Source organism: Monodelphis domestica, chromosome 4 (assembly GCF_027887165.1).
Source record: "Monodelphis domestica isolate mMonDom1 chromosome 4, mMonDom1.pri, whole genome shotgun sequence".
Classification (NCBI taxonomy): Eukaryota; Metazoa; Chordata; class Mammalia; order Didelphimorphia; family Didelphidae; genus Monodelphis; species Monodelphis domestica.
In genome coordinates, this window is record NC_077230.1 from 55,759,236 (window position 1) to 55,903,414 (window position 144,179).

The 144,179-nt window shown below is 36.1% G+C and overlaps 2 long non-coding RNA genes across 2 annotated transcripts; one reads left to right on the plus strand and one right to left on the minus strand.

The window, feature by feature from the left end:
* Positions 1-17,405: 17,405 nt before the first annotated feature.
* LOC103092633 (uncharacterized) lies at positions 17,406-50,975 on the minus strand. The gene is made up of 3 exons (XR_467113.2): positions 50,827-50,975; positions 19,820-19,937; positions 17,406-18,316 (listed from the first exon to the last, which is right to left on the minus strand). It is a non-coding gene; the product is annotated as an uncharacterized LOC103092633 (long non-coding RNA).
* On the plus strand, positions 50,833-91,041 carry LOC130453641 (uncharacterized). The gene is made up of 2 exons (XR_008911086.1): positions 50,833-51,158; positions 90,272-91,041. It is a non-coding gene; the product is annotated as an uncharacterized LOC130453641 (long non-coding RNA).
* Positions 91,042-144,179: the final 53,138 nt, after the last annotated feature.

Sequence of the window (144,179 nt, forward strand, 5' to 3'; positions counted from 1 at the left end):
GGGATTATCAAGCAGTCAATATTTGACTATCTTGGCTGATATTTTGTCTTAGAAATTTTTATTGATGTGTGTGATTAAGATCATTTAAAAAAGAGAATTGATTTTGAAAACTATGCACATACTAAGGGGTACTTTATATAATCATTTTTCAATAAATGGACTTACCTTCAATGCCAGAAAATGTTTTCTCCATTTATTTTGTAACAAGTCAAGTTGCATTTTTTTTAACAGCAAAGGCTCAAGTCTCAGGTGAATAGTAATATAGAGGGGTGACTGGAATTTAGAAACCTTGCCTGAAGAGGGCCAATTACCCAATTCTTTTAATACTGCATTAACTGTATAAATGGCATTAAAGACCAGAGAAATCCACAATGTATGGAAGACTTCAGCACCAGCAGTGTTCTGCTGAAGTAAAGCTTTCCCATAGAACAAGTGAACTATTTGGAAAATGATGGGAGGTCATTGACAAGAACAAGAAGAGATGTTATGGTCCTTAATCAGAAAATGATGGAAAATATTTACCCCCCAAAAAATGGGTCTGCTTGCAGATGATCTGCACATTTTACCACAAAGTCTGAAGTTGTAAGTGGGATACATATGACTTGTGGTGAAGAAAATATATTTCATTTGACTGTGGTGAAAGTCATTGTAATGTTTTGTTACCCTCAAAAGTCATCGCGATGTTCTGTTGTCTTTAAAGTGTAATTTTTAAAATAAAAAGTTTCTGTCAAAGACTTCTACAATTTCAACCTTGGATAATCATTTAGAGTATTTATTTTTTTCAGCACCAAACAGCATGAGAGAGAAGATGACATATATCATCTTAATGTCATACAGATTGTCTGGTGACGGTTTAATTCAATTTGGTTCAACAAAAATCTCTCATTTCACCACTCTAAACCTCACTTTCTTTATCTCTAAAATGAAGGGTTCAGGCTAACCGAACTTTAACCTTCTGTGCTCTCTCACTTAAAAGATAACTCAGCAGAAAAGATCTTTGGACACCTAACAATGGGTCTTTTCTCCTACCACTCCAGAGGAAGGAAAAGGGTTTAATGGCACTGTCTTCACCCTTTAGGAACTATGCACCAGATCCTGTCAGAGGGAATCACTTGTGAAACTAATTTCTCTAGGTCCTTAACTTCAAGTAAATACTATTTAAGGAATTTACATGAAGGATAAGCCCAAGGGATAGGACCATAATTTTAGAGAAGGGACCTTGGAGGCTATTGAGTTAAATGCTTTTATTCTATAAATGAGGAAACTAAAAAATGGAATGGTTAAATGACTAACCTAGTAAGATTCTGTCTGTTGGCATGGTGCCTTTTGGCTTTGTGTGAGTAATTTTCTATGAAACCTAATGATAAGAACTTCATGTATCTACTTACATGTAGTCTATGCTTACTCCTATAAATCTTATATCCTACTCAGGCCACCAAGATGCTATAGGTGAAGTAAGCTAAAAAAGGTCCTAGGAAATGGATATTTTTGTATAAAGGAAGGCTGGATGAAAATGTTTCCAGGAGAGAGGCTTTTACCAATTACAAAGTGTCAGATGTATTTGTTATTGGAGGAAGGAACATCCAATTTTCATCAAAGGCTCAAAGCATCATAGAATAATAGCTGGAAGGACCCTTTCAGACCACCTCATCCAATGGGCTCATTTGAAAGATAAGAAAATGTGTTGTTTTCTTAATAAACATTAAAATAAAAAAACACAAGATCATATACAAGTCTATAAACTTAACAGTATTTCCAATTTATATTTTTAAAATTTAACAAACAAAAACCAGAACAACAAAATTGTTGACATCTATGTCTCTTTCTAATCTTGTTTTCTTCTGTGTATTTGTGTGGGTATAGTTACTATGATTAATTTATGATTATTCTAATTCCAATTATTTCTTTCTACATTAAGTATCATTTCAGGTATAGTCTTTATATTTTTCATTTTTCTTCTTTTTCTTTTTTGAACCAGACTTGTAATTTCACTGATATAGAGAACATTTTCATAAAAGAAACTCCTTCTACTAAAGTAGATTGACAGATGTTCTTTAATTTATAGTCTTAAAGACAAGTATGAGACACTGAGAGCTTGAGTGACTTGCTTAGAGTCACACAGCCAGGGTACGGACAGAGGTGGGGAGTTGGACCCTGTTCATTCTGACTTCATTCTGCTTTTCCTAACTCCTGTTGCTTTTTATGTAGCCATTTCTTATGTTGCAATATTTTTCTGTCACTTCTTCTCCCACAAAAAAGTATGCCACAATCTAGTCAGTCATTCCCTCATCATTTGAGATATGGACTGTTTTCATTTTTATTTTTCATTTAGTATTTTATTTTCACAATTACATGTAATAAAAATTAAAAGCATGTATTCCAGAATTATAAGATCCAAAATTGTCTTCCTCTTCCCTTCCCTCACTCATTTCTGAGATGGTAAGTAAGTGATATGGATTATGCATGTATAATGATGCAAAAAAATTTCCAGATTGGTTGTAGTGTGAGATAAATTCAAACCTTCGAAATAAAACATACACATAAAATAAAGTGAAAAATAGTATTCTTTTATATACATTCAGACTATTTCTCTGGATGTGGAGAGCCATTTAGAAGCAAATGTTATACATAAAGTCATCATGATATCTTCTAGTTGATCAAGAATAATGCCCTTTATGGAAGAGACTCAGCTAATGTTCGGTCTATTGGTGTGACAAGCTGTAGATTACTTATTTTCATGTAGGCACCCCCAATAAACCAGCTCTTAATTTCAGAGTATTTATTTTTCATCATCAAATTATAACCTGGGAGAGACAAAAGCATGTATAACTTGAATCTTTTAGCCTTTCCAGTGCCTTAACTCAAGTCATTTCAAGAAGCATTTGTTAGGCACCCATGGTATTCCAGCACTGTGCTAGGCACTGGAGTTGCAAAGAAAGAAATTAAATCATTCCTTTGATCTACAAAGAGGAAGGATCATGTTCATTAGATAAGTAAATACAAAATATTTAGAAAGTAGTTGGGGTAGGAGGTGGAGGTGGAGAGGCGGAAGAGATCATCAATCTTCCATGGATAGGAGCATTTAAACTGAACTTTGAAGGGAGATGGGGACTCAGAGAGGTAAGGGCAACTCATAGGAAGGTTTAGACAAGGAAATGGAAACTTTTGCATGGGAAGCAGGAAATAAGCTAGACTGGCTGAAACATAGAGTATAGAAGAGAGAGCATTGTGAACCAGTCTAGAAAGATAGGGTGGACAATTCACTGTAGTTAGAAAATATTTCATTTTATTTCTCTTTCTTGCCTGGAAACAAGCAGGGAAAGAACTTGTTGTTCTCCCCAAAAGACACACTGCTTTGTCTTCTGGCCTGAACCTTTGAAAGCTGCCAGAAGGGTAGATGACATGCCAATAACTTTAGGTGAAATAAGGATTTCATTTCTAATAGGAATCACATGGGAAATCTGCTGTCACACAATATGAACACCAATTCCGTGGATGTATCATTTTTGTGTGTAAACGAATGTCTCAAAAGAATGCTTGACAAACGAAAGAAGATGAAGAGGCGATTAGAGACTGGAATTACATCAGATCCAGATGAAAGTGATGGGATTCCTGTGTCACTTTTGAATTCATCTTCCAAGCCTGATTCCAATATCATGGGACCAGAGGCAGGGTATATTACAGATGCTGTTCTGGAGACTGACATTTCCAGGCAACTATTCCTTGAAACAAGGAATAAACTCTTGGCCCTGCTCCTTAGAGATGAGCGGAAGCATCATGGTTAAGTGCATCCTTGTGGAGCTGGCAGGCTGGTGCAGGAACCAAGATTATTTTGAATCACATTAGTAGTCACTTCATTCAAACTCATTACGATCCTATTGAACAAAATGAATCTTAATTAAAATAAGCAAAAACGCTGGTATAATAAAAACTCCAAGAATTGACACAAGGTGTACTAGATAAAGGATTGGCCCTGGAGTTAGGGAAACTTGGCTGCAAGGACTCTACTTGTGTGATGATGGGCAAGTAACAGCTCAGTATCCCAGAAAACTCTCTGGAGCAAGGGTTATGAACTTGAAGTCCATGAAGTTGTTTTTTTTTTAATTGATAACTAATTAAATACAATTGGCTTCATATATATATAATTTTGTTTCATGCATTTTAAAACATCAAATTAAAACCAGATTCATAGGCAACATCAGTCTGCCACAGGGGCCAGTGACACACCAAAAAGGTTTAGAATCTTGTGGAAGCATAATGCAAATGAGTCAGTAATTATCAGAGGAGGCATTTATTTATTGTTTTCACTGTGTATGTATGTATGTTGAATACATTTTCACATACTTCTTAGTGCCCCCATTAAGATGTAAGTCCATTGTGAATAAGGATTTTCCTTCTTTGTACTTATATTCATAGCACCTAGTAAGCACTAAAAATGATTGATTAGTTAGAGGAAGGAATTTTCCACATTGATGGAACTTCAGGTCCACCCCACCCCCTACCTACATACCTCATTGTCACATCAACACATAAAACAAGTCATTAACTTAAAGAAGAAAACCTGTGCCTTTGCCTCATTAAAGCAGTTTCTTAAGCCATGTCCAAGTTGCAAAAGAAAATCAGGGTGAGGCTCAGTTTTTGCCTTTCATTCTATCCAATTCAACAGATACTTCTTCCACATTTATGGTACTATGTACAAGGCAGAATTCTAAGATCTGGGCTTGTATAGCCAAGAGACAAAACATAAAGAAACCAGGCTTTCCCTCAAGGAGTTTATTATGTTTTATTGGAATAGAATGAAAGTGTTCCAAGAATAACATTTTCACACCAGCTTTGGGAGCTCTGTTTCCTAGTATATGTTGTCATCTAGTTTGCCAAGATTAACCAGATGCTTTATCTAATTCAATAATTCTGACATTTTTGAGCAGAAGGACTCCATATTTTTAATAAACATAAAAAGTCACATACATAATACAATTCACATTCTAGTAGTTGTACTGTTAATATCATGGATTGAGAAAATATATAATGAAAAAATTACTTGGAATGCAGTACATTTTAACAAAATTATATTTAATTCATCTCAACTTCATCTCATATCCAGATCCACTTGGAGAATAGTAATACAGATATATGTAAGACATTTTTACTCAGTCTACATAAGGTATGTTTGCTTATTTTTATTATGCTAGCTCAAGTTGCATAATTTGTTGGAGCTAAAGTTTTAAAAATAATAATAGTGAGAATTTATAGTTACTTTAAGGTTTGCAATTTGCCTTTATCACAACTCTGGGAAGTAGATGGGAAGTAGATGCTCTTATTATCTTTATTTTATTGATAAAGAAATTGAAAGCAGATAGAAATGAAGTGACTTGTCTAGGGTCACACAACCAGAAAGTAAGTGTATGAAGATGGATTTGAACTCACAGTTTCCTGAATCTAAGTCCACTAGTTATCTACTGCATCACCTAGCTGTCTAGCAATGCTTGGTACCATAGTGGTCCTCTGAGCCTTTACAATAATTATTTGGCTTCCCAGAGATTATATGACTAACAGATTGGAACCACTTTTGTGATTGTCTTGATGTGGATGGTTTTGTGTCATCTGTCTCAGCTGAAATAGTTGGGCCTTTGAGTGAGACAATGACAGATTAAATCCAGTTTAGAGACAAACAGCATTTATTACACTAAGCTCTAATAATCCAGAGTCTTCTGATGTTTTCTGAGATTTTGTCATTTTGTGAATTTTAAAACTAGTCCACCCTAATCAGACCGTACTTTAGAAGATCTGATTTAGCTATTTCCTGATCAATAATAATAGAGATACTTGGACTAACAGAATCAGGTCTTGGGAGCCCTGCATTTCTCCACCCTCCTTAGTTTAACAAGATTGGGAAGGTCTGCACCAAACTCAGGACTTAATTATCTGAGGAAATGGCCTTCAACAGACATGTGCAGAAAAAGTAGACAGACCCTTGGGCTGTCCTAAGTCAAGATAAGCTATTATTGGTACAGATGAGATGCAGGAAAGTGACATAAAACTGTCTATATAAGGCACATCACTTCCTCTCTCTTCCTATTTTCCTGGAGAGGCGACTCTGGCTGGCAGTGTGCTAGGTGTTCCAACGTCTTGGAGTGGTGGCAGTTATTTTGTCTGGGTTTGGCATTGAGTTTTCCTTGGAGCTTTTTCAGGTTCAGGCATCTTAGCTTAGCCCTTTCTTTTTGGAGTTCAGGCTGACTCTTTCCTCCTTAACACTCCAAAACCTTATCTCCTAATCTTCTCACCTGGTTTTAGCCAGATTGGGGGGGGGGGAGGAGAAAGGGGGAGAGAAATCTACTCCTTTCCTTCATCCTTCTCCTTAATCTCCTCCATTATCAATTAAATCACCATAAAATTTCCAGATGACTTGGGTGTTTCATTTAGGATTTTATAAATAAGATCCTTGGCAACCAAAATAATTATCAAATTCAATCTCAACCATAATTTTAACCTTTACAATTTTCAGAATTAGAATACATTCTTCTCCAAGGATCTTCCTCTATAACTTTTATACAAAATTACATTGAATAATATACCTCAAAAATCTTCCCTTTTATCTCCTGTCACCAGTATTTTCTAATTGAAGAAATAATCATTATCTTTTGGCTTTGAATCACTTTCATATCTGAATATTTTCTTCCTTCGTGCCTTCCCCAGAAAGTCATCTGCAGTAATGAAATTTTAAAAAGATAGAAAAAAAAGCCAACACATAAATGGAGTTGGACATCTGTCGATTACTATATTTATTTATTATTATCTTTTGAGACTAGTATTCCCTATCTAGCTGAGACCTGAAGTACAGCTGCCACTCATGGCCTATCCCATTGCTCATTAGCATGGGAACTTCAAACTTCTCCATTTTTACTTGGGCTATTTTGACTTGTCTTGGGAAGCCTGGGAGAATCCAACTCTCCACAGTTTATTGGACTTGGTGTGGACATATAATCATTTTTACCTGTAATAAAGCTTAGAACTTCCCAGCCTCAACCTTTCCCAGAAGCAGAGATTTAAGGCAAGTTCCACTGTATCCATATTGTCAATTATTTAAAAAAGATTAATGCTTTCTTTAGTATGGATAATTCCTCCCACAGGAGACATATATCTCCTCAGTAGACAGACTTGATGACTTGCTTTGACCAAAGAAATTCATCGTCAGGTGGCCAACCTTCAGAGGATGAGTATCCAAGACCACAGTCCCTCCAAAGCCTTCAAATGAGGTGGGACTGTGGGTAGCACTACTTATTTATTGGAATGCTTCCTCAGGAGGAAAGTTCCTTATAAGACACATCCACCATTCCAGATACCTACTGAACCCCTTTAATAATATGAGGCTATGATGACTTCCTCAGTTTGGGAATGGTGGCTAAGGCTTCCTTTTCTCTCAGATTTTTGGTTGTCCTGTCAACACTGGATTGAGGAGGCATAAAAACTTGCTCTCTGGGAAGGAAGGAACAAGCACTTCTTAAGCATCTATCTACTATGAGAACAAGCATTTACTAAGTGCTTAATCAGAATAAGTGCTATGTGATATACTTGACAAGTTCTTTTTAAATCCCTACCTTCTGTCTTAAAATTGAAACTGAATTAGTTCCAAGTGAGAAGAGTGGTAAGGGCTAGGCAGAGGGGATTAAGTGACTTACCCAGGCTCACACAACTAAGAAGTAGCTGAGGCCAGATTTGAACCCAGACCTCCTGTCTCTAGGCCTGGCTCTCAATCCACTGAGCCACCCAGCTGCTTTCCAGTACTTTATAATTTTTTTATCTCATTTGGTCCTCATCATAACCTTGGATGGTATGATTCTATTATTATTCCCATTTTACAATTAAAACTGAGGCATGTAGAAGTGGAACAACTTGCCTAGGGTCAGAGATTTGAACTCAGGTCTTCTGGACTCCATGCCCAGCTCTTTATTCTTTACACTACCTAACTACCTCTGGTATTAGGCCTTGTCTCACACCATTTTTCTTTAAGGGGATTCTTGTGACTAATTTCCCCAAATCATCAGCAAACACTGAGCCCATTCTCCCAAATCCACCACTCCCATTCTCCTCAAATACCAAAGTTTATGGATTTGACAACCCTTTTGAACTTCTCTGGGCTGGTCCTCAAATGACAGATTGTGTGTCTGTTGCCAGGCTCATATTTGAAAACTTTCCAGCTTGGAAAAAGCTGCCAATATTTTTTAAAATTACTTTTGTTTAGTTACAAATGCTTTGCCCTCACAAGATGGGGGTGAGGAGATGACCACTTTCTTTTTTTGTAAACTAGTACCTTGCTTTGTGGTTCTTCTTTTAAAGGTTTTGTTTGGCACTTTACTCTTTAACCAGGGGCTCTTAATCCTTTTTTGACTCAAGGACCCTTTCTACAGTCTGATAGAGTCTATGCACCCCTTTTTAAGGCAAAAATAAAATCTAAAGGATTACAAAAGAAATCATTTATATTTATAGAGTTTTTGATTTTTTCTAAAGTTCATGAACTCAGGATAAAAATCCCTGTTTCAGTGGAATGTCTATACTAGTGTTGTGGTATTTAGATTTCAAAACCATTCCTATCACTGACAGACTTCTAATCAGGGAAGGCAAAGTGGGACTTTGGCCCAGGAGATATCAATAACTCAGGGTCAGGAAACATTAGGTACCTACTATGTGCCAGACATTGTGCTAAGTACTGGGGATACAAATAGAGCTAAAGGACACAGTATAATGAGATGACAATGTAATTGGAAATACTCCAGAGGAAAATATTAGATTTGAGAGGATTAAGAAAAGGTTTCCTTTAGAAAGTAGGATTTTAGCAGGCACTTGAAGGAAGCTGGGAAGCCAAGAGGCAGAGATTAAAAGGGACAATATCCAGGCATGTGGGATAGTCAGTGAAAATTCATGGAGTTCAGGCATGAAGTATCATTCAAGGAATAGCAAGAAGGCCAGTGTCATTGGAATGCAGGGTACCTGGGGAGTTGCAAAATATAAGAAAACTGGAAAGGAGTGATGTAAGGATAATTTTAGTGTTGTGCCCTAAACTATATTTAATTATTGGTCACTATGGGATATCCCAATTAATAAAATACCCAAGTCAGCTGGAAATTATAGTGATTTTAATTAATACAGAGAAAAAGGAATTAAGGAGAAGAGAGAGAGGAAAGAGTTCATTTAAACTGCTCTGGCTCAGGCTGAGCCAGGCAGGAGTCAGAGGTGTTGGCCAAGTGGGCCTCCCCTGAGAGTCAAAGGAAAAGTGAACTCAGTCTTATCACTCACCACGTGACTGTCTCAAGGAAGTTGTCTGAGGGAGCTCTTCCAGGCTCGAGTTCCAGAATCAAACTGGTGCCCAGGCCTGCTCACAGGAAGTCACCAGCCAGATGCACCTCTCCAGGGAACCAAAGAGAGGAAGTGATGCGCCCTATATAGACGGTTTTACGTCACTTTCCTGTGTCTTATCTGTACCGATGGTAGCTTAGCTTGACTTAGGGCAGCCTAGGGGTCTGTCAGCTGTTTCTGCCAACTTCTTAGATACTTAATCCTTAAGTATGGGTGCAGACATTCCTGGCCTTGTTAGACTAAGTAGTGCGGAGCAATGTAAAGTTCCCAAGACATTCCTGATTCTATTAGACCAAGTATCTCCATTGTTACAATCAGGAGGTAGCTAAATCAAATCTTCTCACACACCCCCTGATAATCATTGAGAGACTAGTCTCCCCATTGATCATTTAACATAATCATCTTGTAGTCCTAAAGTACTTCTAACTACAAATGTATACAATATTCAGTTTCTAAGAGGAAATTACAATAGTTAGATAGAAGAGGGAAATAGAAGAAAGACAGACAATGAAACCAATGTTTGCTGGGCACATTGACAAAAACCAATTAGGGGGCAGTCCCCTTTTGGCATAAGAGACATTCAAATAAATGTTCAATCAAACTTCAGTTCAATCAACCACACCCAAAGTTCATTCTTTATCTTCTTGATGTAGTGTAGGTTTTCTGGCATCTTTTTGCAACAGTTCATTCTCTGGACTTAGGAGTTAGTAAGCTTCTTCCTTGAAGATCTTTTCTTGAACAAAAACTCAAAATCTTGGATTTTTATTAAAATGCAATCCCCCCTGAAGTGGGTGAACATCCAGTTCACCTCAGGATGCATGGTTGAGTTATAGGGGTGTATGAGTCAATATTAAAAGAAGAGAAAAACAAACAAAAAACCCCAAAAATATAAAGAAAAAATGGAAGAAAGTTAAACTTTTGGTAGAAAAGAAAAAAAATTCAAAATAGGCCCTTATTTGGGTTTAATAAATTTCTAACAGGCCCTTGTATAGGTCCAATTTAAAGTAGTTTCTTTCCCACAAGTCTGTAGGACAGAAAGCAGTGATATTTAACTTACCCATTTACAGCCAAGACTATAGGAAGTTACCATACTATAAGAAGAAAAGGAACTAGAATTTTATTTTGATAGGGAAGTATCATTCCCTGGTCTGATTTTACCTTCATTCTCAGGGATAGAAGGAGCCAGGATGATAGCCAAACTTTGGTACTGGTCTGTAAATATTTTGACAAAGAGTGTGGATACAAAGAAGGCCTACAACTTAACATATGTCAAGTTTCACAACCTCGAGTCTCACACTAGTTTCCCTGTGGGCTCTTTTTGGCAGTATTCAGGTTAAGTCTATGCTCCTTCTTTTATTCCATTTCCTGGAATCAGACACAAACATTAATCACAGTCCAATAACATTTTATCAATGAATGTCAGGTTCTCATAGTTTAAGCTTTTTGGGTATGCATTGATATTATAGCAAGTATATATATACATATATAATCTTCAATGCATGTATAGGATACAGTCAATTTCAATGGAAGATGCTCTCTTTACATGTGAGCAATGAATCCAAGAATCCTTCTCTCCAATCGTTATAGCTGTTAGAGTAGTTAACAATATTTGGAATAGCCCTTCCCAGGAAGGCTGAGTTGCTCCAGTATGCTGGAAATTCTTAATATACACCTTGTCTCCTAGGTTCAGGTCATGAAGAGAAAAGTCTAGTGGTCTGGCTTTTACTACAGCTCTGGATTCATGAAGTTCATGTAGTTTGTGCTATAATTCCTGTATATAGGAAGCAATAGTATGTAACTCCCCCTAATAGTGATGTATATGCAGGGGAGAAAGACTTAGCCTGTATGGGTTGATGTCCAAAATCTATCTCAAATGGTGAGATATGTAGGTCTCCTCTAGGCCTGCTTCTAAGATAAAATAGGGCCAGAGGGAGAATTTCAGGCCATTTTAAATGTGTTTCAGTGCATAATTTGACAATCATAGTTTTAAGTTCTCTGTTAATTCTTTCAACTTGGCCTGAGCTCTGGGGATGATATGGAACATGGAATTTGGGAGTTATCCCCAAGCAAGAATATATCTGATTTAGGACAGAATCAATAAAATGACTTCCTCTATCTGAATCAATATGTGCTGGCAGGCCAAAGCGGGGAATAATTTCTTTTAAAAGCACCTTATCAACAAAAGCCGCTGTGGCTCGGGTAACAGGAAATGCTTCTGGCCATCTGGTCAATTGATCTACTTTGACTAGACAAAATTTATAATGTCCAGCCTTTGGCATTGTCATGAAATCTATCTGTAGGTGCTCAAAAGGTTTGTAAGCCAGAGGACACCCACCAAAGGTCTTGCCATGAAAGGCATGTTGGTTATATGCTTGGCAGGTAGAGCAGCCTGTACACACTTTAGAGACTATAGTAGTTATACCAGGGACTATCCATATTCCCTTAACAGAGTCCACGATGCCCTGGATACCAAAGTGAACATTTTTATGAACAGATTGGCAAATTTTGTGATAGAAACTTCTAGGGAGCAGGGGTTTTCCTTCAGATGACACGCATACTCCATTAATCTGTTTTGCTTTGAATTTTTGCTTCCATTTTTCCACTTCCTTTTCATTATAGGAAAGTGATAAACTTAAGTCATCAGTGGTTGTTAATGTTAAAATTAATTCAGGCCCTTCTATGGCTACTAGCTTTGCAGCAGCATCTGCTCGATCATTTCCCCTAGAGACAAGGTCAGTGCCACCTGTATGGGCACAGCTAGGGCTTCCAGCAACTGGAGAGCAGAAAGAACTTCATTAATAATTTCTGCATTAGCTATAGATTTTCCAGCTGATGTTAAAAATCCTCTCTGGAGCCATAGCCTCCTGATTGAGTGACAAATGCCAAAAGCATAGCTAGAATCCATATAAATTGTTGCCTTTTTATGCTTGGCAATTATACAGGCATGTTTCAGAGCTATGAGTTCTGCCCCTTGAGCACTAATATTAGAGGGCAGTGAAGCTGACCACTCAGTGGAAAATTTTGTAACCACAGCAGCTCCGGTATAGCATATGCCATCCCTCATAAAAGAAGAACCATCAGTAAATAAGACTAGATCTGGATTGTCTAAAGGAGTGTCCAAGAGATTGTCTCGAGGCTTTTCTGCCATGGACACTAGTGTTTTGCAACTGTGTAATGGTTCTCCTGAAGTTGGTAAATCTAGAAGCAAGGTGGCAGGGTTAAGAGTTGTACAGCGTTTCAAGGTAATGTTTTTGCTATTTAACAAGGTTATTTCATACCTTGTAATTTGCTGATCTGAAAATGCCTGTGTTCTATGCCTTAGCAACAAAGCTTCTACCTCATGTGGACACATAATTGTTAATGGGCATCCCAATACTAGATCAACAGTTTTTATCACTAGTAAGGCTGTAGCAGCTACTCCTCTAAGACATGGTGGTGCTTCTGATGTTATGGGGTCCAATTGGGCTGAATAATAATCAATTGGGTGCTGAGAAGGTCCCAAAGTCTGAGTTAAAACACCTGAAGCTACCCCTCTTTGCTCATGTACATACAAAGCAAATGGCTTGTTGTAATCTGGGATGCCTAGAGCAGGGGCAGATAAGATATCCTGTTTTAGGTCTGTTAAAGCCGACAGGTGCTCTGGCTCTAATTTGAGGGGTTCAGGGACAGAATCCCTTGTTAGTGCTATGAGGGGTTTAGTAATTTCCCCATAGCAAGGAATCCATTGTCTAAAAAACCCTGTTGCTCCTAAAATTGCTCTCAACTGTTCTTAGTGGTAGGAGCACTTAAATTTTGAATATTTTCAATTTGTTTTGAAGAAATAGTGGGCACCTGCAGTCAGGATGAACCCCAAATATTCAATTTTAGGGAGACACCATTGAACTTCATCCTTCGAGATTTTGTGCCCTCTTTTGTGCAATCCCAAAAGAATGTGTATACTATCTTCCTGACATGCTTCTGCATCTGTTGAAGCCAAGAGTAGATCATCTATGTATTTGATTAATTCGCTATTTTTAAATGTTATATTATCTGTGTCTTGGCTCAAAATTTGTGCAAATAAATTCGGGATTTCCACATAACCCTGGGGAAGAGACTCCATGCATACTTAAAGCCCTTCCAGTTGAAAGCAAAGATATGCCTAGAGTTCTCATGTATGGGAATGGAAAAGAAAGCTGAGCACAAGTCCACTACTGTCAAGTATGTAGCTGTGCTAGGAATAGAAGAAATAATTGTATGTATGTTGGAAACTCTGGAGTGTCTCTATAATGTGGTTGTTCATAGCCCTCAGATCCTGTATGAATCTATAGAGATGCTTGCCATCAGGCCCCCTTTTTGGTTTTTTAAAGGGCAGGATGGGCGTGTTATATTCATATTTACAAGGGATTATTATTCCCTGGTCAATTAATGAGTTTATTACTGGGGTAATACCCTCAATTGCCTCTTTTGAGAGGGGATACTGAGGAATAGAATGAGGTGGGCTAGATTTAGTTTTAATTTGCACAGGAATAGCTGATATAAATATGCCTACATCAGAAGAAGATGTGGCCCAAAGAGACTTCAGTATGTCTGTAGGTATTATAAAGATGGAAGGCCCTTTTGCCTCCTGGCTCTCTGAGAGAAGTACAGGGAGTAATTTTAAAGATTCCTCAGGTACTTCCAATGATAAGGAGCCATCTGGGGAGCAAATTATTGTAGCTTGTAGTTTGCATAGTAAATCCCTCCCCAGCAAGTTTGTGGGGGATCTAGGCATTAAAAGAAAATAATGTTCAACAGTTAGGAGTCCCATGCATTCCATGCGAGGAGAAAGTTTGGGGACCTTTAAAGGTTTTCCTGATACACCTACCACATTTAGAGAGCCAATGGAGTCACAATTTTGCATCTGGTTTGCTTACCAAAACTGACCTAGATTCCCCAATGTCCAAAAGACAATCATAGTATGAAATTCCCACCTTTAACATGAGGAACATGAGGTTCCTTACTATGTGGGGAGGGGAGCATATATAAGGATTACTGGCATTAAAATATCAGGGTCTGGAAAATCAAAAGTTTCACTCTTTGATTCCAAGGCCCTTATCTCCCCCCCCTTCACACCTTCATAAAGGTGCTTGGGCAGTTTTCTGGGATACCCCATGCTGATGGGGATTCTCATCCAGAGTATAGCATGGATGAGCTCCATTTTTTATATATTGTTGTTGGGCATTGTGTTGGATATTATCATTCTCCTCATTTGGAGCACTGTCATTATTTTGATTGGCATTATGATTCCTATAGTTATTATTTCTAAAGTTGTTATTATTCCTTTTTTCTTATAGCCAGCTCCTACAGACCATTGTTGCATGGCCTCTCTTCCCACAGAAATGGCATGTTAATGATTTATCTGTGGATTCCTGCAAAAGGGCTATGGTCTCACCCTTATTTTTCAATTGTCTCTTTAACATTTCAATTTCTTTCTTTAAGTCTTCTACTAATGTATTGTGTTCCTCAGGTCTTTTTACATGACCCTTATAAACATAGGCAGCTACTCTCCTCAATTTTTCAAGGTCCATAGAATCCCAATTAGGACAACTAGTTTTAAAGTAGTCTTTTACCACTGAACAACAATTCTCAATGAATTGCATACATATTTGCCTAATGTCCCTTTCTCTGGATAAATCAAGGTCCATATATGTATTTCTTATGTCAATAATTCTGTCCATAAACTAGGAGGGGGTCTCATCAATTTCTTGTCGAGTTCTTTCAAATTCTGACCATTTTCCACTAAGCTCTTATCAGGCTGTCAATAATGCTTCTCTGGCCTAGTTTAGTTTTGTGTGATCTAGTTCAATATTGGGGTTCCAATGTGGATCTTGTTGGCCAATAATTTGCTCCTCTACCTTGCTTCTGATTAGCCAGAGAGATGACATCATTTTTCTCTCTCTTTGTCAGAAATTTTTCTAATAAATTATCAACATCCATCCAAGTGGGGTCAAAAGTTCTAAATATATTCTCCAATCTTTTTATAATTAACATTGGTTCTTCCTCAAATGATGGAAGATCTTCCTTAAATTTATTTAAATCTTCAGGGTTAAAAGGTGTATGGTGTCTTATAGATACCAAGTTCCCATTTTTATTGAAAGTTGGAACTTCCCTTAAAGGAAATAAACTATCTGAATTTTCTTGTGTTTCTGTCTCTAGGCTTCTTGCTCCATTCTCAATGAGGTAGGTATGAGAAAGGGAAGGGGTGGGAAAGCTGAGGGAGAGGGTTTGTTGTTGTCCCATAGTGCCAGAAGGATCAGAGGTAGGAAGGGTATGGGAATTGAATTGGACAGGGTGGGAAGGAGGGGCAAAGGAAGAAGGGTCAGTAGGGGAGAGATTGCAGGGGGGTTAGGGTAGGAGGCAATGTCTATCAAAGGCCATCCTCATAGATACTTAATCCTTAAGTATGGGTGCAGACATAAGTAGAGTGTAGCAATGTAAAGTTACCAAGACATTCCTGATTCTATTAGACCAAGTATCTCCATTGTTACAATCAGGAGGTAGTTAAATCAAATCTTCACAGTGAACAGGTTATAAGGGGATATGAATCCCTGATAGCATTTTATAGTTGTTACTGAAGGCAATGAGGATCCACAAGAGTTTACTAGGTAGAGGGATGACATAGCCCACACATAGCAGGGAGACCAAACAGTATGCAATATTAGTTTAAATATGAGGTGATGAGGGCCTACACTAGGTGAGGGTAGTATCATATTAGTTCCTCAAGCATGCCAAGAATGATCCAAGGACATAGTAATCATTTGCCATTCAACCATTTTAAGGGTCCTATTTTTCTCATTATTTTCAAAGACAGGATTCTTGCCTGATAAACATGGACTTTTAGAACTGAAAAGGACTTTAGAAATTCCTAGCCCACCCTTTTTCTTTGGTTTAGAAAACTTATGTCTAAGGAAATCAAGTGATTTTCCAACACAGCTAGTAGTGCCAAAGCCAGGACTGACATGTTGCATTGTTTTTTTCCTTTGGGGCTACTCTTTCATTCCTTGACCCACATAAAGTTGCCCTAACCAACTTCATTTTGCAAAAATGTTGAAATCCACTTATAAATTTGTAACCAATCCTAAAAAGCAAGAATCTGGTCCAACTAAGCCATGATATCAAATTTGGGTCTTTCTCCTTCACTTGGCTTGGTAAGGATCAAAGGAAGGGGCTATGAATTTCTTTTATCATAATCAAATTTAAATTTATTAAAAAATTTTTGACATTTAAAAATATATTTAATTTATTAATTTAGAGTGTTTTTCCAGGAGTACAAAAACCATGTTTTTTAACTCCCCCTCCCCCAACTACCTCCTAAAGCCGACACACAATTCCACTGAGTTTTACATGTGTCATTGGTCAAGACCTATTTCCATATGGCTATGAATTTCATATAAATGAGGTAGACCTTTTAAATGGAAAAAATGAGTATCTTTCCAAACTTCCTAATTTCTACTGAAAGCACTACTATTTATCTGCTTACTCAAAAAAAAGAGGGAAGGGAGGTACCCCCAAAGGGAGGTTTGGACTTTCAGTATGGAGAGAGAGGGAAAGAGAGGAGAACCCCCCCCCCCTTTACCACAAAGCAGGGTTAAGGGGGAAAACAGCAGCTATAATGGGTTAGCTCAGAGAAGGAAGAGGAGGTTTGAAGATTTTCCCCCTTTATGCCTTCCCTCCTTAGCTAAAGCTGTTCACCCCCAATTCGCTTTTGCCCCTCTTGTCCCCCCCTCCACTACTCAAGACCAATAGATATCCCCTTGATCCTTTCACTCACACTCAGCTTGGGGAACAGATAACTTTTGATGTTGACTCAATCAGATAATACAAAAGGAATAATGGACAGGGATGAATGGGAAAAGGAAAGTGGGAAAAGGGGGTCCCTGTCTCTATCTAAACCCTTTTCCTCCCTCCTTGAGTTTTGGGGGGAACTCGGGTCTTGGCAGCCTAAGCCCTCCTGAGAGAACCTCAGGTTGACTCACCCCTGGACAACAGGAGTTGACGTAAAGTCTGCTCAGGTTTTTCTTCAGAATGCCCCTTCAATTGGGAAGTGTTGAGGAGAAAGATTTCCAGTCACCAGCAGAAAAAGTGGTTAACCCTCAGGAGAAAGTATTTATCCACCTTCTCTCTTCTACCTCTCAAGACAAAGAGACCCTCACTACTCTCCCAGCTAGAGTCTTCTCTCCTCTGGATTCCACTCCTAGGGCCCCTCCTCCTTTGAGGTGATCAATTTCATATAATTTTCAGTCTGGCACTTTTTCTTTAAGTGCCAGCCTCTATCACACCTTTTAAATGAAAAAAAAAATTAGTATCTTTCCAAACTTCCTAATTTATACTGAAAGCACTACTATTCATCTGCTTACCCCTAAGCTTGTGGTCTCCGAGCTACCCTGGGTTCTTCCTTCTCTTTTCTACTTCCCTCCCTTTTCCAAACAATTACCATATTTCATCTATTCTATGTTTTTCACATTCATCCCTTCATGTCCACTCCTTTTGGCACTGGCTAGTTTAGGTACTCATCATCTCTTTCTTAGACTACTACAATAATGTCTAATTGATCTCCATGCCTACATAATTTCTCCTCTTTCCAATATATCTTCCAAAGAACTACCAAAATGATTTCCCTTAGTCCTATGCTTGACTGTGTCCTTCAAAGCTCTACTAGGATCTACCTCCTTCATAGAGATCTCCTTGATACTAAACTCCAATTCTCACCTTTTTGTAAGTCCTCTGGAGGTAATAACCAGGGTTATTGGGAGGATTAAAAGACATAATATATGTAAACAGTTTGCAAACCTGAAGGTGCTGTATTTGTGCCAGTTTCTCTCTCTTCTTCCTCCTTCAGCTCCTCATCTTCCTCTTCCTCCTCTTCCTCCTTTCCCTCTTTATTCTTCTCTTCCTCTTCCTTCTCCTCTGCTCTCTCAGGTTAGGCCTGACTCCAGCATTACCTCTGGCAATAAATTTTATTTTTGTTTTGGTATCCCCACTGCTCAGAACAAAGTCTTTTAATATAGTGAATTATTAATAAATGTTTATTTATCTGAATTTGTCTTGAAGTTAAAAATAAAAAGCAGGATAATTTGATTATAGTAAATTAAAAATATTTTGTAAAAACAAAATAAGTGCAACCAACATTAGAAATGAAACAAGAAATTTGGGGGGAAATATATAGTAAATTATCTCTGACACAAAGGCCTGATATCTCAAATATATAGAGAACTGAGGCAAATTTATAAGAATACAAGGAATTCCCCAATTGAAAAAAAATTAACAGTTCTCAGAGGAAGAAATTAAAACTATCTAGAGTCATATGAAAAAATGTTCCAAATCACAATTGATAACAGAAATGCAAATTAAAACAACTCTAGGACACTACTTCAGACCTATCAAATTGACTAAAATGATAAAAAGGAAAAAGATAAATACTAGAGAGGATGTGGGAAAATTGGGACACTAATACACTGTTGCTAGAGTTGTGAACTGACACAACAATTCTGGAGAGCAAATTTGGAGCTATGCCCAAAAGACTATAAAAACTGCATTATCCTTTGACCCAGCAATACCACTAATAGGTCTATATAACAAGGAGATCATAGAAAAGGGAAAAAAGATCTACGTGTACAAAAATATTTATAGTAGTTGTCTTTGAGGAGGTCACATAGCTAATATGTGTCTGATACAAAAATCAAGTTCAGGTCTTCCTAACTCCAAGTCTTGTACTCTCTATCCATTATACTATATGCCTGCTATATGGTAAATATATATGTCAAAGGTCCTTTCCTTTCCACATCCATCGCCATGCATATATTTTCATATTTTGATGGATTTGATCTCATCAATATGCATGTAGTACTCCATTAACACCAAATACAACTTATCAATGTCTTCCTGTCCATTATAAAGATATATATGCATATGCATAAGCACATATATATATATATATATATATATATATATATATATATATATATATATATATACTTCCATAGGTATGGATTTGTCTCTGCTTATTTTAATGTCATTATATACAAAGATTAATTTGAAAATCCTGTTCTGTGCTTTTAAGGCATCTTTTAAAATTAGACCTTTAAAAATGACTTAGTCATTTGAGATTTAAATCACAATTGTTATTAGGAACTGAATTAAGGTAAGGGAAACTAGAGATAGGACATCAGATATAGTCAAAGGTCTTTAATTTGAATACATTTTTAGATAATTTGTGGTGATCTTTTAGCTTTCAGGAACAAAATTAAAAGAAAAAGAATGCAAAGTCAGGGCCATTAGGAGAGAGATAAAAGTACTTGTTGTTGGGTGCCCTTCTTACCTCTCCTTTAATGAAGGAGGGTAGTACGGGGGGGAAATCTTGTAAATATTTAAAAGTTGGTTACATGTTCTAAACTTGAAAGAACCAGGTTTGAAAAAAAGATTTTAACAGAAAGCTAATTTTACAAACATTTTGTGGTTTCCAGGGCAGTTCCGAGTTTGACATGAAACTTCAGTGGAATAAAGAGGCCAAAGTTTAGCTAACCGCATTGTTTGGTCATTGACCTTGACAGCAATCAGGTTCAGAGCTGAAAGAAGAATAGAGTGAACAGGAAATGAAACACTAAAAAAGAACTGAAAGAGCTATGCTTTGATATTTCCAACTGACTATAAATCATCACAGAATTTAGATGGACAAACGTATGTTATCTCTTCTCTACATTTTGGCTCAGAAAAATACTTACTAGAATGTTGTTTTCCTGTAGTTGTAGTTATGGATAGTCATAGCTTGGTCAATGAGGGTTCAATACCATCATTAAGGAGGTAAACCCCTGCCAATAAACATCCGTTGGCAAGAAAACAGTGGATATAGTTGTAAAGCATGAGCGAACTTGGAATCTTCAAAGTTACTTTAAATTCTGATAATACAAATTCTATTCATATTGTGCTTTCTTGTAATAAAACATTTGGCATATAGTATCTCATTTACTCTTCAGAATGACTCTGTGAGATAGATAGTGGAAGTATTTTTAGCCCTATGCTATAGATGAGGACCTGAGGATCTGAGAGTCAGGAATAGATATAGGAGATAGAGTTCTGGTCTTGGAGTCAGAAGACCTAGTTTTGTATCCACCTAAGATATTCCCTTGGACATATTTTAAACCTCAGTTTCCTCACATATAAAGGGAAGTGTTTGGACCTACTGACTTCTAATGTTCCTTCCAATTCTGTATGTATGATGATACTAGATTCATAGTTTTAGAGTACAGGATTTAGAGTCAGGAAGACACAGATTCAAATCTCACATCAGATTGCCACTATGTGTGACTGTGGGGCAAGTCATTTAATCTCATCTATAAAATGAGAAGGCTGATCTTTAAGACTCTAAGGTTTGCTTTCAGCTCTAATCTATGTCTCCACGGAATGGAAAATGAACTGAAGTCTTCTTGGGCCAAATTCAGTGCTCTTTGTGCAATAATCCATTTCCTGGCATAACACCAATATAGAGAATCCTGATTTTGCACCATAATGCATTCCTGAAAACCCAGTCAGGAAGTGGGACAGTGTGAAAAAGACTACTTTCCTCATTGTCAGTTAGAAAACCTGTAGTTTTCTAATTCCTTCTACCACAAGATGGCGATCCTGCATTGCCAGTAAGATGTGATGCTTTGGGGGGCAAGCTAAATTTTAATATTTTCTCTACATCTGCCAGAAATAGACTGAGAGGGTTACTAAGATGAAAACCAATTACAAGCATTTTTAAACTAGTGATGAATGAACAACTTGTCAACGTGGAATACTACAAAAAAGGATTGTTTATATTTACTTAATAGAATATAAAATACTTCTTTTTCTTGCTATCATTATTCTAAACATATTTCTTCTAAAAGTTCAATCACTCGGTCATTCAGTCAGCAAACATTAATAAAGTATCTACTGCATACCCAGGCCTGGGGATACAATGATAAAAATGAAACAGTTCCTATCCTCAAAGAGCTTACTTTCTATCCAGGGAAATGAGTGTTGTATAAGCAAATACAAAGTCCCTACAAGAAAAAGCAAAGAGCAAAGAGATTCCTCTGAAGCACTTCGTAAAATCTGGAGGTTAATGAAAGGCTTCATATAGGAGATAGTACCTGAGTTGAAGCTAGATTCTAACAGGAAGAGGTAAAGACCAAGTACATTCCAGTTAGGGGAAAAGCCTGTGCAAAGGTAAGGAGACAAGAAGTTGAATGCCATGTATGGGAATTAGCAAGGAGGCTAGTTTGCGTGGGATATAGAAGATATGAAGGGAAGGAATGTCCAATGAGCTGGTGATACCCCTTAGATTCATGGTGGCAAACCTATGGCATGTGTGCCAGAGGGGGCACTCAGAGCCCTCTCTATGGACAGGTGCACAGTTGCTTCAGCACAGTTTGCTATATGATAACTGTACCCAGCAAGGCTATTGAGAGGAGAGTTTTTTGGCAAACTAAAGTGCTATTATTTTCATCTGGAGTGCTACCCAGAAGAAAAGTGTATAAAGACCTATGACTTCATTCAAATAGGGAACTCCTAGATGATCAAGCATTCTCATATATAGTGTAGGTACGTATCTTCTTTGCAGTTTATAATGTTAGAGAACTGCTTAAAAAACAGAAATTATGTGACTTGCCCAGCCAATATGTGTCAGAGACCATACTTATATCCAGATATTCCTGGCTCCAAGGCCTTCTCTCTATTCAGTAACACCAGGAATACTTCTCTATTAACCAGTGCCCTTGGAGTTTAGAAAGTATTGGAGAGGAGGGTGTCTAAATTGCCAAGCTCATTTGGAGGAAAAGTCTGCTCTGATAGCAAATATAAGATTCAGAATGAACTAATAGTCAACTGACCAGAGATGCATGAATCCTGATTCAGATACTTAGGAACTGTTTGGTCACAAGCAAGTCACTTAACTTCTTGGTGCCTCAGTTTCTTGACTTGTAAAATGGGATTGGTGGTCCACAGCAAAGGTTATTCTAAGTAAGTGTTTTGCAATCCTTAAAGGTCTCTATAAATATTAGTTACTTGTGACTCTAAATAATAATAACGATTACCTAGAGATAGGGACTGGACCTGTGATTTCACTGATATAGAGAACTAACAGAGGAGTAAATACTTTCTGAAAAACAACCAATCAGTAGCTTCTCTGCAATCTGTATTCTTATAGAGCTGCCTGAGGCAGAGGTATCAAGCTCACTTCCAGGCTGGGGTCAAGAAGCACCCCGCAAAATCCAATATAGATTAAAATGTAATTGGTAAAAACAAAATAGATAGGAATACAACACAATTTAGAGAATGCTAATGTGTAGTTCCTAAGCCAATATGCCTCTGCAGGAATCCATTTCTCTTTGAGTTTAGCACCATTGCTCCCAGGCACTGAGAGGTTAAATGATTTACTCAGGGTCACATAACCAGTATTTGTAAGAGATAGGACTTAAAGCTTCTATGTAGACATTCTCCTCAACCCTCTGCACCTTTTTAGTATCCTCAGCATGTAGCTCAGGAGTAAATATTTCATACATTCAAATTCACTATCACTTCTAAACTTTGTTGAGAACTTTATCTACATACTGCCTTATCTTATGAGGTAAGTACTCCAAATGATATTATTCCGATTTAACAGATGGGGAAACTGAGCCTCAGAGAGGTTGTGATTTACCTTAGCCAATGATAACAACACTGTCAAAGAAAGACTTTGAAACTGCAGCTTCTTGATTCCAAGTCAAGTGCTCTACCTGTTGTGTCTTAATTTATTTTTAAAAATTACTAAGCTACTACTATGACATGGAGTTCTTCTTGAGATTCTAGTTGGCTTTATTATCTGTCCAAAGAATTTTGCAGCAGTCTCCTAATTGGTCTCCTTGCTTCTGGTCTCTCCCTTCTTGAATTTAGAGCCAGAGCTCAGACAAATCAAATATTTACACCATGAAATAGACTATTCCCCTTATAAATCTAACTCTATGTTAAAGAGAGCATTATAATAACCCATCTAATATAGATCAAATTGTTTGCTCTCTCAGGGAGTGAGGAGGAGAGATCGGGAATTTGGAACTCAATAATTTAGGAAACAAATATTAAAATTATAATTATGTGTAATTGGAAAAAATGTTACATTGAAAAATAAAGAGAATATTATTTAACTTTGAATTGTGAATTACTGCCACCTCTCCTTATTTCCCCTCTCCCCCCCTACTATTCATGCTATTCTTCTTTCATCTACAGAAACATGAAATCATAGAACATCAGGCCTAGAAGTTGGTTAGGTAGTCATTAAGCATTACTTAAATGCTTACAATATTCCAGGAACTCTGCTACTCCTTGGGGATATAAAGATAGGCTAAAAGCCATTGTCCATTGTCCTCAAGGAGCTCACATTCCAATTTGGGAGACAAAGATGAAAATAACTAGGTATTTGCAAGATATTGACAGAATCAATGGAAGACAGTCTTAAAAGAAAAGGCACTTGCAGATGGGAGAATTGAGAATAGTATCCTGCAGAAGATGGGATGTAATTGCTTAAATGCTAGGAGCTTCCTTCCCAAAGTACACTCTTTCTCTTTCTCTCTCCCCCTCTGTCTCTGTCTCTGTCTGTCTGTCTGTCTGTCTGTCTCTTCTCTCAGTCTCTGTCTTCTCTCTCCTCTTCTTTAGGGAGATCACTAGCACTTGAGGAGGTGGTCAGAAATATGTTCTGCAGAAAGATGATATCTAAGTTGCATCTTAAAGGAAGTGAAGAGGAGTCAAGGAGGGAATGTATTACTTGAACGTTGGATGTCCAAAGCAAAGACAAAGAGAAAGAGAGATAGATTATCGTTAAGTAAAGAATGAAGAGAAAACCAATATGGTCACATTGCCAAATATGGGAGTAATAGGGGAATAATGCCCAATGAAAATAGAAAGATAGTTGGGGTAAGATTGTATAAGACTTGAAGAGTTAAACAGTGAAATTTATATTTGATAATAGGTAATTCAGTGCCACTGGAGTTAATTGAGATGGGAAGGAACATGGTCAAGTGTGGCAGAACCTAAGACTCTTGACTTCTAATCCAGTGCTCTTTCCAGTTGACTAGGATGATGTCTTTCAAGTAACAGGGATTACTGACAACTTTCAACTTGGCTTGGCCATAATTTGGTCCAAGCAGTCTAAAATGGAGCAGCATTAGAAAAAGTATATTCTTTACCCTCTTCAAATCTAAGGAAATTATATCTATGACATTCCCCTTATATATTGCCAAAAAAGGAAATGAGATTAGTCTGGTATGGCTTATTCTTAGGCAGTTTGGTGGGGTATCATATAGACTATAAGACCAGAGGCCAGAAAGAGGCAAATTCAAATATTGCCTCAGATTCTTACTGGTTATTTGAATCTGAGCTGGTCATTTAATGTCTTTCAGTTTCTGGAAAGTTGGAATAATAATAATAGCCCCTAAATGACATGATTGTTATAAAGATCAAATGAGATAATATGCATCAAATACTTTGCCAGCCTTAAAACACTATATATATATATATTTACATATATATATATGTATATATATAATTTTTTTTTAGCTGCTACTGTAGTTGTTATTAATGAAGCTATCCTGGCTCCTTATAATCTTTCATTTGTTACTCTTGAACAATTTTTGGTTGGTCATCCGTTGTAGCTACTTATGTCCAGGATTCACCTCTACACCTACTTCCCAGGGTTGTTGTAAAGATCAAATCAGGTAGTGTATAGAAAATATCTCATAAATCTTAAAGCACTATACAAATGTTACTCATCAAAATTATTGTTATTATTACTACTCATAGCTAAGTGCTCTAATGAAGAAGTCAAGTAGTTTGAATCTCTGTATTCCACACTATAAAAATTATAGAATCATAGATTTAGATCTGAAAGAGACCTTTGAGGCCATCTGTTCCAAGAACTGCATTTTGAAGATGTGGAATTATAATCAGAGAGGTTGTCACTTTCTCAAGGTCACACAGTAGGAAAAGGATTTGAGCCCCAGCCCTCTGACTTCAACTCTGGCACCCTTTAGATTGCATTCCTTCCAAAGGTTAAAATAATAACAGTTGCAGTCCTGAACATTCTTCAGTTTGGAAAAAAATCATGTTGATCTGAGTCCCTAGTCTAAGAAAAGGTCAGAATAATGTAGAGTTTGGGCCTTGGCACAGAGCCCCTGAGATTGTTTTCATTTTTTCATTTAGAAATATCATCTAGAGTCAAGTTTCTATCAATGAACCCTGTGTAGCCAACTTTATTAAAAATGGAATGAGTTTGGCCTTATCAATATTGATCACTGTAATTGTAGACTCTTATAATTACCACTATCTCCACTATGTACTATCAGTTTCAGCATTGCTTCCCAAGGATTATAATATTTTTACTATTGGGTTATCTTTAGAGTGCATACTGTTCAAACCCACCATTTAAAAGCTTTTAACTAATCTAAGTTTTGAGGGAAATTACCAGGAATGAAGCTTTCAGTTAGAGCTTTAATAGTTGTTTAGGCTAAAAGGGGACAAAATGTCCAAGGAATCAATGCTATTTTAGGGGTGGAGTGTGAGAATGGGAAGTGGAGACTTGAAGGGTTGATGTAAAAGGAAATATCCCTGGAGGATTGACTGGGGATTTCAGCAATTGCTGAAAGGGTAGGTAAAGCAGATGTAGCCTGCTTTGGTTCTTTCATTTTCTAGCATTAACATAAGAAAAAATTAATCTTTGTTTCATATTACTTCAGAAAAATCACTGAAACCTTGAATTCTAACACCTATATTGATACCCAGGAAAATTCCATCACATTTCTGTTTATGCAATTGAATATTTGATATCTTTGAAAATCTAGATCCTGAGTTTGTCTCAAGAAATTCTCTCTGTGCTCCTTTACACATTTCCCTATTTCGAAAATCCTTCTATTATAACCACAAATCTTTAGGTCTTATAGGTTTGCAACCTTGGTGTTATCACCAATTCTTCGATCTCTTCTACCTTCCTTAGTTCATCAGTTCTCAAATCGTGTCTGTTCTACCTCTACAATATATTTTGTATCTGCTATTTTCTGGGACTAGTTATTATCTATACTTGCAATAGCCTCCTAATTGGTCTCTCTGTTTCTAGTCTCTCCCTTCTTAAATCCAGAGTCAGAGCTTGGATAAATCAGATATGATAGTCCAGTTTTAGCTTGCTTTGAAAATCCGTTGGCTGGCCAGGTCTTAAGGGAAGAAAGGAGAAAAGAAATCTAAAAAAGACGCATACAAACACAATGACAATAAAAAACCTGGTATCCGTTTAAATAAACCTTTCTTTCCAAAAGCATAACATTTTGTGACTTCTTCTGTCCTGCCTTAAGATTGTCCTTGACAATTTTTTAAATTAAAACTTATTTTTTAATAATAATTTATGTTCTTTATTTCCTGACCATCTTCATTCTCTGCTGGAAAAAAAAAGGAAAAAAAAAACTGTTGTCCATTATCAAGCAAAATTAATCTTCACATCAAAGTTTGGGCAAAACTTTTTTTTAAAATTTATCTGTTTTGTCTTCTGTGATCCTCGTTAGCCCTTTGGTGGTCATGAATACTTCCCCTACCCATAGACATCAATGGAAGGTAATTTTTTTCCCTTATTCTTCCAATTGGTTTATGATAAGACCTTTTAAAAATGTTTAAGTCATATATTTATTTGGAGGTTAGCTTGGAATATAATGTGAGAAGTTGTTCTGTAGCTAATTTTGTCCAAATTTGAGAGCACTAATGATAAAGGATGAAGGTGAGGGGCTCAATGATGATTAAGAACGAAAAACATTGGAAGGGAGAGAAAATGTAATTTAGTCTAGGTCATCCTAGGAATGAACATTCTTAGTGCTACTAGGAGAACACATTATAGCACTTCTACCAAACTGTCAAAATAGTCAATTAACTAAAGCTAAGCTTTATAATGGTTTCTTCTCCCATCCCTCTAGCCTCATTTCCTAGTGTCTAAACCAGTAATGTCAAATTCAAACAGAAGCAGTTCCTCTAAAGGATTCTTTTTGTGAAAATAGACTTGGTTTTAAAATACATGTTATCTATGTCTTCATTTAATTTATTTTGTTAAACATTTCCCAATTTCATTTTAATCTGTTTTATTCTCAGGGATATTATGGGCCACATGTGGCCCTCTGGTCTAAACCATGGTAATCTTGGATTTATATGTTTTCTCTGTCTTTTATAACTTTTCACATTTTCCCCTCTTCTGTGTTATTCTATTAAAGCCCCAACTCTTATAATCCTCCATGTGCAATGGACTCACTAGATTCACTTGTTAGACTTAAAGAAAGAGTTAACATGGAAAAGGGAAAAAAAGACATTTTTTAGCAGCAGGGACTCCTTTGAAATAGCATGGCAGAAGTGTGAAAGAGCCCAGGCAGTGACTGAATATAAATCAAGAAACAGATTGACTTTCTAAACTGATTTTACAGTTAATTTGTTCCATGATTACTGGTTATTTCTGACTTAAGTAAGAAGGTGACTGCATCCACAAGGACATAAATGTATTCTGCTTTCCCTGTCGGCTTCCCCCTGGCCAAGCAGAGTGTTGAACTATATAGCCAGGCAGTACATTAGACTACATTCAGTAAAGTGGAAACAAAGCTCTGTTTTGTGAGTTTGCTCTTGTAAAATGAAGTAACTGCCTTTTCTGTTTCTTGTTGGACTTGGGCCCCAGTGACCTCAAAGATTTTGCCTTTTCCCTTGTTTAACACTGCTACAGGTAACAAATGCCGGGTACCTCCAGCCTGAGGACAGAATGTTTTTGTGGCCATCTGCCATGAAGTGCACTTCCTTTCTCAGTTCACCTAAGCCCAGAGTGGCTGGTTTTCAGGGCTGTGAATGAAGCATCCATTCAGCCAAGCAATGGTATCTTTCTTTAAATTTTGAGCTCACCATCACCACCCACTCTCAGTGAGGTCTTCATGCCTCTGGCAAGGCAGAGAGGAAAGCATAATATCCAGAGGTATGAAGACTATTGCCCAAGGCTAAGCCATCTAACAAATACTTTCTTCCTCTTCTTCCTACCCCTTTCTATCTATCACCATTGCTACCACTATTATCTACTATCCGAGTGACCTCAGGCAAGTCCTTTAATGTCTCTGGTCTCTCTTTATGTTTTCCTCATTTTACAAATGAGGAGGTTAGAATAGAGCCTTAAAATACAAACTCTTCCTGAAGAAGGATTATTGCATTGATTGTATGTGTATGCAAGTGAGTGACCTCAGAACCAGACACAAAGCTCAGTGATTCATAGTTCAATGTAGACCTTGGGGGAGACACCAAGTGGAATATTACTGGAATTCATCTTTGGTCTTGTACTTGTCGACATTTTTGTCATCGATTTCGATGAAGGCTCAGATGACATGCTTATCAAATTTTCAAATGATACAAAACTGGAAGAGGTTACAAACATGATGAATAGCAGAAAGACAATCTAAATACACTTCAAGGGACTAGAATCAAAGGTTGACTGTTAAATCTTCACTGTGAGCATTTACACTGGAAAAAATTGGCAAACTCTACAGATGGAGGTTTGACTGTTTTGTTCAAGGTCTAAACTTAATAAATTAATGGAGTAAATGTTAATAACAAAGACTAATTTTAGAAGTTGTTATCCACACATTTTTTAGGGAGTCACTTGTTAAACACTTAGCAACACATCCCTTCATGGGCCTCTCGAGCAATCTGATTAAGTCTGATACTATTCTGATTTGTTACCTCTGTCCATAATGAAAAGAAATGATTAATGTCAGAAATTAGTGAAAACATAGTTGCAATTCTTTACCCATCCAAGTTTATATTGAAAATTATCCATCAGCCCCTAAAAAGGTACCTGGACCCCTGATTAAGGACCTCTGATTAAGTACCCCTGGTCTAATACAATCTTTTCATAAACATGACTCTTCTTTCTCTATGTAGGGTCTCCTAGACTTTGGATGGAGATACCTCTTGAGGAGAAATTAACTTCTCAAGAAAGCCAATTATACTTTTTGGACTCAGGGGGCCAGGAAAGTTTTCCTGAATAAAGTTGAACCTTGACTAAGAGGCTTGAGACATGGAGACAAATTAAGGGGCTATTGCAACAAAAGAGATAAGAACCAAACTAGAATGTTGCATATTTAAATGGAAAAAAAATTTAAATATATTTATCTATAGGGGGTATGCATGTCTGTGTGGCTGTTCATTTGTACATATTAAGGAATGTATATAGAGTAGTTTCCCCATTCCTCTTCCCTCTAGTCTGACCTGTAGTTTCATCCATGTGTAGAATTCTGTTATAGACAAAAGAGTGGTTTCCATAAACTGTGACTGCAAAAATATGGGTTTCAAGTCTTTGAATTGCCAAAAGCATAAAGATAATTTTTAGTGTCTTGATTTTATATTAAAAATAAAGTGGTTGCCATGGGAAAAATTCCCAAATATGAAATACCCAAGTCAACTGGATTTTATGGAGATTTTAATTAATACTAATGAAGGAATTAAGGAACGGGAGAGAGAGTAAGAGGAAATAGGGCCTAGGCCAATGGCCTAGACCTTTCTCTTTAAGAGAGAAACTAAGTCAGTCTTTAATCACTCACCACAAGATCCTTCCAAGCAAAACTCTAGTATTCCGAGAGACCCTCCAGTTCAGCTCCTGAGCTCAACTAAGTTCAGCCACCGAGAGCCCACAATTCAGCTTCCTAAGCTGAACTAAATCCAGAGGCCTTTCTGACTTCCTTTTAAAGAGAATTTTCTCCTATGTCACCTCCCCTAAATTTTCACATCTACCAATCACAGTAGACATTTTCCAAAGGACTGACCATTCTTAGTTTTTAGTTCTCACTTTCTCTGGGTAGATTATATCTTCTGAGTAAGTTCACACCTCTTTGCCCCTTGCAAGTTGCCTGACCTTTTAGTGATTAATTTGACCTTCATAGGTACTTAGCACCCTTTTGTATTAGATCTAAAAATAGACCCAGCTTAAGGGCTTTTGCCTCACCATAAGTATGGGTTAAGTACTTTTTCATTGTTCAGTAAGGAGTTTACAACTTTATCTTTCCCTAAGGTGTGCCTAAGTATGGGTGGAGTAATGTAAAGTTCTCACATACATTCCTGACTAAGCACCTTCATTGTTTAAAATGGGGAATAGCCTTAACCAAATGTTCCAAGGTAGAGTCTGAGAAATTTTAAGATTTACAATTCCCAGTATGGAATACTCCCCTACTGATGCAAATTGGAAATCCAATGCCTTATACTATTAGAGAATTGTCTGGGTCCACAGAGAGACTGAATGGCTTATCTGTAGTCACATAAATTAGTGTGGGTCAGGAGCAGGGCATGAAGCCAGGTTTCCCACTGTGGCACTCTGTTATTCTTTCCTGCCCTCAAGAAACTCAATCTAGTTGAGATGATTGCTGCCCTACATGAAACTTAGTCTTAATTCTATGATGTGATCTTAAGCAATTAATCCCCTTGAAAATTAAATGAAGCAATTCCCAGTTTTCCAAGTAGAACTTCTAAATCACAGAGGTTGAAATAAGCACTAGGGCCTGAGTTCAAATGCTACCTCTGACATTTGCTAGCCTAAGCAAATTATTTAACCTTTCTGCTTCAATTTCCTCATTAGGGAAGCCCTAGTTTATTTCATAACAGAGAATCATTAACATTTTTTTTCTATAAAGGTGATTTGTTGGTGGAGGGAACTCCCACACTAGGAATTCCCTCTACTGGCAAAATTTCAGATTCTCTGCAGAGTTAACGTTCTCTCCTGGTGTATTAGTGTCCAATGAACTTTAAATAATTAATGACAAATGCATTCAAGGCTGACAAATATGTCTTGTATTAGTTGATTAACACAAACATTAAAATCGATAGCATATGTGGATTTTAGAAATCTGCCAAGTAACAGCCTGGTGACTAAGGCCCGGTTTGGGGAGTTTCATTGTCTTCATTTGTTTTAAATAAAAAGCTCTGCTTGACTGTCCTAAGGGAAGAACAGGCTCTAACTGTAGGTTATCTGGCGCCCTACCTATGAAATGTAATAGTGCACTGCATATATGAAAAAGTAACTCAATATAAATATAAACTGTTCCACTCTCGTATGAAGAAGTCACTGAACCATGGAAATAGCACTGACCCATGTGCCCAGTGCATAAAGAGATCGGATCTCTTTCCTAAAAAAGCACATTGGGTATCAGGCTGAAATGCTATTTAATAGACACTGTGCTTGTCCTTGTTATTCCTTTAGAGTTTAGTTTTCTTACAAAGGAAACTATGCATGTGTTCTTCAGAGATGTGACTTAGATTTTCATGACCAATCTGTGATGTGAGGAAAAATAGCTGCTATTTTTTAAAAAAAGCATCTTCTCTTGTCACAGTTCTATGAAGAATATACTACAGGCATCATTATCTTCATTTTACTGATAGGAAACAAGGATTCAGGGAAGTGACTTGCCCAAGATCACACAGCTAATAAATCTCAATTAGGGCTAGTATCCACCTCTTCCAGATTCAAGTTTTATGCTTATGAACCATACTATGTGAAGAAGCAGGAACTTAGGGAAACAATATAAATAGGGGACTGTGGGAAGGAAAAAGCTTTTAGGCAAGAAGTGCTAGGTACCTCCATTAGATGCTAAGCATCTAAAAATTGCATCCTGTTTGGTCCTCACAACAACTCTGTGAAGTAGGTATTATTCTTTCCTCCGTTTTACATTTGATGAAACTGAAGCAAGCAAAAGTTGAGAAACTTGCGGAAGGTCACATATCTAGGGAGTGTTCGAGTCTGCTTCCTGACTCCAGGCTTAGTGTTTTATTCACTGAGCCAGAAACTTCCTCTAAAAGATAAGAGAAAGAAAAACTGATGAGACTGAGATTTGTACAAGTAAGTAAGGAATGGACTTCAGCAAATGCAAAGAGGTTGTTTTAGGCATATTTCAATTTAGTCTTAATACAGGAAAACATGAAGATGAGTAGTATGAGATTGGACCACTGACCCCAGGACTAATATCCCTTTTTTCCTTGAAAGTGAACTGATATCACTCTCTGCCATTCAGAAGACTATAGGATGGTGATCCTAGTCAAAAGGTACTATATTGTGTTCCTATTACTAATATTCCCATTGATTCCTCTTCTATATCCAGTAATGTAGAAGCAATGACTTCCCAAGCTAAAACCATCTCCCCTTCTGTGACCATTAATATTCTTCAATTTAGTCCTTCCTTTCACAAATGCCTATCCAGCTCTGTTCTCCATTCCCTCACACTCTCCACAACTCAATTCTATCATTAACAAATTTCCCTTCATATTTTACTATTTTATTTTTGACTTAATATTATTCTTTTATAATCTTTCCATTTTTCTGGTCCTTATGAGGATCTAGTCTCTCTTAGAAGACATCTCATATACCTTTTCTCCAGTCCCAGGAAGAGAAATAAACATATACCTTACCCTCCATTGCTGTGTCAAGGTCCTCTGCTGCCATCATTCAGTAGTAATACGCCCTCTTTGGAGGTACACTCCATTCACAAATATTAGCCTATCTACATCCTGGTAAGGGCAGTTACGTGATGCAGTGGATCAAGTGTTGGGCCTAAGTCAAGAAGATTCATATTCATGGGTTCAAATCAGGCCTCAGGCACTGATTAGCTTGTGACCCTGGACAAGTCACTTACCCTTGTTTGCCTCAGTTTCTTCACCTGAAAAATGAGCTGGAGAAGGAAATACCAATGTATTTGCCAAGAAAACTCTAATAGGGTTATGAAGAATTGGACATGACTACCACAACTGAATGACAAAAAAGATTCTGGTGGCATTTGTGTGTTGGCCACTAGTTTCCTTTCCTTTTCCCAAGAAATTTACTACTCGGCTTCTGATTTTCCCCTTTAATCCTTCTCCTTTTAGTCAGCAACTTTGATATATACACATACAAATACCTCTTCTACATTCATTGACCTCCTCAATTAGTGTAATGTATAGCCTTTCTTCCCTTTAGTCATACTTAGGGTTGGTCAAATCCTTGATCTCACCACCACTCCAAAATCTTCCATTGCCAAGTTTAAGAGCTTTCAAATAATCCTTCTTCCCAGAACTTCCCAGAACTTCCTATCCTTCCATCTTTTCTTGAATCTCATTTGTCTTAAAACTATTCTTCACTTTTCCTGACTTTATAGTCCCTCCATTTCTTATTGTTCTCCCAGGCCACCCCACTTTTCTTATTTCATCTTGCTCAGTTTCTAATCTTGACCCTATACTTAATTAGTTCAACATTACATTGTCTGCTACTTTTGAATGACACGAATAGCCTTGCTATGTTGACACTCATGCCTGGCCAAACCCCAACCCTGGGAATTCCAACATCTGCTTTTTCTGTTTTTGCTCAGCTGCTGCTGGATGGTGATGATTAGGCCCATTTCAAATTCTTATTTATCAAATCTCAACTGGGCCTGCATTGCAGCAAGGCACTTCTTCCCTACCTTCTCTTCAATATAGTTCTTATAGTGGATGCTCCAGACATTTTCTTCTCTCCTTAAATCCTACTCCTTTCTCTAAGCAGGACCTTGCCCCAAACCTTACTGAAAAAAAAGAGTCCAATATTTCTGAGGCTCACGTTCTGCTCTCTACTATATCTCAAAAAACCCCATTCCCCTGAAATCATCTACTGTTCTTTCCACTACTACTTTAGTTTCTGAAGAAGAGGTAGCCTTGTTATCACAATCAATCACTCTACTTATGACCTTGATTCCATTTCCACCTGTATTCTCTAGATAATTGTTCCTACAATCATTACTTTCTCATTCTCGAATTACTTTTCTCTGGCTTTTCCTGACATTACTCTCTTGATTCTCTTCTTAACAGCCTAATTTCTCCCTCTCAGTCTCTTTTGCTGATTCATCACCTGTTTCATGCACTTTAAATCTGAGTATTCCTCAAGGCTCTGTCCTGGCCCCTCTTCTCTATTTTCTTTACACTCTAACTTGGTGTTTGTGTTTTCCCCTATGCTTCAATAATCCTGTCTATGCATATGACTCACACATCAATATACCTAATTCTGGCCTTTTCACTGAGCTTCAATCTCACAAAATTACCTATTCAATGTTTCAAATTATATACCTGAAACATCTCAAACTCAACATGTCTAAAGTAGAACTCTTACTCTTTCCCCCTAAATGTATTCTTCTTGCTGTTAAAAGCATTACCATTTCCCCAGGCTCTCAGGTTTATAACTATGAGGTCATCCTTGAGGCATTACTGTTACACCCCACATATCCAAGTCATTAAACTAGTCTTTTAACTCCACAACACCTCTTGTATCTTATTCCTTCTATATACTTCTATACCTACCACATTAGTTCAGGTCTTCCTCACCTCTCCCTTAAACTCTTGTGATGTCTTCCTAATTAGTCTCCCTGCTCCCATCCATGCTTCACCCAGAGGCTAAAATGACTTTTCTTAGGAATAGATATAACTATTTCCAGAGAAAGAACTGTGGGAGTAGAAATGCAGAAGAAAAACATATGATTGATCATGTGTTTTATGGGGATATGATTAGGGTTTTGGCATTAAAAGATAATTCTATTGCAAATATGAATAATAAGTAAATAGGCATTAAACAATGATACATGTATAACTCAGAGGAATTGCTTGTTAGCTTCGGGAGCAGGGAGGGAAGAGGGATAGGAAAAATCATGAATCATATAACCATGGAAAAATATTCTAAGTAAAAAAATTAATTATAACAAAAAAAGGATAGATGTAACTACCATATTTCCCTAAACAATAAATTCCAGTCATACCCAATTAGCATCAGGTTAAAACATAAACTTCTTGATCTGCTTTTAAAAAATGGTAACAACTTTGATCCCAAATTGTTTTTTTCTAACCCCATTATACAAAACTCCTTGGAAACTGTGATCCAGACATAATGGTTTTCTTTTTGTTCCTTAATCCTGAGGCACTATATTTCTCATCCTTGTATCACTGAACTGACTGTACCCAATTCTTGGAAATCACTTCAACTTCCACTCTGCCACAGAATCCTTTTTCTTGAAAATACAGCTAAAGAACACTTTACATAAACCTTTCCTGAATCCTCTACCTGTAGGTACTCTTTCAAAACTTTTCTATTTAACTAAACTGTGTGTGTGTGTGTGTGTGTTTGACTCCCTTGTTAAATAAAATGTAAACTATTTGAAAGTAGGGATTATTTCATGTTTTAAGTGCCTAGCACAGATACTGACATATAACAGACAATTAGGAAATGCTCATTTATTAATTGATATAAAGCTGTATTTTTGACTTCCTGGTAACATGGAGGCAGTCTAGATGCAGGACTCTTCTTCTCCTCACCACCTACCAATACATACTACCTTAAAAAGCCAACCCCTCCCCAATTCATATGAATTAAGGAACTCTACAGTAGGGCACAACATTGAAGGTACGTGGGCTTTGGGCATTTCTACACCATAAGTGGGTGAAAAAGCTTCCACCAAAATATGAGCTGATCCAACCCTCGCCCACCCCACCTACCAGAGCCAGAGTCAGAGCCAGAGAGCTTTAGAATCATTGAGTGAGTGAGGGATACCTCTGGAGTGAATGAAGGGGAACCTCTGGGTCCTTGGCAGTTGAATGAGACCACTAAGGACCTACCCATGAGAGCAGCGAGACTTGAGGCCCCAGCAGGTTGAGGAGCATAGACCATGGGTGCCTTCAGGGAGATAGCACAGAGCGAGGCAGCAAACAGCCAAAGCTGCAGAGACTCGAGAGCTAGCCTCAGGCAAAATCCTTGCTCCTTAGCTCTATGCACAGAGAGCCTGCCCATCTCACTCAGATTTCTAACTGGAGAGGGAAAGAAAAGCCACCACAGTAATGGCACACAGTGCCAAGGAAAAACAACTTCCCAACACCAAGAAAAACAAGAAGAAGGGGTTGACCCTGGATAACTTTTATGGAGGAAAAACTCAGACTACAGAGTAAATAGAAGAGGAAATACAAATAAATGCACCAAAACCTTCCAAAAAAATTAGAAATTGTCTGCAAGCTCTTGAAGAATTTAACTTGCAGCTTTCCAAAAATATGGAAACCTTCTGGCAAGAAAATAGGAAATAGTTAAAAAAGAAAATAACAGTTTAAAGGACTAGAACTCCCAATTGGATAAATAGCTGGAAGCCACAAAAAGCAGAATAGACCAAAGCGAAAAGGAAAACCAGTTCTTAAAGACCAGAATTAGGCAATTGGAAGACAATGATCATGCAAAACATCAAGAATTAATAAAGCAAAGTCAAAAGACTGACAAAATAGAAGAAAACATAAAATATCTCACTGAAAAGATGATGGATGAGGAAAACAGAGCATGACGAGACGATGTGAGAATCATTGGTCTACCTGAAAACCCTGAAATAAACAGAAATCTTGACATCATACTACAAGAAATTATCCAAGAAAACTGCTGCCCTGATGTTCTTGAACAAGGGGGAGGGGGGAATAGACATTGAAAGAGTTCATAGAACAACCTCTACACTAAATCCTCAAAAGACAACTCCCAGGAATGTAATTGCCAAATTCAAGAGCTTCCAAGCTAAAGAGAAAAATTTTACAAGAAGCCAAAGAGAGACAATTCAGATATCAAGGAGCATGAATCAGGATTACACAAGATCTGGCAGCTTCCACACTAAAGGACTACAAGACTTGGTATATAATATTCAGAAAGGCAAGAGAATTGGGTCTTCAACCAATGCTCACCTATCCATCAAAACTGACTATATACTTCCTGGGGAAAGTATGGGCATTCAACAAAATAGAAGATTTCCAAGTATTTGTAAAGAAAAGACCAGAAATAAGTGGAAACTTTGATATCCAAACACAAAGATCAAGAGAAAAATGAAAAGGTAAATAAGAAAGAGAGGGAAAAGAGGAAAATGTTTTTTATTCAAACTTTCTTCCTTAAGAACCATAATAATATCAGATTATTTATATTAGTATATGGGAAAAATGTTATTTGTAACTCTCAAAACTTATATTCTCCATTATAGTAATTAGAGGAATCATTCAAAGGAAGAGATAGGGGTAATAAGTTCTATAAGATGATATGCAAAAAAGGAAAAGAGGAAGTGGGGAATTGAAGATGGCACCAAGAGATACTTGAAGCAATAAAATGAATAGGATAATCTTTATCACACAAAGATACATGTGGGAAGGGGAGGGTAAGAACACTCTTATAAGAAGGAGAGGAAGAGAGTGCTAATAGGTAATACTTAAACCTTACTCTCAGGGAAATCAGTTCTGAGAGGAAAGAGCATCTAGATCCATTGGGGCACTGAATTCTATTTTACCATACAGGGAAAGTAAGAAGGAAAAACTAAGGTGGGTAGGAGGTCAGAGAGTATAAAAAGGGAGGGAAAGAGAGGGGGGAGGGAACTTAATGGACCCTGAAAAAATAAGAAGGGATCAAAAAGGGAGGGGGAAGAAAGAGAAGCTTATTAAAGGCAGGGATTAGGGGAACTGATTAAAAGCAAATCATTGGTATAAAAGACTATAGCAAAAAAAAAAGAAGAAGAAAGAAAAGACAGAACCAGGAGAGGATATAAAAATTCAGGGAAATACACAAGTGGCAATCATAACTTTGAATGTGAATGGGATGAACTCATCCATAAAATAAAAACAAATAAGAGAGTGGATTAGAAATCAAAATCCTACCAAATGTTGTCTATAAGAAACACACTTGAGGCAGGTAGACACTCGCAAGGTTAGAATTAAAGGTTGAAGCAAAACCTCCTGGGCCTCAAATGATAAAAAGAAGGCAGGAATTGCAATCATGATATCTGACAAAGGCAAAGAAAAATAGATCTAATTAAAAGGGATAGGGAAGTTAACTGCATCCTGATAAAAGGCAGTATAGGCAATGAGGAAATATCAGTAATCAACATATATGCACCAAATGGTATAGCATCCAAATTTTTAAAGGAGTAACTAGTGGAGTTGAAGGGAGAAATAGAGAGTAAAACTATACTAATGGGAGACCTGAACTTACCACTATCAAATTTAGATAAATCAAATAAAAAAAATAAATAAGGAAGAGGTAAGAGATGTGAATGAAATCTTAGAAAAAAAATAGACTTAATAGATATAGGGAGAAAAAAAATTGGGACAAAAGGAATACACCTTCTTTTCAGGAGCACATGGCACATTCACAAAGATTGAGGTCATAAAAACATGGCAAACAAATGGATAAAAGCAGAAATAATAAATGCAACCTTTTCAGATCATAATGCAACAAAATAATAATCAGTAAGGGTACATGGAGAGGAAAATCAAAAATTAATTAGAAATTAAATAATATGATTCTCCAAAATCAGTTTTTTAGAGAACAAACCAAAGAAACAATAATTTCATTGAAGAAAATGACAATGATGAAACATCCTTTCAAAATCTATGGGATGAAGCCAAAGCAGTACTCAGGGGAAAATTTATATCCTTGAGTTCATATATTAACAAATTAGGGAGGGTAGAGGTGAATGAATTGTACATGCAAATCAAAAAAACTTGAAAGCAAAGAAGTCAAAAATCCCCAGCTGAAAACTAAATTATAGATCCTAAAAATAAAGGAAGAAATTAATAAAATCAAAAGTGAAAGAACTATTGGACTAATAAATAAGACTAGAAGCTGGTATTTTGAAAAAAAAACAAAATAGACAAAGTACTGCTCAATTTAATAAAAAAAAGGAAAGAAGAAAACCAAATTAATATTATCATAGATGAAAAGGGAGATCTCATCTCCAATGAAGAGGAAATTAAGGCAATCATTAAAAACTACTTTGCCCAACTATATGGCAATAAATATACCAACCTAGGTGATATGGATGAATATTTACAAAAATATAAATTGCCTAGATTAACAGAAGAAGAAATAGAATTCTAAAAAATCCCATATCAGAAAAAGAAATCGAACAAGCCATCAAAGAACTCCCTAAGAAAAAATCACCAGGACCTGATGGATTCACAAGTGAATTCTATCTATCAAACATTCAAAGAACAACTAATCCCAATATGATACAAAGTATTTGACAGAATAAGCAAAGAGGAAATTCTACCAAATTCCTTTTATGGCACAAATATGGTACTGATTCCAAAGCCAAGCAGTTCAAAAACAGAGAAAGAAAACTATAGACAAATCTCCTTAATGAACATAGATGCAAAAATCCTAAATAGAATACCAGCAAAAAGACCCCAGCAAGTCATCATAAGGGTTACATTACGATCAGGTGGGATTTATACTAGGAATGCAAGGATGGTTCAATATTAGGAAAACCATCCACATAATTGACCATATCAACAAGAAAATCAACAAAAATCACATGATTTTTAGATGCAGAAAAAGCCTTTGACAAAGTACAAGACTCGTTCCTATTGAAAACACTAGAAAGTATAGGAATAGAAGGGCCTTTCCCAAAATTAATAAACAGTATATATCTAAAACCATTAGCAAATATCATCTGCAATGTGGATAAACTAGATGCACTCCCAATAAGATCAGGAGTCAAACAAAGATGCCCATTATCATCTCTATTATTTAATATTGTACTAGAAACACTAGTAGTGGCAATTAGAGAAGAAAAATAAATTGAAGAGATTAAAATTGGCAATGAGGAGACCAAGCTCTCACTCTTTGCAAATAATATGATGATCAACTTAAAGAATCGTAGAGAATCAACTAAAAAGCTAGTAGAAATATTCAACAAATTTAGCAATGTTGCAGGATAAAAAATAAACCTGCATAAGTCATCAGCATTTCTATATATCTCTAACACATCACAGCAGCAAGAATTAGAAAGAGAAATTCCATTTAAAATCACCCTAGACAATATAAAATACTTGGGAATCTATCTGCCGAGACAAACACAGAAACTATATGAATGCAACTACAAAACACTTTCCACAAAATTAAAACTATATCTAAACAATTGGAAAAACATTAACTGCTCATGGGTAAGATGAGCTAACATAATAAAATATGACCATCCTACCCAAACTTATTTACTTATTTAGTACCATACCCATTGAACTACCAAAATACTTTTTAATGAATTAGTAAAAAACATAACAAAGTTCATTTGGAAGAATAAATGATCAAGGATATCCAGGGAAATAATGAAAAAAAAATGCAAAGGAACGTGGCCTAGCAGTACCAGATCTGAAACTATACTATAAAGAAGTGATCATCGAAACAATATGGTACTGGCTAAGAGACAGAAAGGAGGATCCAGTGGAATAGACTTAGAGTAAGTGACCTCATCAACAGTCTATGATAAGCCCAAATATCACAGCTTTTGGGACCAAAACCCACTTTTTGATAAAACTGCTGGGAAAATTGGAAGACAATATGGGAGAGATTAGGTTTGGTTCAACATCTCACACCCTACACCAAGATAAACTCAGAATGGGTGAATGACCTGAACATAAAGAAGGAAACTATAAGTAAATTAGGTGAATACAATATAGATACATGTCAGATCTTTGGGAAAGGAAAGATTTTAAAACCATGCAAGAGCTAGAAAAAAACACAAAATGTAAAATCAATAATTTTGATTACAAAAATTAAAATGGTTTTGTACAAACAAAATCAATGCAACCAAAATTAGAAGGGAAGTAACAAATTGGGAAACAATCTTCATAACAAAAACTTCTGACTAGGGTCTAATTACTCAAATTTGTAAAGAACTCAACCAATTATACAAAAAATCAAGCCATTCTCCAATTGATAAATGGGCAATAGACATGAATAGGCAATTTTCAGTTAAAGAAATCAAAAGTATTAATAAGTACATGAAAAAATATTCTAAATCTCTGATAATCAGAGAGATGCAAATCAAAACAACTCTGAGGTACCACTTTGCACCTAGCAGATTGGCTAACATGACAGCAAAGTAAAGTAATGAACGCTAGAGGGGATGTGGCAAAGTCGGGACATTAATTCATTGCTGGTGGAGTTGTGAATTGATCCAGCCATTCTGGAGGGAAATTTGGAACTATGCCCAAAGGGTACTAAAAGAGCATCTGTGCCCTTTGATCCAGCCATAGTATTGCTGCTTTGTACCACAAAGAGATAGTAAGGAAAATATATATACAAGAATATTCATAGCTACACTCTCTCTGTTGGCAAAAAAATGGAAAATGAGGGGATGTCCTTCAATTGGGGAATGGTTGAACAAATTGTGGTATATGTTGGTGATGGAATAGTATTGTGCTCAAAGGAATAATAATTTGGAGGAATTCCAAGTTAACTGGAATGACCTCCAGGAACTGATGCAGAGTGAAAGGAGCCGAACTAGGAGAACATTGTACACAGAGACTGATAGACTGTGGTACAATCGAATGTAATAGACTTCACCATTACTGGCAATGCAGTGACCCTGAACAACTTGGAGGGATCTATGAGAAAAAACACTATCCACATTATAGAGGAAAAACTGTGGGAGCAGAAACACAGAAGAAAAACAACTGCTTGAATACATGGGTCAAGGGGATATGATTGGGGATGTAGACCCTAAAGGAACATCCTAATGCAAACACTGGCAACATGGAAATAGATTTTGATCAAGGACACATGTAATAATACTCAGTGAAATTGCATGTCAGCTATGGGAAGGGTGGGATTAGGGGAGGGAGGGAACAAATATGATTCTTGTAACTAAGAAATAATGTTCTAAATTGACTAAATAAAATAAAAAATATAATACTGTATTGTGGACTGACAGAACTAATGATATTTAGCCTGAAGAAAAGAGACTTAGGGGTTATACGATAATTATTTTCACTTATTTAAAGAACTTTCACAAGATTCTTTTTTGGCCATTCTCCTCTCAGCTGCCAAAGTGATTTTTCTAAATAACATGTATGCCCCAAGAGATAAAAAGGAAAAATAGTTGTACAAAAATATTCATAGCTGCACTCTTTGTGGTGGTAAAAAATTGGAGAATGAAGGGTTGTTTCTCAGAATCAAGAAATGAAATTCAAGAAATCGTGGTATATGATAGTGAACTTACCCTAGTGTGCTGTAAGCAATGTTGATCTGGAGTATTTCTATACAAACTGGGAGAATCTCAATGGATTGTTGCAGAGTGAAATGAGCAGAACCAGAAGAACATTGTACACAGAAAGTGAAACATTGTGGATCTATCCAATGTAATGAACTTTGCTATTAGTAGCAATGCAACAGACCAGGACACTCCTGAAGGACTTATGGGAAAGAATGCTAACCACATTGAGAGAAAGAACTATGGGAGTAGAAATGTAAAAGCAAAACATATGACATCACTTATCACATGTATATGTGGGTATGTGATTTGGAGTTTCTATCTTGCAATGGTAAGGGCTAGGCAATTGGGGTTAAGTAACTTGCCCAGGGTCTCACAGCTAGGAAGTAACTAAGGTCAGATTTGAACCCAGGTCCACCCATCTCCAAGTCCAGCTCTCTATCCAGTGAGCCATCTAGCTGCCCCAATAACAGCCATCTAGCTGCCCCCCCAAAAACAGATTTCAACTCAGTAGAGGTAAAAACTTCCTAATGATACGAGGTTCCAAAACTGGAGTTGAAATAGTGGATATTCTCTCACTGGAGGTGTTATAGTAGACTTTAAATGATTCTGAATATCTATTAGACAAAGGGTTGAATCATCCTATATAAATAAGGTTCCATCTAAGTTTTAAATATTATACTTCAAATTATTTTGATTCAACCCTTCCTACAGGATTAAACTTGATGATCTAAAAAGAAATCTCTCCCATTCTGATGCTTGTATTGTTTTCTAGCAAAGACAAAATCAGCACTCTCTTCTATGCCCCTTTTCATTTGCATGTAATTCTGTGGAAAATTATCCTTTTGGCAGAAATTTCCTACGTCTGGGTTCTATCCAAAAATACATTTCATTTGGAAAAGTAGAACAAAATCTCCTAGACTGTGTTTGAGTTAGGAACAGGTGAAAAAAGTATCCTTTACAATAGTTAAAGAATCTTAAATTCCTTAGTGTGGGTTGATCATGGTGAGAGTTTAAAAGTTGAAATTTCACAGGTGTTAAGTTCTTACTGAGGAATTTATTAGTTATTACTAAAGTATTGTTACTATTGAAAACAATCTCCTAAAAAGGAAAAGCATTGAGCTGATTTCTACCAAAGTGCTTTGGACTGAATAATAGAGGCTCAATAGCTGTGAACTTCACTAAAGTGAAAAGATTAGGAAGCCTGGGTTAGAACATCTAGGTAAAGGAGGTAATAGAGCTTAGAAAGGGAGCATCATTGTTAACCCTAACCAAAAAATGTGCTCTTCCTTCTCTCAATCTCTCTCTCTCTCTCTATCTGTCTGTCTCTGTCTCTCCCTCTCCCTCCTTCTCTCTCCTTCTCTCTCTCTCTCTCTCTCTCTCTCTCTCTGTCTGTCTTTTCTTTTCTCTCTCTCTATCTGTCTGTCTCTGTCTCTCCCTCTCCCTCCTTCTCTCTCCTTCTCTCTCTCTCTCTCTGTCTGTCTTTTCTTTTCTCTCTCTCTATCTGTCTCTGTCTCTCCCTCTCCCTCCTTCTCTCTCTCTCTCTCTCTCTCTCTCTCTCTCTCTCTCTCTCTCTCTCTCTCTCTCTCTCTCTCGGTCTCTCTCTGTCTCTCTGTCTCTGTCTCTCTGTCTCTGTGTGTGTGTTAATTTGTTTATGAAGGAGGACATTAAAATCAACAACCTGAAATTATTCAATATTTGAATTCCTAATAGAAATGCAGAAAGGCCAAAACCTGTGGAAAATAAAAGTGTTTTTTCTCCTTCCTACGGTGCAAATAACTCAGTTATAGTTTAGTCAGGAATTAATAACAATCACGTGAATTGTGAAAACTCCAAATACAGATTGTGATTTCTTTGAATTAAATATTGATAAGCTCTCTCTCTCTCCCCCACCCTCTGTTTGTCTGTCTGTCTGTCTCTCTCTGTCTGTCTGTCTATCTTTTCTGTGTGTGTGTGTGTATGTGCGCACACCAATATGCATTCCATTACCTCACTTTAGATTCAGAGCAATCACACCTCAAACTATGACCTATTCTTATACCCCATGTTTTTCTTGTGAGAGATGATCCACTGGGCTGGGAAGTCATGAGGAGAACTTTAGAAAACATGGATGTCCTATTCAGGTAAACGGATATTTAGATCTTATTCGAGCCTTATTTTTTAATTGAGAAAACAGTCTGGTAAGCTGACCTACATCTTTGGAAGGCTTTCTTCTTCTTCTTTAACAGTTGGAAACCCATCTGTAGGGTAGGATTGCCAGCATGAATTAGCCTCTGCCAACAAGGAATTGAATGGATTCTGTTTTTTAGTTTAGCCAGTGAGGAATAAATGGGATATGGTTCATTTCAAATGTGTCTGGATACAATGTTTTGTTTTGTTTTGTTTTGTTTCACACACAAGGCCCAGAGGAATACTATGCTGTATGCCATGCTTTTGTTTCAGTTCTCTTTATTTCTGTTTGATTCCATTCAATTCAAATCAAAAGCCTGATTAAGCATTTACTATATGCAAAATGAAAACTTTTCCTGCCTTCAAGGAGTTTACATTCTACTGAGATAAAACAAACATATCCACAAAATAACTTGAAGGAAAAGGATTAAACATTCACTGGTGGTGCTGATAGAAGAGATCCTGAAAATTCTGAGATGAGCCCTTAAAGGGATGGAGACCTTACATAAGGAAGAATCAGTATTGTAGATGTGGAGGACCGTTTGTGCAAAACTATAGAAGAAAATGATGAAAAATCATATGTAGAGAACAGTAAGTAGGCTTTATTTTCGTTCAGTCTTCAATATTTTTTACCTTGAAATCTTGAATTAATACGTCTTTTGGTAGGCAGCTAGGGGGTGCAGTAAATAGAGGACTGGTCTGTGTTGGGAAGATCTCAGTTCAGGTTTGGCCTCACACACTACTTATTAACTATATGATCCTGGAAAAGCACTGGCTACCACTGCCTCGTCTGCAAAATGAAGATAGTCCAGGGCTATTGTGAAGATCAAGTCAGATAATATTTGCAAACCGCTTAGCACAATTTATATTTACATTTCATATATAGAAGGTGCTTAATAAATGTTTTTTCTTCCTTTTATCCTTGAATATATCATTTGCATAAAATTATGTAATATATTTTTCATAGTTATCATTGGCTTCACCATTTTATTCCCTGACAAGTTATTAATTGCCATCAGTGATATAATACTGGACCTTTTATAAAGGAATATTTACTTCAAAAGGTATAACAAAAAACATAAAGGCTTACTCCTAGTAGGTAATGGAGTGAGGGCAATGAAGTGGTACACTGGATAGAATACTAGGGTTAGTGTCAGGAAGATCTGAGTTCAAATTTGACTCAAAATATTTTCTAGCTATGTGACCCAGGGCATGCCACTTATCCTTGTTTGCCTTGGTTTCCTCATCTGTAAAATGAGCTAGAGAAGGAAATGGAAAGCCACTCCAGCATCTTTGCAAAGAAAACTCCAAATGGAGACATGAAGAGGCAGACATGACTGAAATGGCTGAATATGAGTTTCAATGATTTGCTCAGAATCACCAAGGTGGTAAATGTCAGTGGTCAGAAAGTCATTGTAGGGTAGTATTAAAAGCACAGTACATGAAGTCAGAGGACTTTAGATCATATTCCAGCTCGGTTACTTGCTATTTACGTGGCCTTCAACATTCAGTGTCCCAGTTTCCTCATTTTAAAAATGAAGTGATTACTGGACTAGATTGCTTTTAAGTCTCCTTTCCAACTCTTAATCCCACAATACTGTTACCATAGTGACATATTGATTTATGATCATGTCTAAGCCCTTTAAATTCTCTATGGTCAAATTAAATCCATAGATTTTAAAATTATAATTAATTTCTCCAGGTTGGAGAGAATGCAAAAAAAAAAATTAACAAGTATAAAATTCACTCCTTGTCCAAAGAAACTTAAAACATCTTTAGGAGATCCAATTTTTAAACTGATAGTTATGGGCAATATATTTAGCATGAACTTACTAAATGAGTGCTGGGAGGCAGATAAATGATTATGGTACCTATGCCTACATGGAAGGCAACTGACCATTGGTCAGATCCCAATTTTCTTTGTAAACTTAAGATATTTTCCCAAAAGGCATTTTCTTCATGGTTTGCTTAATAAAACACTATAGTTAGTGCTTAGGGTAGTTTTAAAAAGAAGGAAAAAAATTCATCTAACAATTAATGTAATATTTAACTGGGGGTGGTTGGGTAACCCTTCCCATGGCCAACTCCAACTACAAGAAAGTACATCTCAAGTGCTAGAGCATTCTTAGGGCAGTATTTCTGTTACAGACCTCCTTACTCAAACAAGGAAGACTCCTTTCCATGATGAAATCTCCCCTCATGTTGAAGAGTTAGTGGGACTCCTTAGTATCTAATTTCTTATGGTCCTGCTAATGAACTTCCCTTAGAATCTATTCCCTTCTGTGAAATTCTGACCAAGTGAAGTCTTACATGTGTCCTGGAAAGGGGATGATCTTGAGAAGTTATACAATGTTTGAAGCTTGTTACCTGGATTCTTGGAGTTGGACATGGTTCTGGGCTTTCTGAAGACTGGCTCAGAAAAGCAAGACTCAGCTGTTAGGCCCTCATGGTGTAAACCAAGACTCTGGAAGCACAATTGTGTATTTTTCTGCTGTTTGGGTTCTTTATTGACTTGGATTTATGTTTCCAGAGGTAAAGTCAATCCTGCCAGGGTGCTCTGTGCCCTTGCCAAAGTTATTTATACCCTATGAGACTCTGTACTTGGCACTAATCAGCCACAGGTCCCCCACCTATATTCCTAAGCCCAGTTTAAACACCAAATCAAACCACACAGAGATTTCCCTTCCTCCTTTCTTGGTTAACATGAAGGCTTTTTATAAGGTTACCTTGGAGTCCTTCAGACCTTTCCTTTGGAACAGATACACACATAGGGTGTAGTCTGTGGGTGCTGGCACCTACCTCCAGGGAAAGGAAATGTTAGGTTAAGAGAAGTAAAGAAAGGAAGGAGAAACAATAAATGTTTGTTAATTAAAAAAAAAGAGAAAGAAATTAAAATTAAAGGAAGCTGTTACCTAAAATTTCTTCTCTTTGAAGGGCTCATTAGTTTTTCACCATCTTCTCCCAGTTTTTGCCAGGTAAGTGGAATAATGTCTTTTTTTTGTAAGTTTTGGAAATTTTTATTTAATTAATTAATTTAAAATATTTTTCCATGATTTACAAGATATATGCTCTTTCCCTCCCATCCTCCACCCTCCCCCCATAGCTGACATGCAATTCCTCTGGGTTTTTAACATGTGTCATTGATCAAGACCTATTTCCATATTACTAATATTTGCACTAGGGTGATCATTTAGAGTCTATATCCCCAATCATATCCCCATCGAACCATTGATCAAGCAGTTGTTTTTCTTCTATGTTTCTGTTCCCACAGTTCTTTCTCTGAATGTGGATAGTGTTTTTTTTTTCCATAGGTCTCTCAGAATTGTCCTGGATCATTGCATTGCTTCTAGTAGAGAAGTCTATTACATTCGATTGTGCCACAGTGTTATCAGTCTCTCTAATCATTCCAGTTCACATGGAATTCCTCTAGTTTATTGGAATAAGGTCTTTTTATATATAAAGGTTGAGGAATAACTTTCAACTGGACTTAGGAAAGTTGATAAAAAGAATCAAAATACATTTATTTTTTTCTCCCTCCCAAGCCCTCGAGATTGAAAAAAAAAGCAAAATAAACAACATAATCCTTGCCACAAATATGCAATCTCATATATACTACTATATAGATATAGTATTATACTAATATACCTTATATTGTTTTTTTACCTTTTATGGGGGGTTAAAATCCTCAAGGAAAGAAAGGAAGGAAAGCCCATCTTTTAGAAAGATATATAAAAATGAACTGGAAGAGTAACATGAGGTGAAAGCAGTAATTATCTTACTTTCCAGTGAGAATCTTTAGTTATGCTTATAAAACTATAGTCCCATAGTCCATTAGTATGAAACTAGATCCTCATTGGTGGATATCAGTGCTCCATGTCTTCTTGAAGGTGAAGAGAGGAGAATTTCTTTTGCCATTAGTTTTCTTTGATTCTATTGAATCTCTTTGGAATCTGCTTCCAACTCTGAGAGAAAAGGTGTATCCTGTGAATCCTACTTTAAGAAGGAAAAGATTCTGGGAAGAAATCATCATGTGAGGAGCTGGCAAGCTCTTTCACATTCCTATCCTCAGTTTGCTACACTAAAAATATCAGGGATTTCACCTCAGATAAAATTTGGAAATCTCTTTATATCTCTCTCTTTGTCTCTTTTCTCTTGAACTGAGTCACCTCACTCCCAAAGAGAGATCTCCTTCACCCTATCTTATCCTGCATGTATTCTCTTATATGCACTTTTTCTAGTTTCTACTTTGCTATTGACTTGGATAAATGGATTTCTTTCTTATTTGTTATAAACGTGTTGGTGTGTTGGTTGTGGAACTGGTATTTGGTGTGAAAAGGGTCAGGCCTTGGATATTGAGTTTGTAGCCATGTTTTTCCCCACTAAAAAAGAGCTATCAGAAGTTTAGCTTCAACTTGAAAACTATATCATTTAGACCCATGTTGGTGAACCTATGGCATGTATGCCAGAGTGGGCTGTTCCCCTCCTCTCTCCACCATACATTTTTCAATTTTATTCACCCCTCTGCCAGGCAGTCCAATGGAAGCACTTCCTCACCCCCCTGTCTGGGGTAAGGGAGGCAGCTTATAAGCAGTGTGAGTGTGCAGTTTGGGCACTCAGTCTCTAAAAGGTTTTCCATCTCTGCCTTAGACTAATAATATTTAAGAGCACACACACACACACACACACACACATATACATACATACATATTTATAGATATGTACATGTATCTCATTTACATACAAAAATGCACACATATTTGTGTGTACATTCAATCCCTCTGTCTGAGGAGGGCCAAGTGATGAAGTTTCCATCTCTAACCTTTTGGGTTCCCTCCTATTAGGAAATCAAGTCTCCTTGAGAGAAGAGTGTATTAAGAAGAGGCAAAAAATGTCAATTCTGCCCCTCTTTGACACCTCCATGGTCCATCCTGGGGACTGTTCTGCTACACATTTTTATGAACTATTTTATATATAAACTATTCATATTGCCAAACAGCTTGGAAAGCTGGGTCAAGTCAAATGATCAGAAGCTTAAGTTTACTGTGGCATAAAGGTTGCTCAGATACTTCACAGTTCTATTTAAGAATGACCTTAGAAGTGAGCTAGTCTTTTGAACATCCTCTGGACTGGAGAACATTTGTCATTTGGTTAATTTTCCTGAGGTTCCTTGATTTATTTATTTTTATTACTTTTTTTAATTTTAAACCCTCACCTTCACCTACTGTGTATTGGTTCCAAGGAAGAAGCAGTAAACTCTCTGCAATAGGGATTAAGTGATTGCAATAATGATTAAGTGACACATCTTGGAAGTGTCTGAGGCCAGATTTTAATCTAGGACCTCCTGTCTCTAGGCCTGGTTCTCAATCCACTGAGCCACCAAGCTCCCCCCTGAGTTTCCTTGATTTAGTGTGACATTCCTATGCCTAGTATGGAGCAGAAACCTTGAGCCTCTAAGGATGGAGATAAAAAGCCTGTCATCACAGTTTTCAACTCATTATTGGTTAGTCCCCATCCAGTCTATTGGTTTGTCCCTAGAAGGAGATCCTGAGAAATTTCATAAAGATCTGAAGTAATTCCACACATTGGGGTGGTGAGAAAAGTAACACCTCACTGCTATGTTTCCTAGCAAGAAGTACCTGCGAATAAAAAATTGTCTTATAGAAGAAGACTATAGAAATATCATTGTTATTATCAATGTATCAATCTTCTTGCACATATACTTCCTAATGGCTTGTAGTTTCTTTTCTTTAAAAAAAAGAATATTTTTATATACCATTAATGACGTTTGGGCAATGCTTCTGGTACATTTTTAAATGAATTAAATCCCCCCCTCTAAACTTCCATTAACTTTCTAAGTTCTAAATAAGATACAATAACTAGCTAACTCCAACACACAGAAATGAATATTTGGATAGCTGTGACATAACACTTAGTCATTAAAAAGGAAATTGCCTTAAAAAAAAAAAGGAATCACAAATAATACTTTAGGTAGTAACTGTGACTATGATTTTAGAAAAAAACTAGACCGAGTTAGTAAACTAACTATTTCAATTACAATAATATAATATCAACCATAGTAGAAGAAAAGATAGATGTAGTCTGGGATATTAGAATATTATTTGCTGATCTCTGTAAATCCTTCTGATAGTTAACATAATAATGGGGACCAGGCCAGAGGTTTAATGGTTTACTAATAAAAAGGAGGTGAGAGATGAGAGAGAAAGGGAGGAAATGGAGAGGTAGATTACTCTTAAAGAAGGTTTACCCTAATTATAGCATCTCCATTTAGCTGACTCTCCAGCAGCCCAGGCAGTCCATGTGATCAAGCTTGGAAGTGAAGAAAGCAAGCTTCCTGGCTTATTTCCTTGAAATCCCACTTGCTCCTCCCTCTGTAGTGGTGTTGCACACAGAAGTTCAGGCTGATGCCAGGGAATGTTTTAGGACACCAAGGGATTATTAGATCATTATTAGGTCATTAGATAAGCTGTGGCAGGGTGGAGCTATTTTTCCTCACACATGATGTTCAAATAAGAAGTCTTAATTGGTGCTAAATCACCAGAAGGTCAAGAGCAAATGGAGCTTCCTGTCTTAAACTTGGTATTGGATTTTATTAATTCTCTTAGAAGATATTTTCTAAACTTTAGTAGCATACCTTGTACATTTGATTTTATTTAATCCCTTATGTTAATTGACTGATAAAAAGCCTATAAAACAATCTGTTGTATATCTAAATGAGGTATTTGCCATAGGCTGGACATGGTGAGACGTCTAGCTTTAATTTCCCTAATTAAAGATGGATCTTCAGCTCAGGATGATAACCTAGATTTTCTTTATTTCTTACATCATGTTTCTCTTTATTTGAATGACTAATAACATTGCAGATAGAAAGCAATACAATTAAGCCCCACTCACTTTCTGTTTTCAATTTTCAATTTATTTTTAATTACATGTGGACATAATTTTGACAATTATTTTGAGACTTTTTAAAATTTAGATTCTCTCCCTCCCTTTCTCCCTCTCACAGAAGTGGTAAATAGTCTGATATAGATTATATCAGTATTTTCATGCAATACATGTTTTCATATCTTCCATGTTATGACAGAAGAACCATATCAAATACATAGTAAATTACACATGAAGGAAATAAAGTGAAAGAGGTGTCTGTCCTTTGATCTTCTATCAGATTCCAACAGTTCCCTCTTTGGCTGTGGATAGCATATATCATGAGTCCCTTGGGGTTATCTTGGGATCTTGTTTTGCTGATAATAGTTTTGTCCTTCATAGCTGATAATATATTTATTATGGTATACACAATTCTTCCAATTCTGCTCACTTCACTTTGTATCAGTTCATATAAGTCTTTCTAGGTTTTTCTGAATTCATCCTGTTCATTTCTTATGGTGCAATAGTATACCATTACAACCATATACTACAACTTGTTCAACCATTCCCTAATTGATGGACACACCCTCAATTTTCAATTCTTTGCCACTACAAAAAGAATTGCTAAAAATATTTCTGTATAGGTAGGTCCTTTCCTCTATCGCTGATCCCTTTGGGGATATAGATCAGTAGAGGTATTTCTGGGTCAAAGGGTATGCACAGTTTTATGATCTTTTGGGTATGGTTCCAGACTACTCTCCAGTGCTCCACTCACTTTCAAGAGAACTCTCACTCTAAGACCTTGATGGTCATTTGCCTCATGAATTCCCTGGGGTCTGTTGATGAACCATAAAAGAAGTCATCCCTCGCTCCCCTTTCTCCAAATAAAACGTACTCTTTAAATAAAGGGAAGGAATGAAAAAATATTTATTAAGTACTTACTTCTGTATTATATACTGTACCAAGAGCTAGGGATACAAGCAGTCCCTGTTCTCAGGGAAGTCATAGAGAGTTCAGCAGCAGGGTGGATGAAAAGATGTGAAAATTCTAAAATTCAACAGATCAGATGGCAGTGCTTGGACTGGGAAGGAGGTGGGTGATATATAGTAAAGTGGGAATAGGTCTGAGAAACAAGTAGTATAGGGAGTCTGCAAGAGCAAGAGAAGGAGAGAGGAAGAATGTATCCAGGAATGGGAGAAGAGAAGGGTGGATTGGCAGGAAGGATGAGGGAAAAGGGTATTCCATAGTATTCCAAGCTTTCCAATGGTATGGGTGGTATGTAGAAGAGTAGGAATGACATACATTCTCCAGATTGTGAGCTACATCTTTGCCAATGTTGCTATAGGTTATCCATCTACTTGCATTCTATGTTTAGGGAACACATATTCCTCAGATTTTCAGATATTTTTCAGCATTTGAGTGGTTCTAGAACTCTTCCTATGGGTTCTAGAATGAGTTTCACAAAGGCAAGGGTACAAAGGCAAGGGTACAAGATTGGGAAGAATAGGACTCTCTTTCAAAGTCTGGCAATTACATGGATTTTTTGAGCATACAGGAAATGTGCCTTCTGTACATGAAAACAGGAAAGTATTTAAAGAGGAAGGATTTATTGCAGAGACGCTTAACCTTTGATTAGTCATGGATACCTTAGGCAATCTGGTGAAGCCTATCAATCCTTTCTCAGAAAAAAAAATGTTTTAAAATGCATAAGACATATTACACAGTATTACAAAGTAGAGAAATTCTATTGAAATGGTTATTTTTTAAAGGATTGGAGCCAGGGTGGTAACATTAGCATTTCTTTCTTTTCTTTTCTTTTCCTATTTTTTTTATTTTATTTTTTGCTGAGTTCTACTATCATACCCTTTTACAACAGCTTTAAAAAGTGAATCAAAACAAATTGTCAGTGAAAGACAAACAGAAAGTAACAGTGAGTCATTATTCCATCTGAGGGTAGCTTAGGAAGCCAGAAAGAGAGATCTCTACACCCTGGTAGGAGAACTGGGCAGTAGTATGATTTGGCATGATGGGTAATAGGACAACAGCAGTGGCAGCAGTCTAGGGCACAGAGACAGTAAGGGGATTGACATTTAGTCAGAAAGAGATCCCGGGGACCTCTTTACTAGCCCTGGTTATGGGATCATGTCCCATTTGGCAGTACTGTGGTCCATTACTCAATACCAGGTTGCAGTTCTAGAGCAGAGTTTACTCCTAGAGGCACTATATATATATATGTTAGTCTTTACCATTATTATTATTTTAAAACAAGGAAAGGTGGGATCTGTTCATTCACTGGGCTTTGGCATTCAGCAGTAGGATATTTTCTTCATAGAGGAGTAAGAGTTGGGGTGCAGCCTCCCACAAACATGCACAACATCATTGGGGTAAATGTATAATGATCCAACCAAAGAGGCTCAAAATTGAGGAAAAATAAATGGAGGGGAAATTCATACTTCTGACACTGAAGGGTCTCTGATATCCTCTTGTGATAATGCTCTACTGTTCTTTGTTTGAAATACTGCTTATTTGGTGAACTGATTCTGCCAGGGCAAGCTTCTCTGAAAGGTTGGTCCATATTTTTGCTCCCTGGGAGTCTTAGCTTTGAAGTCTGTCATATTCTGAAATGGCAAGATCCCAACTCTAGACACTAAGCTCTCTGTATTCTTGACTGTTAACCCAAGTTGGCCACTTAGTTTTTAAACTCAGTCTATTCTATTTCCCCTGGTAGAGAGGAAAAGTCTGTTGTCTGAGCCAGCCTCTCAAATGAATTTCCATAAGCTTCCCTAATCAAACATGGCTGCTCAAAGTCAGACACTCTTACAAACTATAAATGTGCCATTTGAAATCTAACACAATCTCTGTCCCAAAGACCATGATATGAGATTCTTTCCTTATTGACAGAGATAAATGCCTCTTCCTGTGTGATGGATGGGGCAGAGATGGTGAGAGAGCTGGAGAGTCCTAATCTTCTTTAGTCTCCTTCAGGTCCCTTCAAGATGTAGTCTACTTAGGGACTCTGGAAGGTTGAAGTCTTCTTCAGGACTCTTCTAACGTTTAATAAATTCAAATACTTCTGGCTTACATAAGATGGAAGATGCCAATTCCATTTAAGGTTGCTGAAATAAAGACTGGGAAAACAGGCAAGGAGCTGGCAGTCTCCATCGTGTTCCTATTTCCTGGTAGCTACAATAGAGACTTTGGGGAGTTTCTCTTTAGAGAAACTCTTGGTTGACCTGAATTATTTCCCTCCCAATGGGACAGTTCTTTCACTTTATTATTTTCTAGTACATATTCTACTTTGTATACAATTTATTATTTGTTTGGCTAGGATTTGGATGAATGAGCTTCTTTGGTATTCACTGTTTTCATTATGGAACTAGTATTAGGTGGGAAAGAGTCAAGCAGGGACTTAGAGCTAGGAGTTCCCCTTTTCCCTAAGAATAATGAGGAAGTGATCAGCGGTTAGATTGAACTAGCTAATATTCCCTAGACTAGTAATATTTAAGAGAACAAATAGGTATAATTCTAGTCTTGTATTCTCTCCCTGAGAAAAGCAGAATGACATCCAACTTCAACTTCCTCCTCTTCCTTTTGGCAGGAATTAGTCTCCCTTGCAGAAGGATGAGAAGAGAAGAGGTTAGAGATGTTAGCTTCCCTTCCTGCTACTCAAGGCTCACCACAAGTGGGCCTCTCTATCATTTCATATGGTATGTCTCTCTATAGTTGGGGTTCTCTCTCTTCACACTAACAAGAATGAGGTGTGTGAAAGGAGCTTAGCTACATATGGAAAGAATGAGGAAGGAAAGCAAAAGAGGTCATAATAAAAGGAAAAGAAAAACGAGGAGAGAAAAGAAGAAAAGAAAGAGAATTTAATGCATTAATTCGTTTAAATAAAACAAGCATTTATCAAGATCTCAGTATGTCAAGAAAGAAATAGTGTGGAGAACTGAGTAGAGAGTTTGTTGATCTTTGTGTCAGTAAGACCTGGATTCAAATCTGTACTCTAACACATCCTGAGTGTTTGAATCTGAGCAAATCATTTAAGCTTGGAGGACTCTAGGCAAACCTCTAAGACTGTAAACTGCAGATAAGTTGCCCTTCTTTATTGTTAAAGGGAATTATCACCAATAATATCACAAACTCCCCCCCACCTCATCCTTCAGACCCCACAGTTCAGGAACTCTCCTAGGGATTCCAAGACAAAAATAAAACTAAGGTTCTGACATTCTATTGGCAAAAGGAAAGAAAAGAGCATAAGAGGCAGCACAAGAGAAATATTGTGAGAATACAAGCAGTTTAAAGTTTGTGGGAAAATATGGGCAGTCAGAGAGATCATCTCTTCTAGGACATGGGATTCAAACTCTGTGGCTGTAGGAGTAAGGAAATTCCACTATTAAAAAATATTTATATATGATTTTTTTAATCAACTACATGTCAAAACCAATTTCCAGACAAGTTTTCCTAAAATGATAGAATTAATATTCCTCCTTTCCCTTCCCCCTCCCAGTGCCTGTAGGCAATTCAGTCTGAATTATACCTTTCCATATTGCTCATTCTTGTAGGGAAATCCTACTATTGACAAACTACCCCCACACACTTCTGAGGTAGTTTATGGAAATACAAATTTATAATTGTTGTTTTAAAATCAAATGCCCTACTTGAGCTCAGATCCATAAATTACTATTGGAGATCCTGAATGCACAACAGGAGCCAAAGTTGGTGGGTGGTGGGGCAACATGGAACTTAAAGTGCCCCAAAATATGTTTGTTATTTTTGTAAGTAAAAGAGTTAGTTTTTCAGAGGACCCAGTTCATTATCTCTTCACTAGAGCCACTGAGATTCCACTGCAAAGACAGAAAAGAGTTGTAATGTAGTTCATGTTTCATCTCAAAGGTCTCTAAGCATCCTAAGCGAGAATGACTATTTATTTTTCATTCACACACAAAAATAATCACTCAACAAGAATGCAAACCAACTTTGTTTGACTCGAGTGACAGAGACAAAGTTTTGAGACTGGTCTTTGATACTTCTTTCCTTTCAGTATTTTATCTCAAGGAGTCATTGGCCAAGACCTCCCACTGCCAAGCCCTCCTTATATCTGCCTTTGCTGGACAGCACCCTACTGTCTGGACATTTCCTGCCTATTTACCTCTTCTCTAGATCCTCATCAAAACTTAAACCTCCTTGGTTCCCATTCTTACAATGTGCTTTTTTGTTGTTGTTGTTCACTTCAGTGATGACTCAGCTGAGAAATCAAGTTGTATTACTGTTAATAGCATAACCTCATAATTATATATAGATATTAATCAGGAGCATAGGACCTGCCATTTCATAAATATAGAGAATTCTCAATGGCACCTACTCTTGCCACGTGTAGTAATTAATGTCAAAGGCAGGACTTGAACCCCGGATTTCCTGACTGCTAGCTCAATTTCAAGTTCCTACACCATTATGCTTCATCTTGACATAGCAGTAGCATACTGGAGATAATAACTCAATCCAAAGACAGTGATACTATTGGTAGCAGTTCCAGGCATATGGTAATGGACAAGGAATTTGGGAACATGCAGAACTTGTCTTTATCATATCCTATTATGAAAACTCTCTGCTATGCTTTTTAGCTGGGAGATGCTGGCTAAGTAATAGACTCCCTTTGAATCTCACTTTCCTCATCTTTAAAATGGAGAAATGATAGTACCCTACAGGATTGTTATAAAGATGAGAATGAGATAATGTAAGTGAGGAACTCTGTAAACCCCAACATGTTTATTGGCATCAGCTACAATTATTGCCATTGCTCCTCTATTTTCAGGGCCAGATCTTCTTTCAACCTCCCCCCACCTTCCTTTTATTTTTTCTATAACAGATTTCTATTTTGAATCTGTCTTCTAAATTGTTGACACTCGGCTCTTACTACAGTACTACACACAACAGGAGTTGTGATTTCTTCTGAGCAGACTGTTTCTCTTTTGCCTTTTGGCCCATTTCCTCTTTGCTCCAGCTCTCCCCTAGAAGTTGAAGTTGCTCTTTGCTCCCCATCCCTGTCATTCTATCCTTGACATAAGTTATATTTTTCTTCCTTTTACCTCCTGAAAGTCCCTTCATCTCACACAGAGACAAGCTGCTGTCTTTTTGTTCATCTCCAGCTTAGTATGACCAACTGTCTAGCATTTCATGAAATGATTTTCTAAATAGGGCATTTTTTTGCTTCCTATTTCTTTTGGTGATGCTCAGGTTCTTGTTTCCATTATTCAAAGAAAGGTCTCAACCACTGGTTTTTAGTGATTGTGCACTAGAAAAATTCTTCTTAGTTGTTTTTTTAATGTCCCATAATTCCCCTTTTTGTTGTAATTTTGGGGCAGTGCCTGCCACAGATGGAAAAGACAAAATAAATATATCCACCACGACCATATTTCCTTTCCAGGAACCTCTGAGGATAGATCATAGAAAAGTCCTTAAGTTCTATGGAATATTTGGCAAATCACTAGTCTAGATGAATACCCTTAGGTAAATTAAATCTGGCACTTAAGGCTTTCTACAACTTGGCTGCCATTCCTCCATTCAGTCTTGTTTCATCTTACTCCTCTTCATGTTTTCTCTATTCCAGTCTACCTGACACACTTTCTATTCCTCACAAAACCTGTCTCTCATGTCTATTCCTTTGTGAAGATAGTCTTTTATTTATAGATTACACTCTTCCTCTTACCTCTATTTCTTGGACTTCCAAGTTCCCCTCAAACTCAGGTATTATAGTCATCCAGAGGATTTTCTGATTTTTTTTTCCCCTGGCCACCCATACAAATCCTACCACAAGCTGTTAGCACTCTTTTCTTGAATTGACTTTTAGTATTTTGCTTATAATTTGGATTTACTTGTCTGTTTACATATTAAAACTCCTAGAAGAATATATTTATACATCATAAATACTGTAAACATAAATATAAATATTCAACACAGAAGAATAAAAACTTGAAGAAAACATTAAAACTCCTAGAAGAATATATTTATACATCATAAATACTGTAAACATAAATATAAATATTCAACACAGAAGAATAAAAACTTGAAGAAAATGATTGTTCACTTTTATATTTGCATCTCTGGTAAAGTACCTGGCACATAGTAGGTGCTTAATAAGTGCTTGTTTATTCATTCTTTCATTCACTTGTTTACCCAATATTTTAAAGTAGACATCTGTGACAGCATGATAACCCAGCAGATATAGTCTTTTATAAGAAAGATTTATGATAGGTCAAAATGAAGGAAGGAAAAACATTTCATTAAAATGAATAGTAAATCCCAACTAGTCATGATAATTTGTGTTTTCACTTCTTTGCCTTACTTCTACACACTGTCTCTGTGAAGTTTTATTGATAATTTTAAAAAAATTCCCAATTACTACCATTTCGGACATGAGATTTCATAACAAAGGAAAACTGTTAAATAAAACTAGCAACAGAGTGACATTTGAAGAGTTTACATAACATTTCACTTCTGTAATATTTTCTCTAGTCCTCTCTACTGAAAATTAAAAAAAAATCAACAGAAATACATTTTCTCTTCCTCTCACTCTGCAGCAAACTGAAAAAAGAAAACAAAAACAAATTTCTTGCAACAAATATGCAAGGTCAAGCAAAATAAATTTCCTCAATAACTGTATGCAAATATATGTATTTATATTTATATACACACATAGTTCTATATACATATAGAGGTACGTAGATATATATATATATATTCATATTTAAATATATACATATATATGTATAATAGGACCTTATTTTACCTGATCAACACATTCTGAGACCCTCTGAGTAAATTGAAAATCATGGATAATAGCAAACCCAATTATTTTAACTGTATGCAAATATATTTAGGCACTTGATGCCTTTTCTTAGGCTCATCAGAGTTACTAGCATCATTACTCTTGTACATTGGGGTCATTAATAATAACTAAATGGAATTAATTTTAAAAAGAGAAGCAGCAGTGCTCTGATATGACCTGTTAAAAGCAAGAACTCTGGACAAAGACTGATGCAGGAGCTAATGTTCGGTGCAAAACAATTCAATAACTCATACTAACACTTTTCAGAGTGACAATGAAAACAATTGAGTGAACTCTGCAGGACTTAAATCTGCTTCAGTAAATGGTATAGATTGAATATGCAATTAAAAATTTTTAACTAAACTTAACTAAATTTGAGTATATTGACTTCACATAAAATAAAGACCTACTATATATACTAGAAATGTGGAATATATTTTGTGTACATATATATGTATATGTACATATATGCATGGATTGGGTGTGAAAATATATGTATATAAGTATATGTGTGGGTATATGTATCCATATATGTATGAATGTGTGTATATATATATAGAAATATAGATATTATATATGTGTATGAACAACCTATTTCATCATTAGTGCTCTGGCATCATGAGAGGCCATTTTACTGATCAATGTTCATATGACTTTTGAAATTGTTTGCTTTTTATAATATTACTATTTTATACATTGTTCTACGAGTTCTGCTCATCTGTATAATCTAATGGTGAATGGAATGAGCTTCCACACTCTTATAAGATTATTAGGTGGTAAAATGTTCCAAATATGAGCTTCAGAAGAGGGAAGAAGATGAGACCCTGCAAAATCCCAAATCATATATCTAAACCCCAGAATAATCACGAATTGGCAGCAATTACTCAAGTTCTCCATAATTTTTTTAAATTTATCACTCTAAAAAAGATTTAATTATTTCTTTCTTGCCTCCAGAATTTCAGAAGCTGATATTTATATCATTCTTTATTGAAACTGCATGGGGTCTCATAATAGTCCTCTGAAGTAATTATTATTATACTCATGTTACAGATAATAAAACCAAAGCTTAGAGAAGTTAAGCAATTCTCTAATTCATGTTCAGGTGGCTAATGAGTATTACTAGGCAGGATTCAGATCCAGTCCTTTTTGACTCAATGTGGAGCTATTCTGACATGCTGCCTCTGTTTTGTATGCATGTTACTGCTTTGAAGAGCTTTGAATTATAATATAGAAATCTCTATTTCAACATTTATAGAAAATCTTAAAAAATTATCTAGAGTATAGGAGGGCGGCTTCCAGTCTTACGCCTCTCCAATTCGTCTGCACAGTCTCCAAAGCGATATTCCTGAAGCTGATAGTTCTGACCACTTTACTCCTTGATTCATGGACAATGGAGAGATTCTTTATCACCAATAGAAAATCCTCTCCTTGGCCTTTAAAACCATCCACAATCTGACTTCAGCCTTTTCCTGGAAAGATCTTCACTCTCTATGTCTTCACTCTCTATGCTGTTTGAACTTCTTACCACCTTCAAGGATCAACCCATTATCTTTCAAAAGACCTTTCTTGATCCTTCCAGAAGTAACATGAAACTACTGGAATATTGTCTGGTACACCAAGACTAACTAATTTGCTTGGTTGGAGTCACACAGCCTCTAAAGGGTTAGGCATAGCATATAGAAGGAAATAATGTGGGAGAAGACAAGAAATAGAGGGTTGAGGGGGACAAGGCTTGAAGAGCTTTGAATGCCAAACAGAAGAGTTTATATCTGGTCCAAGAGGTCCTAGTGTATTCATGTATTAAATAGGGAAATGACAATGAGACCTTCACTTTAAGACACAAACTTTAGTAATGTGGAGACAGGATCTGAGTAGCTTCCTACTCAGAGACTTGAGAAGAGAGTTCAATGAAGAGGCATTGCAATAGTCCAGAGAAGAGTCCCCCCACCCCCTGCCCTGAAGGTCCAAAATAGGGTGGTGAGCATGAAAATGAAGAGGAAGGAAACTATTTAAGAGATGTGGAGGTAAAAATGTCAAGATTTGACAGAGCCCAATTTCTAAGCTCCCAACATTTTCTTCAAGTGTCCTTTTAACTCTTCAGCTTTCTTTGTTTGTCCACCTGGCAGGTGACAGCAGATCCCAGATCCCCATCATACCACAAGATAGTCTCATTTTGTTCCTTTCCCCTTTTATTAAAAACATAAAATAGTTTATAGACTGTCTGAGGCATACTGTGTTGTGCTCAAATTCTTCTGTGTTGATGATCTGGCTATTTGAAAAGGAAAACAATATTTCAAAGTACAAAAATGGGTATGTTTTAGACTGAAGCTAATATATTTACTTTGGCAAAACCCACTAGAGATTTATGAATGATGATTAAAGCGATCAAAATGTATCATTTCATTGTTACAGATCCAAAAAGCCATTCCCCAACTTGAATTCCCAGACAAATGTGAATGTGGCTTTTGACTGTTTATTTTTGAATGACTCATTTTTTTTCAGGATACTCATTCATGTAAGGGTCTGGGGAAACAGGTAGAATTCTGTTTATTTTCTAACCTAACCCACTTAGCTATACATAACTATAGAGACTAAATGCAAATGCAGACACTGAACAAAATATGGAAAAAGAGTTCTAGAGGAGAAAAATCCCTCTAGTTTTATTTCATAAAATTCCCCTCTGGTCAATAGCTTAAATATGTATTATTTCTCATATGAGATATTTAATAGATTCCCTTTACTCTGTTGATAGAGAAAGAAATGGATATTTTGAGAAAGGATAGCCCCCTTTCCTGTCTAACCCCCCCTTCCTTCTTGACTCCTTTTCCTTCTTCCATTGTCCCCTCCCCTTTTACACCCATCTCTGAGTGCAAGGAATACTTTGGCAGAACTGATTCACACACACATACACACATACACACACACTCAGACTAGACTGGGGTTCTTAACTTCAGAGTTCATTAACTTGGTCTAATACCCCCCCATATATATAAATGTATTTAAATATAATTTATCCCTTGTTTAAGCCTTTTGTTTTATGTATTAAAAAAACATTCTGAAAAGGTTTCTAAAAATCAGCTTCACCATACCAAAGGATCCATAACATACAAAAAGGTAAACAATCTCTGATTTAGAAGTTCCCAAATGTGTATGAGGATGTGGACATGAGACATTTGTGTAGTCTGTGTGAAATCAGTGACCCATATTTCCTCTTCTAAATGCTTCCAAATGATTTTACCTGTTGCAGGATTGACTGTAGGAAGAAGAATGACCCTATTTTTTTTTCTTACTAGCTAAGACTCATGTTGGATAAGTGATTTGAGATATATTCATGGGTCCCTTACCTTTTAACCTATTTACCAATGATCTATCTCCATTCATTCGTCATCGCTTCATCTGTTTATTAGTCTGTTTTCTATCATTAGTTACAAAGATGCTGGGCTGAAATATTAGCCCAAAGCTACAGATAAGTTTGCCAACTCTTTCATTTTAACTCAATGACAGTGCAACACTAAGATTCCCTCTAACAAAGGAGTTAGTGAAGAATGGGAGGAATTGATGTGTGTTTTTATTTTTAATTTTGTAATGATATTTTATTTTACCAATTACACATAATAATTTTTGACATAATTTTTCTGAATTTATCTGATCCAAATTGTCTCCCTCTCACCCTTCCTGGTGCTGGTAAGCAATTGGATATGGGTTATACATATATTATCATGCAAAATGTATTTACATTATGATTCATTGTTGTAAGAATACTCGTATAAAACCCAAACCCCCAAATAAACAAAAGTGAAAAATAATATGCTTTGATCTGCATTTGACTCTAACAGTTCTTTCCCTGGAGATGGATAGCATTCTTTGTCAAAAGTCCCTCAGAACTGTCCTGGACCACTGTACTGTTGAGAGTAATGAAGTCTTTCCTTGTTGATCATTGTACGATATTGCTGTTAATGTGTAACATGTTTTCCTGGTTCTGCTTATTTCTCTCTGCATCAGTTTAGGTAGGTCTTTCCAGCTCTTTTTGAAATTATTCTGTTTATCATTTCTTATGGCATAATAGTGAATGTAATTGACTTAAAAAACCCCAAACTTAACTGCAATTTAGCTCCAGGTTTTCAACACATCTCTCCTTCCTTAATCCCATTGGTTGAAATTTGAACATCATCAGAAATCAGGGTCATATCTGAAGTAAACAAATTCTTTCTAGATGTCTTTTTGCTGTCTTCATTTCCCAAAGGTAGAGATTGTGTTTCAAGATGATACTAATCCAATGATGATCTCTTGCATTTATAAAACGTTTTTAAGGTTTCTATAACATTTTATATATTTGCAGCTGTGTTTTCAAGGGATAGCCAGAGGGAACAGATTCTGTTCATTATACACATGTTCTCTCATTTCCTCCTCATTGATAACCTTGTGAAGTAGATACTTATATTATCCTCACTGATGAAGAATCTAAGCACTATACAATATGTAAATATTTGAGGCAGGATTGGAACTCAAGTCTTTTTGACTAATTCCATACTTCATCATTATACTATGATGTTTCACAATTCCCCCTCTACAAGTAAACACACATCACTGAAGGAATTTGTGCCTCCAGAAGACAGTAACTGAAACTAAGACTGAAAGAAAACCTAGCTTGGCATCAGAGGAAAGGCCAGTTTCAAAATGATCACTCTCTCAACTTCTCCTTGATATTTGGATAAGTTGTATATTTTGTAACTTAGGATTTTAGGTATTTCATAATTATTTCTGCATGCTGCCTAGACTCATCTTTCTCTGAAACATTTTATTTGGGGATATCAAGGGTTTGGATCATTTTGCATTAGATGGGACTTCAGTTTTAGTGGGCTTTAAAAACCAAGTTAGCTATGGAAGCAGCTTATCTGGTAGAAGAAAAAAAGGTGATTCTATAGAGAAGTGGGCTTGCTATATTTCTCTTCATTCAAGAATTTGAGCAGAGGAACAAGACCTGGGAAGGCTGCCCTGGGCTCACCTTAAGTGAACTTCTTAACCACAATCTTGGTTTTTAAAGTGGTTACAAAGGGCTGATCATGCTGACTTTGCCACACTGACGTGTTTTATAGTGTGTGTTTTATAGTGTGTTTCTAAGTAGGAAGTCATCACTTAGAGATTGCATTGAACTTCCTAGACCAGACCTTTGACTAGATTGAGAGTTTCTAACCATGAATTAATAAAGAGAACAATGTAACAGCAAAACAAGATAATAAAAATTAAAATAATTATAGTTCCTTACATTTGAGTAGGACTTTCTTTCTGAGAAAACTAAGAACTCTAGCATATCATATAAATTTTCTTATTCAGTTTTAAAGTCTCTTAATAGTGCAGGTAGTCCGATTTTAGTCATTTCCCCTTGTATCATGGAGCTGATAAGCACTATGTTCTGTCTAAGGAAGACCTTAAACATATTCTGTCAATATAGAATAAAGGAAACCATTGTTTCTTTTCTGGAATACATGTATCATTGTCAAGTTTTGGCAGGCCTGTGCTTGAACCTTTTATCCTTCCCTTTATCTAAATACTTATTTGGCTTTATGAATAGTTATGTATGTCTGGAATTGTACTAGATGTGACCTGAAGGCTGCAGTACAAGTTTCTTATTAGTGAGAAGGAAATCTGATCCTGAATAGAGAATGCTTCTCAAATTGCTAGAGCAAATCACTAGAATTTCAAAGTTTACTCTTAAGAGCACTGCTGGCCCTCTTTATTTTTTTATTAATATAATTTATTTACAATCTCAGTCCTTCTCTCCCCTCCACATCATAGATGGCATTATCTGGCAAACAGCTAGTCTTTATAGATGATATCTTTCATGCTTCTTTTCAGTTCATTCTCTGAAGGTGATATTCACACATTATTCTTCATGTATTCAATCTCTACTGTATATAATCTTTTGTTCCTATGTATTTCACTCTTTATTATTCTATGTAGTTCTTTCCAAGATAGACTTCTTTCTTCAAAAGTAGTGAGTTCTAGTGGATGCAATACTGGAACTGGAGCTTAAAATCATTTAAAATATCTATTCTTGTGTTTGTTGGATGAGTGTTCATGGGCAAGCAGCTTAAACTCTCTGAGCTTCAGTTTCCTCAACTATAAAGTGAGGAGAAAAACACTTGTGGTATTTATTTCAAAGGATTGTTGTCAGGCTCAAATGAGATCATGTATGCTCAAGCACTTTATAAGCTGTAAGTCAGAATAGAATCTATTTTATATAAGCTGGAGATGGTTTCCATTTAAGGATGCAAGGAGGTCATCCTAGTACCATGATGGAGAAATTTTGGCACATGTGCCAAAAATAGCACACAGAGACATCTCTATGAGTATGCAAGCTATTTCCCACCAAAGTTTTTAGAAAAGCAGAAGGAATCTGATGGAGTTGCTCTCTTCCCCCTCTCCACTGTGTCTCCCCACTTCTCTGCCCAGATGCTGAATGGAAGTGATTACTCCCTCCCCTCAGCAGAGTGCTCAGGCCACTCTCCTTTTTTCCCTCCCCAATCTGGGGTAAGGCAGAGGAGGAGGAAGGGGGGATGGCACACAATCTGGGGGTGGAGTGGGGCACAGCACATGGTCTCTAAAAGGTTCCCCATCACTGTACTAAGACCTTAGCTGGTCCAGGGGGAGTAGGTAAATAAAAAGACCCTTCGTTGCTTTAGGTTTAAAGTAATAATAATTTCCAGTGCCCTGAGGGTACTCTGTTCTGAAATAACATTGTCATTGCCGTTGTTGTGCTAAGTGCAGGGCTGAAAACTCATTTTATAAAGTAGGAATTGTTTCCTTTTAAAACTTATTTTAAGTAAAGTTGTTTTAATTGCATATTGTAATACTCTAGTGTTGCATTATATCCCATTCCCAAATTGCATCATTAGGCTGGCCTGAACTAGGCTAGGTGAGTATATGCCTACTAATAATCCCTTTTCATTGTTTTTTTTTAAAATATTACTTTTTTTCTCTCTTCTTGTTTATGTGTCTGCTTCTTCTCCTCTTCTTTTGCTCAGTTATCATCTAGATCTTGCTTTAATTATGTGTTTCTCTAAATCCCCGTCCTTGACCTTCCTGTTTCTCTATATCCTCTTTTTCTGTGATTTTATCTTTTCATGGGATTAACTATCATTTTTATGCAGACTTAACAAGAAACATTTATTAAGCATCTACCCCATGCCAGGCATTGTGTCCAGTCCTGGGAGTAACAAGACAAAAATGAAACAATATTTGCTCTTAAGGAGATTATATTCTAATGGAGAAGACAGGATGAACATATATGCAGATATATACAGAGTAAACACAAAATGCTTAAAAAATATTTTTTTGAAGGGAAGAATCAAAGAGTTTAAGAAAGGCTTCATTTAGAAGGTGAAGGAAATAAAAGATTCTAAGAGGTAGGGGTGTATTCCAGGCATGGTGGCATCCATTACAAAAGCATTGCATGTGTATTGTATTTTCGTAAAAATCTGAGATTTAAAATTTTGTTTGAGAAAAATTTCAGGAAAAGATCTTGCTAACTCCTTGAATTCAGAGAATGAACTGTTTGGAGAAAGATGTCTGCAGAAATCTACATCAAGAAGATCCAGAATGAACTTTTGGGTACAATCAATTGAACTGAAGTTTGATTGAACATTTATTTTGAATGTACATTTTTATGCCAAAGGGGACCGCCCCCTAATTGACTTTTTGTCAAACATTGATTTTGCTCTCTCTCTTCTATTTCCCTCTTATCTAGTAAGAAAATTTTTAGGGGTATAAGACGATTATGTCAAATGATCAATTGAAAAGACTAGTCTCCCAAATGATCACAGGGGTGGGGTTGTGAAGATTAAATTAACTCCTCTGCCCATTTTTAAATTTAATCACCAGAAGTGTATACATCCCACTTACACTTGAGTGGGGGAGATCTGTGACTCACACGTGATTGGATGATAAATCACAATCGACTGACTGCCCCCTGGGCACTCCTAAACAAAAGTTTAGCTGTGCTTCCTGTGAAGAGTCTTTTCAGTCTTTCGTCTTCAGCTTGACTTTGGAGGAGCTCTGACTAAGGATCTCTGACTATTTCTACTTTCCTTAAAACTACCATGTGGAAGTTCTTGGCATTTTTAAAGACCATTTCTTTTCATCACTTCCTGTGACTTCCTTACATTTTATGTGTACCAATTACAGCTAAAGCTTTGCTTAGGATTGCCTAGGGGACAGTCAGTAGATTCTGATTCATCACCCAATCACATGTGAGTCACAGACCTCCCCCACTCAAATGTAAGTGGGGTGTGTATGCTTCTGGTGATTAAATCTAAAAATAGGCAGGGGAGAGTTAATTTAATCTTCACACATGACAGATAGAATATCTTATGTGGACACAGAACAACAAGAACTTTGATTGCCCTGTAAGTTGAGGGAACAGGAATATTGCATAATAAAGATGGAAAGGTAGTTTGAGAACATGCTATGAAAAGTTTTGAATGCCAAAATGAGGAGCTTGTATTTTATCCTGGAGGTAATATGGAACTACTGGAGACTATTCAATAGGAGAATGATACAATTGCACCTGCATTTTAAGAAAACAACTTTGGCAGCTATCTGGAGGATGTATTGGAACAGGAAGAGACTTGAGACAGAGAGACCAATTAGGAGGCTACTGCAATACTCTAGAGGAAAATTAATGAACTACTGTGGTGGCTGTGTGCATAGAGAGAAAGGGATGTATCCAAGAAATGTTGTGGAGATAGAAATGACATGATTTGGTACCTAGATGATTATACATGTATGGGGTAAGAGATAGTAAAGAGTCAAACATAATTTTAAGTTTCTGAACCTGGGAGTGGAAAAGGATGATGTCCTCAACATAAAAGTGGTAGGTGGATGAAGAGCCAAGATGGTAGAGTAGCAAGAAGTTCAACAGAACTCTTCCTCACAATTCTTCTGTAAAGATCTATAAAACTCACCAGACTGACTCCTGACAGAAAAATCCAGTTTAAAAAAAAAAAACACAGCATCTCAGTTTACTAGTTCAGGTCAGTATCAGGAATTAGATGGAGAAGTCTATAGATACAATGGGGTCAGGGAATAGCCAGGCGTTTCTGTGTGGAACATTCTAGTGCAAGAACTAGTCTGGGAACATGAACAGAGAAAGAAGAGGACCAATGGCAACCCAGAGGGGTCTGGCTTGTGGAAAGAGAAGGAATAAATACCAACTGGGAGCTGTCATTTGCTACCCAATTCCAGGTCACAGATCAAAAATGAACTGAAGAAGGTGCCTGTCTCCAAGAGTGGCAGCCCAGGGCAAAGAGTGGTCATATATTTTAGGCTATATATTAAGAAGGAAGAAATTTAGAAGCAAAGAATAGCTGGGTGGCTCTGACCCCGAGAATATAGCAGTGTCTCAGTTCTATTTCTAGCCCAGTCTGAAGTCTGAAAAAGAATAACAAAGGCAGGAATCCTACTGTAAGTAGGGAGACCTATAGTTCTGTCATTCTGAACCAACCAAGCTGTCCAATTGGCTAAAGTCCAGCTACAGTATATTGGAATGTTAAACAACGGCAAGTCCACAGAAGTGCTGTTCATACCCAGACCCAGTTCAAGAAGTTGCAGAGATCAGGCCAGGTGGTTAGTGGTTAGTGATTGGCTTTGCCCAGGATTACACTACCTTCTAACTATGGAAAACCTGTAGGTTTCCAGCCTGAGTTGTCCCTGAGGGCCTGGAATAACATAATAAACATTCAAAACCCCAAGAAAGCAGTGGCTGAACCCAAGAGGTTACAAGCTCAGCAAAATTTTCCCCCAAAGTGTACAGATTCTAATCCTAACATAAAGTCTAAAGTAAAAAATTAGGCTGGAAAAATCAGCAACAATAAAGGTTCTCACCAAAAAGAGATATGATGATAACAGTGTCATTTAAGACACAAATCTGGAAGAGAATGATTCATAAACCTCTACAAACTAAGTCTCGAGAATAAAACACAGTTTGTACATAAATTCAACTAGAATTCTTGGAAAAGCTTAATAAAGCACTGTCTAAAGTATTTAAAATTTTAAAAATAAATAAAAGTTCTAGTGGGGAAAAAGAAAAAAGAAATGAGAGTCATAAAATAAATAATTGGAAAGAAAATAAACAGTTTAGTACAAAATCTTCAGTAAGTAACAAACTCTGAAAATTAGAATGAATTAAATAGGTTAATAACAACATGAAGCAACAAGACATAAGAATGAACTATAGAGGAAAATGTAAAGTATTTCATACTAAAAACAACTGATCTTGAAAACAGATTGGGGTGGAATGAGTTTTAGATTATTAGACTATTTTAAAATCCTTACAAGAGGCATTGAAAGAGGGAGAGGAAGATAGGGAGAAGGAGGAGAAAAAAGAAGGAAGGAGGGGAAGAAGAATGAGGAGAAGGGAGATAGGGGTTTTTTTTTGGGGGGGGGACAGCGACAGAGACAGATCCTGGACATCATATTTTAAGAAATCTTCATAATAATCATATTTTAAAATTAAATGAGTTCTGTCACATCTGAATGAGGTTGGTAGCAGGTCTAAGCCTGAGTATAGAAATAATCCTAACATAGTTTTTGGTGGGACAACAATATATAAATATTTTACAAAAGTCTTACTTCAATATCAGTCATACTATGGAAGTAATCCTTATTCCTGAGAGGTTGTGTCACTAATACAAAAGTTCTATCTGGTATGACTAGGTTGGAAAGACTTATTTTGAATAGAGTATAGCTGTGGCAACAGGTTGTCTCTGCTGCCTAAGGATTGATCTACTAAAATATGGTCCTGGTAATAGATGTTAACTGAGAAGCAGACAGGCTAAAATGATTAAATTAAGTGTTGATAGTATCAAGGGTAAACAGGACTAATATTATGTTCCTAGAACAGTTGTGATTTTTTTTTAGAAAACAAGATAGACATATGAATTCAGAACTGTAAAGCTGTTCATATTCATTGACCTAGATATTTCATTACTAAGCTTAGGCACTAAGGGCATTATTGAGAGGGTAAAAAACTATGTATGCATAAAAAAATGTATGGATACTTTGTTATAACAAAATAACTGGAAATAACACAAATGCAATGAATGGGAGAAATGGACAAAGAGATTGTGATATTTAAATGTAATGTATTTTATTAGAAATGACAGATGGGGGCAGCTGGGTAGCTCAGTGGATTGAGAGCTGTAAACCTTAAAATTTCTTAGACTTATGAATGTTGGAAATTTCCCCATTGGGGAATTTCATACTTGAAAAATTTCCTACTGATAGTAAGAACTCTATTGGAATGTGAAAACCCTTGGCATGGGAGGGTCCTTCTCCTCCCTACTTAAGACTACTTTAGGACAGAAACCTTTTGCTAAACAATGGAAAGGGCTTTGACCTATGCTTAAGCATAGAACAGGAAGTTCTTTGAGTCATGATTGATTTTAGAATTGATACAATAGAGATACTTGGAATGACAGAACCAGGTCTTGGAACTTACAATCTCCACCCTACTCAGAGAAACAGGATTTAGGAAGGGCTGCAGCAAAGATCAGGATTTAATTATTTGAGAATATGACCTTTAACAGACATGTGCAAAGGGGCAGACCTCTGGGCGGTCCTGGGTTAAGCTAGAGCCACCATTGGCACAGGGGAGACATGGACAGTGATTGGTAGATGTGAGAACTGAGGGGGAGGGAACTTGGATGGTTTCCTTAAAGATAGTGGGGTCTGAGGAGAGAGGTGGGAGGTTTTGCTCTGAGTGAGGTGGCTCTGAAGGAGGACTGAGGAGGTTGCTCTGTTGAAGGACCAGGAGAGAAGGCTGGCTCTGAAGGAGGAGAATTCTCTGGAAACATTTCTTGAAAGGAGGCTCTCTTGAAGGTGGAGCCTGAGGTTGGCATGAGAAGCCTTACCTAGAGAGATCTTGGGTGAGTGATAAAACCAACTGACTGATTTATTCATTCTTATTCCTTTCTTACTTTCTCTCTTTTTCTATTGATTAATCAGTGTATTATAAATTAAATTTCTCTATAAAACCCAGTTGGCTTGGGCATATTCATAAATTGGGAATATATTCCCTGGCGACCATCTTATATTTATATAAAACCAAGACACAGTAGAAAACATATTTCAGCAGTCATAATTGATATATATATATTTCCCTTGTTCCCAAACATTTTAATTATCACAGAGCCAGACCTAGACACTGGAAGTCCTAGGTTCAAATCTGGCCTCAGACACTTCCCAGCTGTGTGACCCTGGACAAGTCACTTGACCCCCATTGCCTAGCCTTACCTTACCACTCTTCTGCCTTGGAACCAATACACAGTATTGACTCCAAGATGGAAGGTAATGGTTTAAAAGAAAAAGAAAAAAAAGAAAGAAATGACAGATATTGGAAACAAAGAAAATACAGGAATTATATCAAGAGATTAAGAGAGAAGAAAAGAGAATAGGAACAATACATACCATGATTACATAAAAAAAAGCTATAAAATCAAGAGGAAAAAAGTATCCAAGTAAAACAAACCCAAAGGGAACTCAAAAGCAGAGGATGTTTATAAGAACAAACATATAATTTACATATTTAAAACAAATTATAAAAAATGTAGAGTTTGTGGATTTGCACATAATTTTTATTCATTATTTAGTTAAATTTTTGTTGTTTGTAGTGGTGATTACTAAATAGTTTTAATATTCAATAAACATTAATAAAGTATTAATATTAATAAACTTATCAATAATTATTTATTATTTATTAATAATTAATAAATATTTTTGAAAGTTTTAAAAATGTTTTAGAAAATTAAAGAACATTGTCTTAGAATTAGAGTTGGGGGAAGGGCAGAATAGAAATAGAAAGAATCCACTGACTGCCTCCTGAAAGATACTCCAAAATGAGAAGTCTCAAAATAGTATAGCCCAAATCCAAAGAAATCTAAGAAAAGATAATGCAAGCAGCTAGAAAGAAAGAATTCAAGTACCAAAGAGCCACAGTCAAGATTATACAAAATATAGAAGCTACCACTATAAAGTAGCAGAAAAATTGTAATATAATATTCCAGAAGGTCAATGATACATATTTAAGATATATATATATATACATATATATATATATACACACATATGTATTTATGAATAAAGTACCTAGCACAACTTTGTATTATTTTATAGGTGGGGGGAGAAAATGGAGCTTTAATAAAATGTGGGACTTCCAAGCATAGTTGGTGAAAAGAATAAAAACTTTGAAATACAAACAGTAATAAAGAGAAAAATCAATAGAAAGGCACAAATGATCAATTATAAGGGACTAAACAAAGATAAATTGTTTACATTGTAATATGGGGATATGATACATAGGTCTCTTTAGAATCCTAACATTATTAGGAGTCAGAGAGGCAAAAAAAATGACAAAAAGCCTGGGAGTGATTTTGCTATGTTTTATTACTTTAAAAGAAAAATGGAAAGGGACTGGAGTCAAACTCTAGGAGAGAAAGGAAGAGATGTGAAAATTATCTCACATCTTAATGATGTATAAGAAGACTACCCAAAATAGAAAGATATGGTGGGGGAAAGGGACAGTACTTGAATCTCACTCTCATGAGAACTAGTCAAAGGAGGGGGAAACATACATGCAGTTGAATACAGAAATATATTTCACTCAACAAAGAAATAAGAGGGAATTAAGAAAAAGTAGAGGGAGGAATAAGAGAGAGGGTAAAATTAAAGGAGAGATATATCACAAAAAATACAAATGCTAAGAAACTTGGATTTGGGAGAAATGTTTAAAAGAAAAGAAAAGTAAGAACCTGTTATTGGGCTTTTGGGTGAGGAAAGGAGAAAAGGAACAGGGAAGAAGAATCAGATTGCACCAGACCTAGAATGCACTCCTTTCTCACAATTCTCACTTTCTTTATAAAGATGGGGTGAGAAATGAAGATAAGGAAAAATGTAAAAGAATAGGATGGAGGGAAATAAACTTAATTAATGGGCATAATATCTGTGATGTACAAACAAAAACAATGGCCAGAGCAAGACGATGCAAAGATTAGGGTAAAAGTAATTTTTATGAAACTTGTCAAAAAGGCAGGTGGTGATTGATGCATAGTGTTATATGAATTACTTAGAATGAGCAACAATTTAGATATTGTTTCATTACTTTTCTATTTGTTCACAATATTGCTATGTCCTACTATATGGTCAATTTTTATAATGTATGTAGTGCAGAGAAATATATATGTACATGTGTGTATATTCTTTTGCTATTCCATTTTTGGAGATATCATAATATTTTTAACGCTAGTTTTTCCAGCAATTTATTACATCCCCTAGTTTCCCTTTTGTATATCTTTCTGTTAAACTTAAGCAAAACTGATTGAGGAATATCAAAGTTTCCTTTCACTATAATGTTCTGCCTCTGTCTTCATGAAATTCAGATGTTTTCCTTTTTGAATTTATATAAGACATTTGGAGCTTTGCTATAATATATTTATTACTGACATTCTTTTGTTTATGATTCCTTTCAATAAAATATAGTTTCCTCATTATTCCTTTCTACTTTTTAAATGTTTTTGTTTTATAAGATGGAATTATTGTTAACTCTTTTTTATTCATTGTAAATTCCTCCCCATATACTCAAATCCTAGATTTTTTGGCATGTCTGTTTTTAAAATGTTATTTGTAAGCAAAAGGTTGGAGGGTTTTGCTTTCTTATTCAACCTATCATTTTTTTTATTGAATTGGTTAATGCATCCACTTTTAAAGTTATGGTAAGGTTCATATTTTCCTTCATCTGACTCATATTGAGATTTTTTTCAAACTAGAATTTTCTCCCTTTCTTTTGTTATTAATATAGTATTGTGATCCTTCACTTGTTTTAAGCATTTTTTTTCTTCAGGCTATACTGTTCCCACTGACTCTCTTTCCCTCATTCTTTATCTCCTCTTGTTTGTTTTCTCTTGGCCTTTGAAGTTTTATTTATTGGTTCCTGTTTTCTCATTCTTTTATCTGGCTAGATAATTTTCTTCCCTCCCTCTCTTTTTCTTGGTTCAATAGATGTTCATTCTTCTTTCCTTCAGTTACTCATTATTTTTAAATTTTAATTTTTGTATTCCTTTCCAACAAATATTTCTCTTACTCTCTTTATTATATATCCTCTTTCTAATGTAGAACCTCATTTTCTGATTCATGACCCATAGAATTATCTGCTTTCTCTTTTCTCTGTATTCCCCATCTAATCAAAGCTAAGATATCCATTCTAAGCCCTCTAGGTGCTTTCTGCTGCTCTATTGTAGGACTTGTCCCATGGAGCTCCTTGTCCCATTACACATTGTTCCCAGAACAGTGCCAATTATTACAAGTGCCAGAGAGGACACTGCTCCATTATATGTCCCATCCCTGTTGTCCCTGATTATCTAGCCCACCATGATTTGTGGCCTCCCCTGATTAGCTTTCCCTTCCTCCCACATTTATCTCAAAATTTTCCTTTCATGGCCATGTTCTCCTATTTCTCCAGGTACTAGTTGCCACCAGAGATTCTAAGTCCTTTGCCCTTCAATACAGAAAGGGTAGACTTTTCAGGGGCCAGATCCTTTTTAGACACATTCTAATGTATAAGGTTTCTATTTTCCTTCATGAATCATCTCTCCTCACCCATAAGAGTACTGATCCCTGGAATACCTGCTCCTACCACCAAAGTAAGACCTTTTTCTTTTCTCCTCTTATCAATCTCTCCATCCTCCTTCACTCTCCTAAAGATTCTTCTCTTTCTGAGACCACAAAAGTCACTTTCTCCTCACTGGTAGCCCTTTATTTGATCCTGGCAAATCAAATACTTCTCTTGATCCTCCTACTCCACTCCTTTTCAAAGTACCTTCCTATGGTGTAATGTTGTGGGGGGAAGAAGGTGCACCCCTTTGGGTTCAGGAAGTATGCCTTTTGTAAGAATGAAAGACTCCAAAACTTAGCTTAAAAACAAAAGAGAAATTTATTAATTTATGAAGTAATATTGAGAATGGCCAGGAGGAGAGCAAGGTGGAACAGCAAGATGGGGAGCAGTTCTTTTGGAGGACAGCATGAATGGAAAAGCTGTTCCCCTATGAGGACAGCATGGATGGAAAAGCTGTCCTCCAGATGACATCAGTTCTGGGGATTTTATACTCTTTTCAACAGATGCTATGTCATGGTGTGGACTTAGAGTGTTAGTCACTCAGGCATTTGGTGGGGTGGGGTGGTCATCTGACTGGGGCCTGCCTGGAGGCATAAATATTCCATAACAAACATATATCTTGAGATGTAGCCTGATAGGATTGAGGTGTAGCCTGGAGCTGTATTTCTCTGTTCCTCTTAAATCTAGAGGACGATCAAAGGAGGACAATCATCTCAGGACCCTAGAGGGGCCATTGGATGTTTTTAGGCTCAGAGTCATGAGGATGTAAGGGAACAAGGGAGTTTCCCTGATAATAGTTTGCCTGAGTTACTGAGGGTAAAATGTCCATGTCATCTCCCCCCTCTCCAAATATGTAAGGGAAAAGGGGCAAAAGTCTCAGTATTTTGTGACTTCTTTAGAGCTGAGAATGGGCATATAGTTGTCCTTGCATATCATTAGGAGAGAGAGATATTGACTGTAGGCAACTGTCCAGGGCTTCAGGCTAGGATGGTTGCAGAAGTTGCCTTAGCATCTGTGTGACTCCCATGAGTGCTTTTACCCTAGAAGCAACTAGAGAGATGACAAGGTTACAAATACAAGGTCCACACATCTCACAGGGGAGTAGCCAAAACTGGAGTGGTTGCAAATATCCTTAAAGCCTCAGGTCTTAGGTATACCTCAGAGGCATTGAGACTTTGGGCTAGAGGCCTGGGGTTCTCTCCACTTTGGGGGTGCTTCATATAAACCCAACAGTCATAGGGACCTACTTTTACTACTGCTTTCCCAAGTTCAATCAGAGAATTATATGTCCAGTGACTGCTTCCCCTGATTGGCAGACAGGTCACAAGGGGAGAATCAGTCCCTAAGGCAGAAGTGTAGAAACCAAGACTGGGGCAAAAAGTAGAGAAACAGATTAAACAGAGAAAATTAGTACAATAGAAATTGATATTAAGCATTTGCATTTGGGTATCTTAGCCAACAGGCTCCATCTTCAGAAATCATCTTCTGACAAGAATATATCCCTTTAGAAAATTGGATTCCTGAGTTGTTTGAAGAGTTGGTATGTGATGTTTCTGTTAAAGAATTTCCTTTTGCAAAGTACACGTTAACTATAACATCTATAAACACTTGAGTAACAATATTTTACAGATGAATTTCTTTACTCCAGATTCTGGAGAAAATTCAAGAAAGCTTTGAACTGTATTTCCAAGCTCAAGATCCAAACTTCAACTGTGGTAAATTAAGGCTACAAATACAAGCCATCAATTAATAAACTCCACCTACTTCTCAAAGTATGTTCCCTAACAATTTGAGAATTTTCAATTATTAACCTAATGGGTTGTTTGGGGAAATGAAAACTTTAATTTTACAATTTGCATTAGGTGCTGATTATAGGAATTTGTCACAAAGGAAAAGCAGACAGGGAAAATATTTCCTCATGTCACAAAGGACACAGTGAGTGGCTTCATGTACAAACCAAGGCTGTCACTGGCTCATGCCATTATTGTTTCACTCAAGTCTAGATGGTCAGAAGAGGTCCATTCCCAGGTGACCCCAGAATATGCCTCTGTAACCAACCCAGGATGTTCTCTGTCCTTTGTGTACTTTGTCACCATTAGATCCCAGAAGCCTTCTTTTTCCTTAAAGGACAAGTCTCACCCATTACAGCTCAGAGAAATTCTACTTATCAGCAGTCCAGAAACAAATTTCCATACCCTCAAACAAGCTTTTCTGACCGTTTGCCCTCTCTAAGGATCCCTTAAAGCCTAAGAGTCTACATTATAGCAATCATTCTTACATATTTTGGCAATAATTAATTTATCACAATTTAGTCACAAAATCTGAGCAGGAATGTTGCATTCATTAACTCTACAGTAAATAAAAATTGGGGCTAGATCAAATCCTGGCCTTAGGCCATGTGATGGAACTAAGACAAGATCAGTCAGGAATCGCCTCTAAGGAATTTTCAGAGAAATTCCAGAATTATTTGTGATTTTCCACATACATCAATTCTAAAAATTATCCCTAAGTTAAAGACCCAATTATGAGAACAGAACATCTATCTCTTTCATCTTCTCTCTCTCAAACAAACATTCCATTGGTATCACTTCAATTGCTAATTGGTAACCCAAAAGAATTCTGATTTAAAGGATTACATCATTGAACCATCTTTAGCATAGGGCTCATCCATTATAAATTTCAGTTTATAGAACAAATTGGTAAACTGAGGTAACCACTGAGTATTGAACAAAATCTATGGTACAGTCCGGTTTATAAGAAGTTTTTGTTTACATCCACACATACTTGAAATACATATTTTAGCAGCAATTCACATAACATTTCAAAAAACATTTTTCAGAAAGCATTTAGCATTACAGGATCTATTTTAAATTTAGAGATTTGAAACCTTTTAAAGACTGTAAACCTTAAAGCAAGCCTTTTGACAAGCAGGCTGATTACCTATTTTCAAGACCAAGAAGTTAAATGTAATAATAAAGTTAGTCCAATTTTAAAACGCTGGGTGAAAACCATTGAGATGAAAACCATTTGATAATTTTAAACAAAAACCCATTTTTTGGAAAGTTTAAACACTTAAACCCATTTTTTTCTTTAAACCTCTTATGATGGAAAGATAGATAAGGATGGAACACAGTCTTCTTGAGCCTATACTGCAAAGAAAACCCTCTTTTACAAAACTGATCAATGGCTCTTCTATACTGTCTGTCTGACAACATTAAAATTAGGATGTTATTTTCTAAATCCACATAAATACGTGATCACAATTTTGAAATAAAATTCCAATAAATAACTCTAATAGACAGATTTAAGCATTACTTCCTTTTGGCTAGCAGACAAGGAAAGGAGATTTATCAGGTCTTCTTACCTATCCCTGTTTACCTCAAAACAGAAGATAATTAATAGTTTGTTCTACAAGTTGAAAAAAACCTTAGTTTTAAAAGTGTAAGACATTTAAAAATCCAATTGTCACTTGGTGTTGGAATTTAGGGTATCAAAAGCCAATTTCCTCATTTTTTTACCTTGATGTTGCTCAGCTATGCAAAATGAGAAAAACAAAAACAAACAAAAAAAAAAACCCAACTGAATTTTCACTCAGGCTGAAAAAGAAATTTTTTTCAATTGTAAGTAGAGGATGGCATTACAATTTTGGGGTGCCATGGATAGGCCATGCCTCTTGCTTATCAAAGGTGTAACATGACCAGTCAATATTACAAAAAGAAATTAAGTTACTTTTTCTTCAAGCTGTTTAGAAACAATTTTTCCCAGTTTTTAAATATACACCCCAAAGGGGAATCTCGAGGTATGCTCTGTCTCTGTCCCATGTAGATGCGAAATGGTCAATTCCACACTGGAGGGTCAACAACTGTGTGTCCACAGAGGTTGCCAGACAAAGAGCACTCAGTTTAACATTGAGGTGAGACTTCCCACACACCAGAACATTTTCCAATATCAGAAAGGGAAGCTGATAGACCCCAAATCCAGCAGCCAGACTGATATCTGGGGCTGATGGGAGAGAGCACGAAAGAGGTCCCACAAAGATATCACCCAAAAGAAGGGGGTTTCAGGAGTCAAAGAAAAGGCTCCTGAGAAGCAGTGTCCTTGTGGATGATATGGGGTATAGGAATTGCTTTCAGGAGAGCCAGAAATGTTGGGAGCCAAAATATTGTGGGGTGTAGATGTGTACCCCTGGGGTTTGGGAAGGATACCTTTTGCAAGAATGCAACACTCCAATTTAGCTTAAAAGTAAAGAGTGATTTATTAGTAATGTTGCATTTTGGTCAAGCAAGACAGCGACCAGAATGCTTCAGTTCTGGGGTTTTTATATTCAATGAAGACTTGACTCTAGGGCAAGGGGCTGGGGAGGAGTTTTCCCTGAAGGCATGGGGGTGGTTCCCATGATTTGGATCAATGGGACAATCAAAGGAGGATAATCCTCTCAAGGTCAGATGTTTTGGGTTGGGAGTCAGAGGGTGTAAGGGATAATTTGTCTGAGATAGTTTGTCTGAGTTTCTGGGGGTACAATGGTCATGACAGTGATATAGCTGTCTTCCACTCCTACAAACTTTGATTAACCTGTAGGTAGACTGTCACTAGGTTCTGTCTATAATGCTCCATCTGCCTTTTCCCTTTTACCTCTCTCACATATCCTCCTTTTATCCTTGTTTCACTGAACACAGCATGTAATAACTGCCCTGTTTCACTGAACTTAATTACAGTCTTCTAAATGAAATCTAATAAAAGTACCTGAAATGATGAGAGAGAGAGAGAGAGAGAGAGAGAGAGAGAGAGAGAGAGAGAGAGAGAGAGAGAGAGAGAGAGAGAGAGAGAGAGAGAGAGAAATAAGTGTCTTCCTGGTCTCTCTGTTATCACTCTGTTCTGTTGGCTGTTGCTATCCAAGTCAATTGCATTTATTTGTGTTTAATGTTGTTTGGATTGTTAGAAAAGCAAATAATCTCTTCAGTTCTGGTTTTCCTTCTAAAAGTGTTGTGCCTCTTTGTTATTGAAATTATTCTTTTTCACATATGATTAAGATAAGGTTTGCATAGTAAGTACCCTGGACTGGATCCTGAGCTCCATTGTTATTTAGGACAAATTATTGCATTCCCTACTGTTATTGATATTAGGCACAAAATACTCTCCTGTTCAAATGTTCTTTCCTTTGTATTTGAAGGATGTTATCTAGAGGGCTTGCAGAATTTGTTGTTTCTGAATTGAATTGTCAAATTTAAGTACTATGTATCTTGACTTTGGCAGTCTTAGTATTTTTTTTCTTCTAAGGTGATTTGTGAATTTTTTCATTGATATTTCATTTTCTATATTCAGAAGTTCTGGACAGATCTCTCCTATAATTTCCCCCATTATGTTATTAAGAATTTTTATTCTGTCACGTTCTTCTGAGAGATTCTATGATCTTTAGAATATCTATAGATCTAGTCTTTGAGATCAATGTTTTGCTTACATTTTAAGCATATTCTCTTTTAGCATTACTATTTTTTGCTTTTCTTCTTCTAGATTGTCCTTTACTTCTGTGTACTTGCATTTCCAATAAATTGTTCTCTCTTTTGTTTCTTTGCGAAGCTCATCTTTACATATACCAGTTTTTCTATACTGCCTATCATTTTTGCTCTGTTGCAGAACCAGTCACCAAAACACCAGATTGTATCTGCTTGTGACAACAATATTATTAGAATACTGTAAGAGGAGATTTTAACACAGAGTGGAAATGGAACACTGCAAGAAGCAAGAGTGACAGCAAAGGGCACTTGTAATGTTGGGAATGGAAGCTGCTGGGAAATTTACCAAAGGATGAGAATTCAATTTTGAACCCTGACCTGAAAAGAGGTCCCTTTGGCATGGGCATTGTACCCCCAGAAACTCAGGCAAACTATTATCAGTGAAACTCCCTTGCTCCCTTCCATCCTCATGACTCTGAGCCTAAAAACACCCAATGACCCCCCAAACCCCAGGGTCCTGAGATGACTGTCTACCTTTGATCATCCTCTAGATTTAAGATGGACAGAAAGATGCACCTCAAGGCCATATCTCTATCCTATCAGACATCTGTTTGTTCCCTAAAACTAAGGAATCTTTATGTCCCCAGGCAGACCCCAGTAAGATCACCCCACCTCATGCCTGGGTGACTAACACTCTGTTGTAGAAAGTATAAAATCCCCAGAACTGATGTTGTCTGGGGGAACAGCCTTTCCATTCATGCTGTCCTCCCAAGGAACTGCTCCCTATCTTGCTGTTCCACCTTGCTATCCTCCTGGCCATTCTCAACATTACCTTCTAAATTAATAAATTTCCCTTTTTGTTTTTGAGCTAACTTTTGGAGTCTTGTATTCTTGAAAAAGGTATCCTTCCCTAACCCCAGGGTATACACCTGAACCCCCATAACACCTTTCCTATCTCTGGATTGATAACCCTTCATATCCTGAAGATTTAGAATCAAATCCATTGCCCATTTAGACTATAAATTATTCATTATTTCTCTTCTATCACAAGACCTTGTGGACTGACTGGGTTGTCAGCCACCTGAGAGAATTTTGCCCTGGAGGGTGGGCTAAGTTGGTCCCGAAGAAAGATTCCCTACAAACAGTTGATGATTCTTTAACATTAGATTAGGGTAGCCCACATAGAAGATCAAGAAGAGAGAGAAAGTTTACAAACTGGTCCTTTCAGCTGATGGCCTAAGCCAGGAATGACCCTTCATCATCATCTGTGTTTTAACTTGAGGAACTCCTGTTTTACCTCTTCCCTAATTGTATAATAGCTATCCTATCTCCCACCCCCACCCCCAAAATACTGTTTATTTATATGGTAACAGTTAGATCTTTAAACAAGGGGGAAAAAGGTTAGTGGGTGGAGGTTGGTCTGGGAGGAAGATCTCTAAGAGAATTTAGCAAAACCAGTCCTGATTGATCTGCCATTGGTCTTCCTCCAGCAAGGGATTTTATCAGAGTGAGACTCCCAGAAAGATTAGGTTTTGCAAAACTTCCTAATCACCAGTTATCCTCCATTCCTCTGGTGTGCCCAAATCTGGTAAAGTCCTCTGCTTAACTATTCCATCATCATATATGACAGGGGACAGAGGGTAGCCATCAGCTCTCTGCCCAGACAGGGAGGGAAAAGCCTTGGGGGGGGGGGTAGTTCACCAGCACAACTAACCTTAAACCATCATCCCAGGGGTTCTCCTCATTTCCTTTTTAATATCCGAGAAACACAAAACTAGTGTGATCAATCTAAGTTTTATTAGGAGATTTAAAAGATTTACTTACCTCTACAATAGCATCTTTTAATAGCATGCAGCAGATTTGTCTGTGCTCAGGCTATGTTCTTATATCTTTTTATATGCTTTTGAATGAAACTGATTAAAGTGGGAGTGGACTGAAATGGGCAGCATATGGTCAAAGTAGCAGGATGTGTGAAAATTCAACCAAGGCATAGTTGGCTGCCAGCCACATACTGTTTTTAACTTAGCAAGAATATCTATGTATTTCTTGTCCCTAATTGCAACCATGATCCATTTAACCCAGTGTAGCATAAATTCTTCTTTCATTATTCTTCTAGACTACTCAAAAACAGTTATAATTCCATATTCTTTTCAAATTCTACAAGATCTGCTGTCTCATTAAATATTGGATGATTTTTTCAATATTTATTCATAGATGTTTAAACTTCTTTACTAGAGCTGGAAGTCATATTTCTTTTCTATTGTTACTGTTCTTCATATTGATTTATCTGTTTATTTTTGAGGTTCTTGAATTTCCCTCTTCCTGAAGTCTTTGTTCATTTTAATCCCCCTTAATTTCTCTACCACTCACTTTTCGACTCTCTTCTTTCTGATTGTGGGGGCTTTCCATGAGTACTGGATCTCAGTGTCTCAGCCTGTTTCTGTCTTGAACAATTCATTGTTTCACCAGTTTAGGTTTCTTTCCTAGCTCACTATTGAATGGTTAGAATTCACTCCTACTAGATACTAAGTTCTTTTTTTTTCATTTACATTAATTCATTTAGTCAATTTAGAATATTATTCCTTGGTTACAAGAATCATATTATTTCCCTCCCTGTACTCCCCCCACCCAAGCAAGTTAACTGAGTATTACTTGTGTCTTTCATCAAAACTTATTTCCACTTTGTTGCTGTTTGCATTAGGATGTTCATTTAGAGTCTACATCCCCAAACATATCCCCTTGACCCATGTATTCAAGCAGTTGTTTTCCTTCTGTGTTTCTACTCCCACAGATTTTCCTCTGAATGTGGATTGGGTTTTTTTTTCTCCTAGATCCCTCCAAGTTGTTCAGGATCACTGCATTGCCATAAAAGGAAAAGTCCCTTACATTTGATTTTACCACAGAGTATCAGTCTCTGTGTACAATGTTCTCCTGGTTCTGCTCCTTTCACTCTGCATCACTTCCTGGAGGTTGTTCCAGTCTGCATGGAATTCTTCCACTTTACTATTCCTTTTAGCACAATAGTATTCCATCACCAACATATACCACAATTTGTTCAGCCATTCCCCAATTAAAGGGCATCCCCACATTTTCCAATTTTTTCCACCACAAAGAGCGCAGCTATGAATATTCTTGTAAAAGTCTTTTTCCTTACTATCTCTTTGGAGTACAAACTCAGCAGTGCTATGGCTGGATCAAAGGTCAGGCAGTCTTTTAGTTCCCTTTGGGAATAGTTCCAAATTGCCCTCCAGAATTGTTGGATCAATTCACAACTCCACTAGCAATGCATTAATGTCCCAATTTTGCCTCATCCCCTCCAGCATTCATTACTTTCCTTTGCTTAGTTAATGTTAGTCAATCTGCTAGGTGCAAGGTGGTACCTCAGAGTTGTTTTGATTTGCATCTCTCTGATTATCAGAGATTTAGAATACTTTTTTCATGTGCTTATTAATAGTTTTGACTTCTTTAACTGAAAATTGCCTATTCATGCCCTTTGCCCCTTTATTAATTGGAGAATGGCTTGATTTTTTGTACAATTGGTTTATCTCTTTATAAATTTGAGTAATTAGACCTTTGTCAGAGGTTTTTGTAATGAAGATTGTTTCCCAATTGGTTGCTTCCCTTCTAATTTTGATTGCATTGATTTTGTTTGTACAAAAGCTTTTTAATTTAATGTAATCAAAATTATTGATTTTACATTTTATGATTTTTTCTAGTTCCTACATGGTTTGAAAGTCTTTCCTTTCCCAAAGATGTGACATGTATACTATTCTGTGCTCACCTAAAATGCTTATAGTTTCCTTCTTTATATTTAGGTCATTCACCCATTCTGAGTTTATCTTGGTGTTGGGTGTGAGATGTTGATCCAAACCTGATTTTTCCCATACTATCTTCCAATTTTCCTAGCAGTGTGTGTGTGTATAAATATAATTTTAACTTATTGAGTCTCTTAAAAAAGTTTTATTTTTCTTTTCTTCATCTTTCTTAATAGCCCTTTGATGATTCTCTTGAATTCTGTGTTTGGGCATCAAATTTTTTGTTCAGGTCTGGTCTTTTCTTTACAAATGCTTGCAATTCTTCTATTTTGTGAAATGACCATACTTCTCTCTGTAAAAATATAGTCAGTTTTGCTGGGTAGTTGATTTTTTTTGTTGTTGTAGACCTAGTTCCCTTGCTTTCTGGAATTCCATGCCTTTCGGTCCTTCAGTGTAGATGCATCTAGATCCTGTGTTATCCTCACTGTGGTTCTATGGTATCTGAATGACTTTTTCTTAGCTGCTTGTAGTATGTTTTCGTTGGTCTGATAGTTCTAGAATTTGACTATAACATTTGTAGGTGTTGTCAGTTGGGGATTAAGTACAGGAGGTGGTCTGTGGATTCTTTCAATCTCCACCTTTCCCTCTTGTTCTAGAATTTCAGGGCTGTGTTCTTGGATCATTTCCTGTAATATGATGTCTAGGCTTTTCCTTTTGTCATGGTCTTCTGGTAGACCAACTATTCCTAAGTTGTCTCTCCTGGAACAGTTTTCTAAATCTTCCATTTTGTGAATGAGGTGCTTCATATTTTCCTCATTTTTTTCATTTTTTGATTTTGTTTTATAGTGTCCTGCTGCCTTGTGAAGTAGCTTGTTTCTAGTGGTTGTATTCTGGATTTTAAAGATTGGATTTCATCCCTGACTTTTTGGTCATCCTTCTCCTGGTCTGATTTTCTTTTGAGGTCATCTTTCATCTTCTTTGCCTCATCTTTTATCTCCCTTATCTCATTTTCAAGTTGGTTAATTTTGGCTTTCAAGACACTATTTTCTTATTTTAGTTCAAGTGCCTCTGTTTCCAGATGACTTATCTTACTTTTTAAGTTCTTTTTCCAGTTGTCTTCAAGCCTCTCTTAATTGTGTTTTGAATTGTATTTTGAGTTATTCCAGAGCCTGTGTCCAATTTACTGGGTATTCTGTTTTTTGGCTTGGTGTTCCCTAATCCTTCTCTGTTCCATTTGCTCTTTGTTCTTTGCCTGTATAGAAGCTGGCAATTGAAATCTCTTGTTTCTTTTTCTGTTGTTTGCTCATATTTACACTTTCTTTACTCCGAGCAGTTTTCTGTGCTCTTGTTCCTCCCATTTTTTTGTGTGGTTTTGGGCTTTTATTTCAGCCTTCACCCTTGTACCTTTGTCAGAAAATCTTTTAGCACAGCCCCTATGTTCAACTTGGCCTCCCCTGTGCTCAGCGCAGGATTCTCCCATGGAACCACCCTGAGAGGTCATTTCCTAGCAGTCTTTAGATCCCAAGGACCCTGGTGTGCCCCCCCCCCCAGACAGAGACATTCCTCATTCACTCGCTATCCCAGCTTGGAGCTTCAGCTGGTGATTTGCCTCTTGGAGGTGGCTTTGGACTTGGACCTTGGCTTTGACTTGAGACCTTGACTCTTGGACTGCTCCTGGATCTTCTCCTTTGGGTGAGTGAGTAGCTGGCCTTCCCTTCCTCGCTTCTGGAGAGATTAGTTCTGGAGAGGCCTCTTTCTGCTGAAGGAGGCTGTGTTGGTGGAACCTTTACATAAGACAGCACTGAGTCCTCTGGCTGAGGGTTGTAAAAAATAGACTTGAATACAGGACTTCAATCTCCAGAATTCCTTGCTCCACTTCCCCAGAATGCTTTGTAATATCACTAAATTCTCACCTGGGCTGAGAGTGAGATGAGGTATTTAAACCTGGTTGTGAATAGGCTCGGCCTCCTTTGGACTTCCATTTTGAAGCAGACATGGCTCTTTTCATAATGTAGGTGAGGTCGTCTAGGCCCCTGGGCCTAGACACGTGCTTTCTTATCCTGTATTTTCTTTAATCCTTAATCTTCAATAAACCTCATAAAAATATAATACTCCTTGCAGAGAGAAACTAATTTCTTCCTGCCTCAGTCTCCCCTAAATGTCAATTTTTACAGTGGAAGGGTTGTTGGAGCTTGAGCTTCCCTGCCCTCTAAAGGCTTTGATGGGATTAAGTCCAGCTGGTTTTAGCTGGATGCACCCTGAAGCCAAAGCGAAGGGGGGCCATATGGAGTGTCTTCACTGCTGCAACTAGGCTGCCCACTCTGTGCTCTGTGCTTCTTCTTTAATTGCTTCCCTACCACCTGTGTTCGACACTCTGAGCCTGGCACAGCTTTGCCCAAAAGATACTCCCTCCACACCAGCACCTTTTCCCACCCAGAAGTTCCAGCTCCTGCTTAGGGCTTAGGGCTTAGGGCTCTAGGTTGGGAAGGGGTCCCGGGACCTTCCTTCTTCCTTCGCCTTAAACCTGAGTGTTCTTGAATTCTGGATTTTGGGGATGTACCTTTTTAATTGAGTCCATCAGGAGTGTTCCTTGGTTCTGTCTTGTTGTTAGATTTGATTTTCAGTCCCCTAGGAGTGTTTAGTTTGTAATTGGTAAGGAAGGGTTTTCAGACGTCTGAACTTTCACTGCCTCTAGGCTGCCATCTGGACTCTGCCTCTAGATGCTATGTTCTTTAATTGTTTCATAGTTCCCACTTCCTCTTTCCCATTACTTCCCCCATATTGTCTTGTCCTGGTGTTCTGTTATACTCCTATTCCTTAGTTCTTTGGTCCAGTCCTAGCAGTTTGGAACATTGTAGCACTATTACTACAGAATTGTATGACCTGGCACTGACTACCAGTGTTGTAGGGTCGTTGTTTTGGATCTAGTATATGCTAGAATTATGGGATTATTGGTTCCAGTGCCACAGTTAAGAGTTTTGCAGTCCTGGTGCTACAGGGTTGTGTTCCCTAGCTGACTTTTGCTCCTTATGGGCTATGGGCACTGGGATATTTGTTGTAGGAAAATTTCTATAGCTTGGAACCATGGTATCCTTTGGCACCAAAAATGGGGTAGAGGGTCCACCATGTTTGGAGGTAAGTTTTGTTGTAAACCTGTGTTGTGTTCTTGGGTCTACTAGTGTAGCTGCTCTGCAAATAATGTGGGAGATGGAGGAGGAATGCTGTCTGATCTGTTGATTGGTTTGGGTTTTGCTTTGTTCACCTTCTTTTGGATTCTAGATGTCCAATATCATGGAGGCAGTTGAAATTTCTTCATCTTTCATTCATGAATTCTGTTTTGGAATGGTTTGCTTGAGAAGTCTTAGAAATCAGAAAAACAAAACAAAACAAAACAACTTTCTATTCCTCTGTCTTGATGTTCACATTACCCAGCAGTCTTTTTTATTTTTTTCAAGCAATGAACACTTATTTGATATTATTATTCTCATTATTCTGATCTCTGAACTCATAGGAGAGGGAAAAACAAAATCCTTATAATAAATATGTATAATTGAACAAGATCAGTTGTTATATTGTCTATGTTGGGGAGGGCTTTTAATAGATTCTTTGTTTATTTTTCCCAAACATGTTAATAAAACCTTCATGCAAATGATTAGAAATGACTTATCCAAAATTGCTCCATTTAGTACAGTTTAAAGGATTACCTTTCAAGAAAATAGTCTATTTTCCCCTTCCTTGATCTATTATTGGTCTGAGGATGAGGAAACCTGGACACCTTACATAGAAGTAAGCCTTTATAGAATAAGATTAAGGGAGGAGGGAGAAGGAGCATAGATGGGGGAGGAGCAGAGAGGGAATTCTGGGATTACTAGGCTTTATTTGGTGGTTTTTCTGGACAGTGGCTACAGGGATAGTTTTGATGATGAAAACTTCCTTCTCACAAGGCTTGAAAGTCAAGAGGGGAAGTATGGGTTGTAATTAGCAACAAGATTAGAAGTCTTCAATCTAAGATATTTTCCGAGTTCTAGCTGTTATCTTATATCAATTCAAGATTAGTCAGAGAATTGTGTCTGAAATTCATATGATACAGATCTAAGGTGATCCCTGCTTGGGACTAGGCAAAGTTAACTTTAAAAAAATTTGTGATTTTCTGAACTCTTTGGATGAGGGTAGTAAGATTAAGAGATCTGCTAAGTGGCCACAGAAAGCTATCTTCAGATTAAAAATTTGTGAACTCTTTGTTCTCTTCACTTTTAGCAATTATTTAGTATCCCAGAGTTGTTGTTAGAATCAAATGTGATAATATTTGTAAAGTACTTAGGACAGTTCCGGAAACATAATAAGGCACTTAAGTCCTTCCTGAATTTCTGCCTTCCTGCCTTCTTTACCATGTCATTTATCTTGATTCCTCCTTGCCTTCCAAATTTAGATTTGGGGAACTATGGCCAATCAACTAGTGCTATATGACTAGGAGGTAGAACTAAGATTGCATTTTGATATTTTATTATTAAAAATATATTTTAATAACAAATTTTACATGGGTTTTCTAAATTTATACAATTTAAATTTTCTTTCTCCCTGTTTCCCTTCCTCCCTGTGGAGCTGACTAATAATTCAATCTGGGTTATATGTGTATTATAGATTGCAATTTGAGACAAGCCTCATTGCCTGCCTTAAGATTAGGAGGGCATAGAGAATGGTATTTGGAATTATAGTCTTACTTTGCTCTCATCCTTTCGCACCTGGATTGGAATCTCAGCCCTTCTACTGAATGAACATAGGCAATTTGGGGCTTCAATTTCTTCCTTTAAAATATAAATGAAAGGTTAGGTGGCTTAGTGGAGTGAGAGTCAGGCTTAGAGATAGGAGGTCCTAGGTTTCAATCTGGTCTCAGACACTTCTCGGCTAGGCGACCCTGGACAAATCATTTAACCCTTACCACTCTTCTGCCTTGGAACCAATACACAGTATTGAGTTTAAGATGGAAAGTAAGTATTTAAAAAAATAAAATATAATTGAAAGGGGAGGTGGGAAGTCAAAATTATATGCCTATATGTTAGGGATGGGAAGGATTCCTATTCTAGTTCAATTTTTGGCAGGGTGATGTAACCATTTATTTCCTTTAAAGTTTGAGATTCTGTGATTAGACTCAATTCAAGCATTTATTAAATAGTTATAAGGTGCTAGATACTTTGCGAACTGTTAGGAATACAAAGCCAAAACGATGATGTCTTTGTCCACAAGAAGCTTAAATTCCATTCTAAGAATGGGGAAGAAGGGAAAAGTACTTAAACATAGGAACACAAAATAAGCAAGTAACCTCTAAAGCCACTGTCTAGACTCTCACCAAATTTGATTTTGGGAACTGACCTGAGAACATCAGTTTTTCTCTTTGGCTCATTATATTCATGCATTTAATTTTGTAGTTTCAGTTGTATCTGAGATTTTTGTATCTCATTTGGAGTTTTCTTGGCAAGAATGCTGAAGTGGTTTGCTATTTTCTTCCCTGACTCATTTTACAGATGAAGAAACCAAGGCAAATGAGGTTAAGTGACTTGCTCAGGGTAACAAAGCTAGTGTCTGAGGTCATATTTGAACTCAGGAAGATAATTCTTCTCACTCTAGGACTTCTATCTACCTTTCCACTTAATTATAAATTGAAAGTTTATAATCATGAAATATAGCATGATTATATATAGTTCTTATCTGTTTCTCTTAATTGACATAAAATGGAGATCCCAGCTCCCATAAAAACAATAATGATGACAAATCTCAACTGCATATGGTATAGCTTTAATTTAATCCTAAAGCATGAAGTCAATTAGTGCAGTAGGTGAAGTGTTAGATCTGGAGTCAGGAAGGCTTGAGTCACATACAGCCTTAGACACTTGATAAATGATCCTGGGCAAGTCACTTTAAAACAAAGAAATAAACAAAAAAAAACCCTCTGTTTGCCTCAGTTTCCCCAATTAGAAAATGGTTATAATAATAGCACTTACCTTCCAGGATTGTGAGGATCTAATGAGATAATATTTATAAGGGGAGGGGCTGGGGAAAGAGGGGGCTTATCATAGTTCCTGACACATAGTAGGCACTCTATAAATACTTATTCCTTCTTTCTCCTTCCTCAGAAAATGCAGAGTATTCACAGGAGTTCATAAGGAGATACAGAAAATACGTAAAGCATCCAAATACTCACAAGCCCACAAAGACCTTGAAAGAAACTATTTAATAGAAGTTCTGAACAAGCAGCATTCCTTTCCCATCAGACTTGTACTGTACACATCATTCAGTGGAATAAGAAGTTGGAATGGGGTCATAAGGTCCAGTTTCATTACTTCCTTCCCCAAATCACAGATATCCTTCAATTTTATTGCAGTTGTAGGGGACCACGTGGATAATCTTCATCTTTCTCTGAGAAGCAAGCCTGCTTAGGAAAGCCCCTCCTCTCTTTCTTGAATATCCTTGAACTCTCAAACTTAGAAATTACTTTTACTTGTAAAGCAACCCCAAAGCCTCATGTGCTGCCCAAGAAATCTGCTTTCTCTGGCTTGACGGCTAATTTGTGAGTTCATGCTGCTAAGGGAAATCATGGAATTACTTCTTCTACAACAGAAATTGGAGCCTAGCAACATTGTTGATTAACTACCCTCTTTAGTGGTGTGGCTCTGGACTTGTCTAATTTATCTACAATGTTTAATAACAACATATAAGGTAATCCTGTTTGCTGACATGTCTTGGGGAGGGGCAGTTGACTCTCTAGGATCTCTCCTCTTTAGCCTTAGAGCTCTTATAACTCAAACTGCTCTAAGGCAGTTATTGCCACTCCTTCAAACCCTAGAACAAAGATTTGATCTGTTTTATTCTAGTTTGCCTCTGAATAAAGAAAATGCAAAATGAATTAGTGGCTAATGACTAATTCTCATTTATCTCTATCAGTCAGTGCAAAGAAGGCAGCATCTATAGCAAGAGTCTGTACTTCAATGGAATTATCTTAGGGTAGAAGATGTTCTAGTTCCCATAATCCAATCAGTAGCTATCTCCTTACCAACAAGATGCTCATAGGCACCCCACATTCTCATTAGTAAGAGTTATTATCCTAATTTCCAAGAACTGAACAAAATTGATAGTAGTATTTAAATAAATTTGATTTTCTTTGTAATCCTATGAATTTTACTATATTAAAAAAAAAAAAAACTACCTCACAGTTTTTGTAAGGAATAGAGGATTTTATAAAGCAATTCAAATTTTTTAAAATACCATTAAAATCATGATTTTACCACATGATTTCACTTCCTCAGGATAGAAGCTTACATCTCTCCTAAAGGTTTTGGTTTCAGAGTCTATTTTAGTGGAAGAGAGAAAGAAAAGATAACAAATTCTCTATGAAATAGGGGAATGAGTATAGAATATCTCTGCTTCTCATTTTTCTATTTCAAATTATATTTCTTTTCTGGGAATCTTTCTCTCTCAGGCTACTGACCATTTCCTGTTCTTCCTGGTTATCCCATTTAAAAAAAAATCAGGATATGGCATACATAAAAAAAGAAAAACAATCTTCTGTAGGGAAGAAGCAATGGGCGTGTATATTGGGCCTTACCCAGCAAGAAGTATAGTATCATCAGTGAAAAGGAAAGAAATCTTCACACTGATGGAAATGTTGTCCTCAGACATTTCATACCAGAATTGTTGTCAGCACTTCTACTCCTCCATGAATCCCCAAGATGCTATTGTGTTAAGTGTTTTCTGGTTGTACAACCTTGTGCCCTGGGAATAATGTGAGAGACATGAAAACCATAAGAGAAAAGGGAAGGGTAGAGGAGTCACAAAGATGATTTTATTAGTGGGGAATGACAAAGAATAGATACATATTTTAAGTACATATTGGGCTAAACCATTTCTAATGGCCTCTGCAACTCTTTGATTCTGTGCACACAGGGAAAATAATGCTGAATTGGGCACTGGAGAAGATAGAGGTGATGGTTAAGAGGTTCTTGTTGTTGTTGTTATTGTTTTGTAGGAGATCAGATGATTATAAGGGAATAATAATAAAAGATTAGGAGTGGGGAAAGGAAGAGAACCAGGAATGGTAGACTTCTGTTGAAATGGGGTTAACAAACTTACACAAGGTCTCCTTTCCCTCCCGTCCCCTAGACCAAAGATAAAGATGTGAATATCCATTAACAAGACTGGATCTACTCCCTTGGAGCACCATCTCTTCCACCAAAAAACAATGAAAATGGAGGAGGTGACATTCAATTGCCTGGACCCTAAGCTAAGCCAATTGAAGGACACCTTGGGATATTTTTCTTTACTTGCTTAGAACACTTCTTTGTTGGATGAAAATCAAGCTCCTGACTATGCCCAAAGTGCGCTAAAAGACTGGCTGCCCTTCCATCCAGCCATACCACTGCTGGGTTTATACCCCAAAAAGATAATAAAGAAAAATACTTGTACAAAAATATTTATAGCCATTCTCTTTGTGGTGGCAAAAAAATTGGAAAATGAGGGGATACCCTTCAATTGGGGAATGGCTGAACAAATTTTGGTATCTGTTAGTGATGAATACTATTGTGCTAAAAGGAATAATGAACTGGAGGAATTCCATGTGACCTGGAACAACCTCCAGGAATTGATGCAGAATTAAAGGAGCAGAACCAGGAGAACATTACACACAGAGACGGATACACTGTGGTACAATTGAATGTAAGGGATTTCTCCATTAGTGGCAATGCAATGATCCAGGACAATTCTGAGGGACTTATGAGAAAGAATGCTATCCACATCTAGAGAAAGAACTGTGGGAATAGAAATACAGAAGAAAAACAACTGCTTGATCACATGGTTTGAAGGGGACATGATTGAGAATGTAGACTCTAAACAATCACTCTAATGTAAATACTAATAATATGGAAATAGGTCTTGATCAATGACACATGTAAAACCCCGTGGAATTACTCATTGGCTACAGGAGTGGGGTGGGAGGTGAGGAGGAAAAGAACATGATTCATGTAACTATGGAAAAATATTCTAAATTAATTAAATAAATAAACTTAAAAAAAAAAAAGAAAGAAAATCAAGCTCCTGACTTTGGTCATGTTATAGTGTTGGGAAAAGTGTTTGTTGGAGAAAAGGCTATTGGATAACCGTGATTTGTGGCCCCTTCCTTTAATGCATATGGCCAACAGTATAACTATTGTGTAAATGACCTATATGGGCCTACTTTCTTTGTCATGTTTGAAAAAAAGTATATCTATTCCTACTTTATCATCTTGTACAAGCTTCACAGGGACCCAATTCACTTGGACTTTTGATTGAGGGAGAAATATCATGTATTAGCTACTCATACTCTTCTACACATATATCTGATAAATTACCTTGAATTTTTAGCCTTCTTAGGCTGTATAAAACTGTTAATTTTTAGGCCATTCCTCATTTGAACACTTCACCTAACTTGCTCTTCCCTATCCTCCCTGCCTTATGTGACCTTGCTCCAAATACTTATTAATCGTTCCATCTTTGGACATTATGCATTTCTCTTTTTTTGAAAATTTTATTTAATTAGTCAATTTAGATTCCTTGGTTTCAACCAATTTAACCAATTCATCCAATTCAACCAATTTCAACCAAATTCCAACCAATTCCTTGGTTACAAGAATCATATACTTTACCTCCTCTCCCTCAACCCTTCCCATAGCTGACACTCAATTCCACTGTGTTTTACATGTGTCCTTGAACAGAACCTATTTCCATGTTGCTGATGTTTGCACTAGGATGATCATTTAGAGTCTACATCCTCAACCATATCTCCCTCGACCCATGTAATCAAGCAGTTGTTTTTCTCCTGTGTTTCTACTCCCATAGATCTTCCTCTGAATGTGGATAGAATTCTTTCTCACAAGTCATTCAGAATTGTCCTGGATCATTGCATTGCCACTAATAGAGAAGTCCACTACATTTGATTTTACCATAGTGTATCAGTCTCTGTGTACAATGTTCTCTTGGTTCTGCTCCTCTCGTTCTGCATCAATTCCTGGAGGTTCTTCCAGTTCCCATGGAATGCCTCCAGTTTATTATTCCTTTGAGAACAATGTTATTCCATTACCGACATATACCACAATTTGTTCAGCCATCCCCCAATTGGAGGGCATCCTCTCCTTTTCCAATTTTTTACCACCACAAAGAGTGCAGCTATGAATATTCTTGTACAAGTCTTTTTCCTGATTATATCTTTGGGGTATAAACCCAGGCAGTATTTTAGTTCCCTTTAGGCATAGTTCCAGATTGCCCTCCAGAATGATTGGATCAATTCACAACTCCACCAGTAATGCATTAAGTTCCCTACTTTACAAATCTCCTCCAGCATAAATTACTTTCCTTTGCTGTCATGTTAGACAATCTGCTCAGTGTGAGCTGATACTTCAGGGTTGTTTTGATTTGCATCTCTCTGATTAAAGAGATTTAGAACATTTTTCATGTGCTTATTAATAGTTTTGATTTCTTTATCTGAAAATTGCCTATTCATATCCCTTGCCCATTTATCAATTGGATAATGGCTTGATTTTTTGTACAATTGGTTTAGCTCTTTATAAATTTGAGTAATTAGACCTTTTTCAGAGGTTTCTGTTATGAAATTTTTTCCAATTTGTTGTTTCCCTTCTAATTTTGTTTGCTTTGGTTTTGTTGTACAAAACCTTTTTAATTTGATATAATCAAAATTATTGATTTTACATTTTGTGATTTTTTTCTAACTCTTGCTTGGTCTTAAAATCTTTCCTTTCCCAAAGATATGACATGTATACTATTCTGTTCACCTAATTTAATTATTTTACTTCATTATATTCAGGTCATTCACCCATTCTTAGTTTATCTTGGTGTAGGGTATGAAACTTAGATCCAACCCCAATCTATCCCATACTGCCTTCCAATTTTCCCAGGAGTTTTTATCAAATAGTAGATTTTGGTCCCCAAAGCAGGGATCTTTGGGTTTAACCTGGACTGTCTTGCTGAGGACACTTACCCCAAGTCTTTTCCATTGGTCCTCCTTTCTGTCTCTTGGTACCATATTGTTTTGATGACCACTGATTTATAGTATAGTTTGAGATCTGGTACTGCAAAGCCACCTTCCTTTGCATTTTTTTCATGCTTTCCCTGGATAACCTTGATCTTTTGTTCTTCAAATTAACTTTGTTATGGTTTTTTACAATTCAGTAAAATATTTTTTTGATAGTTCAATGGGTATGGCACTAAATAAGTAAATAAATTTGGGTAGACTGGTCATTTTTATTATGTTAGCTTGTCCTACCCATGAGCACTGAATGCTTTTCCAATTGTTTAAATCTAGTTTTAATTGTGTGGAGAATGTTTTGTAGTTGTGTTCATATAGCTCCTGTGTTTATTTTGGCACATAGATTCCTAAGTATTTTATATTGCCTAAGGTGATTTTAAATGGAATTTCTCTTTCTAATTCTTGCTGCTGAGATGTGTTGCAGATATATAGAAATGCTGATGACTTATGTGGGTTTATTTTGTATCCTGCAACTTTGCTAAAGTTGTTGATTATTTCCACTAGCTTTTTGGTTGATTCTCTAGGATTGTTTAAGTAGACCATCATATCATCCACAAAGAATAATATCTTGGTCTCCTCATTGCCAATTTTAATACCTTCAATTTCTTTTTCTTCCCTAAGTGCTTGTGTATCTAGTACAATGTTAAATAATAGTGGTGATATTGGGCATCCTTGTTTCACTTCTGATCTTATTAGGAATGCGCATCTAGTTTATCCCAATTGCAGATGATGTTTGCTGATAGTTTTATATATCTACCATTTATTAATTTGAGGAAAGGACCTTTTACTCCTATATTTTCTAGTGTTTTCAATAGGAATGAATGTTGTATTTTGTCAAACACTTTTTTTCTTCAACTATTGAGATAATTATGTGATTTTTGTTGGCTTGCTTATTGATATGGTCAATTATGTGGATAGTTTTCCTAATATTGAACCATCCTTGCATTCCTGGTATAAATCCCATCTGATCATAATGAATAACCCCCGTGATCACTTGCTGGAGTATTTTTGCTAGTGTTCTATTTAAGATTTTTGCATCTCTGTTCATTAAGGAGATTGGTCTCTAGTTTTTGTTCTATGTTTTTGACATACCTAACTTTGGTATCAGTACCATATTTGTGTAATAAAAGAAATTTGGTAAAACTACTTCTTTACTTATTCTGTGAAATAGTTTGTATAATATTGGGATTAGTTGTTCTTTGAATGTTTGATAGAATTCACTTGTGAATCCATCAGGCCCTGATGATTTTTTCTTAGGGAGTACTTTGATGGCTTGTTCAATTTCTTTTTCTGATATGGGATTTTTAAAGAATTCTGTTTCTTCTTCTGTTAATCTAGGCAATTTATATTTTTGCAAATATTCATCCATATTACCTAGATTGCCATATTTGTGGCCTTATAATTGGGCAAAATAGTTTTTAATGATTCCCTTAATTTCCTCTTCATTAGAGGTGAGGTCATCCTTTTCATCTATGATACTGTTAATTTGATTTCTTTCTTTCCTTTTTTATACTAGATTGACCAGTACTTTGTCCATTTTGTTCATTTTTTTCAAAATACCAGCTCCTAATCTTATTTATTAATTCAATAGTTCTTTAACTTTCAGTTTTATTAATTTCTCCCTTAATTTTTAGGATTTCTAATTTAGTTTCCATCAGGGGGTTTCTAATTTGTTTTCTTTCAAGTTTTTTGACTTGCATGTCCAATTCATTGACCTCTGCCCTCCCTAATTTGTTAATATGAACTCAAGGACATAAATTTCCCCTTGAGTATTGCTTTGACTGCATCCCATAGCTTTTGAAAGGATGTCTCATCAATGTCTTTTTCTTCAATGAAATTATTAATTATTTGTATTATTTTTTTTACCAATTTTGTAGAATCATATTATTTAATTTCCAATTCACTTTTAATTGGCTCTCCTTGTTCCCTTAATGTACACCCTTACTGATTATTATTTTTATTGAATTATGATCTGAAAATGCTGTGTTTATTATTTCTGCTTTTCTGCATTTGTTTGCCATGTTTTTATGCCTTAGTACATGGCCAATCTTTGTGAATGTACCATGTGCTCCTGAAAACGTGTCTCTATTTTTATCCCTATTTATTTTTCTCCATATATCTATTAGCTCTAATTTTTCTAATATCCCATTAAAATCCTTTACCTCTTTCTTATTTATTTTTTAATTTGATTTATCTAGATGTGATAGTGGTAAATTCAGGTCTCCCACTAGTATATTTTTACTATCTATTTCCTCCTTCAACTCCACTAGTTTCTCCTTTGAAATTTAGATGCTATACCATTTGGTGCATACATGATGATTACTGATATTTTCTCATTGTCTATACTATCTTTTATCAAGATGTAGTTATGTTCCCTATCCCTTTTTAATCAGGTCTATTTTTACTTTGTATTTGTCAAATATCATGATTGCAACTCCTGCCTTCTTTCTCTCATTTGAGGCCCAATAGATTTTGCTCCAACCTTTAATTCTAACCTTGTGAGTGTCTACCCACTTCATGTGTGTTTCCTGTAGACAACATATGGTAGGATTTTAGTTTCTAATCAACTCTGCTATTTGTTTTCATTTTATGGGAGAGTTCATCCCATTCACTTTCAAAGTTATGATTGTCACTTGTGTATCCCCCAGCATTTTGATATCCTCTCCTAGTTCTGTCCTTTCTTCTTTTGCTATATCCATTAAACCAGTGGTTTACTTTTAATCAGTCCCTCTAATCCCCTCCCTTAATATGCTTCCCTTTATAGCCTCTCTCTTTTTGTTCCCTTCTTGTTTTTTTATGGTCTGTTAAGTTCCCTACCCCCTCTCTTTCCCTCCCTTTTTTTACTCCCTCCCCCCTCCCTCCTTAGTTTCCCCTTCTCACTTTCCCTGTAGGATAAGATAGAGTTCGATACCCCAATGTATCTAGATGCTCTTCCCTCTAAGAATTGATTTCACTGTGAGTAAGGTTTAAGTATTACCTATTAGCACTCTCTTCTTCTTCTTATGAATAGTATTATTCCCCTCCATTTCCCATGTGCCTCTTTGTGTGGTATAGATTATCCTATTTATTTTATTTCTTCAAATATCTCTTGGTGCCATCTTTGATTCCCCCTCCCTTTTTTTCTTTTGCAAATTTTCTTATACCACTTATTATCCCAGTCTCTTCCTGTGAATGTTTCTTCTAATTACTATAATACTGAGTATAATTTTTGAGAGTTACAAATAAAAATTTCCCCATATATTAATATAAACAATTTGATCTCATTGAAACCCTTAAAGAAGAAATTTTAAATTAGAAAACATTTTCCCCTTTTCCCTCTCTTTCTTATTTACCTTTTCATATTTCTGTTGATTTTTGAGTTTGGATATCGAACTTTCCACTTAGTTCTGGTCTTTTCTTTACACATACTTGGAAATCTTCTATTTTGTTGAATGTCCATACTTTCCCCTGGAAGTATATATTCAGTTTCGATGGATAGGTGATCCTTGGTTGAAGAATAAATTTTCTTGTCTTTCTGAATGTCTTATTCCAAGCCTTGAGGCACTTTCCTGTGGAAGCTGCCGGATCTTGTGTAATCCTGATTGGTGGTCTTTGATATCTGAATTGTCTCCTTTTGGCTTCTTGTAAAATTTTCTTCTTAGCTTGGAAGCTCTTGAATTTGGCAATTACATTCCTGGGAGTTGTCTTTTGAGGATTTAGTGTAGAGGGTGTTCTATGAACTCTTTCAATGTCTATTTCCCTCCCCTTGTTCAAGAACATCAGGGCAGCAGTTTTCTTGGATAATTTCTTGTAGCATGATGTCAAGACTTCTATTTATTTCTGGGTTTTCAGGTAGACCAATGATTTTCAAATTGTCTCTTCATAATCAATTTTCCTGATCTGTCATCTTGTCAGTGAGATATTTTGTTTTCTTCTGTTTTGTCAATCTTTTGACTGTCCTTTATGAATTATTTCTGTTTCGCCAGATCATTGGTTTCCAATTGCCCAATTCTGGTTTTTAAGGCCTGTTCTTTCTGCTATAATATTTTGATTTTCCTTTTCAGTTTGGTCTATCTTGTTTTTTGTGGCTCCCAGCTGTTTCTCCAATTGGGAGTTCTTGTCCTTTAAACTGTTATTTTCTTTTTGAACTATTTGCCACTTTTCTTGCCAGAAGGCTTCCATCTTTTTGGAAAGCTCCAATTTAAACTCTTCATGAGCTTGTGGCCAATTTCCATTTTTTTGGAAGGCTTGAGCACATTTATTTTATTTCCTCTTCTGCTATTTCTCTGTAATCTATATTTTTCCTCCATAAAATTATCCAGGGTCAACAAATTCTTCTTTTGTTCTTGATGTTGGGAAGTTGTTCCTGGGCACTGTTTGCCATCACTATGGTGATTTTTCCTTCCCTTCCCAGTCAGAATTCTGAGTGAAGAGGGCAGGCTAAGTGAGTGAGTATAGAGCTAAGGAGCAAGGATTTTGTCTCAGTCCAACTCTCAAGTCTCTGCAGCTTCTGCCATTTGCTGCTCTTCTCTGTGCCATCTCCCCTTAGGTGCCCATGATCTGCACTCTTCAGCCTGCTGGGTTTCAGGTTTGGCTGCTCTCAGGGTTAGGTCTTTGGTGGTCCAAGTCAGCTGCCAAGGACCTAGGGGTGCCTCTCACCTGCTCTATATGTACTCCTCATTCACTCACTGACTCTAGAGCTCACTGAGTCTGACTCTGACTCTGTAGGTGGGGTGGGGGAGGGTTGGATGAGCTTGCATTTTGGTGGAAGTTTTTCACCCCCTTATGGAATGTAAATGCCCAAATCCCATGCACCTTCAATGCCAGACCCTACTGTAGAGTCCCTTCATTCATATGTATTTTTTTTTGGCCTTTTGAGGTATTCTATATCGGTAGGTATTGAGGAGAGGAAGAGTTCTGCCTCTAGACTGTCACCATGTTTACCCAGAAGCTTCTGTGCATTTCTTTATATAACCTTGTCCAGCGTTTTTGAATTCTAAACCTTCCCCAACTACTGTCTCAGAATCCTTATCTTTCTTTAAATCAGTTCCAATGACTCCATTCTGAAGTCTCTTGTGATTCCATAGTGCTTAGTATTCTTTCTTCCATTAAAATTACATTTATCTATATATTTGTTCTTTTCCTTAGTAGACTACAAACCCTTTGAGGGAAAGAATTGCTAAATGCCTAAAAGCAGTGCCATGTCTATAGTAGGTATTTTATATTTGCCAAAATTGCATAGTAATATCTCTGAAGTGATGTTTCATAATACTGGGGACATGAGTACCCTAGAAGTTCCCACAGAGGGGTAAAGAATGTAAAATTCTGAGAAGCAATAAAATTCTACAAGTTAGGAAGGATGTCTACCAGATAAGGGGAACACAGATACAGAAGTCCTGCATCACAGTGTTAGAAGAATAGCTTAGTTGTTTATAGGCTTACCATCCTCTGGTGGCCAGATAGAATAATGTAGACTTTTTGAAGACTTTTCTATACATGTACCTGATAAGAACCAATCACTGAATGTTCTCTGAAGGAGAATTAAGATTGGGGAAAGGCCATTATATTTGTTAAGCAAGAGATCAGTGCTAATTTTAGAGAGAACAGTGTTGGTAGAAGGTTGGAAACTGGATTGTAAGTGGAAAAAACAGGGGAAGTGGAGGCAATATTCTTTATTGTCTTTAGGAAGAGTTTACTTATAAGGGGAAGAAGAAATATAGGACAACAGTTAGGAGGGAGGGAAAGATCAAATCAGACTTTTGTCAGAATATATGAAGAGCATATTTTAAATACAGTAGTAGGGAATGAGCCAATGTACAGGGAGAAGTGAATAAAAATTTAGAAAGTTAGAGTTAGTATATATCCAGAGAAAACTAAATGGGATAAATAGGAATATGCCTTCTTTTCAGTAGCACATGGTACATATACAAAAATTGACCATGTTCTAGGCCATAAAATCTTCACAATCAAATACAGAAAAGCAAAAATAATAAATGTAATTTTTCTGATCATAATGCAATAAAAATTATAATCAATAAGAGTTCATAGAGAGACAAATTAAAAATTAATTAGAAACCAAATAATGTAATCCTTCAAAACTGTTGGGTCAAAGAATAAATCATAGAAACAATCACTGATTTTATTGAAAAGAATGACAATGAGGAGACAATATATCAAAATTTACTTAATACTTTACTTAATAATCAAACAAGAAGTACTCATAAGAAAATTTATATTCCCTGAGTTCTTAAATCAATAAAATAGAAAAAAAAACAGATCAATGAATTGGATATGCAACTAAAAATTCTAGAAAAAAACTAAATTAAAAATCCCCAGCTAAAGTCTAAATTAGATATCCTAAAAAGCAAAGGAGAAATTAACAAAGTTGAAAGTAAAAGAAATATTGAACTAATAAATAAGATTAGGAGCTGGTTCTAGGGGAAAATACAAATAAAATAGATACAGTATTGGTTAATTTAATTTTTTAAAAAGAATCAAATTACCAGTATCAAAAATGAAAAGGATGATTTCACTTCTGATTAAGAGGAAATTAAAGCAATAATTAGGAGCTATTTGGCCTAATTATGTGTCAATAAATATTATATTATATGTCAATAAACCTAGTTGAAATGGATAAATATTTACAAAAATATAAATTGCCTAGATCAACAAAAGAGCAAGTAGAATGCTTAAATATTCCCATCTCATAAAAAGAAGTGGAACAAGCCATCATTACTCTAGAAAATATAAAATATTTGGGAATATGTTTGCCAAGACAAATGCAGGGCTTATATGTACACAATTACAAAATACTTTTTACACATAAATAAAATAATATATAAAGTATTGGAAAAACATCAATTGCTCATGGCTAAGTAGTACTAATATAATAAAAAGACAATCTTATCTAAATTAATTTATGAATTCAGTGTCATACCAATCAAACTAACCAAAACTATCTTATATAACCAGAAAAAATAATAAGCAAATCCATCTGGAGGAATAAAAGGTCAAGAATATCAAGGGAGCTAATGAAAAAAATGTGAAGGATGGTGGCTTAGCAGTACCATATCAAAAACTGTAACATAAAGTCATAATCTTCAAAACAATCTGCTACTGGCTGAGAAATAGAAGGGTGGATCAATGGAATAGACTAGGATTAAATGACCTCAGCAATCTGTTTGATAAACCCAAAGATACCAACTTCTGAGGTAAGAACTTGCTATTTGAAAAAAAAAAAACCTTTGGGAAAATAGGAAAGCAGTACAACAAAAATTAGGTTTAGATGAATATCTCACACCCTGTATGAAGATTAAGTCAAAATTTGTATATATGATTTAAACATAGAGTGATGTTATCAGCAAATTAGGGGAATGTAGAATAGTTAACCCATCATATCTAAGGAGAAGGGAAGAAGTTATGATCAAACAACAAATAAGAGAGCATTACATGTTGTAAAATGAATCATTTTGATTACATTAAATTTAAAAGATTTTGTACAAACAAAAGCAATGCAACCAAGATTAGAAGGGAAACAACAAACTGGGAAAAATTTACAACATATTTCTCTAATAAAGGTATCATTTCTTAACACATAGAGAACAAAATCAAATTTATAAGAATCCAAGTCATTCTCCAATTAATAAATGGTCAAAGCATATGAATAGGAAGTTTTCAGATGAAGAAATCAAGGCTATCAATAATCATAGGAAAAAATGTTCCAAATGAGGGAAGGTCACTTGATTGGGGAATGACTGAACAAATTGTGGCCTATGATGATGATGAAATACTATAAGGAATGATGAACTGCTTGCTTTCTATATGAACTGGAAAAACCTCCATGAACTGATGTAGAGTGGAATAAGCAGAACCAGGAGAACATTGTATATAGAAAATGAAACATTGTGGAATGATAAAACTTATGAAAAAGAATGCTATCCACATCTAGAGAAAGAACTATCAGAGTACAAATACAGGAGAAAAACATGATTTATCACATTGTTATATGGGCATATGATTTGGGATTGTGGTTTTTAAAAGATTACTCTATTACAAATATGAACAATATGGAAATAAGTTTTGAGTAAAAAGACATGTATAAACCAGTGGAATTGCTTCTCAGTTCTAGGAGGGGAGGAGGGAAAAAAAAAGAGGGAGAGAATAACAATCATGTAAAAAAATAAAGAAAATAGTGTGCCAAATCCTTTTCAATTAGAGAAATGCAAGTTGAAACAATTCTGAGGTATCACTTCACACCTAGCATATTGGCTAACATAACAGAAAAGGAAAGTAATGAATGCTGCAGTTGATGTGGCAAAATTGGGACATTAATGCATTGCTGTTGGAGTTGTGAACTAATCCAACCATTCTGGAGGGCAATTTGGAACTATGCCTAAAGGGCTCTAAAAGACTGTCTGCCCTTTGATCCAGACATAGCACTGCTGGGTTTATACCCCAAAGATATAATAAGGATAAAGATTTGTAGAAGAATATTCATAGCTACTCTCCTTGTGGTGGCAAAAAATTGGAAAATGAGGACATGTCCCTCAATAAAACTGTGGTGTCTGTTGGTAATGGAAGACTATTGTGCTCAAAGAAATAATAAACTGGAGGAATTCGATGTGAACTGGAATGACCTCCAGGAATTGATGCAGAGTTAGAGGAGCAGAACCAGGAGAGCATTGTACACAGAGACTGATACACTGTGGTACAATTGATTGTAATGGAATTTTTTAGTATTATCAATGCAATGACCCAGAACAATTCTGAGGGATTTATGAGAAAGAATGCTATTCACATTCAGAGGAAGAGCTGAAGGAGTAGAAACACAGAAGAAATCACATGGGTTGATGGGGATATGATTGGGGATATAGACCCTAAATGATCACCCTAGTACAAATATCAATAATATGGAAATAGATCTTGATCAATGACACATGTAAAACCCAGTGGAATGGCGTGTCATCTATGGGAAGGAGTTGAGGGGAGGGGAGAGAAAGAATATGATTTTTGTAACCTTGGAAAAACACTCTAAATTAATTAATTAAATAAAATTTAAAAAAATTAAGTATGTTTCATGTATAACTCTCATCAAATTGCTTGATGTCTCTGGGAGACAATTTGGATCTTACAGTTTTGGAAAATATATGTTTAAAATTTTTATTATATGTAATTGGGAAAATACAATTTTTTTAAAATAAAAGGAAATAGAGATATGAATGTTTAGTGACACCTCTACCTTAAATGTCCATATGGGCTATTTGTCCTGACCCCTGGTAGAGCTTTCTGAGCTCAGATGGTCTTATTAATCATAGTCAAACACACTGTACATTGACCCTGACAAAGCAATGTAATTTTGGTACAAAGCCAACAATAAATTCCCACATGACATTCTGGAGAACTTTGCCATTAATGACTGAGGAACTATGAACTCCAGAACTCTTTTATGATTATTAGGCAGATGTCAGTTTCCTCAGTTATAGCTTAGATGGAAGAGATGAAAGTTTGATTACTAACTGTAGCTAGAGGGAAATTTCTTATTATGAGTTTTTCTTTGAATCAGAAAGGGCATGGTCAAACAAAATCTCAAAGTTGTACACAGAGGAAGCTATACTTATTTGCATTTATAACTTCTTTGTGGGAGGGGGAAAAGGTGAAGATGGGATATATCCTTTTTGAATTGCCACTTGCTACTTTGGTGCTAGAGAAAAATATTAAAACTCCACCAAGGAAGCCAAACTAGCCAATCTTAGGGGCTAAGGGTTTCTAGACTTTATAAAGGAATGTACTAATTCTTTAGCTGATGGCATCAGCTAAGTCTGAGTGGCAGACATTATAGCTGACATCAAAAAACAAATTGATATGAATGGAGGAACAATTGAACACAATAGCAAGGCAATAGGGGAGCAGTTGAAAGCATTACCCTCCCTAGCTAAAGTATCATATTTTGGGAGTTAGTGTAAGGCAGCTGTGGAGCACCAGAGCTTAGAAGTGGAACTACCCATCTCAAACAAACACGCCCATCAGTGAAACAAAAAAAAAATACATTATAGCCTATGTTTCCAGACTTGTGAGTAGGTAGTTATGTACACATGTTACTACTTTTATGCTTTACAACAATGGCCCTTAGTGTCTACTCTTCTTCATAGACTTTGACATACACAGAATCTATCTCAGATTTATGTAGGTGTGCTATATGATTATTATTCTTGTTATTACTCATTGGTAGATCCATTTACTTATGAGTTAATCCAGCTATCTGGTTGATTTGTGTAAAGGATAATTTTAGCGTTGTGACCTAAACTATATTAATTATTGGTCACCATGGATATCCCAAATTTAAAAACATACCTAAGTCAGCTGGAAATTTATGGTGATTGAATTAATATAGTGGAAAGAAATTAAGAAGAAGGGAGAAGGAAAGGATGTAGGATTTCTCCCACCTGGCTTGTGCCAGGTGAAAGATTAGAGGCTTTAGGAAGGTAAGGTTTTGGAGAGTAAGAGAGGAAGGGATAAGCCTGAACTCCATGAGGGCCCAGTCAAGATGCCTGAACCTGAATTAGCTCAAGGGCAAACTCACCGCCAAAACCAAGACAAATGGCTGCCACCATGCCAAGATGTCGGAACACTTAGCATGCTGCCAGCCGGAGCCACTTCTCTGGGGAAAGGGGCCGAAGATAGGAAGTGACTAGCCCTATTTAGATGGTTTTACATCACTTTCCTGCATCTCATCTGTACCAATGTTAGCTTAGCTTGACTTAGGATAGCCCAAAAGTCTGTCAGCTGTTGCTGCCCATGTCTGTTGAAGGCCATCTTCTTAGATACTTAATCCTTGAGTATGGGTACAGACATTCTTGACCTCATTAAACTAAGTAGAGTGGAACAATGTAGGGTTCCCAAGACCTGATTCTGTTAGACCAAGTATATCAATTGTTACAAATCAGGAAACAGCTAAATAAAATCTTCTAAAGTATGGTTTGAATAGGGTGGAGTAGTTTTAAAATTCACAATCCCCCCTGATGATCATTGGGAGACTAGTCTCCCATTGACCATTTAACATAATCATCTTGTAATCCTAAAGCACTTCTAACTATAGATGCATACAATATTCATTTTCTAAGAGGAAATTACAATAGTTAGGGAGGAATAGTAAAGAGAGAAAACAAAACCAATGTTTGGCTAGGCACATTTATAAAAAGTCAAATTGGGGCAGTCCCTTTGGCATAAAAGTATACATTTACAATAAATGTTCAATCAAACTTCAGTTCAATCAACCACATCCAAAGTTCATTTTTGATCTTCTTGATGTAGTGTAGGTTTTCTGGAATCTTTCTGCAACAGTTCATTCTCTGGATTTAGGAGTTATCAAGCTTCTTCCTCAAAGATCTTTCTTGAACAAAAAATTTCAAAATCTTAGATTTTTATTAAAATACAATCCCCCCTGAAGAGTGTGTTAAAAAACATCCAGTTCAGCTCAGGATGCATGGTTGAGTTTTGGGGGTGTATGAGTCAATTATTAAAAGAATTGAAAAAATGTAGTGGAAAAAAATTGAAGGAAGTTAAACTTTTGGGAGAAAGGAAAAAAAATTCAAAATCAGAATCAAAATGCCAAAATATATGTATATAAAATGTTGAGTAAGCAAGAATAAATTCATAAAAGACCCTTGTACAGATCCAATTTAAAGTAACAGAGTCCATGATGCCCTGGATACCAAAGTGACCATTTTTATGAACAGATTGGCAAATTTGGTAATAGAAACTTCTAGGGAGCAGGGGTTTTCCTTCAGATGACACCTGTACTCCATTAATCTGTTGTGCTTTGAATTTTTGTTTCCATTTTCTCACTTCCTTTTCATTATAGGAAAGTGATAAATTTAAGTCATTAGTGGTTGTTAATGTTAAAATTAATTCAGGCCCTTCTATGGCTGCTAGCTTTGTAGCGGCATCTGCTTGATCATTGGGAATTGTACTGATGGGGATCCAGGAGCTTCAGTATTAGTAAGAACAACCTCCTCTTTTTTCTTTCCAGACTTTAAGCAAAGGCCCACTGTCAGGAACATTTGCCACTGCTGGGTTGGGTTCAAATATTGCCAGAGAACCCAAGGCAATCACACTCCACCCCAGAAGCCTGTAGGATTCAAATATCTAGGCCAGACAGAGACCTGACAGATGAAAGAAATTTCCTTGAGCTTACCTGATTCCCTGGAGGATGCTGTCGGTGCCTGCCCTGCCACTCTATAGAAACACCCTGCCTCTGGGGGTTTTCATTAGAAATGTTTGTTCCCAATAGTTTTGGCAGAAAAAAGCAGCCATTTGGGTGCTATTAAGCTGAATGTTTAAGCAAACATTTCCACCCTATTATATTTATAGAAATATGTCTTTTCATGGTGGAAACCTTCACAAAACCCCTTTGTTTGGCCCAAAGTATGATTGCTGTGTGATATAAACAGCCCACATTTTAAAAGTGTGAAGCTGTTGCTATGGCAAACATAGACAGGATAAATGTGTCACTGTTACCAGAGTACATAATGCCTGGATAAACAAGTATCAGGACAATTACCCATATTCTGGATCTTCATTTTTTACCATACAGGTCTTTTACTAAAATAGGTTGTCTTTTATAGAACAACCATCATTAATTGCATAAGCATTTCTCTAGTCTTAAATATCCATCTTCTTTTGTCCAATTAAGAAGTAGTCTATAAATAAATTTAAAAATATCACTGTTACCAACTTTGTCTCTAGGATTTGTCAAAGGTAGTGAGGAGAGAATGCACATAACCCTAAAGCAGGAAACATGTCAGTCTTTCTTAAAGTAAAACAGGCTAGTGTTTCTGTGATGAATAAGCCATCTGATATCTGAAGCACAGTAGCCACAACATTCTATCCTGACAAATGTCTAGCTTTCTGAAAGTCTATTAAAAAGTTGTCATTTTATTAAGCAATTAACCAGCAAGGAAATGTATGATGATTTAGTATGGCATATCACTACTATCCATGGGGCTTTAAATTGATGAAAAAATCCAGCTCTTTTCTTTCTCTTTTCTCACGTTTTAGAACTCATGACACCAAACATTGGTTCTGATTCAATATTTATTGATCTAAAGGGGTGGTCTCAACTTTTTTGTTCATTTGTGCCTTTTTATAAATTTCTATCAATATGTATATATGTGTGTGTGTGTGTGTACAAATATACATATACACTCCCTCTATATACACCCCCCCATACCCTACCCCACACCATTAGGTTATGGACAGAAAAATATGTGCAGAATGAACAGATAAAAATATGAAATAAGCATTATTTAAAACAATTTTCTTATTAATAGGATGATTTTAAAAATTGTTGCCTGAGTAAGGAGAATGGTGTTGAGAAAGGCACTGATCTATAACACCCCAAAAGAACAATAATAATAAAAGTCCGAATGCAAACAATACAGATTTTAACTCACACACTGCAAATCAGCAAAAATGACAAGAAATGAAAACAGCAAATGCTGAGAGAGATGTCAGAAGATAGGTATAATAATACATTATTGTTGGAACTGTGAAATTGTATAATCATTTTGGAAAGCAATTTGTAAGTATGCAAACTAAAATAATTAAAATGTCCATTTCCTTTGAACCAGCAATTCCATTACTAGATTTATATTCTAAGGAAACCATTCATAAGAAAAAAGTCTACACATACACCAAAATGTTTATAGTAGGATTTTTTTATGATAGCTAAGTATTGGAATCAAAGTAGATGACCATTAATTGAAGAATGACTAATAAAAGGGTAGCATGTGAAGATAATGGATGTATGATGAATACAGAGAGGCTTGGGAAAATCTATATGAACTGATGCAAATGGAAGTAAACAGAGCCAAGAAAATATCAAAACAACTAGAATAGCGTAAATAACAATACATCAAAAAATGAAAAATAAATGGAACAAAATTATAAAGATCAAGAGGGACTCAAATAAAGAGATATGAGAAGATGCTTCTGCTCTTCACCTATCCCTTTGTGTGGGTGGGAATTCCCAGGTATTAAATATCACACATATTTTCAGATTTTTAAAGGGTAGTGATCAATTGTGTTGACTTTTATTTTTCTTCTCTGAAAAAAATATTCTCTGCCATTATGGTAATATTTTCTGGTATGTGTCTTGGGAAAGGGGAGTAAAATGGATAAATGAGATACTTTGATGACATAATTAACAGAAAATGGAAGTAAAAACATTTTTTTAAAAAAAGAAAAATCATATAAGTAAAAATTTAGTGTTAGATGGAATTGCAGAGGACATTAAATCCAAACTTCTCATTCTTACAGGTTAGGAAACTGAGATAAAGGTAAGTTAAATGATTTGTTCAAGGTGATTTAGTTAGTAAATGCCAGAATCAATATTTGAACCTAAGTCCTCTGACTCCAAAACCAGTTTACCCCTATTCCCCTCACCCCCTATATCAGGTTGACTTGGGATCTGGGACCTTAACCCTGGCTGAGATAAGATGAATGGGACAATGGACCAAACTTCCTGGGTAAGTTGAATATAACAATTATGTACTCTTTTATTTACCTAGAAATTAATAAATGATGAATTTCCTGACATGCTTTGTGCTAAGATGGTGGAGTAAGGGCCATTTTGCTTATCCTCTACATACATCCAAAAAGAAAATGAATTTTCTCAAAACAAAGAAAAGCAGGAGGGGCACACCTTACTGGGATTAGAGGGGAGAATAGCCCATTGAGTGCAGCATCTGGGGGAACTGGCAAAATGTGTACAGTCCAACACACTGCTACATACCCAGGAGCAATGAACAAGCAGAATAGGGTCCAACACAGTATAAGACATGTTGCCCAGGGCAAAGAACCAGCAGAGCAGGGATCAGCTCAGCCCACAAGAGAATAGGGGAACCAGTGGAAGGAGAAGACTTCATATGGACAAAACAAAAGAAAGTCTCACTATAGGAAGCCCTCTGGGTCACCATCTTTAAGTGCATACTATGGGCCCCAAAGGAAGACTATACTGAAGTCTTGGAACAGTGTTCCCTATAAACCAGGAACAGAACAGAATCACAACCAATAGACCAAGTAGCAACAACAACAACAATATAATAAAAGAAATATGAGTAAAAGACACTCCACTCTTCTACCTTAGAAAGTTACTTTCTAAGTACTACTTCTAAGACAGGGAAAATCAAAATTCAAACCCATAAGAGGAAAACAATGGGAAAAAGCAAATGTGAAGTGTCAAAAGAAAATGAGAAAGGGTGTAACCCCCCCAAAAAACCCCCCACTCCATTAAGTCTTTTAAGAACTTGAAAAGAAGTTTAAAAATCAAACAATAAGAGAATTGATAGAAATAATCAACAGCTTAGGGAAAATCACATAAGAAAACATCATCCTAAAAATCAGAATGCACCAAATGGAAAGGGAGGCAAAAATAAACACAGAAGAGAACTACTCCTTTAAAAAATTTGGCAAATGGGAAAAGAAGCAGAAAAGCTAAAGTAAGAAAAGAACTCCTAAAATGAGAAATCAGTAAATGAAAGTTAATGACTCATAACATATCAGGGCCAAAAAGATCTAGTGGAAGAACTCAAAAGGACTTTATAAATAAAATAAGAGAGTAAGAAAAAAAAATTGGGGAAAAATGAGAGTAATGCAGGAAAACCATCAAAAAAGAATCAATGGTTTAGTAAAGGACATCCAAAAAAGTGGGAAAAGATATCCAAAAATTTGCTGAGGAAAACCACTTCTTAAAAAGTAGAACTGACCAAATTGAAAAAGAAGCACAAAAAAGTCAATGAAGAAAACTAGTTTTTAAAAAGTAGAACTAGCCAAATGGAAAAGGTAACATATAAGCTCACTGAAGAAAATAATTCCTTAAAATTAGAGCTAGATAAGTGAAAGATAATGACTCCCTGAGGCTTTAAGAAATACTCAAACAAAAGTAAGAGCATAAAACATGGAAGAAAATCTGAACCATACCACTGGGAAAACAACTGACCTGGAAAAAAAGATCCAAGAGAGAGAATCTAGGAATGATCAGAATACTTGAAAGCGATAAAAAATAGTCAAGACACCATATCACAAGAAATCATCAGGAAATAATATTTCATATCCTCAATAAGGAAGGAAAAATTGAAGTTAGAGAATATACTGATTAGTTCCTAAAAGAGACCACAAAATAAAATACCTCAGGAATATCATAGCCATATTCCAAAACTCATAGGCCAAGGAAAACCTACTTCAAACATCCAGAAAAAAAAACAAAACATTCAAATATTGTAAAGTCACTGTCAGGATGAAATAGGACATGGAAGCTTCTATATTAAGAGAATTGAGAGCATGGAATATGATATTCCAAAAGACAAAAGATATAGGATTAGAAAGATCAAAGACTCACATACCTAAGGAAACTGAGAATAATTTTCCAGGAGAAAAAAAATTATGTTTAGTGAAATAGAGGACATCAAGGCATCCTTAAAAAGAACAACTCCCCCCCCACACACACACATATAAAGATAAAATGATGAGCAAATTCAATACTCAAAAGAAGTATAAAAATGTAAATAGAAAAGCAAAAATTTAAGGATTTCAATAAAATTAAATAGATTACATTTGTTAGTGGAAAGGTGATAATGAGGATATTTAAGATATCTATGATATTTGATGGGAAAGTAGGTGGTTCCATGGATAGAGAGCCATGCTTAGAGACAGAAGATCCTCGATTCAAATCTGGCTTTTGAAAATATTTAGTTATGGGACTTTGGCAAGTCACATAGCCATAATTTCCTAGCCCTTCCTGCCCTTCTGCTTTGAAATGAAAATTGATTCCAAAACAGAAGGTAGGGGTTTTAAAAAAAAGATATGCATGATATTTGAGATACTCATGATGCTTAAAGTACTTGAGATTCTTAAAGTATTTAAGATATTTAAGAGCATTTTCACTATAGTGGCAGTGAGAATGAGTATAAATTGAAGTAAGGGGAAAAGTGGAGATTGAAAGAATCCACAGATCACCTCCTGTACTTACTCCCCAACTGACTCCCTGGAATATTATAGCCAAATTCAAGAACTACCAGACCAAGGAAAAAATATTAGAAGCTACTAAAAAGAAGATATTCTGATACCATGGAATCACAGTTAGGATAACAGAAGATCTGGCTGCATCTATACTCAAGGACCAAAAGGCATGGAATACGATATTTCTGAAAGCAAGGGAACTAGGTCTACAAGCAAGAATCAACAATACAGAAAAGACTTTATTCTTGCAAGCGAAAATATGGTCATTTAATAAAATAGAAGATTTCCAAGCATTCATAAAGAAAAGATCGAACTTGAAAAGAAAATTTGATGCCCTAACACAGAACTCAAGAGAATCACCAAAAGGTAATTAAGAAAAGAAAAAAAACAAGCAAACAAACAAAAGAAAAAACAAAACAAAAAACTTTTTTTTAAGGAACACAATAAGCTAAAATGATTTGTATTGCTACAAGAAAAGAGGATATTGGTAATACTTAAACATTGTTATTATTACCTGGGTAGCTAGAAGAACTATACTTAAAGGGAGCAGTGGCAAACTGTTTAGAACAAAATGCCAAGACATATATATGTAGATAGATAGATAGAGATATATAAAACTAGAGGTAAAAAAAAGAGGTTAATACTAAGAGAAATGGGAAAAGAAACAAAACGTGATAAATTTATATGTCATAAAGAAGTTCATAGCAGAAGTGGGGGAGAACACCAGTACACTAGAAGGGTAAAGAGGTTGGAGACAGGAAATACTTAATTCTTATGGGCATTGAAATTGACTCAAAGAGGGAAGAACAGTCAGATCTATTGAGGCAAAGAATTGATTCACACATTATAGAGAAGGGTAACAAACAGATTGGTGGGGAGGGAAGCAATACATGGAGGTAGAGAGGGAGGGTAGTTTAAAAAGAACATAAAGAAAATAAGAGGGAAAGGGGAAGGGGGAATGGATAGAAAGGAAAGTAAAATAAAGGTGGGAATTAGGGGGACTGTTTAAAAACAAAACACTCATGTAGAAGGAAATAGCAAAAGAAGAAAGGGCAGGAATAGCAGTGCTCATCAAAATGTTGGGAAATACACAGCTGGTAATGATAACTCTGAAAGCGAATGGAATGCACTCAACCATAAAATATAAGCAAATAGCAGAGTCGATTAGAAACCAAAATCCCACCATATGTTTTCTACAAAAAACACACATGAGGAAGGTAGACACACATAGGATGAAGGTAAGCTGATGGAGCAAAATCTATTGGCATCAACTGAGAAAGAGAAGTCAGGAGTTGCAATCATGATATCTGAAAAAGTCAAAGTAAAAATAGATCTAGTTAAAAAAGGATGGAAGGTAAATACATCCTGATAAAAGGTATTATAGATAATGAGGAAATATCAGTACTCAACATGTATACACCAAGTAGTATAGCATCCAAATTTCTAAAGGAAAAACTAGTGGAGCTCAAGGACACAATATATATTAAAACTATACTAGTGGGAGACCTAAACGTTCATCTATCACAACTATATAAACCAAACCAAAAAATAAATGAGAAAGAGGTAAGAGAAGTAAATGAAATACTAGAAAAATTAGAGCTAGTAGATATGTGGAGAAAAATAAACAAGGGCAAAAAGGAATTCACTTTCTTTTCAGCAGCACATGGTACATTCACAATGGGGAAAATTAGAAGCCTAACCAATAATATCAGGAGTGAAACAAGGATGCCAGTTATCACCTCTATTATTTAACATTGTACTAGAAACATTAGCTGTAGTAATTAGAGAAGAAAAAGAAATTGAAGGTATTAAAATAGGCAATGAGGAGATGAAGCTATCAATCTTTGCAGATGATATGATGGTCTAGTTAAAGAATCCTAGAGAATCAACCAAAAAGCTAGTCAAAATAATCAACAACTTTAGCAAAGTTGCAGGATACAAAATAAACCCACATAAGTCATCAGCACTTCTATATATCTCCAACACATCTCAGCAGCTAGAATTAGAAAGAGAAATTCCATTTCAAATCACCCTAGACAATATAAAATACTTAGGAATCTTGCTACTGAGGCAAACACAGGAATTATATGAACACAACTACAAAACACTCTCCATACAACTAAAATTTGATCTAAAAAATTGGAAAAAAATTGATTGCTCATGGGTAGGAGGAGCTAACATAATAAAAATGACAATCTTTTCTAAATTAATTTACTTATTTAGTGCCATACCAATTGAAAAAAACAATTTTTTTACTGAATTAGAGAAAACCATAACAATGTTCACTTGGAAAAATAAAAGGTCAAGGATATCCAGGGAAATCATGAAAAAAAAAATTTGAAGGAAGAAGGACTTACAGTCCCTTATCTCAAACTATACTATAAAGCAGTGGTCATCAAAACAATCTAGTACTGGCTAAGAAACAGAAAGGACAATCAGTGCAGTAGACTTGGGGTAAGTGACCTCAGCAAGACAGTTTATGATAAGCCCAAAGATCCCAGCTTTGGGGACCAAAACCCACTATTTGATAAAACTGCTGGGAAAATTGGAAGATAGTATGGGAAAGATTAGGTTTGAATCAACATCTCACACCCTACACCAAGATAAACTCAGAATGGGTGAATGACTTGAATATAAAGAAGGAAACTATAAGCAAATTAGGTGAACACTGAATAGTATACTTGTCAGATCGTTTGGAAAGGAAAGAAAAACTTGAGTTAAGTGACCTCAGAAATACAATCTATGATAAGCCCAAAAGATTCTAGCTTTTGAGACAAAAATCCACTATTTGATAAAAAATTGCTGGGAAAATTGGGAGAGTATGGAAGACATTTGGTTTAGATCAACATCTCACACCCTACAACAAGATAAATTCAGAATGGGTGAATGACTTGAATATAAAGAAGGAAACTATAAGCAAGTTAGCTGAACACAGAATAGTATATATGTCAGATCTTTGGGAAAGATTTTAAGACCAAGAAAAATTTAGAAAAACACAAAATGTAAAAGAAATAATTTTGATTGCATCAAATTAAAAAAGGTTTTGTACAAACAAAACCAATGCAACCAAAGTGTTGAGGGAAATAAGAAATTGGGAAAAATCTTCATAACAAAAACCTCTGACAAAGGTCTAATTACTCAAATTTATAAAGAGCTAAATCAGTTGTACAAAAAAATCAAGCCATTCTCCTATTGATAAATGGTCAAGGGACTTGAATAGGCAATTTTCAGGTAAAGAAATCAAAACTAGAATCTTCATAGCTGTGCTGCTTTGTGGTGACAAAAAAAAAACTGGAAAATGAGAGGTTGCCCTTATGTGAACTGGAATGACCTTTAGGAATTGATTCAGAGTGAAAGGAGCAGAAGCAGGAGAGCATTATACACAGAGATTGATACACTGTGGTACAATCAAATGTAATGGACTTCTCCATTATTTGCAATGCAGTGATCCAGAACAACTGAGAGGAACTAAAGGGAAAGAACTATTAAATAAAGAACTATCCATATTTAGAGGAAAAACTTTGGGAGTAGAAACACAGAAGAAAAGCAATAGCATGATTACATGGGTATAAATGGGGATGTAGACTCTAAATAATCATCCTAGTGCAAACATCAACAACATGGGAATAGATTTTGATCAAGGACACATTTAAAACCTAGGAATTGAATGTCAGCTATGGGAAGGGGTGCAAGTAGGGGAGGAAAAAATATGATTCTTGTATACAAGGAAAAATGTTCTAAATTGACTAAATAAAAATTTTTAAAAAATAAAATATAACAAAAATAAGGAATATTGTATTTTTTCAAGGCTTTTTCTACATATATTGAGATAATGATGTCATTTCTGTTAGTCTGATTATTGATGTGGTCAATTAGGCTGAGAGATTTCCTAATATTAAACCAGATCTGTATTCTTGGCACATATCAGGTCCTACTTGGTCATAGTGAAGGATCCTTGTAATATATTTTGGTAGTCTCCTAGCTAGTATTTTATTTAAAATGTTTGCATCTATATTCATTTATGAAATTGACATAATTTTCTTTCCCTGTTTTTGCTCTTCCTGATTTATCTATCACCACCATACTTGTGTCATATGAAGAATTTGGTAGAACTTCTTTGTTCCTATTTTCCCAAATAGTTTATATAGTATTGTTATTTATTGTTCTTTAAATGTTTAGTAGAATTAACTTATGGATTCATCTGGTCCAGGAGATTTCTTCATACATAGTTCATTGATTGCTTGTTCATTTTTTTTCCTGAAATAGAATTATTTAAGCATTCTATTTCCTCATTTGTATATTTGAATAATTTTTATTTTTGCAATTATTCATCTATTTAACTTAGAAGGTCAGATTTATTGACCTAAAATTGGGCAAAGTAGCTCTTGAATATTGCTCTTAAAATAGACCCTTTTCACTTATTTTTTTCCATTTGAATAAGTTCATTTAGTCAATTTAGAACATTATGCCTTGGTTACAATAATCACATTATTTCCCTCCCTTCCCTACCCTCACACTTCCCACAGCCAATGCACAATTTCATTGGGTATTACTTGTGTCCTTGATCAGAACCTATTTCCATTTTGTTGTTTGCACTAGGATATTCATTCAGAATCTACATCCCCAACCATATCCCTTCGACCCATGTATTCAAGCAATTGCTTTTCTTCTGTGTTTTTACTGCCGCAGTGTTTCCTATGGATGTGGATAGTGGTTTTTCTTACAGGTTACTCAGAGTTGTTCAGGGTCATTGCATTTACACTAATGTAGAAGCGCATTACATTCAATTGTACCACAGTGTATCGGTCTCTGTGTACAATGTTTTCCTGGTTCTGCTCCTCTCACTCTGCATCAATTCCTGGAGATTGTCCCAGTTCACATTGAATTCCTCCACTTGGTTATTCCTTTGAGCACAATAGTATTCCATCACCAACATATACCACAATTTGTTCAGCCATTCCCCAATTGAAGGGCATCCCCTCATTTTCCAATTTTTGGCCACCACAAAGAGCACAGTTATGAATATTTTGTACATTTTTTTCCTTATTATCTCTTTGGGGTACCAACCTGGATCAAAGGGCAGACAGTCTTTTATCAACCTTTGGGCATAGTTCCAAATTGCCTTCCAGAATGGTTGCATCAATTCACAACTCCACCAGCAATGAATTAATGTCCCAACTCTGCCACATCCCCTCCGGCATTCATTACTTTCCTTTGCTGTCATGTTAGCCAATCTGCTAGGTGTGAGGTGATGCCTCAGAGTTGTTTTGATTTGCATCTCTCTGATTATAAGAGATTTAGAACACTTTTTCATGTGCTTTTGAATAGTTTTGATTTCTTTACCTGAAAATTGCCTATTCATGTACCTTGCCTGCTTTTCAATTGAAGAATGGCTTGATTTTTTGTACAACTGGTTTAGCTCTTTATAAGTTTGAGCAATTAGACCTTTGTCAGAGGTTTTTGTAATGAAATGAATTTTTTTAATGTATCCCAATTTGTTGCTTCCCTTCTAATTAGTTTTATTTCTACAAAAACTTTTTAATTTGATGTAATTAAAATTATAGATTTTACATTTTGTGATTTTTCTACCTCTTGCTTGGTTTTAAAGTCTTTCTTTTCCCAAAGATCTGACAAGTATACTATTCTGTGTTCAGCTAATTTGCTTATAGTTTCCTTCTTTTTATTCAGGTCATTCACCCATTCTGATTTTATCTTGGTGTAGGGTGTGAGATGTTGATCCAAACCTAATCTCTCCCATACTGACTTCTAATTTTCCCAGCAGTTTTTATCAAAAAGTGGGTTTTGGTCCCCAAAACTGGAATCCTTGGGTTTATCATAGACTGTCTTGTTGAGGTCATTTACCCCAATTCTATTCCACAGATTCTCTTTTCTGTCTCTTAGCCAATACCATATTGTTTTGATAACTACTGCTTTATAGTATAGTTTGAGATCTGGGACTGTAAGTCCTCCTTCCTTTACTTTTTTTTCATGATTTCCCTGGATATCCTTGATCTTTTGTTCTTCCAAATGAATTTTGTATTTTTTTCCCTAATTCAGCAAAACAATTTGTTGGTAATTCAATTGGTATAGCACTAAATAAGTAGATTAATTTGGGTAGGGTTATCATTTTTATTATGTTAGCTAGTCCCACCCATGAGCAATCAATGTTTTTCTAACTGCTTAGATCTAGTTTTAGTTGTATGGAGCGTGTTTTGCAGTTGTGTTCGTATAGTAACTGTGTTTGTCTCAGCAGATAGATTCCTAAGTATTTTATTTTGTCTAGGGTGATTTTAAATGGAATTTCTCTTTCTAATCTTACTGCTGAAATGGGTTGGAGATATATAGAAATGCTGATGACTTATGTGGGTTTATTTTGTATCCTGCAAATTTGCTAAAATTGTTGATTGTTTCAACTAGCTTTTTGTTTGATTCTCTATTATTCTTTAAGTAAATCATCATATAGTCCACAAAGAGTGATAGCTTCATCTCCTCATTGCCAACTTTAATACCTTCAATTTCTTTTTCTTCTCTAATTGCTATTGCTAGTGTTTCTAGTACCATGTTAAATAATAGAGGTGATAATGGGCATCCTTGTTTCACTCCTGATTTTATTTGAATGCTTCTTATTTATCCCCATTGCACATAATATTTGCTCATGGTTTTATATATATGCTTTTTATTATTTTTAGGAAAGACCCTTCTATTCCTATACTTTCTAGTGTTTTCAATAGGAATGGGTGTTGTATTTTATCAAAGGCTTTTTCTGCATCTATTGAAATAATCATGTGATTTTTGTTGGTTTGGTTGTTAATATGGTCAATTATGTTAATGGTTTTCCTAATATTGAACCATCCTTGCTTTCCTGGTATGAATCCTACCTGTTTATAGTGAATAACCCTTGTGATCACTTGCTGGAGTCTTTTTCTTGGTTCCCTATTTTTTTTTCTATCTACATTCATTAAGGAGATTGGTATATAGTTTTCTTTCTTTGTTTTTGACCTGCCTGGCTTTGGGATCAACACCATATTTGTGTCATAAAATGAATCCTTCTTTGCTTATTCTGTCAAATAGTTTGTATAATATTGGGAATAGTTGTTCATTGAATGTTTGATAGAATTGATAGAAGTTTGATAGAATGTTTGATAGAATCCATCTGGACCTGAGGATTTTTTCTTAGGGAGTTCTTTGATGGCTTGTTCAATTTCTTTTTCTGATATGGGGTTGTTTAGGTAATTTATTCCTTCCTTTGTTCGTCTAGGCAATTTATATTTTTGTAAGTATTCATCCATATCACCAAGATCATCATATTTGTTGCCATATAATTGGGCATAGTTGTTTTAATGATTGCCTTAATTTCCTCTTCATTTGAGGTAAAGTCTCCCTTTTCTTCTTGGATACTGTCAATTTGCTTTTCTTCTTTCCTTTTTTAAATTAGACTGACTAGTACTTTGTCTATTTTATTTGTTTTTTTCAAAGTACCAGTTTCTAATCTTATTTATTACATCAATCATTCTTTGACTTTCAATTTTATTAATTTATCCTTTGATTTTTTATCTCTAATTTAGTCTTCATCTTAGTATTTTTAATTTGTTCACTTTCTAGTTTTTTAATGTGTATGCCCAATTCATTGACCTCTGCCCTACTTAATTTGCTAATATATGAACTCAAGGATATAAATTTCCCCCTGAATACTGCTTTGGCTGCATCCCATAGGCTTTGAAAGGATTTCTCATCATTGTCATTATTTCAATGAAGTTATTAATTGTTTCTATGATTTGTTCTTTAACTAACCAATTTTGGAGAATCATATTGTTTAATTTCCAATTATATTTTGGTTTACCTCTCCATGGACTCTTGCTAATTATTATTTTCATTGTATTATTATCTGAGAAGGTTGCACTTATATTTCTGCTCTATTACACTTGTTTACAATGTCTTTGTGCCCTAATACATGGTCAATTTTTGTGAATGTACCATGTGCTGCTAAAAAGAAGGTATATTCCTTTTTGGACCTATTTATTTTTCTCCACATGTCTAATAATTCAAAATTTTCTAAGATTTCATTCACTTCTCTTACCTCTTTCTTATTTATTTTTTGGTTTGATTTACCTAGTTCTGATAGAAGAAGATTCAGGTCTCCCACTAGTATAGTTTTTCTATCAATTTCATCATTGTGATCCACTAGTTTCCCCTTTAGAAATTTGAATGCAATGCCATTTTTTGCATACATATTGAGTAAGGTATTTCCTCATTGTCTATATTGTCTTTTATCAGGATGTAATTACCTTCCCTATCTCTTATAATGAGATTTATTTTTACTTTGGCTTTGTCAGATATCATCATTGCAACTCCTGCCTTCTTTTTATCAGTTGATGCCCAATATATTTGGCTCCACCCTCTTACTTTCATCCTATGCGTTTCTACCTTCCTCATGTGTGTTTCTTGTAGACAACATATGGTAGGGTTTTGGATTCTAATCCATTCTGCTATTCGCTTGAGTTTTATGGGTTAGTTTATTCCATTCAAATTCAGAGTTATAATTACTAGCTGTGTATTTCCCAGCATTTTTTATTTCTACTACTGGTCCTGCCTTTTCTTCTTTCACTATTTCCTTCTACTCCAACTTTTGTTTTTAATAAGTCCCCCTAGTCCCCAAACTTATTTTACTTCACTTTCTACTCCCTCCCTTCTTATTCCCCCCTTATTTTCCCTGTAGTCTTTCTAAAATTACCCCCACCCTCTCCCTCCCTTGTACTGCTTCTCCTCCCAGCAGTCCATTTATTACCCTTCTACTCCCCTATAGGGTGCAAATCTATTCTCTGCCCCAGTGGATTGGATTGTTCTTCCCTCTTTGGGTAAATTTCAAAGCATGTAATAGTTGAGTATTTCCTATCTCCAACCTTTTTACCCTTCCAGTGTATTGATATTCATTCTCCCTCTCCTGCAATGAGCTTCTTTGTGACATATGAATTTACTCCCATTTGTTCCTTTTCCCATTTCTTTGAGTATTAACCTCTTTTTTTAAGCTCTAGTTGTATATATATATATATATATATATATATATGTATGTATGTATGTATGTATGTTGTATATATATTATATATATACACACACACATATGTGTATATATTTATTCATGGATATATCTATATACCTATTTATGTTTTGTCCTTTCATCCTATACAGTTTGTCACTGTTCCCTCTAAGTGTAATTCTTCTAGCTGCCCAGGTGATAACAGTTTTTAAGAGTTACCAATGACCTCATTTCTTATAGGGATACATATCATTTTAACTTATTGAGTCTCTAACTTTTTTGTTTTGTTTTGTTTTTCTTTTTTCCCCCTTTTAAAATTACCTTTTGATTATTCTCTTGAGTTCTATGTTTGGACGTCAAATTTTCTGTTCAGGTCTGGTCTTTTCTTTACAAATTCTTGGAATTCTTCTATTTTGTTGAATGGGTGAATGGGAATACTTTCCCCTGTAAGAATATAATCAGTTTTGCTGGGTAGTTGATTGTTGGTTGTAGACTTAGTTCTCTTGCTTTCCGGAATATCATATTCCATGCCTTTCGGTACTTCAGTGTGGATGCAGCCAGATCCTGAGTTATCCTCACTGTGGTTCTATGGTATCTGAATGACTTTTTCTTAGCCACTTGTAGTATTTTTACCTTGGTCTGATAGTTCTTGAATTTGGCTATAATATTCCTAGGTGTTGTCAGTTGGAGATTAAGTACAAGAGGTGGTCTGTGGATTCTTTCAATCTCCACCTTTCCCTCTTGTTCTAGAATTTCAGGGCTGTGTTCTTGGATCATTTCCTGTAATATGATGGCTTTTTCTTTTGTCATGGTCTTCTGGTAGACCAACGATTCTTAAGGTATCTTTCCTGGAACGATTTTCTAAATCTTCCATTTTGTGAATGAAGTGCATAATATTTTCCTCAATTTTTTCATTCTTTTGCTTTTGTTTTATAGTGTCCTGCTCCCTTGTGAGGTCACTTAATTCTTGTTGGTGTATTCTGGTTCTTAACAACTGGATTTTCATCCCTGGATTTTTGGTCATCCTTCTCTTTCTGGTCTGATTTGCTGTGGAAGTGATCTTTCATCCTCTTTTCCTCATTTTTCATCTTCTTTGACTCATCTTTCATCTCCTTTGCCTCAATTTCCAGCTGATTGATTTTGGCTTTCTCTCTGTTTTCTGTTTCCAGATGACTTATATTGCTGTTAAAGTTTTCTTCAGCCTCTCTTAATTGTGTTTTGAATTGCATTTTGAGTTCTTCCACAGCCTGTATCCAATTCACTGGGATTTCTGATTTATTGTTTACTGATCCCTCCCCCTCTGTTCTGTTTGCTGTATAGAAGCTATCTATTGTAATTTATTTCTTCTTTTTCTCTTGTTTGCTCTTATTCACCCCTTCTTTGCTCCCCGTATATGTCTGTGCTCTTGGTCCTCTCATTTTTTTGGTTTGGGGAGCTGCTGTCAGTCTCCACTTTTAGAGCTTTGACAAAAGATCTCTTGGTTTAGTCTCTTGGGGATATTTGTTGGGGGGTTGAGCTTCCCTCTCCTCTGGAGGCTTTTGATTGGATTAAAGTCCAGCAGTCAGAGGGAGCAGTGTGGAGCCTGAACTTCCTTGTTTTTTGAAGACTTTTGAAGGTATTAAGTTCAGCTTGGTTGGGCTGGGTGTGCTCTGAGACCAACACCTCCCGTATGGCTTGAGCAAATATGGAGGATCTACACAGGTCTGGCCAGGCTGCCAGCTCTATGCTCCCTCTCTAGCTCCTTCCCTGCTGCCTGTGTTTGGTGCTCTGAGCTTGGCACGGCACTGCCCGCAACGTACACCCTTCAGACCAGCACCTTTGCCTGCCCAGAAGTTCCTGTTGCCACTGGAGTCTCAGAGCTCTCAGTGGACAGGGGTGGGTGGGGGGGAAGTTTCCTGGTACCTTCCTTCTGCCTTCCCTTTATACCCGTGTGTTCTCGGATTTTGGCTTTTTTTTTTGGGGGGGGGGGCGCAATACCTTTTGAATTGAGTCCAAGAGGAGGATTCATTGGCTCTGTCTTGTTGTTAGGTTTTATTTTCAGTCCATTAGGAGCATTCAGTTTGTGATCTGTAAGGAAGGGTATTCATAGGTCTTAACTTCTGTTTCCTCTAGGCTGCCATCTTGACTCTGTCTCCCATCCTTTTCATTTATTATACTAGTAATTTGACTTTCTCATTTCCTTTTTTTAGTCAAATTAACCAATGCTTTATCTATTTTATTCATGTATTTATTCATAAAACCAAACTCAATTCTTATCTAGTAGTTCAATGATTCCCTTTCTTTAAATTTTAATAATTTGCACTTTGATTTTTAGGTTTTCCAATTTAGTCTTTATTTGGAGATTTCTAGTTTGTTCTTTTCCTAGTTTTCTTTTTAAGTTGCATGCCCAATTCATTGATTTGTTCTTTCTCTATTTTATTGAGGTAAAACATTTAGAGATTCAAAATTTCCCCCAAGTATGTCTTTGTCTGTAATCCTTAAACTATGTTATGTTTTCTCCTCATGTTCCTTCTCCTTAATAAAATTATTGGTTTTGTCTATAATTTGTTTTTTATACTGCCATTTTTTAGAATTAGTTTATTTAGTTTGCAATTTTTAATTTGTCTTTCATTTTTTGATTATAATTTAATTACATTATGATTTGGGAAACATTCATTAATTATTTCTGCATTTTTGCATTTGGATGTGAAGTTTTTATGCCCTATTACATGGGTAATTTCTGTGTAGGTGCTCTGTACTGCTTAAAAGAAAGTATATTCCTTTCTATTCCCATTCAATCTTCTCCAAAGACCTATTAAATTTAAGTTCACTAAAAATTCATTCACTTCCTTTGCTTCTTTCTTGTTTATTTATTTTTTATTTGATTTGTTTTTTTGCATGAGGGAAAAGTTGAGGTCCCCACTGTTACAGTTTTATAGTCTATTTCTTTCTGACATTCATTTAAATTCTTTAAAAATTTGAAGTCTATGCCATTTGATGAATATATTTTTGTATTGAAATTAATTAATTGTCTATTGTTCTCTTGTACCTTTTTTCAAGCTATAATTTTCTTCCTTATCTCTTTTATTTAAATCTGTTTTAGCTTTAGCTTTCTCTGGGGTCATGATTGCTACTCCGTTTTTGTTTGTTTGTTTTTGCTTCTGCTGAAAAATAATAAATTCTTCTCCAGTCTCTTACTTTTACTCTGTGTGTCTCCTTGCCTCAGATGTGTTTCTTGTAAAGAACATATTATAGGATTCTGTGTTTTAATCCACTCTGTTACTTGTTTCTGTCTTATGAGTGAATTCATTGCATTCACATTCAGTTATGATTACAAACTGTATATTCCCCTCCATCTTATTTCTCCTTTTGATCCTGCTCTTTTTCTTTAACTCTTTTCCATCCTCACAAGTGTTTATTTTAATCAATATTCTCACTTCTTAAATAAAACAGAAGTCAGTCTCTAGCGATTCTAAAATTGGAGGGAAAAAGAAAAGGAGAGAAAATAATTTTCCAGTTCCTTAATCCTTCTCTAATATTTAAGGACCACCTAAGGGTAAATCTTTTTTCTCTTTTGATAACCATGAAGAAAATAATTTGAGAATAAACAAAATTAAATTTGAGGAGAAAACTGTAGTGTACCACTGTGCTTCTTCTGTGAATGATTTAATAGAACTTATTTGTCTAGGTAAATTGGAAGCAAAGGCCCAAAAAGAATTGGAATAGATCAGAAAGTGGTCTCTTAAGATAGTCAAGGTCTCATTCAAAACAGAATCAGTTGACTTATCCTGTTGCTGAATAAGTTACAGATTGAATCAATTTCTACAGACACTCATAACCCTATTTCCTTGACTTCTAAGGTTACTTATTCTGGGGAGAGACTTTTTTTCCTGAAACTCATAGGCATTTCCTTTTTGACTGTGAAAAATAAGAGTTTTGTAATTAATTAATATTGAATGAGAAATTCTGCTCTAATATGCCAAGGAGAGATTATTTCTCCAAATTATATATTCTTATTTATGTAGAATAATGACTGAAGTCATATATCATAATTTAAAATTGATAGGATTCTATCCAAATATAGCATTCACCAAGTGGATAATAGAGAAACCAATTTCCAGTATGAAATTGAGTGAAACATATTAATATTCTGTTCTAAAAAGACCAATAGAAGGATATATTCTAATCTTTATCTGGAGAACATATAGTCATAATTTTGTTACCATGTAACAGAGGTTAATTTGCAATTCCTATGTTTCAGAAGAGTTGAAAACATACCCCAAATGGAGGAATCAAAATTTTAAAACAGTCACTTTAATATTTGACAATAGACTTAGTGAAGATAATAGGACCTATAACTTGAAGCACTGGCAGTGAATGACTCTTAGAAAACATAGATTTTATATGATATCATTTATAAATCTAAATCCAGATTTTATTTGAATGTATTATCTTAAACAAAATTGTAAGGCAGTCAGTATCATTTAAAGTAAGATATGTTTTTACTATTAGGAAAATTGTGGTATTTGATTCGCTATAAAGAAACGATAGTGATAGAAAATACACTTAAAATTTGGCATTAAAGTAAACTGCTTAAAGACTATAAGAATAAGAATTAAAAGTATGTTCTTTCTATCAAAATTAAATCATATTGAGATCACTAGGAATGGCTAATATACCAAACATCTTAAACTTCAAAAATAATTTATATCTGGGTTTTGATAAATTGAGTGAATTATTATCCATAGCATGATTCATAGCCTTGAAAATAATAGCAAATTTCTCTGACCATGACAGGAGAAATGCAGATGTTTGAAAATGTATCTTTTTGTTATAATCATCATCTTTCTTACAAGTATAAAGAACACTGTTACTTTGATTTTATTCTTCTTAATTTCTAATCATTATTTATTCCAACTACTTTAATCTAGACAACTAGGGAAAATCAGTTCATAGACTTACCACTTCCTTGCTTATTGGTTTAATAGTTATAGATTAACATATAAGATTATGTGCATATGGTATCATATTTTTTTTCTAAATGGTATGAAGATAATATATATCCTCAAAGGAGTGATATGCTAAAGACCTAAAAGCTCAAATTTTTTATTGGATTAATGAGACTACTAGCTTTCAATTTTTTCTATTGGGTAAAGGAATATACCTTAAGGTCTCATGATGGCTGTTGAGACCTTGAAAAACAATGCAAAGGGTAAAGATAATAATTCCAAATGATATATTTAAAAATGTATTCTAGAAGGTATAGGGATCTCTTAAAACTTCAAATCAATTTGAACATCCACAGATATCTATCCAGACAAATGCCTAAATACATAGGCTTTGGATATGCTTTAGAAATTGTCTTTGGATACATTTTAGTAATTTTTTATAAAGTCCCATGTTGTATTGTGGCTTACACATATAAATTAACTTTGATTAGTTTTCAAGACTTTTATATTATGTTTTTCTTGTTTGAGATCTTTATTTCCTTTCCTATCTCTGTGATAATATCAAGAAACAGGAGGACTCATTATATAAAGTCAAGTACTCAAGGATTCTTTTTAAAGATTCATCTTCTAGTTTATAGATAACATTATCTATATAATGTTAACAATTTAAGTAAATATAGAAAGAACATGTGGTAGGCAAAGACTGAAACTCTAAATTTTCAGATAAGTTATCAGTGGCTTGAATTGATGTTGTTCTTATACTCCTGAAGTACATAAAATTAACTGCATGAAATTTTACTGGCTTTTACCACATGAACTAATTACTGAAAAATCAATGTATTTAGGTTTTGTTAGACCCTTACTATTTTATACTGTATCATTACTAGCAGATTAAAGCAGCATTGCCTAGGAAACCTACATAAAGGTTAGGAAAAAACAGTTCATCCACTGGAAGATATATCTCTGCATATCTCTCTAGAAAAATGGTCCATTCTAGCGAGTTAATAATGGACATTACAATTAGGGATAGTGGGATGCTCAGTAGATGGGTCTCTAAGTTTGAGTGGACCCAAATAGACAATTTGTGAAAAGTGGTCAAAGATAAACCCTTTAACACAAAATTTCAAAGGGAAAAGTTGCCTAGAAGTAGACAACTTTATGAAGTAGACAGCTAATACCAAGACAATGGAATAATGCCTGTAGTTTTAATGGAGATTAACTGAATGCTGCAAATTGTGTTTGACCAAACCCTTAATATTACTCAGCACTTGAATTACAATGGGTTGTTAGGGGAAAGGTGAAGAGGAGATTAAGCATGAAGGAATATGTGTCTGGGAAATATTGGGAATTTGTTTCTACTGTAAGAATTAAAAATAGGACTCTAGTCTTTAGAATTTTATAAAGTTTATTAGAATTACCTGGATAGGCAAAAGCAGAAAGATAGAGAAAAAAGACCCAATGTAGCTAGTCACATGGCTTCTATAGCAGCACTACAACATGAAAATTCCTTGTCAGGATGCCAGAGACAGAGAGAATACTTCCTGCATCATCTCTTTTATATCTTCTTTTTAAAGCCAGGTCAAATTCAGAATATGCTTGATTGATGAAATTATGAAAATGTTGTATTATAGAATACTAACAGTTGTTATTATATTGATTATGCTTTATTATTGTACTCAATGCTTCCATGGTAGACATGCTTATAGTAATGCCTGCCAGAAATCTTCTGTAAAGGTATGCAAAGAAGAGATTGATAAACTATACAAGAATGTGTCCCAAATGCGTATATTATGGGATCTACAACCATTGAGGGGACTATAATAAAATTAACATTTTTACTGCCATTTATTTAAGTGAGCATTTCACACAGTTAGCTAGACTTAGCAAAAAAGTTGAAAGACTATGAGTCCAAAGTTAACTAGCTAGTTTCCTGTTTTACCTGATATAGATCTCCTATTGACACTTGTTCTTCCACCTGTAAATTGTTACCTTGTGCTCTTACTTGTGCTTTGTAATGCCACTGTGCTCATCCTGCTTATACAACAAAAACCTATATAATGTAGCTTAAAATCGATCATCAGGGTTCCTTCACCTTACATATAGTAAAGCTTATACTCTTTCTGCATTGCTAATTATATGACTAACAGCAGTACCTAACCAATGGATCCTTGGACAATTTCAATTGCATCATTTATTAATATGAAGTCCTTACACTGCATGTAAAATGTGATTCCATTGAACAAAATAATGATTTACATGAATCTTTTAAATTCCCTTGACATGGGTTTTTTTTTTGTAGGTAAAAATATAGAAGTGGGCTAGACATAAACACATCAAACATAAATTTAGAAAGAGAAAGGATCTAAAAGGTTATCAAGTATAACATCCTCATTTTATGAATGAGGAAACTGAAGACCAAAGAGAAATTTCTTGTCCAAGGTCAAATAAGCTACACGTGCTGAAGCTTGGATTTGAATTCAGGTTCATTGTACCTCCCCTCCTCTGTATTTCCATTGCTACTATTCTAGAGCAGACTCCTGTTGGCACTCTTCTCAACTACTTTAGTAACTAACTAGTTTAGTCTCTTTTGTCTGAACTGTCTTCCACACCACTTCTTGTTTACATATTTGCAGACCTGTATATATCATTAGTTGTATTTCACTTGTTCTGTACTCTCTGTTCAATAAAGTTAAAGTTTTATATTCAGGTTTTTTAAATTGTCCACAAAATGATCAATTCTGATTGACTTAGCTACTCTTAGTAATACAATGATCCAGGACAATGCTGAGGGACTTAGGACAAAGAATGTGATCCACCGCTCAAGAAGGAACTGTTGGACTCGGAATACAGATCAAAGCATACCATTTTCCACTTGTTTATTTGGGTTTATGTTTTAGGGTTTTGGTTTTATAAGATTACTCATTTACAAAAATGAACAATATGGAAATATTATACATGATAACACATGTATAACCCAGATTGAATCTCCTGCCAGCACTGGGAGGGGGAAGGGAAGAGAGGGAGGAAGATAAATTCAACCATACCACTTCGGAAAACTTGTGTGGAAAATCTATATTACATGTAATTGGTAAAAATAAAATAAACGGTCCACAATTTGATGTTTGCTTAACTTTCCAGACTTCTTTCACACTATTTGTCTCCTCCTCCTATTACTCTTCCAGAGAAATTGCTTTGCTCTTTTCCATCATATTCATCCTCTACTTTCCTACCTTTGTTTCCTATTTTTACTTGGAATGCCTCCCCTTGCTATTGTTGTTAAAGTCCCACATGCCTTTTAAAACCTAGCTCAAATGTCCCTTCTCCTAGGAGGACATCCCAAATCCCATAAGAAGGTAATGACTTTTATCCTACTCATACTGTCACTTTGATTCACATGTCGCTTTGTACCCCTTAATCACTTATTGTATGTTATGTACTATGTATACTAAATTGTAAATTCCTTGAATGTCTTTGCTAACCTTTGTGCCAATACAAACTGTGCATATGGTAGGTACTTAATAGACATGTCAAATGAACAAATGATGTCTTCTAAGTTCTTTCACAGATTTTGAATTCTATGACTACATAAGCTTTCAGAAATTCATCTATTTTTATAGTGTTGCACATCTATAAATTCTGGACTTTAAAAAAAGAAAGCCCCAAAGTTGTCCCCATGGTTTGCCACTTTTCCATCTTTTGTTATATTTGGGTAGAAATTTTGTCAGGAGTAATAACCTTCATAGAATAAAATAGATAGAATTTAAAATTTTGTATATATATATATATATATATTCAGAAATTACTGAAAATGTAGAAAAATCACACCATATTTACATGGATTTAGTTTTTTTTAATTGGACAAGATTCTTAACCCCTCTGTGCCTCAGATCTTCCTTCTGTAAAGTCTAGAAAGTAATAAATATGATATGAGTTTTATATGATTTTAAAAGCTCCCTAGTCTGTGAGTCACAGTCAATATCGGTAGAGCGCACACTTTGAGAAACACTACTTTTTAGGAAAATGTGAATCAGTTGCATAAGACACATAAAGGCAAAAGATGGAAATGGAATTTTTAAATGGAAATAGTGAGAAATGGGAAAGTTGAGTAAAAGATACATTATGGTTGATTTAAAGAAAAAATTAAATCACAGAAGGTTAATGAGTTAGACTAAAGGAAGAATACATATCTATTGAAACGCTTCTTTTCTGGGTACAACTTATTAACACCCTACCAAGCTACAGGTGGGGAAAAAAGGGTTGTTTGTCATGTTTCTATTTTATATTTCCCTGCTTACAATATGAGCACATTTATATGGTTGTGGAAAACAAGCTTTTTAAATTTCATTCCAAGTGACAGTCTTTAAACAATAATATTTTTTCCTGAAATAAAGCCAGGTGATCTTACATCACAGAAGGCTGTGACTATGTACCCAAAGCTTCATTGTGCAGAAATGAATTCCAAATTATTCCTCCTTTTTAATTTGACTTGCACATTTCCTTATGTAAACAAGAATAAAGACAGTCAGACATTAAGAGGAGAATGATTATGTTGCTACATTTTTCAAGCATAGGACATCTGTTTTTTTCTTTATTTTTTTGATTCTGTGGCATTCCAACCAGCCCTAAAGAAAACCTCAAGGAGATGGATATAAATGTTGCATCCCAAGTACACAGGCTTAATAGCTGCAAGCTCACATGGAAGCCAAAAAGTCAGGAAGCAAGCCCTTACTACCCATCAAAGTTAGTCTTGATGGTCACGTTGGTTACAATGAGGGGAGCTTAGCAATGGAATGCTTATGATCTAGAATCCAGGAATACCCCTTAACCTCCCAAACCAAATATGTTTTCCAATAATACTTTTCTCTGCCCGTAGTCCCCTGGTTTAGCAATCCATATCTGTACCTTTTTGCACAATTCAGCTAAAGACTTTTCTTAGTTCTGATCAACTTCACTTGAATTCTGCCTAGTCTCTCCTTTATTCTATTCCCTAAATATTGATGTGATTGGTTAATAGATATCAATTAGTGTACTGTTTTGTCAGCATTCCTAAATCACTGTGCTTATATTGATATATATTTGATTTATATACACATCAATGGAAGGATATAGTTGAGTTCTCCAACTATCTTATCAGTATCCTGAGGGCAAGATCTATATTTTCTCCTTTTATATCTTACCTTGATTTCTCCTCCCTTCCCCACCATAATGAAAACAACACTCTTCATTCAGGCAATCATCAGTAAATGTTGGTTGGTGTCAGCATGGGAAATCAATAAACAATGAATAAGCACTGATTACCTTCTCACTGTGTTGTTGGTACTCTCTTTGGCAATGTGAATACAAAGGTAAAAAACTTGAAATAATACCTGCTCCTAAGGGGGAGATATGAATATCTGTTGAGAATGGGGCAACTAGGTGGCTATATGAAGTAAATTACCTAGAGAACCTATCCAGGGTCCTCCAATGGTGGTGTTATATGCTGGCTTCTCCTGGCATGACAACATGGCAGAGCCAGCATCAGTGTGGGATCTATAGCATCAATATGCAAGCATTTGTCATCATGGAAGAGCAGCTCATGATGTTTGAAAGTCATTGGCTAAGGAAAGGAAGGTGAAGCCAACAGGTTATTTATTTTTTTTTAAGGAAGGGCAAGAAACCCAGTAGGGAGGGCAGCTGGGTGGCTCAGTGAATTGAGAGCTGGGCCTAGAGATGGGAGGTCCTGGGTTCAAATCTGGACTCAGACACTCCCCAGTTGTGTGACCCTGGGCAAGTCACTTAACCCCCATTGCCTAACCCTTACCACTCTTCTGCCTTGGTGCCAATACACAGTATTGACTCCAAGATGGAAGGTAAGGGTTTAAAAAAAAAAAAGAAACCCAGTAGGTCTCTTGGCTTCTCTCAGAGTTACATTCTTATCTGACCATGCCATCTCTGGTGAGCTGAGTCTTGGCCTGAAACAGCAAACAAAGAGTCAAATCTAGAAAGGTCTCTGCTCTCTAACTTTCCTTCCCTCTCTCTCTCTCTCTCTCTCTCTCTCTCTCTCTCTCTCTCTCTCTCTCTCTCTCTCTCTCTTTTCACTTTCTCCCTTTACTATTAAATGCTTATAAATCTGATGATGAGCCTCCAGATCAATTTTTATGTATAACATTGCACAGTGGATAGAGCACCAAGCCTGAAGTCAGGACAATCTGGGTTCAAATTCGACCTCAGATACTTTCTAATTGTGTGACCCTGGACCACTTACTTTACCCTATTTGCCTAACCCTTGCTCTTCCATCAGAGTTGTTACTAAGATAAAAATAAAAGGTAAGGCATTTTGAAAAAAGAAATCTATTGGGGGAGGGGACCAAGAAAGGCATTAGGTAGGAAGTGCTTGAATTTTGCATGATGTAAGGTAGAAGAATTTTACACATTAAGGGCAGAATCTATATATTTTCTTTTTTTCTTTTCCTTCTATCACACTATTACCAGAATGCTCTGTCATAAAAAGAGTAACTAAACATTAATTGGATTTTTCCTCCTTTCTAAATAAAATTAGAGACTTCCAAGGGTAGAGCCAAGATTATAGAGTAAGGCAGAGAAGATCATCATCAGAGTCCCATCCAATAAATATAAAAATAGCTCAATAAAACAAATAAAGTAGTGAAAGAACCAACAAGAAGAGAAACAACTTTCAAGAAAAGAAAGACTTAAAAAGTAGGCAGAGAAGCAGAGTCACGATACTGGCATAGAAGCAGTGAAAGTTCAGACTTCTGAAAACCCTTCCTCACCAATTAAAAACAAAATGCTTCAAAAACAATATCTAACAAAGGACAGAGCTAAGTAACCCTCCTGCTGGACTCAACTTAAAAGGTATGCCCCCCCCCAAAGCCTGGATTCTAGAACACTCAAGTTAAAGGGGAGGGAAGAAGAAAGGTCCCAGGACTTATCCCACCTACAGTATTGAGCCTCCAGAGGTGACTAGAATCTCTGGAGGGGCAAGGGCACTAGTTCAGAGGGAGTTCCTTGCTGGAACAGCTGTGCCAAGCTCAGGGAATTGAATACAGGCAGTGGGGAGGCAGTTGAAGGAGAAGCTCAGAGGAGGCAGCCCAGTTGCAGAAGAGATGGTCCATCTTGCGCCTCCTCCCCCAGGATTTAGTCTCAGGGCATATCTAGCTCTGCAAGATCAACTCTGCCCTGGCTTTATCTTCTCAATAGGGCAGATAAGAAGCCTTCTGAAGGCAGGGAAGCTCAAACTCCAACATCCTCCCCCACTGACTCCACTGAAATCCTGATGACTAAACTTCAAGGGAGAAGGCCACAATTACCACAGAATACTTTAAAAATAAGGTGGGAGCTGAGGATCCTTTTAAGTTTCTGCTGCTAGCTGGGGAAGATCTGTCATCAGGGCTCAATCTGACCAATCAGCAGAACAGAGAAGAAGCCCCTTCAGGACAGAATAGCTCAAACCCATAGATCCAGCACAAAATCAAAGGAGCAAGATTACAGGCAATTACAGGGGAGGAAAGAAGGGGAAAATACAAATAAACAACAGAATAAAAAAAAAAGAAATTAAAATTGACAGATTCTGTACAGGCAATGAACAAAGAGCAAATGAAGCAGAGGAGAACCAAGAAACACCAAGCAAAAACACAGAAACTTCAGTGAATTGGACACAGACTTTGGAAGAACTCAAAATACAATTCAAAAAACAATTGAGAGAGGTTGAAGACAACAGGGAAAAGAACTTAAAAAGCAAGATAAGTTATCTGAAACAGAGGCACTTGAACTAAAAGAAGAAAATAGTGTCTTGAAAGCCAAAATTAACCAGCTTGAAAATGAGGCAAAGAAGATGAAAGATCAGAAGGAGAAGGATGACCAAAAATCCAGGGAAGAAATTCAGTGTTTAAAAGCTAGAATCCAACAACTAGCAGCAAAAGGCTTCACAAGACAGCAAGAATCTATAAAACAAAATCAAAAGAATGAAAAGATTGAAGAAAATATGAAACATCTCATTCACAAAACAACAGATCCGGAAAACAGAAGCAGGGGAGATAATTTAAGAATAATTGGACTATCAGAAGAGCATGACAAAAGGAAATGCCTACACATCACTGTACAGGAAATTATCCAAGAAAATTGCCCCAACATTCTTGAGCAAGAAGGAAAAGTGGAGAGTGAAAGAATCCACAGATCGCCTCCTATAATTAATTGTGAATTGACAATGCCCAAGAATGTTATAGCCAAATTCAAGAACTACCAGACCAAGGAAAAAATATTATAAGCAGCTAAGAAGAAATCATTCAGATGCTTTGGAATCACAGTGAGGATAACACAAGATCTGGCTGAGTCTACACTGAAGGACCAAAAGGCAGGGAATATGAAATTTCTGAAAGCAAGGGAACTAGGCCTACAACCAAGCAAAACTGACAATATTTTTGCAGGGGAAAGTATGGTCATTTAATAAAGTAGAAGATTTCCAAGTATCAATAAAGAAAACATCGAATTTAAACAGAAAATCTGATGTCCAAAAACAGAACTCAACAGAATCACCAAAAGGTAATTAAGAAAAGGGGGGTGGTGGAAATACCTTTTTTAAGGGACCCAATAAGTTAAAATTATTTGTTTCTGAAAAGAAAAGAGGATATTGGTAACTTTTAAAATTGTTATTACTACCTGGATAGCTAGAATAATTATACTTAGAGGGAACAATGACAAACTGTATAGGATGAAATGCCAAGATATATATATATATATATATATATATATATATATATATATATATATATATATATATATATACACACACACACACATATACATATAAATAGAGGTTAAAAAGTGGTTAATACTAAGAGAAATAGGAAAAGAGAAAAAAGGGGTAAATTTATTTTTCAAAAGAAGAACATGGTGGGAGTATGGGAGAAAACCTCTACACTGGAATGGTAAAGAGGTTGAATACAGGAAATACTTAATTCTTACATGCACTGAAATTGACTCAAAGAGGGAAGAACAATCAGATTCATTGGAGCAGAGAACTGATTCACACCCTATAGAGAAGTAGAAGGGTAACAAATGGACTGGTGGGGAAGGAAGTAATACAAGGGAGGTAGAGGGTGGGGAGTATTTTTAAAAAAGACCATTAAGAAAAGTAAGAGGAGAATGAGAAGGGGTGGGTGAGAAGAGAAGCAAAAGAAGGGTGGGAATTAGAGGAACTGATTAAAAAAGAATACTGGAATAGAAGGAAATAGTGAAAGAAGAAAGGGCAAGACTAGGAGTGGAAATCAAAGTGTTGGGAAATACAGAGCAGGTAATCATAACTATGAATGTGAATGGAATGAACTCACACATAAAACTCAAGCAAATAGCAAAGTAGATTAGAAACCAAAATCCTACTATATGTTGTCTACAAGAAATACATATGAGGAAGGCAGACACACACAGAGTAACAGTAAGCAGATGGAGCAAAATCTATTGGGCATTGACTGAGAAAAAGAAGGCAGGAGTCACAATCATGATATTTGACAAATACAAAGTAAAAATAGATCTAGTTAAAAGAAAAGGTAAGGTAATTACCTACTTATAAAAGGCAGTGTAGAGGACTTCCGGTTAAGATGGCGGCTTAGAGAAAGCTAAAGCTCAGATCTCCGGAAAACCCTTCCCGACCGATCTCAAACTAGAAGCTCCTAAGGCGCCGAAATTCAAAACGATCAACAGCACAGACCCTGGGAACCCTCCTCCTGGACCTGGACCCGGTTCAAAAGGTACGGCTCCCCTTAAAAGCCAGAACCCGAGATCACTCGGACCTCAGGGGTAGGAGCGCAGAGTCCAAGGCTCCCGGAAGCCGCAGCCCGGCCGGCTCAGAGAGCAGGGTCCTCGGAAACAACAACCCTCAGGGCCTTCTACAGTCCCGGTGAAAGTTACTGCCTGGGGCTTCCGCTGCAGAGAGCTGGTCAAAACAACAGCAACCCTCAGGGCGGGCAAGACAGCCTCACGGGCTGGATCCTGCTATCCAAGTCTCAGTGAAAGTCTGTGCTCTCGGAGCTTGGGGAAGCGGCAGCCCATCCCCCCGCAGGCCGACGAAACAGCCTCACGGCCAGCGATTCTGAAGGCAACTTCCGGAAAGCGAGCCGGGGGGGAGAGTGTGGCCTCGTGGTCCGACCCTTCCATTCCAGTTCCAGTGAGGCATATTCAGTTTAACCCAGGGAAAGCCCATAGAACTATCTGCCCAGGACTGCCTCTGAACACCAGAAAGAGACAAGAAAAACTAATCCTCCACATTCAGAGATGACAAACTCCACAGAACCACAGAAGCCCCAAAATACCAAGAAAAATAAGAAGAAAGGGGCGACTTTGGACACATTCTATGGAGCCAAAATACAAAATACAGAGCAGACAGAAGATAATATAAAAGAAAATGCTCCAAAACCTTCCAAAGGAAATGGAAACTCTCCACAAACCTATGAAGAATTTGAATCAGAAATGACCAAAAAGATGGAAGCCTTCTGGGAGGAAAAGTTGGAAATAATGCAAAAGAAATTCACGCATCTACAAAACCAGTTTGACCAAACTGTAAAAGAAAACCAGGCTTTAAAGGCCAGAATCAGGCAGCTGGAAGACAACGATCGTGTAAAAGAGCAAGAATCAATAAAGCAAAGCCAAAATACCAAGAAATTAGAAGAGAACATAAAATATCTCACCGACAAGGTGATAGATCTGGAAAATAGGGGGAGAAGGGATAATTTAAGAATAATTGGACTCCCAGATAAGCCAGAAATAAACACCAAACTGGACATGGTGATACAAGATATAATCAAAGAAAATTGCCCAGAGATTCTAGAACAAGGGGGCAATACAGCCACTGACAGAGCTCACAGAACACCTTCTACACTAAACCCCCAAAAGACAACTCCCAGGAATGTAATTGCCAAATTCCAAAGCTATCAAACAAAAGAAAAAATCCTACAGGAAGCCAGAAAAAGACAATTTAGATATAAAGGAATGCCAATCAGGGTCACCCAAGACCTTGCAAGTTCTACTCTGAATGATCGTAAGGCATGGAACATGATCTTCAGAAAGGCAAGAGAGCTGGGTCTCCAACCAAGAATCAGCTACCCAGCAAAACTGACTATATACTTCCAAGGGAAAGTATGGGCATTCAACAAAATAGAAGACTTCCAACTTTTTGCAAAGAAAAGACCAGAGCTCTGTGGAAAGTTTGATACCGAAAATCAAAGAGCAAGGAATACCTGAAAAGGTAAATATTAAGGAAAGGGGAAAATGTTATCTTCTTCTTTTACTCAAACTCTCTTCTATAAGGACTACATTTATATCAACCTATATATACTAACATGTGGGGAAAATGTAATGTATAAATAGGGGGTAAAGAAAGACCAAATAGAATAATCATTCTCACACAAAGATTCACATGGGAAGGGGAGGGGAAGAAAACTCCTATAAGAAGGAGAGGAAGAGGGGGGGGGGGTTACTTAAACCTCAATCTCAGGGAAATCAGCTCTGAGAGGGAAAAACCTCCAGATCCATTGGGATCTTGAATTCTATCTTACCCAACAAGGGTAAGGAGAAGGGAAAACCAAGGGGGGGAGGGGGAGAGGGAGAACAAAAAGGGAGGGTAAGAGAGGGGGGAGGGGGAGGGAACAAAAAGGGAGGGACTAAAAAGGGAAACATCAAGGGAGGGGACAAGGGGGACTGTTTCAAAGTAAATCACTGGACTAAAAGGTAGAGCCGAAGAAGAAAAGGTTAGAATTAGGGAAGGCAATCAAAATGCCAGGGAGTCCACAAATGACAATCATAACTTTGAACGTGAATGGGATGAACTCACCCATAAAACGTAGACGAATAGCAGAATGGATTAGAATCCAAAACCCTACCATATGTTGTCTTCAAGAAACACACATGAGGCGGGTTGACACCCACAAGGTCAGAATTAAAGGATGGAGTAAGACCTTCTGGGCTTCAACTGATAGAAAGAAGGCAGGAGTGGTAATCATGATATCTGATAAAGCCAATGCAAAAATAGACCTGATCAAAAGGGATAGGGAAGGTAATTATATTTTGTTAAAAGGGACTATAGACAATGAGGAAATATCATTAATCAATATGTATGCACCAAATAATATAGCACCCAAATTTCTAATGGAGAAACTAGGAGAATTGAAGGAAGAAATAGACAATAAAACCATACTAGTGGGAGACTTAAACCAACCATTATCAAATTTAGATAAATCAAATCAAAAAATAAATAAGAAAGAGGTAAAAGAAGTGAATGAAATCTTAGAAAAATTAGAATTAATAGACATATGGAGAAAAATAAATAGGGATAAAAAGGAATACACCTTCTTCTCAGCACCACATGGCACATTCACAAAAATTGACCATACATTAGGTCACAGAAACATAGCACACAAATGCAGAAAAGCAGAAATAATGAATGCAGCCTTCTCAGATCACAAGGCAATAAAAATAATGATTAGTAATGGTACATGGAAAACCAAATCTAAAACCAATTGGAAATTAAACAATATGATACTCCAAAACCGTTTAGTTAAAGAAGAAATCATAGAAACAATTAATAATTTCATCGAGGAAAATGACAATGGCGAAACATCCTTCCAAACCTTTTGGGATGCAGCCAAAGCGGTAATCAGAGGTAAATTCATATCCCTGAATGCTTATATTAACAAACAAGGGAGAGCAGAGATCAATCAATTGGAAATGCAAATGAAAAAACTGGAAAGCGATCAAATTAAAAACCCCCAGCAGAAAACCAAATTAGAAATCCTAAAAATTAAGGGAGAAATTAATAAAATCGAAAGTGATAGAACTATTGATTTAATAAATGAGACAAGAAGCTGGTACTTTGAAAAAACAAACAAAATAGACAAGGTACTGGTCAATCTAGTTAAAAAAAGGAAGGAAGAAAAGCAAATTCACAGCATTAAAGATGAAAAGGGGGACAGCACCTCCAATGAGGAGGAAATTAAGGCAATCATTAGAAATTACTTTGCCCAATTATATGGCAATAAATACACCAATTTAGGAGAAATGGATGAATATATACAAAAATACAAACTGCCTAGACTAACAGAAGAGGAAATAGAATTCCTAAATAATCCCATATCAGAAATTGAAATCCAACAAGTCATCAAAGAACTTCCAAAGAAAAAGTCCCCAGGGCCTGATGGATTCACCTGTGAATTCTATCAAACATTCAGAGAACAGTTAATCCCAATACTATACAAACTATTTGACATAATAAGCAAAGAGGGAGTTCTACCAAACTCCTTTTACGACACAAACATGGTACTGATTCCAAAACCAGGCAGGTCAAAAACAGAGAAAGAAAACTATAGGCCAATCTCCCTAATGAATATAGATGCAAAAATCTTAAATAGGATACTAGCAAAAAGACTCCAGCAAGTGATCAGAAGGATCATTCACCATGATCAAGTAGGATTCATACCAGGGATGCAGGGCTGGTTCAACATTAGGAAAACCATCCACATAATTGACCACATCAATAAGCAAACTAGCAAGAATCACATGATTATTTCAATAGATGCAGAAAAAGCCTTTGATAAAATACAACACCCATTCCTATTAAAAACACTAGAAAGCATAGGAATAGAAGGGTCATTCCTAAAAATAATAAACAGTATATATCTAAAACCAACAGCTAATATCATCTGCAATGGGGATAAACTAGATGCATTCCCAATAAGATCAGGAGTGAAACAAGGATGCCCATTATCACCTCTATTATTTGACATTGTACTAGAAACACTAGCAGTAGCAATTAGAGAAGATAAAGGAATTGAAGGCATCAAAATAGGCAAGGAGGAGACCAAGTTATCACTCTTTGCGGATGACATGATGGTCTACTTAAAGAATCCTAGAGATTCAACCAAAAAGCTAATTGAAATAATCAACAACTTTAGCAAAGTTGCAGGATACAAAATAAACCCACATAAATCATCAGCTTTTCTATATATCTCCAACACAGCTCAGCAGCAAGAACTAGAAAGAGAAATCCCATTCAAAATCACCTTAGACAAAATAAAATACCTAGGAATCTACCTCCCAAGACAAACACAGGAACTATATGAACACAACTACAAAACACTCGCCACACAACTAAAACTAGACTTGAACAAATGGAAAAACATTAACTGCTCATGGATAGGACGAGCCAATATAATAAAAATGACCATCCTACCCAAACTTATTTATCTATTTAGTGCCATACCCATTGAACTACCAAAATACTTCTTCACTGATTTAGAAAAAACCATAACAAAGTTCATTTGGAAGAACAAAAGATCAAGGATATCCAGGGAAATAATGAAAAAAAACACATATGATGGGGGCCTTGCAGTCCCTGACCTAAAACTATATTACAAAGCAGCAGTCATCAAAACAATTTGGTACTGGCTAAGAAATAGAAAGGAAGATCAGTGGAATAGACTGGGGGAAAGCGACCTCAGCAAGACAGTATACGATAAACCCAAAGATCCCAGCTTTTGGGACAAAAATCCACTATTTCATAAAAACTGCTGGGAAAATTGGAAGACAGTGTGGGAGAGACTAGGAATAGATCAACACCTCACACCCTACACCAAGATAAATTCAAAATGGGTGAGTGACTTAAACATAAAGAAGGAAACCATAAGTAAATTGGGTAAACACAGAATAGTATACATGTCAGACCTTTGGGAGGGGAAAGGCTTTAAAACCAAGCAAGATATAGAAAGAATCACAAAATGTAAAATAAATAATTTTGACTACATCAAACTAAAAAGCTTTTGTACAAACAAAACCAATATAACTAAAATCAGAAGGGAAACAACAAATTGGGAAAAAATCTTCATAGAAACCTCTGACAAAGGTTTAATTACTCATATTTATAATGAGCTAAATCAATTGTACAAAAAATCAAGCCATTCTCCAATTGATAAATGGGCAAGGGAAATGGATAGGCAGTTCTCAGATAAAGAAATCAAAACTATTAACAAGCACATGAAGAAGTGTTCTACATCTCTTATAATCAGAGAGATGCAAATCAAAACAACTCTGAGGTATCACCTCACACCTAGCAGATTGGCTAACATAACAGCAAAGGAAAGTAATGAATGCTGGAGGGGATGTGGCAAAGTAGGGACATTAATTCATTGCTGGTGGAGCTGTGAACTGATCCAACCATTCTGGAGGGCAATTTGGAACTATGCCCAAAGGGCGACAAAAGAATATCTACCCTTTGACCCAGCCATAGCACTGCTGGGTCTGTACCCCAAAGAGATAATGGACACAAAGACTTGTACAAAAATATTCATAGCTGCGCTCTTTGTGGTGGCCCAAAACTGGAAAATGAGGGGATGCCCATCAATTGGGGAATGGCTGAACAAACTGTGGTATATGTTGGTGATGGAGTACTATTGCGCTAAAAGGAATAATAAAGTGGAGAAGTTCCATGGAGACTGGAACAACCTCCAGGAAGTGATGCAGAGCGAGAGGAGCAGAACCAGGAGAACATTGTACACAGAGACAAACACACTGTGGTATCATCGAACGTAATGGACTTCTCCATTAGTGGTGGTGTAATGTCCCTGAACAACTTGCAGGGACCCAGGAGAAAAAAACACCATTCATAAGCAAAGGATAAACTATGGGAGTGGAAACACCGAGAAAAAGCAACTGCCTGAATACAAAGATTGAGGGGACATGACAGAGGATAGACTCTAAATGAACACTCTAATGCAAATACTATCAACAAAGCAATGGGTTCAAATCAAGAAAACATCTAATGCCCAGTGGACTTACGCGTCGGCTATGGGGGGTTGGGGGGGGGGAGGAAAAGAAAATGATCTATGTCTTTAACGAATAATGCTTGGAAATGACCAAATAAAATATATTTAAAAAAAAAAAAAAAAAAAAGGCAGTGTAGAGGATGAGGAAATATCAGTACTCAACATGTATGCACCAAATGGTATAGCATCCAAATATCTAAAGAAGAAACTAGTGGAGCTCAAGGATGAAATAGATAATAAAATGATACTAGTGGGAGATCTGAACCTTCCTCTAAAAGATCTAGATGATTGAAATAAAAAAATAAATAAGGAGGTAAGAGATGTGAATGAAATATTAGAAAAATTAGAGTTAGTAGATATGTGGAGAAAAATAAATAGGAACAAAAAGGAATTCACCTTCTTTTCAGCAGCACATGACACATTCACAAAGATTGACCATTTACTAAGGCATAAAAACATTGCAAAGAAGTGTAAAAAAGCAGAAGCAATAAATTCAAACTTTTCAGTTCATAATGCAATAAAAATAATAAATTCGTAAGGGTACATGGAGAGGAAAATAAAAAAATTATTTGGAAATTAAATAATGTGTTTCTCCAAAATCAATTAAAAAACAAATCATAGAAGCAATAATTTCACTGAAGAAAATGACAATGATGAAGCATCCTTTCAAAATCTATGGGATGCAGCGAAGGCAGTACTCAGAGGGAAATTTATATCCTTGAGTTCATATATTAGCAAGCTAGGGAGGGCAGAGATCAATGAATTGGGCATGCAACTTAAACAACTAGAAAGTAAACAAATTAAAAATCCTCAGAGGAAAACTAAATTAGAGATCCTAAAGATTAAAAGAGAAATTAATAAAACTGAAAGTCAAAGAATGATTGAATTAATAAATATGACTAGAAGCTGGTACTTTGAAAAACAAATAAAATAGACAAAGTACTGGTCAAACCAAGTTGATAGTATCTAAGATGAAAAGGGAGACCTCACCTCTAACGAAGAGGAAATTAAGGCAATCATTAAAAACTATTATGATCAATTATATGGCAATAAATATGGCAATCCAGGTGATATGGATGAAAATTTACAAAAATGTAAGGCACCTAGATTAACAGAAGCAAAAATAGATTACCTAAATAACCCCATTTCATAAAAAGAAATTGAACAAGCCATCAAAGAACTCCTTAAGAAAAAACCCCCAGGTCCAGATGGATTCACAAATGAATTCTATCAAACATTCAAAGAACAACTAATCCCAATACTATACAAGCTTTTTGACAGAATAAGTAAAGGAGTTCTACCAAATTCCTTTTATGATGCAAATATGGTACTGATTCCAAAGCCAGGCAGGTCAAAAACAGAGAAAGAAAACTACATACCAATCCTCAGAATGAACACAGATTCAAAAATCTTAAATAGAATTTTAGCAAAAAGATTCCAGCAAGTGATCATGAGGGATTATTCACTATTATCAGGTGGGATTTATACCAGGAATGCAAGGATGCTTCAATATTAGGGAAATCATCCACATAATTGACCACATCAATAAGTAAATCAATAAAAATCATATGATTATCTCAATAGATGCAGAAAAATCCTTTTACAAAAATACAACACTTATTCCTATTGAAAAACACTAGAATGCATAGGAATAGAAGGGACTTTCCTTAAAATGATAAACAGTATTTATCTAAAGCCATCAGCAAACATCATCTGAAATGGGGATAAACTAGAAGCTTTCCCAATAAGATCAGGAGTGAATCAAGCAAGGATGTCCATTTTCACCTCTATCATTTAACATTGTACTAGAAACTCTAGCAGTAGCTATTACAGAAGAAAAAGAAATTGAAGGTATTAAAATAGGCAATGAGGAAAACAAGTTATCACTCTTTACAGATGATATGATAGTCTACTAAAAGAATCCTAGAGAATCAACTAAAAAGCTAGTGAAAATGATCCACAACTTTCTCAAAGTTGAAGAATACAAAAGAAATCCATATTAGTCATTAGCATTTCTATATGTTTCCAACATATCTCTGCAACAAGAATTAAAAAGAGATATTCCATTTAAAACCACCCTAGACAATATAAAATGCTTAGGGATCTATCTGCCAAGACAAACACAGGAGCTTTATGAACACAACTACAAAGCACTCTCCACACAATTAAAACTGGATATAAATGACTGGAAAAATATTAATTGCTCATGGG